General features: G+C 40.2%; 2 protein-coding genes across 2 annotated transcripts; both read right to left on the minus strand.

The window, feature by feature from the left end:
- Window positions 1-2,369: 2,369 nt before the first annotated feature.
- Window positions 2,370-81,997, minus strand: LOC122671809 (probable methyltransferase PMT6). The gene is made up of 7 exons (XM_043869256.1): window positions 81,764-81,997; window positions 56,153-56,567; window positions 34,611-34,900; window positions 12,532-12,915; window positions 6,443-6,689; window positions 6,219-6,357; window positions 2,370-2,641 (listed from the first exon to the last, which is right to left on the minus strand). Exons 1-7 carry the CDS (start codon window positions 81,927-81,929, stop codon window positions 2,483-2,485), a joined length of 1,800 nt encoding a protein of 599 aa, XP_043725191.1. The 5' UTR covers window positions 81,930-81,997; the 3' UTR covers window positions 2,370-2,482.
- A 1,706-nt stretch (window positions 81,998-83,703) lies between these two features.
- Window positions 83,704-85,509, minus strand: LOC122672369 (pentatricopeptide repeat-containing protein At2g13600-like). Its single transcript, XM_043869856.1, has one exon. The coding sequence runs from the start codon at window positions 85,507-85,509 to the stop codon at window positions 83,704-83,706; it is 1,806 nt and encodes a 601-aa protein (XP_043725791.1).
- Between the last annotated feature and the right edge of the window lie 58,670 nt (window positions 85,510-144,179).

Raw genomic sequence — 144,179 nt, forward strand, 5'->3', positions numbered from 1 at the left:
ATAGTAGCCTTCAATTTTTTTCTTACTATTTGTTCAAACTATGAGGCGGAATTCAGAGCTCTTGTGAGTGAAATTTTAGCAGCCAAATACTTGGGGATCCAGGCTATTTGGATCGACTCTGACTCCACTGCTATGACCATAGATGTGCATAACAATTCTATTCCCGGGTTTGGTAGTCAAGAATGGATTTGCCTTCAGCCTTATCTATCTTTAATTCGGTGGATGTTCTCCCATTGTTTTTGTGTAGCTAATTCAATAGCGGACTACTTGGCCAAGGAAGCTGCAAAAAATTCCTTGTCTTCCACTTCCCCAGCTTTCCCTTCTTCAGTGCAGGACAATCTTTTGATGGATGCCCAATGTAGGCCGAGATACCAGTTTCGAAGTTTGTAATTTGTGTAGCTAACCCTCTCCTGGGGTTTGGGGGGTTTTCTAGCTTTTTTTTTTTTGTTTTCAATTTTCTTTTGGTATTATAATTCTTTTGTTTTTTTTAATATAAATGATCTTTTAATGGGAGAAAAAACAGCTAAAGCAAACTGAACGATCTGTCGATATCATGAAAGTTTGTGGATGCCTTCCGATCTGGTGGGATGGACCGCCCTAGCAAACCAATGCTCCGTGAAAAATATTTCTACCAAGAGAAGAAACCTGTGAGTACGCCAGAAAGCTTGGAGCCTTGGATTGTAAAAAATAGGGGAAGAATTTTCTATGGGGGAGCATGGCCCCTATGTGCACGAGGAAGATCAATGAGAACGCACACAGAAGCATCAACAGGGCTTCCACCTTCAATGGGAGTAGGGCGGTCAGTTCGCCCCCCTCTATGTCTAGCCATAGGGGCCACGCTCCCCCAGAGTTCTTTCTCCCCCTTTTTATTCAATCACGTGGTAGTGTTACTTGACCTCCAAATTTTTAGAGAGCACCATGGAAAAAACTAAATTAAATTTGAAAAAAGGAGGATTCTAAAGAGAAAAAATGGGCCCATTTAGAGAACAGCCCATCAATCCAAGGCTCAACATTGACCAATCATTACCTCCATCTAACAGAAATAGCTGGCACGGGCTGAACCCATTTAAGAACAAAATCAAATCAAACCTTTGTCACAAAATAACAGCAAGAACATGGACAAGGCTTCCTATATTAAAATAATAAAAAATGGACAACACATAGGTGATACAAACACACAACACCTCTCTGTATCTAAGTTCATACTTTAATTTCTATATTAATGGTTTTTCACTTTGTGACTAGATCATGTAATTGAACAATGATCAGACTACCAGACAGTTTAGATCCTATATTTAGGGAATGGGTGAGTATCTTCCTGCTTTAACTGTCAATTTCTATGAATTAAGTGAAGAGAATCTCTTCAATCATGGCGATGTGACGCCACGATTAAACTCTGGATTCTTCATTAACTCTCACCCTATTGTTCATGGTCCGAAATACCTTCTTCAGTCCGATCAGAGGGTCAGATTGTCTCTTCACCCTGGACTGACCCATTTGTCGGATCAGTGGCACTATCAACCAACTATGAAATCAGGCCTATTCAGACATCCACCCACCAAACTGACTCTATATATGTCTTGGCTATTGATGTTGGCCCATGGTTGAATCTTAGGACCTATTGCCAAGACAAGTTGGTTCACTGTGAGACATGCATGTTAATCAAAATATTTCCGGTTCAAACCATATGGTTGGCGGCATAAGCACAAGCTTGAGAGACTCTTTTAACTTTCTACACTTCTAGCATTCACTTATTGAGGAACTTTTTCACAAGAAATTGTGAAGCAAAGAATGGGAGAAGAGATCTAACAGTTGACAGTTTGAATGTTTTCTGTTTGAATAGAGCTCACCCTCTAACAGTAGTAGCCTTGTTTTCAAAAATGAAAAAAATTAGTCTACCCCATCCCCCCTCTCCCCAATCCCATGGCCCAAACTAGATATCCTAGCCGTGTTATCCTCCTCAACAGTCTTTCCAAAAAACAGGGGAGAACAGAAGGTGCAAGCTAGTTATGCTCAAAAGTCAGTGCCTTGTTCTCGCCCCAGCCTGTGATCAAGTGCCAACAGTAGCAGGATCATATCTGTACAGCTTCACCTTGCATCCCCCACCCCCCAAACACCCTAATTAAAAAAACCCCCTTACATATATATACAACGAATCAAGTCTTATATGTAACCTGAAATTTGCTCATACATTTGGTGGTTAGATTAATATTGGAATGTAAAACATAACATCGAATATTAACAACATAATTCAAGGTTCTTCCCATCATGTACACATTATACAGAAAAAGAATAACTTATACATATGATAAAAACTAAAGTAACTTAAAGGTGGAAGTACAAAAGGGTGAGCGGGGTGTTGGGGGGGAGGGCGGAGGAATCTTAAGCTGAACCTCATGTATCCGATTTTTCACATGGCCGTCATACAACCTAGGTACTGGGAGCATTTAAAACCTATTTTTCAGATAAATAAATGAATACCTTAAACGACTGCCCAAAACTTCTTTCTGCAAATTAGCACATGTTCCATTTTCTTTTGTTTATCCTCTAGCAGATGTGATTCAACATCCCAAAGAAATTTTGGTGCAAGGTCTTTGATTCTTGAGACAATAGATTCATCATCTCGAATAATAACAAATCCCTGCACAATTATGATTATTTAAGAAATCTGAATCATTTCCAGTTCATTAAACCTCAAAATTCTGCAAAATGATGTCAAATGCCAAAACTCTTGTGAAACTATCATTCCCCACAAGGTAGTGTGAATGTCACATCCAATCATCTGTGGTGAACATCCTTTTTCTTTTATTTTTTGTTCTAGCTCCCCAACCACACATTTCAATGACTATGGGAGTTATATTATGACAACAGTTTTCTCCACAGAGCATGAAGAGAAGAAGCTTGCTCCACAGTACACTTTCTGCAATTTAGTAGTTCCTTTGGTGCTCAAATTTGTTGGACACATTTTGCCCATGTCAACATCTATCAGGATGTCAAGGTTAGGCCCAATTTGATTTTCCCCGTGGATATACAAAGCTTTGAGAATTGGTAGAAATTTCAACTTTGGCAACTTTGAATTAATTGCAAACAGAATACAAAGTTAGAAATCCTAAAACGGTGAGCCATACATGGAGATGGACCCGAAACTTGATACATGAATAAACCAAGGGTGGGGTTTCCAATCCAATGGCTGGTTGGACTTTAAGAACCTTCCAAGATCAAAAAGGGTGGGGTGGTGGAGGGAAGCCTTTCTCTGCAGGTCCATGAGAAATCAAATTACATTTTTTTTTATTTTTTATAAATCAATCAAATTACTTGTTAGGTGAAAGTTGTGGTCAACAACCCATGGACAAAATTGGTGGGGGAGGGGGTGCAGTTGCTCTGCCATGTGGAAGAGGTGATTTGGCAATTTTGACTGTTAAATATCTAGGAAATGGTCTAAAAGTCCACTTGTCAAATTCAGCTTCGAATTCAATCATTTACCTTCCAATCCACTCCCATGTATGTCCATGCACCCTCTTGGTAGTCCTGAACTTTTCCATGCTTTGTTTTGCCACTTAGCTCTTTGATTAGGCTGAATCTTTACATGTCAACAAGGGAACTTGGGATCTACTGGTCCATAAAATTTCAGCCCTACATGACAGATCTAGGCACCCACCCCATTTTTGCACATACTTATTTTGTCCACCCACCAAAACTGCTCCCTACTTATTATATTAGCTATGGTACCTTTAGTTTTACATTTATGTGCATTCTTGTATACAGTCGGACACTCAACCCAAATGTAAGAGTGGAATTGTAAGGTCCAGACAGTGATCAGAACAGTAATGTGACACGGATTTACTAATGACATCAGCAAATATGATATACATAGGCATTGATGCAGAGACGAACAGCAACATTTACAACTGAAAACTGGAAGATTTATTTACACAGGGCAACCTTAAAGATGTCTATTGGTCCAAATGTTTCAGCAATCCTATATTAGCTTTCTTAGTGCTGCGGAAATCTAAATTCCCGCACAAATAAGTTGTTGAAATTCATACGAGTCTGTAGTCTTCATATCTGAAACTTCTTACTTTTAATTAACTCTAAGATATGCCAAAATTGTGTGTGTGTGTCTATGTATAATGCTAAGAGGCACCTGTGCACCTCCTAGTTTTTCACTAAGCTTTTATCAAAGACACTTTCAGTCTTCCTTCTATCTTCTCCCTTTGCTATTTACCCAGATGTATTCTACGGGATTAATTATTTATTCCTAGTTATAAGAATGCAAACTGTGACGGACTGTATCTATTTAGACAATTAAGACAGATGTATCCTACGTTTGGGCAATTGCTTTATTATAGTTGTTTGTGTTGAGCACAGCTTGCATCGCGCTGTTGTTGTCATTGTTGTGAACACAGTCAGCCAGGAAGATCTGTTGAGCAGTGAGCTTGTGTTGGTATTCTTGATGGTCAACAAGCTCACTCAGTTGAGATGAGATGCAGGCATATGAATGGTCAGTCTGAAGACGAGCTGAGTTGGCTCAGTTGGAAGGGTTGTCTATGGCCAGCTTGAGCAGCTGACAGATGCATGGGCTGGTGGCAAAGGGTTAAAGGTATAGTGCAGTAGCTTGTAGTTACACTTGGCATGAGCAGTACTTTCAAGAGAGTTTTGAGCAGACGGTGTGGCAGCAAGTAGTATCAGTGCAATGGCAGTGGCAGTGTCAGAGACATGTCTCAGTTGGCATAGCCAAGATTTGATTGTTAATAATGGTTGAGGAGGTACAGTCATCAAAGGCATCATGTACAGTTGTTAGTGTTAGTGAGTTGGACGGTTTAGTTGGCATAACTAGCATTTGGTAGAAGGACTGGTACAGTTGGCAGTAGGACTCAGTTGGAAGTAAAGAGATGTGTAGGCATGATGAGAGTGCAGGTTCAAGTCCTAGGGTGCATAAGGTAACGTTACTGAAGGTGAGAAGGTGTTGCCGAAGGTGAAGGTTGTTGTTGTGTGAGAAAGAACTCATGTACATGTAGTAGCAGTAACTTCACGGATTTTTTGAGTTGTCTTATATTGCGAATTTATGGGAGCTCAAAACATGAGAAAGGAAGATCTCTGAGTTAGCTTTTCAAGAAAAATTGAATCATATCAATCTGATATCGGAGTGGGAAGTTATGACTTGTTCTTCAGACATTGCGCGTATGCTTCAAGTAGCAGTTTCAGCATATGCATCAGTTTCAAGATCGATTTTGGAACCACTGCACTGCACCTGAGTTAAAGGTCATATCATGAAAAATGTATCCCTTCGAGTGAGCTTTACATAGAAATAAAAATTAGGTCAATTGGAGATCAGATAAGAGAGATATGGAGGTTTGCATGGACAGACGTCAGTAAATGTTGAAGTTTGTGTTGCTCTCGAGTTCTGTTCAAAGGCCGGGGGAAATCAGGGTTTGTTTTCCGACTTCACAGTGCGTTTTACGAGGTCTTCTCTCCTGGGTTGAATTTTAAATCATGAAAGTTGGAGAGCTTCAAGTCTATTTTCATATGCCTCAAGAATCGGCTCAATCAAGTCCGATTGAAGGGATCTTGATCTCGAATGTGAATGGTGTGCAGTGTGACCAAAATACTCTGTTTGTACATACAGAAACTTGCAGCGTGATTTTCTAGCTGTTCTTCACGACCTGGGTTGAAGCTGAAAACATAAAATCTGTAGATCTTCAAGTCTTCTTTCCAATGCTGCCAGAATCAAGTCAATCCAACTCTGGATGAGTGAGATATGGATATTTTGCTGAAGGATGTAGGCACACTGTCGAATCACGTAAAACTTGTCTTGCGGCTGTGTGGATGTTGCGGATGCTTGGATTGTTATATTATGTGTTGCATGATAGTTTGTGTATGTGGAGGATGGGATATGTGATGTGTGGTTGGTCAAAATTCCAGCTGGTATAGCCATATGTGTTTGTTGTAGGGTGGTATATGTGTGGATGTGGTTATAATGTATGCATGTGCTTTAGTGCCAATGACACCAATGAGTGAGTTCAGAAACGAACAAGTTGGATTCGAAGTTTTTAGTCACCACTGATTCACCCCCCCCCAACCCTCTCTCTCAGTGGTCATCTGGGTCCAACAGTTTGATCAACTGATAATTCAAAATTTTTCCAGGGCTAAGTATAGTATGTTAAGGCTGTCGTTTTCACTCTTTGCCCCCTCAAGGACAACATAAGAAAATTTTTTACCTGAGGACGAAGAATACGGTCCATCTCCAGCATTATATCTTCTAGTAAGCAACCTTCCCTGCTGCCTTCATAGTGAGAGAGCAGATGGTTGGCATGTAACAAGTCATATGTACGTGGATATGTCGAGAAGGGCTCACACCTAAGCACATAAATATCAATTCTGTCAATATAAGAGGTTGAGGTAATATATTTTAGAAATATAGTGGAGATGCTAAAAACATTACCAGTCATGAAAAGCGCCTATCAAGCCTCGGTTGTATATAGCAGACAAGGTATTGTTCATAGTTATAGGAACTATATTCGTCACCCAAACAGGAAATGTACTCAAAGCCACTGCAAATCCACCACAGTAAGCATTCATGTCCATGACATTTCTAATCTCTGTCTTACTAATATTCATCAGTCTCCAGTAATGTTGAACTTGATCTTTCCAGAAAGTCATATCTAAGAAGAATTCTTCTCGACTGATGCCTGTCAGGAAATATAATCAAATATGTCGCATCTAAAAAGTAGATCTCACATAGTGAATAATGAAAACATCTATATATACTGCACAAAAAACCCCTTAGGAAATGACCAGTCAACATGAGGCAATCCTACTGGTCCATCCCAAGTCATACGGGTAAAATATTCTAAGACACTTGGATGACTAGAAGGAGCTCAAACAAGACACATTTGATCCAAGATATCAAAAAACCAAGAAATACAATGTCATGAATAAGAAAACTATGTTTCCAATTGGGCGTAGATTCTTGCTCTTCTCTAAGATTATCTTATTTTCTCTTCGGTGGAAACTACCAGTAGCTATTCTTTAATGTAATTAGTTGGTTTTGTAAATCAGAGTAGCCTGGGGATATTTTCATAATACATAAAAATGCCGACTATGGCTTCAAGATTAAATATCGAATTCCAGTAGATGCCCAGGATTGCCCGAGTTAAGCTGACATTCATCCAAAACTGGAGAGCTACAAATACCTTGTGCACAAGTTCTAACCATCTAAAGGGGCTGTAGACCAGTGCAAGTCCCACTTTCACAGGGTCCTGGACTCCTAGGGAAGGGGATTGGAGACGGTCCTAACCTTTGCCATTTTTTGCATACAGTGGCCGCACTCAAGACTTGAAGCCACATTTCCCTGCTGGCAGCCTGAGCTTTTTACCATCGCACCAAGTGATGATCCCTCACAAGTTTCAACTATCTAAGCAATATTTTGGTCCATCCCGAACTTTTAAATTGCTTTCCAATTGTTATTAGTTGAACTTCCTTAACATGATGGTTTTCCATCCTATGAAGCATGTAATAATTTGTTGGCACAAGTTAGTCTGGTTCAAAGGCTACATCCCTCGCCATAGCTTCACAACCTGGAGAACCCTTAGCCTCTGTCTCCCAACCCTAGCCTTCCTTATTAACAAACACATCCCTGTCCCCCCTTCCTGCGTCTTCTACTGGAATGGCGCCGAGGACATAGCCCATCTCTTCTTTGATTGCTCATTTACCTCCACCATCTGGAAAAAAGCCCTTACTACCATTTGGCTCCGTCGCAAGAGACCTCTGGCTTTTGATAGAGAATGTCTCTGGCTAGACATGACATTCACTGGAAGCACCATCTGTGACACTATTGGAAAGCTTGCATTTGGCTCCGCTATTTACCACATCTGGATGGAACGGAATCTTAGGAGATGGACCTCCAACTTTATATCTTTTGATTTGATTTGGAAAGCCATCTCTTTCGATGTGTCCTCCAAGCTCAGCTTTATCCCTCATAGGTCCATTTTTTATACCCTAAGGAACAGGCATATTGTTGTATTCTGAGGTCTTGATATTTCTCTCTTGCAGCCTCCTACCTCTTCTTAGGTAGATTGAGTCTTGTGTCCATTGCTTCCCCCCCCCCCCCTTCCCCTTGCCCCTTGTATTCCCCCCTCCCCCTTTTTCTCCCCGCCCCCTCTTGGGGTTTGTTAATAGGTTTATTTATTCACCAAAAAATAATTTGTTGGCTGAAACAAGTTCCTCAAGTAACATTATAGGAAGTCAGGTGCAATGCTTCAGGTCACACACAGCAGAAACAATTACAAAATTTCCTTTAATACCTAACATATTCAGCTGGGAGTGATCTTCAGTGAATGACTTACGTGACTGGCATATTGAGGTATTCCAAGAACCTAGTCACCTACTAGTCTTGCGTAGATTGGCATACATGAAATTGGAACTTTAGGCTGTGTTTGGTTGTCTAGACATGGATAGAAAAGAAAAGAAAATAGTACAACTTTTGTATGATTTTCTTGCATCTTCCTCTTTTCTCGGTGTTTGGAACGTCTAGTAATGGAGAGAAATTTTTATTTTAAGGGAAATTTTCACGTACCACCCCTGAGGTATCACGTAAGTATAAACACACCCCCCAGTTTTGGAAAATTCTGCGTACCCCCTGAGGTTCACAAAAGTTAACACATGCCCCCATTCCGTTAGTTTATGACTAACAACGTTAAAAACATGGGGTGAACAGATAAAAATGTCCTTGCAAGAAAGAAAAAAAAAAACCTGCAACTCAACTTCCCCAAATCGATTGGGGAAGATGAGTTGCAGGTATCCTTGTAGGGAACACCATGGAAGCTAATGCCCTCTTCTTCTTCTCTTCTTCTTTTACAAATGTAGATACCCAATACTACCACCACCACTACCACCATAACCGCAGCCACCACCACCGCCGCCACCCACCATCACCGCCCTCTTCTTCTTCCTAATCTTCTTCTATTTTTTTCTGCTCCACTTTTCTTTGCACCAAAGCATACATCACTTCCCTTTCTCCTACCATTTCTGAAACATAATCTAATTAAAACCCTCAACCCAAAGAACTCACCCCAAGGTAATCGTCTTCCCAAACGGCAAATGGACAAACTCCAGCCCTAGCCCCAATCTATAAAAAACCTAACCTTAAGAGAAACCCCCAAATCAGGATTCGATTTCCGGAAATTCTTGAAAACCCTAACCAAGAAAACCTCTAAAGAGCTCTTTCGTGTGAGAATCTCCTTATTTCCCACATTTAGCTCTTTCGTATGAGAATCTCCTTACTTCCCACATCTATTATCATCCTTTTAAAATTCTGGATCTGTTTTCAACATTAAAATTCAATCTTTCTTTTAGTTTCTTGAATTCCTACCCTTACGAGCCACTGGGTTTCAAATCCGGTTCCATACATAGCCATCGTGGTTTCTGTTCTGAACATCTCTGTGGTTGCAAAAAATTGATTTTGATAATGTTTACTTAAGAGTCCTATGGCAAGTATGATTTCAAAAAACCCAGTTTCAGATTCCGTTTTCAATTTCTAATTTCAGGTTTCTCTTCTACTGCTGAATTGAGTTACTCACAGCAATCATCTTTTCCCCTGCCGCCATCTCCACTTTCTTTGGATTATTGTACAGGTGAGATATTGAAATAGATCATCATCTAGCTCCCAATCATAGTTCAAAATCTCGCGAAATCTCGAGATTTCGGAAATTTCGGATATTTCGAGCTGCTCGAAACGAAATGTTACTTCGAATCGAAAAAATACAATATCTCGAGTGAAATTCTCGAAATTTCTTGATATCTCGAGATTTCGAATTTTTCCTCAAACCCCTTTATATAAAAGACCACATTTCGTCAGTCTCGGTCGAAACGAGACTTCAAAACAACTCTGATTTTTTGGTTTTTGCTCATTTCTTCTCCATTCTTCCACTTCCCATTTGAATCCTTGCCGCATCTACGCCGGAACCACTTGGAGAACACAAGACTCAAACTTCTTAGCACATCTGTGAAGCCTTTCCACTATTCTAGGTAAAACCATATTCTCAAAATTGGTTTTTTTTAGGGAAATGCATTATCAATATGTTTGTTTGTGATGAAATAAATATATGTTAGACACCGGAAGCCGATCTACAACTTCACGGTGTCGAAAACACTATTTTGGGTGACTATTTTTCCAAAACACCATTTTGGGTGACTATTTTTGCAATTTGAACATTTAAATGTGTTTATATAGCGTAAAATAGGGTTTCCATGAAGTTTCAGGCCTTAACTTGGCCTAAAACCCACCGAAATGACCTACTGAAACATACCAGAAAAATACAATATTTCGACCGAAATATCTGAAATTTCGAATATTTCGGTCAGCCCGAAATACCGAAACGAAACGAGTTCTCGAACAATGCTCCCAATAGAAACAGAGCATGGGAAGGTGATTGCTCTTTCGAAAGTTGCAGCCCCTCATCCAGGATACCAAGGAATCTCTTGAATCCATGCCGCCATAGCCCCAAAACCATTATAATATTAAAAGTAATCTCCAGAAATCAAGGTGGGCGATAGCTACAAAACAGTTCTGGTTTCAAGGAAGTATATCACAGCAAGATTGGAGTCAGGGCATGAGAAGTTTGGGATTCGAAAATGGGTTGCCATCTAGATACAGCCATGGAAAGGGAGGCTAACCTTCCAACCCCACCTGCAACTTCCCATAGCCTCTTGCGTCTCTCTCACGCCTTTTCTTCATCCTTATCATCTTCAACCCCAGATTTTGTTCGGCACGTACACTCGGCTTCCATGGTGTTCGATTGGGGAAGATGAGTTGCAGATTTTTTTTTTTTTTTCTTGCAAGGGCATTTTTGTTAGTTTACCCTATGTTTTTAACGTTGTTAGTCATAAACTAACAGAATGGGGGCATGTCTTAACTTTTGTGGACCTCAGGGGTACACAGAATTTTCCAAAACTAGGAGGTGTGTTTATACTTACGTGATACCTCAGGGGTGGTACGTGAAAATTTCCCTTATTTTAAATTTTAAAATTGCATTGGAATTGATGCAATTTTCTATCGCCGTACTAAAAAAAAGTCTCACCAGAATGGCAAGAAAAGGCGAGAAAACTGGGTATTTTACGAGGCGTGAGTTCTGAGTGCCGTAGAGAATGAGGTTTCCGGTCACTCGATTGAGGGTTCTGCAATAACCGGTCATCTCAATGTGTAGAAAGAGGGTTGTTTGATGGAGACTTGATGAGGGTTGGAGGAGCAGATGACCGGCGACCGACGCAGAAAGGAAGAAACAAATGGCGAAGAGAGAACTGTAGAGTACGAGTGACTGTAGATAGTCGGTATGAGAACGTTGCCAGTAACCCAATTGTGAGATTGCAGATCCACCGTCGTCGGATGCTTCTTTGAAGGGATGGCTTCACCTTTGGAGCAAGACGCGACCCATTCACACGAATTTGAACTCATCCAGAGGACCAGAACCACAAGTCACAACCCATTAAGGCTATGAAACTCATTCACACGGAACCAACTTGACACGAAACCACCTCCCACACTCCTCTTTCATTCTCTCTCTCTTGTTTTTATTTTTTTAATTATTTTTTCTTTTCTTTTCCTTTCTAACCAAACAGCAAGAAAAAATATTTGTCATTTCTTTTTATTTCTTCTATTTTCTTTTCATTTTTTTTCTTTTCTAGATACTTTTTTCTTTTCTTTTCTTTTCTATCCATCTCTAGACAACCAAACACAGCCTTAGAGGATGGACACAGGAAATACTCAATGTTTCTCTGTTAGTTTGAGAATTATTGTTCTCTTATTTTTGATAGATTAACTGTAAATTTCACCGAGACGAATGAAGAACTATACAAAAGGGTGAGGACAGCCTCTGAATCTAGGTCACGGTATGGACAACAAGCACAATCATCGACTTAGTGAGATCATAGCTTCAAAGACAATACAAAGTGTTTGATATAGAAGTACTAGCATGTGTAACTGAACAAGTAATTGTATAAACAAGTATAATTTCGGATATTTTTCCAATATCAGGCCAGCACGGGAACAGTTTCCTAAATGTGATCTTATCAAACAAGTGATGTGGATTACAAACAAACAAAAGCAGAACGTTCAAGAACTTTAAATGTTTAAGCTCCTAAATCTCCACCAGCCCAATTCTATGAATCATCCTTAGTTGATGCTGCCAATTATTGGGAAACTCCAAGACTTTTTTAACCAGTAGTCTTCTGAATGAGCGAAAGCCGCCTAACTTGAATGTTAATGTAAAAAAAATGAAAAAGGAATTCTACAAAGCAAGGCAGGAATAAACTACATGTTCAACTAATTATGGTAAGAAAACAAAAAACATTTACCCACTCGAAGAAGGGAGAAGGTAAAAATATAAACCATATGAAGGCCAAAAAAAAAAACTTCTGATTACATCTATTACTCTTATGACCAAGTTGCTCATGCTTTACACAGAAGAATTGATCTAGGATAATGATAAAAAGAAACAAGATAAATCAATAAGATCAAACAGATTACGGACAAACCTATATCGTTCAGACTCTCTGTATAAACTAAAAGATGCTGTGGTCTAGGTAGGAGTTTCTGAATATCTGCTTCCCCACTGGTAAGCTTTACACAGTTTCTGAGTGGTATGTTCCATGATGGCTTAGACTCATCCACATCATCACATAAATTCACTAGCTTCTGCTCAGCATTGTGCACTAGGCATGAACGGTCTTCCAGTTTAATCCAGATTGCTGTCTGCACCTGACGACCAATGAGTTTCCAGCACATTGCAGAAGTCAGATTCACCAACTTATCCCATATCAGTGGATAATCTTTATCTTTTCTATAAGCAGGTGGAGCTGAATACACAAAAAATCCCTTAGGTCGCAAAAGACGATCCACTTCTTTGAGCAACACACCATCTGCAAAACATAACAACAATAAGAAAACCTCCACTATTGGACCACAACAACACTTTCTGTAAATGTATCAAAATGAACAATTTGTAGTCCCAACATATTCTGCACATATTGAATGCAGATTTAGAGAGTAGATTTGTATACAAGTCGCTTTCCTCTTCTCACAATTACAGACTGATGCAAAAGAAAACTGGGATTTTTTGTGAGAAGTAGATCTCACTCTCTCCTACTTATGGTCCAAATTTGAGCCCAATCAGACTTTGATGAGGGTCAAAATTAAGCAAAAATGAAAAATAAATAAATACAAATCATTGGACAAATCTGGACCATTGATAATACAAGGTGTGGCATGTGACTGTATTCGGGGCTCCAAATTCGACACCTGACCAATACATGGTGTCCTCATTCACTTCAACTATGGCTTCTGGAATTGCACCTCCGCCAAACTTGTGTCCATTCCACTAATAATAATGATGTGATTGACTCTCAAAGCCTTAAACATCTTCCTTTTTGTTACCATGGATGGAAAAAAAGGGCATTACCCAGTGCACGAGGCTCCTGCCACTGCAGGGTCTGGGGAGGGTCATAATGTACGAGCCTTACTGCCACTTCGTGGAGAGGCTGTTTCCCGACTCAAACCTGCGACCACTAGATCGCAGTGGAGCAACCTTACCGCTGCGTCAAGGTCCACCCTCTGTTACTATGGACAGAATTTCCTCCAAATCAGTCTATTAGGTTATTGGTTACCGTGGAATGTGCAATAATGCCAAAAAAAAAATGGGAAATGTGAGACACGTGGCAACAAAATGAGTCACAGCCTAGTATATTGGTGTCAATTCAACCGTGATTGAATCTTTCAGTTTCTACAGTTTGCTATGAAACCTTACTGCTAACAGATCAGATCATTCCTAAAAGCCATCTTCTTCAGGTCAATTCCAGCCCCATTCCACTGAGTGTGAATACCTTTTTTTGGTCTGATTTCCACCAACATGAGACTTTTCATATTTCTTTCAATTCAACCCCGTTTGCCCTAAAACTTCACCCATCATCCCCTTATACCATACCATGCTAAACTCTATCCATAAACCCTACTTACAGAACCCAAATACTACCAAACTTACCTCCATATTCTCTTCCGGCCAAAACCCTCAGATACCCCCCCATCGAACCCTGATGTCTTCCATCCTTTGGAGTTACAGGAACCCCACTTGACTGGATTCCGAAGTTCAATTTTCTCCCTTCCAAGCCTCCTAGTTCTTCCCAAGTTTCAATTCTATTTTAATTTCCTTGTAGCAGACTTAATTCTGACTTCACAGTTTGATCAATTTTAATCATTGATTTCAATTCCTAGACCTGTATCCCTATTCTGCCCTCTCTTAGCTTCTTGCAATTTGAACCTCTTCAATATGCAATATTGAGGATCCCCTCTGGTCAAATATGTTTACAACTCTCAAGGGTTTGGAGTATATGATTATGAATCAAAAGCATAGACAAAAGTAAAACTAGAATTATGGAGAAATGCTTTGGAAAAAAAAAAGATTCTAAGATAATCCATACAAAAATAGAATATATATAGTGTAATTTTAGTAAAAAAGGGACTGAAACAAAGTAATCACGACGTCTAGGCGACCCAAGGTGTTGGAGGGGGCCTGGACGTCAAGGCAACACCAACAAGATGCCTAGGCAGTGCGTTAGGTGACCAAGGCACCATCCAGCAAAGGGCGCCTAGATGCCCAGGCGACAGCATGACAACTACAGACTGAAAGTGGAGTGATTAGAATTGGTAATAAGGAGATATCTCAAAGTGATTCAATCAGAAATAAAGAATGAGAAATTGATGATGATGTGACACATAATTAAACCAGGGTGGATGAAGTGGTTAGGTGTTTCTAGAGTGTTGTGTGATCAATGCACTCATCTAAACAGAAAGGAAAATTTTATAGGAAAGCTATAAAACTAACATTGACATATGGAGCTGAATGTTGAGAGGTAAAAAAACACATAAATAAAGTTATTGTAGCTAAGAAGAGGATGTTGAGATGGATGGCTGATAATTAGAAAATATAAAATAAGAAATGAACACATTAGAGTTAAAAGTAGCTCCAATATACAATAATTGAGATAAGTTGTTTGAGGTGGCGTGGTCACATAACAAAGATATTTAAATGCACCGGTAAGGAGAAGTGATCTGATTCAGATTAGAGCTGTGCTAAAAGAGCAAGGGGTAGGCTTTGGGTAGGCTTTAAAATGACTTTGGGAGAAGTGAGAAAAAACAGCATGGATTAGGCTTGACAACAGATATGGCTTTGAATAGAGATTAATATCGAAACAGGCTTCACGTAGCCAACCTCATTTAGTTGGGTATGGCTTAGTTGAGTTAAGTTGAGTTGAGTTGAATTAAGTTGCGTTGTTTCTCCACAGGTAAAAGGATTTAAATGGACAGTCGGATTGGGTAGAGACCTTACAATTGAAACTCTGAACAAGCACAGTATGAGGCTAATAAATTGGTTTGTTATGTGGGAGGGGAGTGGGGAATCGACTTATCACCTTTTCCTCCGTACATCCCTACTATCACCACCTGACCAATCCATACAAATATACAATGCACTTCAGTGTGTCAGCTTATTGCCAAGCTATTGTAAGGTAGTTGCACTCATTATATTCTGCAGCAACAAAGCATATGGCATGGATAAAATGGATGGGCTTCAGTTTCAATGGCCATATGATAGAAAGGTAATAACTAATAATACAGAAGTTATTATTCAAGATATGGATTGGAGCCTCATATGAAGAACCACAATTATGGTCCAGACTAGATTGTTGAGCCTCCATACAGAAGTATATATTAAATGATTTTTATTTAGTGATACAGTTGCAGTTTTTTACCATCACTACAAAAATGGTGGTGCTTTAATAATCAATGTTATCATTTGATACAACGAATTAGTCCAACATGATATTCTAGCATGTTCACCACCACTTTGGTCTTAATCTAAAAAGTTATATGTTGTATGTTTGGGTACAAGGGTATAATGGTCCAGAAGGGTTTATCATGTGTTGCCCTAAGGGTATTATTGTAACTTGTACTTCTCCATCTTTATTATAAATAAGAGTGGGCTTGTGTCTCATTGACATAAGTTCAATTCCCCAAATATTCCATCATGTTATCAGAGCTAGGAGAAGAGAATCGACCTCGGGATTTGCGCTCTACATGAAACCCTAAATCTGCCGCCACTTTTCACTCTCTCTCTCTCTTGGCCCTAGAACTTCCACCACTCACCACCTCAACCCTCTCTCTCTTGGCTTCACACACCACCGCCACCCACCTTCCGCCTTTCTCTCTCTCTCTCTCTCTCTCAGTTTTCTCACTGCCAACCACCTCTCTTCCGCCTTCCTTTCTTCCTGCGAGACTTTTCCTCTCCCCACCTCTTCTTGTTTCTAGTTTCTCCCTTGGTGGTGATATTTTTTCCCACCAAAGGATTCTCTCTTCTTTCCATGAACTAAAACCTTTTTTGAAAGGTGAATGTGGTGAGTATTTTTCCCTGTTTTTTTGCAATTAGCAGCCATGTCGGATGAATCAACTGCATCTACGGACATGAAGGACTTGCCCCACCATCACGTGAACGTGACTTTCCTTCGTTCCCTTCAAATTCTGTCAAACTTGACGTCAGTAATTACCTGATGTGGTTGAGAACTTGAGATCCTGCTCTCTTGCTGTGGGTTTCCGTGGTCTTTCTGGTCATCTTTCTGGAGCCTCTGTGAAGCCTACTGCTGCTGGTTCTGCTCAGATTAAATGGGAGACCGATTAGTGTTTGGTTATGTCTTATCTTCTTGGATCTATTGACTCTTCCATTGCCCAGAGCTTTCTTCTTCTTGAATCGGCTGCTGACATCTGGAAGGCTGCCAAGAATCTCTATTCCCAAGTCGGTAACGATGCACATGTTAGCTTTTAGAGTGGAAGAAGAAGAAGAGAAGAAATTTCAAGAGAACAGCCACGGTTTTGGTTTGGTGTGTTATATCTCAAACCAAGAGACTAACATGCTTATATTGAAAAGAATATATAATTATACACAGGCCCTTGGCCTCATACAAATGACACAAAGAATACATAAAAGAGGGGTTATGTACATATATACCCCTTACAACTATTCTTAACACTCCCCCTCAAGCTGGGTGGCATATGTCATACATACCCAGCTTGTCTAACATAAAATTAAAGTGATGAGAGCTAAGTCCTTTGGTGAAGATGTCTGCCACTTGTTCATTTGTCGTCACAAAAGGAGTACAAATAGTCTTAGAGTCTATCTTCTCCTTAATGAAGTGTCTGTCAACCTCAACATGCTTTGTCCTGTCATGTTGAACTGGGTTGTGAACAATACTTATGGCTGCCTTGTTATCGCAATATAGACTCATAGGTTCAGTCGTATCAAATCCCAATTCTTGAACAAGTTTCTTCAACCACAAGATTTCACACACACCATGAGCCATGGCTCTAAACTCTGCTTCAGCACTTGACCTAGCTACCACAGGTTGCTTCTTACTTCTCCAGGTGACTAAATTTCCCCCAACAAAGGTACAGTATCCAAAGGTGGATCTTCTATCAGAAATAGACCCGGCCCAATCAGCATCTGTATATACTTCAATTCTCAAGTGACCATTCCTAGAGAAGAGAAGGCCTTTTCCAGGGCATGACTTCAAATACCTGAGGGTCCTGTAAACTGTATCAAGATGTCCCATCTTGGGTGCATGCATAAACTGGCTCACCACTCCAACAGCGTAGGTGATGTCAGGCCGGGTGAGGGAGAGATAGATTAGCTTACCTACTAATCTCTAATACTTTTCAGCATCCACAAGAGGTTCACCACAATCTTCCCCTAGTTTATGGTTCTGCTCAATAAGGGAGGAGATTGGTTTGCATCCTAAGTAGCCTGTCTCTGTAAGTAGATCAAGAACAAACTTCCTTTGGCAAACATTGATCCCTTGCTTGGATCTTGAAACTTCAATCCCCAGAAAATACTTCAATGGACCGAGATCTTTGATCTCAAACTGCCGAGCCAAATAGAGCTTCAAATTTGAGATTTCAGCTTCACTTTTTCTCGTGACCACAATGTCATCAACATAAACAATGAGAGCCGTAGTAGTGCTGCCCTTCCTTTGTATAAACAATGTGTGATCAGCTTGACTTTGAGTATATCCATTTTGCAGGAGGGCTTGTCTGAACCTCTCAAACCAAGCCTTAGGAGACTATTTGAGTCCATAGAGAGCCTTCCTAAGACGACACACTTTCCCATTGTCACCAGGTTGCTTGAACCCAGGAGGAGAGTACATATATACCTCTTCTTCTAGGTCACCATATAAGAATGCATTCTTTACATCAAGCTGGTACAATGGCCAATCAAGATATGCAGCCATTGAGAGAAGTACACGAATGAAGTTATGCTTGGCCACCGGAGCAAAGGTTTCCTGATAGTCAATGCCATACACCTGTGTATAACCCTTGGTGACAAGTCTTGCCTTATACCTCTCCACAGTACCATCAGACTTGAACTTGACTGTGAATACCCATCTGCATCCAACAGGGATTCTCCCTTTAGGGAGTTCAACAAGGTCCCAAGTGTGATTCTTCTCAAGAGCCAACATCTTTGAGTTCATTGCTTCTCTCCATTTTGGATCTGCCATAACCTCTGCTACATTCTTGGGAATAGATATGGATGAGATAGCTACAGTGAAGGCTATACCTGTAAGGGAGATAGAATCATAGGAAACAAACTTGGCAATGGGATTAGTACATGCCCGAGTTCCCTTGCGGTGAGCAATAGGAAGATCTAAGTCTGAGGATGTAGGAGTAGAGGAAGGTATACCTGTCTCGATGGATGGAGGCTCAGGATGAGGAGACGAAGAAGGATTTTGGCAGGTCTTCTTTATAGGAAGCCATAAAGAAGGATTTATCCTGTCCTTCGTATACACCAGTAGCTCCCCCTGTTCTCTGTTCACCTGTGCACTAGGAGGCTCCCCCTCAACAACAGTATCCACAGAAGGTTCCCCCTCAACGACAGTATCGACAGAATTTTTCTTTCCCTTGTCAATCTGAAAAGGGGAAATAGGGACAAGAGAGGAGAAAGCAAATGAAACAAACTCGGGAACCTCTTCACCCTCAACACCACCACCAAGAGATGAACACTCCCCCTGAAGAGGTGACTGAAAATACGGTATGGTTTCAAAGAAATGGACATCTTTGGAGAGAAGCCACCGACAAGTAGGAGGATGATAGCATTTATACCCTTTGGAGGTGGAGGAATACCTAAGAAAGATGCACTTTAAAGCCTTAGGATCCAATTTAGTGCGGGCAGATTTGCTAATATGTACATAGCAAATACAGCCAAACACCCTTGGAGGAAGAGAAAAGGAAGAAGACCATGAGGGTAAGACATTAAGAGGAACCTTAAAGTTCAAGACACTAGACGGCATGTGATTAATAAGAAAGACAGCAGTGAGTAGAGCATTAGACCAAAAGGTTTTTGGAACATGCATGGTAAACCAAAGGGATCTAGCCACTTCAAGGAGATGGCGATTTTTTCTTTCAGCCACCTCATTTTGTTGTGGGGTATCAACACAGGCCAACTGATGAATAATGCCATGGTCAGAAAAAAAGGTTTCCAAACCACTATACATATACTCCCCACCTTTGTCAGAACGAACAATTTGGATCTGAGTTTGAAATTGGGTATACACTAACTCATAAAAATTTTAAATGCAACATAGACATCACTCTTGTGTTTCAAAAGGTAAACCCAAGTAACCCAAGAATAGTCATCAATGAAAGAAACAAAGTAGCGGAAGCCACGCAAAGAGGTAACAGGGGAAGGCCCCCAAACATCAAAATGGATAAGATGAAAAGGTGAAGTAGATCTATTACCATTAGATGCATAAACTGTTTTACAACTTTTAGCAAACAGACAAAGTTCACAATGAAAAACATGGTTGACAGGAAAAGAAGTAAATAAATGTGGCAACAGTTTCCTCATAACAGAAAAAGAAGGGTGCCCCAAACGACGATGCCAAAGCAAAATATCCTCCTGAGTACGTCCATCTTCTTGCCCACAAACATAGGACTGGGCTTGCACAACAGGGGAAGCACTAGTCTCCAAAACATACAAGCCGTTAGTTTCACGACCACTGCCAATCACCCTCCTCGTCACCAAATCCTGAAAAGGACAATGGGTAGGAAAGAAGGTGACAAAGCAGTTCAAAGATTTAGTCAATTGGCTAACTGAAAGAAGGTTAGTGGCAAAGTTGGGAACATGAAAGACAGACTTCAAGGGTAAAAGTGGTGTAACCTGAATATCTCCCTTACCAGAAATGGAAGAGAAGGAACCATCAACAATTTTTACCTTATCTTTCCCAGAACAAACAGAATAGGAATTATACAGCTGAGACCTACTAGTCATATGATCCGTGGCACCTGAATCAATGACCCAAGGTGTGGTGCCGGAGGAGGAAGAGGCCTGTAGTGCAGTGGAAGAAGGAGTAGCAGAGGAACCATCCAGGTGGGCCACAATCCGGCGAAATGCAGCAATGTCTTCTTTGGAAAGAGAGGACGGATCAGATTCAATGACTCCAACATGAGCCTTAGGCCCCTTCTTCCGCTGTCCCTTCAGTCCCCCAGAGGAACTAGGAGGGGGCTTCCCATGGAGATCCAAGCAAAAATCCTTCGTATGCCCAGATTTGCCACAATGGTCACATAAGAATCGGCCCTTCACAGCTCCCTTAGCAGCCCCCTTATCAGCTCCTTTAGTGGAGTCCTGAGGGGTGGAAGAAACAAGAGCAGAGCGCTCAACAGTGGGAGTAGTCCCCATGGCACCCCTACGAGTCTCCTCACTCTGTAGATATCCACATACCTCCTCCAGTGAGTGAAGACTTGGTCGGCCAAGGATTTGTACCCGAAGAGGCTCAAAGACCTTCTCTTTCTCAAACAACTGGTGCACCTTGACCTCATCATCAAGACACAACTGAAGATCTCTATAGTGATCATACTCCTCCCACAGGCCCACAACAAGACTATAGTACTCAAAGATGCTTCTATCGCCCTGGCGCAGGCTAACAATCTATTGGAGAAGTTGGTACACCTTTGTAGAGTCCCTAACCCGATCAAAGATACGGGCCACACTGTCCCAAATGTCTTTGGCAGTCTCCTTGCCCATAAACCTTCTTCCAATCTCAGGCTTCATTGAGAAAAGAAGCCAAGCCATCACAAGAGAATTCTCAGTGTCCCATTTGGAGTACCCTTGCTCGATAGGAAGAGGGGCCTTGATGCTACCATTTATGTACCCCATCTTCCCCCTACATCGAAGAATCTATTTTATGGATCGGGACCAATCCAAATAGTTGTGGTTCTCAAGCTTGGCAATAGGAAGTTGGATATTGGGGCTCTCAAAGGAAGAATGCAGAGAAGGAGCTGTTTCCACAAGGGGTAAGGGTGTTTCAACATTTCTCTCACCCATATTTGATCTCAAATCAGCCACTTAAAAGGAGGAAGCAGCAGCACTTCAAGCAAACAGGTTTGTCTCAAAACAGTAGGCACAAAAACAGGGCAAATAATAGCCAAAAAAGGCTTGAAACACTTGTAGAATTTCAGAAAATACTCAAATAGCAGCGGAGTAAAGATGAGTAATGCTCCTTACCCAAAAACGATGCAAATGGACCATAAAAAATGGCCAAACAAAGCTCTATTGAAGAGCAGGTGCCAAACAAGGGCTCTAGCTGGCGGAAATTCTGGGCAGAACAGCCCAACCAAGATGCAATGGGAATGAATGGGTGTTTGCAGAAGGTTAAAGAGACGCAAAGGAGATCAAAGAGGACCCCCAAACGAAACTAGAGCACCAAGAAGCACTCCATTTGGATTCCAAACGAGAGAGAAACAAGTGGAGAAGATGACCTAACCAAAGTCCTTGACAAAAGAAAAAACAGTGAATGAAACCCTTCTTCACACTCCAAACTTCCTTCAAACACTTGCAAACAGCAGGATCAATGCTCTGATACCATGTTAGCTTTTAGAGTGGAAGAAGAAGAAGAGAAGAAATTTCAAGAGAGCAGCCACGGTTTTGGTTTGGTGTGTTATATCTCAAAACAAGAGACTAACATGCTTATATTGAAAAGAATATATAATTACACACAGGCCCTTGGCCTCATACAAATGACACAAAGAATACATAAAAGAGGGGTTATGTACATATATACCCCTTACAACTATTCTTAACAGCACAATGTTATGAAATCCGGAAAAAAATTCACAATCTCCAACAGAAGGATCTCTCTCTCTCTCCAAATATTTCAATACCCTTCGTGGTTACTGGCAAACATTGGACTATTATGGGAGATTCACTGCTACCTGTGAGATTGATACAATCGCTTTCACAAATGGGAGGATAAACTCCAAGTCTATGATTTTCTAGCAGGGCTGAATATGGAGTTTGATCAAATCAGGACACATGTTCTCAATCGTGATTCCTTTCCTACTCTTGAGGAAGCCTATGCCCTGGTCGGCTCAAAGGATAGTCGTCGTACTGCCATGGTGCACTCTGTACCGATGGAGCGATTTGCGTTATACACTATTCCCAGTATTCCTTCCCGTGGAGTACCTACCCAGGGCTCTTCTGCCCATGGGACTGATGGTTTACCCTCTGAGAAGCCAATTGTAAAGTGCGACTATTGTGGGAAAGAGCGTCATACAAAGGATAGTTGTTGGAAACTTCATGGCCGGCCCCCTCTTTCTCGTGGGTGTGGTTAGGGTCGATCGCCTAGTGCTGCTACCCATCACACATTCACACTACTACTGATGATACATCCAGTAATGCACCTCTCTCTTCTGATGAGCTTCACTACCTTCGTCGTTTGATGACCAGGCTTGAAACATCTTCTTCAAGGCCCTCTCCTAATTCCAGTGCTGCCTCTACTACTGTTCTCCCTCAGACCCATGACTCATCTTCATCTTCAGGTATATCTTTTGGTGGCCATTGTTCTATTCCCTGGATAATTGACTCAGGGGCCATCGATCATATGACTGGATCACCTTCTCTTTTTTCCTACTATTCTCCATTGTCAGGTAATGGTCGGGTTCGTATAGCTGATGGTTCCCTATCCTCTATTTTAGGAAAAAGGATCCATTCACTGTTTTCCTACCCTTTCTTTTTCCTCTATTTTACATGTCCCTAATTTTTCAACTAACTTGTTACCATTAGCAGCCTTATTAGGGACTTAAATTGTAAAGTAACTTTTTTTCCATCCCATTGTGTTTTCCAGGACTTGGCAACGGACAGTACGATTGGTTGTGGTAGGATGGATGGTGGTCTATATTTGCTTGAGGGCTCTCCTTCAACATCAAATGTCACATCTATTCCTGAGGATTCTACACAAGCTTTATCCGATCTTCATCAGTGGCATCGTTGGTTGGTCATCCCCCTTTAGGGACTTTATGTAAGTTTTTCCAGCTTTATTTATGTGGAATTCCGTGAATACTAGCTTGATCAATGTGATCATAACCCAGCCTTTATTTATAATATAATAGGGAACATTCTAGAATAGGTACAAGGACAAAAATACCCCTAGGACAGATTTACCCTTGGACCCATATTACAACACTCCCCCTTAAGTTGTTGCATACATATCAAACATGCCCAACTTGCTAACAATAGGAAAAAACAATTTTGTACCGATTCCTTTGGTAAGGATATCAACCAACTGTTCACTAGACTGAATAAATGGAATACAAATAATTCCTTGTTTCAGCTTCTCTTTGATGAAGTGCCGGTCAATCTCAACATGTTTGGTCCGATCATGTTGGACCGGGTTGTGAGCAATGCTGATTGCTGACTTGCTGTCACAGTAGAGTCGCATAGGAAGATCAGTACTCATCCCCAAATCTTGAAGATGCCCTTTGAGCCAAAGAAGCTCATAAATACCATGTGCCATAGCTCGGAATTCAGCTTCAGCACTAGATCGAGCCACAACAGCTTGCTTTTTGTTTCTCCAAGTAGTTAAGTTACCTCCAACAAATGTGCAATATCCAGATGTGGACTTCCTATCATCAGGACTACCAGCCCAATCTGCATTAGTGTACGCTTCTATCCGGAGATGGCTGTGTGGAGAGAACAATACTCCTTTCCCCGGAGCTGACTTGAGGTAACGGAGAATTTTGTAAGTTGCTTCCAAGTGAGAAGAGTGAGGATCATGCATGTATTGGCTGACAAGGCTTACAGCAAATGTGATGTCTGGCTGGGTATGTGAGAGGTAAATCAATCAACCCACTAACCTCTGATAGCTGCCTTTGTCCACTGGCTCACCTTCCTTACTCTTCAAATGTGTGTTGGGCTCCAGAGGGGTATCTGCTGGTTTACACCCAAGCATCCCTATTTCTTTCAATAAATCCAAGGTATATTTCCTTTGAGAGAGAGATATGCCCTTAGCTGAATAGGCAACCTCAATCCCTAGGAAGTACCTCAATTTGCCCAAATCTTTGACTTCAAACTCCGTGCCCAAATAAGCTTTCAGCTTCTGAATCTCATGTGCATCACTGCCTGTGATTACTATGTCATCAACATAGACAATCAAAAGGGTAACTTGCTGTCCCATTCTCTTAACAAACAATGTGTGGTCTACATTACTCTGCTTATACCCATACGCGATCATAACCTCGTGGAATCGGCCAAACCAAGCCCTTGGGGACTACTTCAGACCATACAGGGCCTTCTTCAAGTTGCACACTTTCCCCCGAGTCTCTGAAGAGGTAAAACCCGGGGGTATCTCCATGTAGACATCTTCCAAGTCTCCATGCAGGAAGGCATTCTTCACATCGAATTGTTGGAGTTCCCATCCTTGATTTACAGCACAAGAAATGATGACCCGTACAATATTCATCTTCGCTACAGGAGCAAAAGTCTCTTGATAATCGATTCCTTGGGTTTGAGTGAACCCTTTAGCGACCAATATAGCCTTGTATCTCTCCACAGAACCATCAGCCTTGTGCTTCACAACAAAGACCCATTTACAACCAATAGGCCTCTTCCCATGTGGAGGACTTACCAAATCCCAGGTCTGATTTTTCGCAAGGGCAAGCATTTCTTCATCCATTGCCTTCTTCCATTTTGGTTCGGCTATTGCTTCCTGCCAAGTGTTAGGGATAGAGAAAGAGGACAAAGAGGATATGAAAGCATGAAAGGCAAGAGTTAGAGAGTTGTAGGACACAAAGTTTGAGATAGGATGCTGAGTGCAACTTCTTTTTTGTTTGCAAACAGCAATGGGTAAATCAAGACTAGGATCAAGAAGGGGATTACCAGAAGTATGACTAGGAGCAAGATTTGGAGTAGGAACAAATGCCGATTGCATAGGTGGTGCAGCGGTGGTGGTTTCTTTCTCTTTGTACTGAGGGCCATCTGTAGGAAAATCAGTCCCCCGAGTGTATTTCTGCTTCACAAGTCTCTCCCCCTGCACCTGTTGCTCAATTTGTCCCATTTCTTGTTCTTGACTTGTAACTTCATCCTCTAGTTCAATAGAAACATCTTCAATGGTTGGTATCTCAACATCTAAAGGAGCAATCAGCGGGACCTCTTTATTACTTTGAGTCTCCCCCTGCAGAGGTACCGGCGGTGGAAAGTAAGCCTCCGACTCCCGAAAGACAACATCCATGGTGACCAACACCTTTCTAGTAGGAGGATGGTAGCATTTATAGCCCTTCTGAGTCAATGAGTAACCAAGAAAAATGCACCGTAATCCTCTGGTATCAAGCTTACCATGGACGTGGTGATTTCGTGCAAACACAACACAACCAAACACTCTTGGGGGCACCACAAAAGTGGATTTTCCAACCAACATATCCAAGGGACAGCGGCCACCCAAGACACGAGATGGAAGTCGATTTATGAGGTAAGTATCTGTAAGCACGGCATCACCCCAGAAACGAGGAGGGACAGACATGGTGAACATAAGGGAATGAGCTACCTCCAGTAGATGTCTGTTCTTGCGTTCAGCTACTCCATTTTGAGCGGAGTGTCAACACAAGAAGTCTGGTGTATGATCCCATGGCTGTCCAAATAGGAACGGAAAGCACCATACATATATTCCTTGCCATTATCTAAGCGAAGAATCTTCACCTTGGCATCAAACTGCGTCTGGACCATTTTGTGGAAGAACATAAAACAGTTGAACACATCACTCTTGCTATGCATCAAATATACCCAAGTCGTCCGGCTAAAATAATCGATCCCATGGTTGTCGGTGGCTGGCGGAAGTGGTGGAGGGGCTGGCAGTGGGTGGTTTTAGGGCAGAATGCCGAAAAAGAAAAGGAAGAAGAGAGAAAAAAATCGAAAAAATTTTACTTCCCATATCCCCAGAATATTTTTGGCTCTGATACCATGTGGAATTCCGTAAAAACTGGCTTGATCAATGTGATCATAGCCCAGCCTTTATTTATAATATAACAGGGAACATTCTAGAATAGGTACAAGGACAAAAATACCCCTAGGACAGATTTACCCTTGGACCCATATTATAACAATTTAAGCAATGTAATCCCAATAGTTTTGTTTGTGATGCTTGTACTTAGGCAAAGCAGACTAGACATACTTATCCCAATTCTAATAATAGAAGTTTATTTCCGTTTGGTGTGGCTCATTCTGATTCCCCACCCTTGGACCCATATTTTATCGATTGTTTTAGTAGCACTACTTGGATCTACCTAATTCATCAGAAAAGTGATGTGTCTCACTGCTTTAAGTCCTTCCATAAGATGGTGCATACTCAGTTTGATGCAAAGATAAAGATTCTCCGAACTGATAATGGGCGTGAATACATGGTGGGCGATCTCCAATCTTATCTAAGTGAGCATGGTATTATCCACCACACCAGCTATGTTGACACACCAGCTCAGAATGGGGTTGCTAAAAGTAAGAATCGTCATCTATTGGAAGTGGCTCGTTCCTTGCTGTTTGCCATGTCTGTTCCTCCCTGGTTTTGGGGTGATTCGGTTCTTTTGGCTGCTTACTTGATTAACCGGATGCCCTCTCGCATGCTTGATGGACGTTGTCCATTGGATCTTCTCATGGGTTCCTCTACTTATATTGTTCCCCCAAAGGTGTTTAACTGTGTCACTTTTGCACGCAATCATCATGTGCAAGGCAAGCTAGATCCCAGAGGGCTTCGCTACATTTTCTTAGGCTACTCTGCCACTCAGAATGGTTATAAATGTTACCACCCTCCTTTGCGCAAGCTATTTGTTATCATGGGTGTCGTCTTTCAAGAAACAGTTCCATATTATTCATCTCCTGCACCTCTTCAGGGGGAGTTTGGACCAAGTGAAGAAGTGCCTTTCATGATTACACCTATGGATCTGCCCATGACGGAAGATGATATAGAAATTGAAGATGGTGTAACAGGGCAGGAACAACTGCAGCCCACGGTTCAGGAGGAACCACCTTGTTCTCCACCTCAGCCCACTATTGTCCAGGGGGAGCAAGCAACAACACCTCTTATGTCTCCTTTAAAGGTGTCTGTTCGATCTCGAAAGAGGAAAAACAAGGAGCAAGACGTTAAGATCACAACCATCCCTTCTCACCAATCGTCGCTCCCAGAGTCAAGTCCTACATGTGCTCCACATTTGTCTGGTAAGTCTCTTCCTTTTAGTGACCCAACTCTAGATTTATCAATTGCAACTAGAAAAGGGAAAAGAATGTGTACTTAGCATCCCATCTCTACTGTGGTATCCTATGACTCCCATTCTCCTTTCTTCCATGCTTTTGTGTCTTCCCTATCGTTTGTTTTTGTTCCTAACAACTGGTAGGAAGCACTGGCTAATGCACTATGGAAAGAGAAAATGATTGAAGAAATGAGAGCCCTTAGCAAGAATAACACGTGGGAATTGGTGCAACTTCCTTTAGGAAAGAGAGTTGTAGGGTGTAAATGGGTGTTTGTGGTGAAGCACAAGGTTGATGGGACTATGGATAGGTATAAAGCAAGGTTGGTTGCTAGAGGATTCACTCAGACTTCGGTATTGACTACCAGGAAACTTTTGCACCGGTAGGCAAAATGAATACCGTTGGGGTGATATTATCTTGTGTTGTGAATCAAGGATGGGACCTTCAACAGCCAGATGTCAAGAATGCTTTTCTGCATGGAGAGCTTGAAGAAGAAATGTATATGGAAATTCCACCAGGTTTTGCTTCTCAAAAGACTCAAGGGAGAGTTTGTAAACTCAAGCGAGCATTGTATGGCTTAAAACAATTACCCAGGGCCTGGTTTGGTCGGTTTCATAAGGCCATGGTGTCTATCGGTTACAAGCAAAGCAATGCCGATCACACCCTCTTCATTAAGAGAACCTCTTCCCATATCACTACCTTGATTGTCTATGTTGATGACATTGTCATCACTGGAAGCAGTATGGAGGAATTGTTGTCCTTGAAAAAATTCCTACGTCAGAAGTATGAGACTAAAGACCTAGGAAACTTAAGGTACTTCTTGGGCATAGAAGTTGCATATTTTGATAAAGGCATTTCCCTATCACAAAGGAAATATACTGTTGATCTCCTGACAGAAACAGGAATGCTGAGTTATAAGCCTGCTGACACCCCTGTGGAGACTAATTCTCACCTTCGCAGTAAGGAGAGTGAACCAGTTAAAAAGTGCAACTATCAAAGTCTGGATGGGAGACTTATCTATTTGTGGAATTCCGTGAATACTGGCTTGATCAAAGTGATCACAACCCAGCTTTATTTATAATACTGAAATCATATGAAGAGAATACATCTAAGCAATGTGGGACTAAAACCCATATTACAACACTCCCCCTCAAGTTGGTGCATACATATCAAACATGTCCAACTTGCTAATTATAGGAAACAATAACTTAGGACTGATTCCTTTGGTGAAGATATCAGCCAACTGATCACTAGACTGAATAAATGGGATACATATTATCCCTTGTTCCAACTTTTCTTTGATAAAATGCCGGTCAATCTCAACATGTTTGGTACGATCATGTTGAACCGGATTGTGTGCAATGTTGATTGCGGACTTGCTATCACAGTAGAGTCACATAGGAAGATCAGTAACCATCCCCAAATCTTAAAGCAGCCCCTTGAGCCAAAGAAGTTCACAAATACCCTAGGCCATAGCTCAGAACTCAGCTTCAACACTAGATCGAGCCACAACAACTTGTTTTTTGCTTCTCCAAGTAGTTAGGTTTCCTCCAACAAATGTGCAATACCCAGATGTGGATTTCCTATCATCAGGACTGCTAGCCCAATTTGCATCAGTGTATGCTTCTATCCGGAGGTGGCTATGAGGAGAGAACAAGATTCCTTTTCCAGGAGATGATTTAAGGTAACGGAGAATTCTATAGGCTGCTTCCAAGTGAGAAGAGTGAGGATCATGCATGTAATGACTAACAAGGCTTACAGCAAATGTGATATCCGGCCGAGTATGTGAGAGGTAGATCAATCGGCAAACTAACCTCTGATAACTGCCCTTGTCCACCGGGTCGCTGTTCTTACTCTTCAAATGTGTGTTGGCCTCAAGGGGGGTATTTGCTGGTTTACACCCAAGCATCCCTGTCTCTTGTAACAAATCTAAGGTATATTTCCTTTGAGAGAGAGATATGCCCTTAGCTGAATAGGCAACCTCAATCCCTAAGAAATACCTTAATCTACCCAATTCATTGACTTCAAACTCGGTGCCCAAATAAGCCTTCAACTTCTGTATTTCTTGTGCATCACTGCCTGTGATCACTATATCATCAACATAGACAATCAGCATTGTCACTTGCTGTCCTACCTTCTTCACAAACAATGTATGATTAGCATTGCTCTGCTTGTATCCATAAGCAATCATAGCCTTATGGAACCGGCCAAACCAAGCCCTAGGTGATTGTTTCAGACCATATAGGGCCTTCTTCAGCTTACATACCTTTCCCTGAGTTTTTGAAGAAGTAAAACCAGGAGGTATCTCCATGTAGACATCTTCTTCTAGATCTCTATGCAAGAAGGCATTCTTCACATCAAGTTGCTGGAGTTCCCATCCGCGATTCACAGCACAAGAGATAATAACCCGTACAGTATTCATCTTTGCTACAGGAGCAAAGGTCTCTTGGTAGTCAATACCTTGGGTTTGAGTAAACCCTTTGACAACAAGCCTCGCCTTGTATCTCTCCACTGAGCCATCAGCCTTGTGCTTCACTACAAAGACCCATTTGCAACCAACAGGTCTTTTTCCAGGTGGAGGACTCACCAAATCCTAGGTCTGATTTTTTTCAAGGGCATGCATCTCTTCATTCATCTCATCCATCCATTTCTGTTTGGCTATAGCCTCCTGCCAGTTGTTAGGGACGGAAACAGAGGATAAAGAAGCTATGAATGCATGTAAAGTAGGAGTTAGTGAGTTATATGGCACAAAGTTGGAAATAGGGTGCAATGTACAACTTCGCTTTGATTTCCGAACAACAATGGGTAAATCAAGACTGGGATCAATAGGGGGCTTACCAGAAATCTAACTAGGAGCAAGACTTGGAGCAGGAGGAGATGCCGATTGAGTAGGATCAGTGGTGGTGGTCTCTTTGTATAGAGGGCCGTCCAGAGGAAAATCAGTTCCCCGAGTGTACACAATCTTTTCTTGTTGTAGCTGTCCCACTTCCTGTTCTTGACTAGTAACCCCTTCTTCGAATTCAATAGAGGTATCCTCTATGGTAGGTATTTCAATGTCTAGAGGAGCAATCAGCGAGACCTCTTCACCACTTATAATCTCCCCCTGCAGAGGTTCCGGCTGCTTAAAGTAAGCTTCAGACTCCCGGAACACTACATCCATAGTGACAAACAGTTTCCTAGTAGGAGGATGATAGCATTTATATCCTTTCCGGGTAGCAGAATAACCAAGAAATATGCATCGCAGTCCCTTGGGATCAAATTTGCCGTGTACATGATGATTCCTGGCAAACACTACACAGCCAAAGACTTTGGGAGACACAACAAAGGTTGATTTCCCACAGAGCACATCCAAGGGGCAGCGACCATCCAAAACACGGGAGGGAAGCCGATTGATAAGATATGTAGCTGTAAGAACAGCACCACCCCAAAAGTGAGGAGGAACAGCCATAGTGAACATAAGAGAACGAGCAACCTCCAGAAGATGGCGGTTCTTGCGTTCAGCCACCCCATTTTGAGCGGGAGTGTCAACGCAAGAGGTTTGGTGAATGATCCCATGGCTGTCCAAATAAGACCGAAAGGCACCGTCCATGTATTCCTTTCCATTATCGGACCTAAGAATCTTGACCTTGGCATCGAACTGTGTCTCGACCATCTTATGAAATAAAGTCAAACAGGTAAAGACGTCACTCTTACTATGCATCAAATATACCTAAGTCGTCCGACCAAAACAGTTAATGAAAGTGACAAACCACCGAAATCCAGAGCTAGACACACAACGGGTAGGGCCCCATACATCAAAATGTATCAAACCAAAAGGATGCAAGCTTGTATTGTCAGAAATGGGAAAAATGCTTCGAGTTTGCTTTGCCAAAGTGCAAGCATCACAAGAAAAATTATGTTTATTACATCTCTTCACCAAACTAGGAAATAAAGTGGACAAAACACTAAACGGTGGCTGGCCCAAACGACGATGCCAGTTATTCAATTCAAAGAGTGTAGAATCAAAATCAGAAGATGTAGGCTGAGATGTCAAAGCTGCCCGGGAACCGTCAAGCACGTACAGACCTCCAACCACCTTACCACATGCAATCGTACTGTCCGTTTCCAAGTCCTGAAATAAACAATGGGTTGGAAAAAATGTTACTTTGCAGTTTAAATCCTTAGTTATGCTACTAATGGAAAGCAAATTAGTAGTAAACTTCAGAACATGTAACATAGAGGAAAGGGTAAGAGATGAAGAACACTGTACGGATCCCTTTCCCGAGATAGGAGAAAGAGACCCATCAGCAACTCGAACCTTACTATGACCAGATAAAGGAAAATAAGTGGAATAAAAAGAGGAAGAACCAGTCATATGGTCGGTTGCCCCTGAGTCAATTACCCAAGAATCGGGCATGACCGAGGTGCAATTCCCACCAAATGAAATACCTGTGGAAGAAGGTGTATTGGGATTAGCAGGTAGAGATAGAGCCAAGGCAGCCATGGAAGGAGATACAGATGTCGAAGAAGATGAGTCCAAACGAGTCACCATATCACGCAAATTTTGCAAATCCTCCATAACCTGTGACAGAGAATGATCAGGCTGATCCTCAGTAGTTGCCTGATGAGCACGGGAATTATTGGACCGATTGGAACCACCCCTACCACGGCTGCGAGTGTCTGCAGGGCGACCATGAAGTTTCCAACAGCGGTCCTTTGTATGCCATTCCTTCCCACAGTAATCGCATTTAATGGGAGGTCGATCACCCGAGGACTGATCAGTGCTAGCAGAACGGGAAGAGCCCCCACGGGCAGAATGTGACCCAGAAATAAGAGCCGATCTCTCCTGAGTAACTGGGTGAACCATGGCTGTTCGTTGACTGTCTTCAGCCGAAAGGATCGCATAGGCCTGTTCAAGAGTGGGGAGAGGTTCCTGATTCAAAATATTTGACCGGATATGATCAAACTCAATATTCAGCCCTGCCAAGAAATCAAAGACGCGTAAACCATCTTCCCACTTGTGATATGCCGTGGCATTAACATCAGTGGTGGCAGTGAAGGCGCCCAGAAAATCCAACAGTTGCCACATCATACACATGGTATTGTAATACTGAGAAAGTGTCAACTCCATCTGTTTGGTAGAATGAATTTTTTGACGGAGTTCATAGAATTGGGCAGCGTTCCCAACCTGAGAATAAGTATCTTTGGTTGTCTTCCATATTTTCGCAGCCGAGTCAAGAAGAAGGTACCACCCAACAATGTCTTGGTCCATGGAATTAACCAAATATGACATGACCAAGAAATTAAAATTCATCCAACGATCCTCTGCAAAACCAGCCTCTGTAGGCCTGATCGTGGCGCCCGTGATGTAGCCAGACAAGCCACGGGAACCAATTGTAAATAAACAGGAGCGAGACCACATAAGATAATTGCTTCCATTCAACTTGATAGTGTTCACAGGAAATGGAATAAAATCACGTTGCGACGAACCATCAGATCAAGAAGAAGCATAGGTGATCTCCGAAGAGTCGAGCATGATGGCTGGAAAAAATCGCAAAAAACAAGGCCTCCAAAAATAATTAAATCATACGGAGGGAAAAAAAGGACCCTTGACGGGAGTCAACTCACCACCAAGGGTGGAAAAAAAAATAACGGCAAGGTGAGGGAGACCCTCTCGAGGAAAAAAAGAAAGGAAGGCGAGAGGTGGGGGGGCTGGCGGTGGAGGCGGAAGAAGGGGGGTGGCCCTGGGAGGGCTGGCGGTGGTGGCGGCAGGGGTGGGAGGGCCGAGGAGGAAAAAAAGAAGGGCCGGCGGAGGGAGGCTGGTGGTGGTGGAGGGCTGGCGGATGGCTGGCGGTGGTGGCGGAGGGCTGGCGGTGGCGGAGGAGGCTGGCCTTAGGGCAGAAACACGAAGGAGAAGAGAGAAAAAAAAGAAAAAAAGGAAAAAAAATTTAATTCTCATATTCCCGGAATATTGTTGGCTCTGATGCCATGTGGAATTTCGTGAATACTAACTTGATCAAAGTGATCACAGCCCAGCTTTATTTATAATACTGAAATCATATGAAGAGAATACATCTAAGCAATGTGGGACTAAAACCCATATTACAACACTTTGTCTTATACCCGACCAGATACTGCCTTTGATGTTAGCATGGTTAGTCAATATATGCATGATCCATATTCATCCTATTTGGATGTTGTCTACAGGATCTTGCTATATGTAAAGGCTGCCCCAGGGAAAGGTGTTCTCATAACCTCTAATAATCATCTTCGCATTGAGTCATACATAGACGCCGATTGGGCTGGTTGCCCTGATGATAGAAGGTCTACTTCTGGTTATTGTACATATGTTGGTGGTAACTTGTTCACCTGGAGAAGCAAGAAGCAGTCAGTAGTGGCTCAATCCAGTGCAGAAGCAGAGTTTTGGGCTATGGCCCATGGCATTTGTGAGTTGATTTGGCTAAGAGGATTACTTCAGGATCTTGAAGTGTCAGTTGAGGTTCCCATGCATCTGTACTCAGATAGCAAATCAGAAATTAGCATCTCCCACAAGCCAGTTCAGCATGATTGAACCAAGCATGTGGAGATTGATCGTCACTTCATCAAGGAATAGCTCAAACAGGGTCTTATATGTATCTCCTTTTTTTCCATCAGGTGATCAGTTAGCTGATGTGTTTACCAAAGGGTTTACCTGTTAAGAACTTTATTTCAGTAGTTAGCAAGTTGGACATGATTGATATCTATGCACCAACTTGAGGGGGGGGGAGTGTTGTATTTTTTGGTACACGGGTATAATGGTCCAGTAGGGTTTATCATGTGTTGTCCTAAGGGTATTATTGTAACTTGTACTTCTCCATCTTATTATAAATAAGAGTGGGCTTGTGTCTCATTGACATAAGTTCAATTCCCCAAATATTCCATCATTATAAAATTAGAATGACAAGTGCAACATGCGACTCAATCATAAACTGAGAATTACAGGACTAACACAAACAGATGTTTTCCACAATCACATATAGGAATAGAAAATTTTACCATTTTCATGCCAATCAACACGACACCGTGAACAGTGGACCATTTCAAATGAATTAGCGGGAAGTGGTAGTTGCTTTGTGGCTATTGCAGAAATCATTGCACCAATTCCTCGCTCTAAGGCAAACTGAATCTGATTCTCATGCCCATCTTTCGGAGCAAAGGACATTGTTTGAATGTCCAGTGGAAGTAGATAAGCTGAGAAACTGGCAACCCCACAACCAACATCAAGAACCTGAACTACCCCAGCTGAACGGAGATCACCTGTCTCATTAGTTGTCATATTTCCTAACCTGCACTAGGATCAGGATGCAGAAAATTTTGAACTTAACTAAAACAACTTGGAGATATTTCTACAACCACAACAATCACATGTAGCCAACAATAGACAAAATGAGGGCATGATCTAAGCAACAGGGCTTAAAATCCCATGAGTAGCAATTTTTGTCAACTGCGTCACATAAGGAAAACTAATAGTTGCACCATAGCATGTCATCATATATGTGGAAGTCAGTGATGCATTTTGCATGCTAAAAATAGCATGACACAGGATCCAGTTGTTTGAACTTTCAGAGAAGTAGCCGTGCCACAATTTCAAACTCCTGTAAATGCAATGCATGCTAACAAGCTTCATTAAATGACTAATGTAGCACAACATCCAATCCTGAGACGAGTCACAAACAAAATTGTGGAGCATGCTGCATATTAGTAAGGTAGAAATTCCACTAAATTTGAATAATTTTCAGCACCTTCAAATATACATTTTAATACATGGTCCCCCCCCCCCCCTCTTCTCTTCACTGGTAGTAAGAGTAAAATATTAGGAGTAAAATGGAGCATGCTACATATACATACAGTAGAAACCTGTCCCACCTAGGGTTCATTCATGTATAATACTTGAAAAATACCCATCAATAATTTCTTTGCTTTTTTTTTTAAGAAAATTTGTCTCCCATCTTGAATCCAAAGATGCAGAAAGAATACTTGTATGTTATAGCATAATAGTTTAATAAATGTACAAAACATGTTATCCATATTATAAACATAATAATGGTTTCCCTACGTTTACATATAAAGTTTTATTACTCTATGTATCAGTATATAAAAATATATGAAGTATAAAAGGGCATACCCAGTGCACGAGGCTCCCGCCACTGTGGGGTCTGGGGAGGGTCATAATGCATGCAGCTGTACATTATAAGTATATATTCCAAAATTTCTACAATAATGTACGCAACCGTACATAACGTACTCCTGCTTTTGCAGAGAGGCTGTTTCCAGAATAAAAATATATTAAGTATATATTCCAAAATTTCTACAATAATATTTTCTCTAGGAAGCAAGTTATACTTGAACATCACCAACGTGAAACTTTATCCCATCCCTAAAATTACTATGGTCCTATCCATGACCAACTGTTATACATAGTTGTCAAGGTGGCAAGGCGACCCAAGGTGGTGGAGGGGTGTCTAAGCGCTTAGGCGTTGCCTAGGCGACTAAAGCCCACAAGTGTTATTTTTTATTTCCCCTCTTCTAACATTATTTAGTATGCTACAATATGTACCTTATATCATCAAAAATCAACATTAAGCCACATCAAGTCATCAAAAATCAACATTAAATCACATCAAGTCATCAAAAATCAATATTAAGCCACATCAAGTCATCAAAAATCAACATAGAAATAGAAGACAGCAGAACTGAAGAAGCAAGCTAGTGGAAGTTTGAAACAATCAAAACATACATTTGGTTTATATGTTCTTGGAATTGGTCATTTTCAGGCATACCTAACGAAGCAAGCTAGTGGAAGTTTGAAACAATCAAAACATACATTTGGTTTATACGTTCTTGGAATTGGTCATTTTCAGGCATACCTAGTATCACATTTGGTTTATACTCTTCTTAATAAATATGATCTTACCAATAAGTAATTAACCTGCTCTCGATTTAGAGAAATGTTTTTGTTCTCTAAGAAATTTGATTGATCAAATGATTTTATTTTTACATGAGACTTTTTGTATTAGGTAGAGCACAAAACCAGCTTTCCAGCAAATCCAAGATTGCTTAAATCTGATTTATATTGAAGGAGTTATGTTCCGGTCAAACCTTATTTGGTGTGTGTGAATGTTGTTAAAATCGATCTAAATGAAAATACTTTTTTAAATATCAAAACAAATGAATCCGTATCCGTATCAGAGCCGAATCCGATCCGTTTACAGCCCTAAGTGTAAGGCGCCCTACAATAAAGCGGCAGCTGGCTAGGCACCTAAAAATCCGCCTGGACGCCTAGGTGGTGCCTAGGAGACGCCTTTGCAACGCCTTGACAACTATGCTGTTACAATGAGAACTATACTCAAGACCTGAGTCCAAAAGTAAAGCCACCCCAAGTTCATAGAATAAATACATGCTTGATTCCTCTTAATTCTTATAAAACAAGCTCCCCCAAAGAAAGAGAGAAAGAGAGGAGAAGAAGAAGAGGACAGAGCAAGCCCTTTATTCCACCTACAAATTGCTCTAAGGTGTAACGCTCACCATCAAGGATGCACAGGGCAAACAGTAGTGGTCTTGACCCATGAAAAGCCTTTGTCAACCATGAAAGGAGGGCAACAAACATTTATTTAAATAGAGTTAAATGGTGAAACAAGATAGATGTAGCTGACCCCATTTAGTTGGTAATAGGCTTAGTTGAGCTGAGTATTATCCTTAGAATCAAACGGTTTTAAGATAAGTACAACAAAAACAGAGTATATGATGTGTAACTTTAGTAATAAATAATAAAGAACTAAGAGAAGAGTGGTGAAAATTGATGATAGGCAGTTAGCACAAAGTGATAACTTTAGATACCTAGGTACAATCATGAATAAAGGAGAAATAGAGGATTATATTGTACAAAGAATTAGAATAGGGTGTATGAAATGGAGGGATGCATCTGGAGTGTTATTTGACCAACGTATCCCTTTAAAACTCAAAGGGAAATTTTATAGAACAGTCATACAAACCAGCAATTAAGTTGTGCCATTGCAGCCTGTTAATTGCAGGTTCGAAACTTGGAAACAGTCTCTCCATTGAAGCAGGAGGTAAGGCTGCGTACATTTGCACCTCTCAAACCCTGCGGTAGCGGGAGCCTAGTGCACTGGACGCTCTTTTTTTTAGTTATAAAACCAGCAATGACTTATGGGGCTGAATATTGGGCAGTTAAGAAAAAACATTTAAACAAACTTAATGTAGCTGAAATCAAGGTTCGAAAACTCGGGTCTCGGAGCCATCTCGGCCCAACCAAAAACCGAGTTGGGCCGAGATCTCGGCGAGTTTGTGCACTTTTTTTTTTCCCGACTCGGAAGCCCATCTCGGTGGGTTTTAGACCTCTTTTGGTCTGAAAATCAGTATACAGCCTATTTTAGGCCATTTAAACACAATGGCATTATCAGATTTTGCAAAAACTTTGTCCAAATAGGACTTTTACATCGGACCCTTAGTTGGTAGGCGAAGACGTATTAAAATAGCATACTATATACATTAATGACATAATTTATGTATATAGAACTCAAACAAAACATTCAATTAATAAGAAAACAACTTAATAAGCATTACAAATGTTAAAGTGAATAAATGATACATCAAATTGCTCAAGCTTAACAATGTTACAAGTCACAACTATCATCACATAAAATTAGATTGAATCACATATTCATTCCCCATTTGTCCCACATAATCTTCCCATGACATATTGTTGCTCCACTGTTGCATATAGTTCTCCACAGCATTCATACAAGAGTTCTCATCCACATATGCCAAAATCCCTATCCTAGGGTATAGCTGTTCCACAGTGGCGTTAGACCATTGCTGTGAAGGTTCATATCCACTGCTTATGCTACTGTCATATTGAGGAATGTATGAGACTGGGAATGTGGACCCAAAGGTAGACCCAATGCTGGACCCAATGCCAGACTCACTGCTTTGATATTCATACGCATGTGTTGACTGGCCAAACTGACCATAGGCACTATATTCAGAACCGGTGCTCTGCTGGCCATAATCATAGTGATGATGAGGTTGATATGATTGCCACGACTGATGCTCACTACCAGTATCCATAGTCATGCTTCCAAAACTTACTAGCATGGTGTTCATACTCGTGTCATCATACTGAGGTTGGTTGTGTTTGCGACCCGTCCTTCTCTTGTACGTTTTGCTGTGGCCACCATAGTCTTGATCTTGTGTGGCATGTGTAAACTGAGACTCACCTGTGAAACGCACAGGGTCCTCCTGGGTTCCCACTCCATGTTGGTATTGCTCGTGCATTCCCTCATAACGATCATCATAATAACCACCACTCTGCATGCCACCAGTACCACCACCACCACCACCACCACTACCGCCAGCATCACCACCAGTAGGGTCATCACCACCAGCAGGGTCATTACCATCACCATTACCATCACCATCACCACCACCATCATCATCATCATCAGGAGCAGTTTCTGTTGCATCCTCAAAAGTTCTCTGTGACTGAGAATGTGCACCCCCCTCTTGCGACATATAGTCATCAACATCTGTACCAGTTACGGACGCAATGGTGGAGTTGGGCCTACCTCTAGGCTCATCCATCTCTGGTGCACCACGATCCCTCATCCACTGGAATAGGGGATCCTCATCATCATCAGAGTCCTCCTGGAATATGTTGGCTAGCTCGATGGGATCTTTGTCATTGTTCTCAAATTCTTCACATATGTGCCTCATCCTTAGTCTCATATTAAAATGCACATACACCAGCTGCTCCAGTCGTTGACTACCCAATCTGTTCCGCCTCTTTGAGTGTATCAATGCGAATGTACTCCAGTTGCGCTCGCACCCAGAGGATGAACAAGTTTGTGAGAGCAGTTTGATTGCTACCTTCCCCAGGTTGGGTGAACTTGTACCATAAAGCACCCACCAGTCAGCTGCATTATAAACATAGAATATTAAGAATATGTGCATTGTAAAGGGATAAAACTATAATTCATAAATGTAAAGTCATGCCACATTGCCACCTACCAGGGTCTGACTTTTGTCTACCCTCCACTGCAGCTTTTCGGCTGAAACTTGCTGAGGCCTCTCTAAAGAATTTGATCTATTTTCATTTTAAATTTCAAACAGTGTTAGAGGCATTAGTATTTGCTATTTAGTAATTACATTCCTTTACTGACTACCAATGTACCAAAGTCCCATAGTTTCACCTCATCATTGCAGTCAGATTGTGTCTTAGGATTGACCTCCAACTTCTCAATAACAGCTGCAACTACCAGTAACAAATCCGTGTCCAACCCAAGATTATGCGAGTACTGGTACTTTGGATTCAAATAGTGTGCTAATAAAGGGGAAACCACAAATATAAGTTGTTAGTGACTTAATACTTTCGAGTTTTGAATATGTAAATGTAAAAACTCATATAAAGTGTAAAGTATGTTGAAGTGTTGAACTCACCAGCTTTATGCAAGGGATGACTCAAGTGCTTCTCCCATCGCTCATTAATGATGTTAACGTATGAGCGAGCACTTCGGAGTATTGCTGCTCGGACCATTTCCTTCATCTTCTGCAGGGCAGCATATATGTGGGGCAAGGTAGGCTTCTTCTCAATGTCAATCATCCTTGGTACTGCCACCACTGGCTCTAATATGACAACAACTTTATACAAGTCCTTCCAAAATTGATCACTTGCAATGGTCTCTTGTGCTGCCTACCCTTCTTCTGTCCTAGAACCTGGCCAACTAAACCATTGCTCACTTGCAAACATTGACCTCAGACCTACCACCTTCGACTGAATGCTCTTCAATGCAATGTAATTGGTGGCAAATCGAGTGACACCAGGCCTCACTAAATCCCCCTTGCATTTTTCCCTCATCATGGCTAAAGCATAACCATGGTTATACACAAAAGTGGTCACTTGCCTTGCCCTATTGACCACACCAGCCACCAAAGCTTTTTTCCCCATGTCCTTTACCATTAAATCAATAAAATGGGCTGCACATGGAGTCCAAAAGAGGCGGATCCTCTTACTCTTCTTGTTCATCAATTTCTCTCCAGCCTTCTTAAAATTAGAACCATTATCCGTCACAATTTGGATAACGTTCTTTGCTCCTATATCTTCCTCCACCACTTGCTTCAGTAGCTTATACAAGTATGATGCATCTTTGATATGCTTTGATGCATCAATAGACTTCCAAAAAACAGTCTTCCCATTACAACTCACCATGAAATTTATAATGGACTGTCTAGTAGGTCCAGTCCAACCATCAGCCATAAGAGTAACCCCATATGTGTCCCACCTTGGCTTCAGACCCTCTATGTACTCTTTCAGCTCCTCTACCTCTTTAGGCAAATATACATTATACAACTCATATGGTGTAGGCCCCTTCCATCCTGGGCCAGCCCTCCCTACAGCGCCAAGGAATGCATTATAATATGTTCCTTGTGCTACATTAGCTGGAATGCCATTGTATAGCATGAACTTGCTGAAGGCTTTCCGCGCTTCCTCTTATTTACCACCAAACACTTGTGGGATGGTTGACTGGAAGGCATCTTGTTGCCTAAAGGTAGATGGATCTTGCTCAAAAATGGTATTTGGGGAACGTGCTCGAGGTCGGGCTTGGGGCCGTGGGATATCTCTTGTGCTAGTGCTTCTCCTCCTCTCATCTTGTTGCAGACCAGTGCATGAGCAGATCCACGCTCCTCTTACTTGCTTCATATGCTCTTATATTCTCAAAATGAAAACTTTGCCTACTCTCCGCCAAAGTCTGCGATAAATCCTATATTCAGCCTCGATTCGAACTCACGGTGTAGGCCTATATTCAGTATCATCTCTTACTCCTCCAAGGATATCTACACCAGGCCTCTCTAGAACTGCCTCATCGAAAGCTATTTGTTGTCTTTCCCTCTCAGCTTTCTTTGTTCGTACTCCTCTCAAGTTTTGTGCCATTGTCAGTTTCACTTGGCTCGGAATATTTCGGCATTTGGCAACATCCTTGCCCAGACCAGACAAATGTTCCTTTAACCTAGTTGCTCTTCCAGAATTTAGAATCTTTCTACAGTAGTTACACTTTGACTTCTTTTTGTCCTCAGACATCGGGACTCCATGTAGTCATGCTATATCCCCCATTGTGTAAGAAATATCTTATTTTTTACACTGTTACATAAAAAAACATGTATTAGTAACTATTACAGAATTAAAGTAAGGTATTAAATACTTAAAGTATTATATTCATAATTATTAAACATAATATGAAGCTACTAGAACAATCAAATACCTATCTCTTATTTATTCCCTAACCCTAGTATTTATTTATGAATTAAAAATAATTTTTATAATTTTTATTATAAATAATTATACCTTCAAATATAAAATATTACAACATAATGATGTATTTGACATCATTTGAAGTTGGACATTATGTACAAGTGTTGTGCATAATTTTACAACAAAAACAGGTATTTTTCCTTAATTTTATATATTTTTTAACTATTTTAATAATATTATTATTAAATCTGAAAAATAAAATATTTTTTTTCATTGGTGAAAAAAAAATTTAACTCCATGAGGTTGTAGAGCATGCAAACTTGTCTAACATACATCAAGATCACATCCAAACAATAAGTAGTTATCCTATTTTTTTTAATTTCTTTTTTGAAAAATTCATTTTTTTTTTCCAGAAATTATAATAAAAAATTTAATAACCCAAAAAAAATTCGGCCTCCATCAAGTGATAGATCGGCCAAAGTTGTATAACATAACTCAAAATCACACCCATCTACCAAGATTTCATCAATTTATTTTCAAAAAAATAGATTTAGGGAAAATGGGTTGCCTTTCAAAAATCCTTCAAAAACTTGATCAATCTTGCAAAAGTGAGCTTCAATCTTCAGTTTGGCACCAAAATCAGCTTCCAAAGCTTTGAATCCAAGCAAAAAATGAAGAAGGGAAGAGAAGAATTGAGACTTAGAGAGAAGAAGAGAGTTAGAGAGAAGAGAGAGCAAAATAGAGAGGAGTAAACACCATTCTGTCGAGATGGGGGTGTTTAGAATCTTTAGATAGCTTAAATTAAGTTAAATGGGTCAATTGACCCAAGCCCATACCCGAAACCAGCAACTCGACCCGAGATCTCGCCGAGATTTTGAATTTTTACTTCCTGGTTTTAGCATAAAATTGAGACTGAATCGAGACAAGATATAGCAGAGATCTTGGCGAGAAAGTGCACTTTTTGGTTTCGTAGGCCATCTCGACTCGGTAAATGAAAAAACCGAGAATCTCGGCGAGATCTCGCGAGATTTCGGACTATGGGTGAAATAAGGATGTTGCGGTGGATGAGTGGTAAAACTAGAAAAGAGAAAATAAAGAATGAAGAAATTAGAGCATACCTGGGTGTTGCCCCTATTCATGATAAGTTGCAAGAAACTCATCTGACTCCAATACGGAGAAGTGATTTATTTAAATTGAAGATGCTAAAAGAGATAGAGGTAGGCCTAAAATAACCATAGGAAAAGTGGTGAGGAAAGACATGTATAGCTTAGGATTGGAATTTCATATGGCTTTGAATAGAGCTGATTGAAAAAAAAAGATCAATGTAGCATACCCCATTTGGTTGGGATAAGGCTGAGTTGAGTTGAGTTTAGTCTACTTACCTCTACCATTAAGAGTCTCAGTTCATCCCTTTCACTTTGACTATAATCAGTCAAATATAACAACTCCCCAGTCTCATTTCTTCAGTCAAGAAAATCTCTGTACATCAGAAGCAAAGAAGGAAGGCCATGAATATTTAATCTCCTTCTTCATACCCTTACCCCATTTTATTTAGAAAAAAAAGGGAGAAGGTTTTCAATGCTGAAATTAATAACTTAAGCATGGAATTTACAAACATCCAATGGAGAATTGCCTGAGGATCTTCCACAGACCGAAACTGCAAAAGCCTAACTCCAAGACATCTTACCATAGGTTGGATCCTTGGCTTCTGCCACTAATCTATCATTTGCTTTCTGCTAGACTGGGTTCCACACAAGGTTTAAAGTATCGGTATTGCGTATTGTATCGGTGGGGTGATTTTAAGAGACGTATCGCACACTTCAGATATGCATGGAAATGGTCAAGATACACATAGAAATACACTTTTGGAACAAAAAACAATATAAGTAAGCAATATTGCAGTTTATTTCCTCGGTTTGATTCTTTTTTCAGCAAGGACTCAAAGCCTTAAGCATGAAATTTGAAAGAAGATGTCACAAAATTGAAGTTTTGGGTGAAAACTTGTCAGTCCAGGTGTTGTTGATGCTTTCTGGTTTCTGGAATCACGTTTCTGAAGTCACATGTGGGTTTTAATATGCATATCGCATTGTATCGCACCATATTGGCTGATACAATGCGATATGTACCAATACATTAATTTTTTTTTCAACCCCTAAATCAATCGTATCAAAAGTATCGCTGTATCGGTATGTATCGATCATATCATATCATATCGTATCGCGCCGTATCGGCCGATACAATTCGATACTAATCGTTACCATTTGAAAAGAAAAAAAAAGAGACATATCTCATTGTATCGTATCGATACCCTGCGATACCGATACGTATCGGGCAAGACGAGACGAGACGGTGCAATACTTTAAACCATGGTTCCACACCTTAAAGATCATCCAGAATATCCCTGAGAATATTGAAACCACTGATTTGTTCCAAAAGTGAATAGCTGATCTTCAACTCTTGCTATTCTTCAAAACCCATCAACTTTCATTGATTTTTACTTCCCAGCCTCCCATACTACTGATGATATCTTCAGATACCTGTTCCTATTCTATGAATGTCAATTCTGTTCCAAAATTTCAACATTCCACTCTCCTATTTCTTCTTAACTACTGTTGAGATAACTATGCCTAGTCATTGTCTAGTCGTTATAAATAGTGCCGATGAGTCATTGCCACCTTACTTTCCTTATCAGTTCTCTTGTAATCCCATATATAAATAAAGGGACCTCTGCCAGTATTGACAAGTCAAATCATTCACCCATTCTCTGATTCAACTTGGTATCAGAGACCAAAAACCTAAAACTTATCTTTACCTTTTCCGCCGCCAGTAGGGCTTTATTCCACCACCAATGGGACTCCACTTCCCAGGTCTAACATGGTAGATTGACCAGTATCATGCTTCACTAACCCTAATCGGCAACACTCACCATTAACCACCAACCACCGCGCCTCTCGCCGTCATCATATCGTCTTTGGTCACCACCATCATCGCTACCTTCCTGTCGCCACCACCTCCTTGGTCACTGCACCGCTCCACCGCGACCTCCCTATCACTGCACCTCTCCGCTGCGACCCCCTGCTCGACGCACCTCACCGCCGCGATTCTCTCTTGTCGCTGCATCGCCGCCGCCATGCCATAGCCGCCCTTCTCCGCCGTGACTTCCTGGCTATCATAGCTGTCAAGGTGGCAAAGCGACCTAAGGCGGTGGAGGGGTGCCTAAGCGCTTAGGCTACAAGGCGCCCGCCTAGGCGTTGCCTAGGCGCCCAAGTGTTATTTTTTCCCCCCTCTTTTGTAACATTATTTAGTATGCTACAAGCCTACAATATGTACCCTATATCATAAAAAATCAAAATATTAAGCAACATCAAGTCATCAAAAATCAACATTAAGTCACATTAAGTAATCAAAAATCAATATTAAGCCACATAAAGTCATCAAAAATCACCATAGAACTAGAAGACAGCAAAACTGAAGAAGCAAGCTATTGGAAGTTTGAAACAATCAAAACATACATTTGATTTATACTGTTCTTAGAAAATATGATCTTATCAATAAGTAATTAAACTGCTCTCGATTTAGAAAAACGTTCTTGTTCTCTAAGAAGTTTGACTGATTAAATTATTTTATTTTTACATGAGACTTTTTGTATTAGGTAGAGCACAAAACCAGCTTTCCAACAAATCCAAGATTCCTTAAATTTGATTTATATTGAAGGAGTTAAGTTCCGGTCAAACCTTATTTGGTGCGTGAATGTTATGTTCAAACCAAATCTTCATATATACTCTTTAAATATGATGTAATCCCCCATCATTGAGATCAGTGAAGAATGAATTGAGTTTATGAGTTGTGTGTGTGCACCCTCTTATTCCCCCCGAATACTTTAAACCATGGTTGTGACCTCCCTGGTTGTCGCCCTCCCTGCTGTGACCTCCCAGATTGTTGCCTTTTTTATTCATCGCGACCCTGGTCGCCGCACCGCTGCCACCATAATACCGCGACCCTTGTCACCATGCCTCCTCGTCGTGACCTCCTACGTTACTGCACTGCCACCACTGCCATTGTCTCCTTGTTTCCGCATGTCTTGGTTCAGTTGATCTTCTTGCATCCATTGTGATTTCATTCTTCGTTCAACGATCCAATGGCGGAGGAAGTTAACAGTGGTATGAAGTGGTGATGGTCATTTGGTGAGTCGTTCTAGTACCCCTAGCCATACTTTTCCCCTCTTGCCGGGTCCTATCAAGTTGAACGAACTGAATTACCTCACCTGGTCTCGTGCATGTCTTCTCACTCTTCGTGGCAATAATTACTCAAAAGGAATTGTCCCTTACCACATATTATTCTGCCCTTCACACCCTATGGCAGCAACTAGACTTCTATCACCCAGTTCCTATGCTCTGCAGTACAGATGCTGGTACTTTTTAGAAAGCACGTGAGATGGAGCGTGTTTATGATTTCTAGATTGGGTTTAATCCTAAGTATGACCAAATTCAAATCCAAATTCTTGGTCATTAAACCTTTCCGACTCTCCTTTAGGCCTATAACATGGTTCAATCTAAGGATCGTCGACGCTCGGTTATGATGCCCTCTCATGTTCCCACTTCCCACTCGCTCTGCCCTATTGGCAGCTCCCTTTGCACCTTTTGTTAGAGTTGTTAGAATATCTTGTATAGGGGTAGTTCTGTCATTGTCTAGTTATAAGACATGACTAAGTTGTATTTTTACTTTCTTGTCTTATTTCCCTTTACCTCCCTAGGGAGGCTTATGTAATTTGGAAGAGTTAATTAATGAAGCTAATATGTGTGTTGAGAATCACTCAACACACAAAATCGATTCTCCCATTCTCTTCTCTTCTTCTTCTTCTTTCCTCTTCTCTCCCTCTTCTTCTTGCTATAAACCTCTTCTCTTACCAGATTCGACCTACCTTTAAGTTCCAACTTGGTATCAGAACCAACATCTCTGGTTTGAGAGTCGGCTGAGCTCAGTGGTTATCTTCTCCTCTCTTTGGAACCCTATAAATGTAAAGGGGGTTCCATTAGAGGCTGTATATGTGAGATACTATACTTCTTACAGTCTTGGGAGTGGTATTCTCCAAGTTAACTCCATATGGAGAGCGTTTAGGAGCTGCTGAGGGTGATTTGAAGCTATGGAAGATGACTGCCAAGTTACCGCCAGCCTGTGAAGATTTTTCTTGGTTCTTCTTCTCTTCTCCATCTCTTGGCATGAGACCTATTGGATTTGCATCGCCTAGGGGTGTTGTTTCAGACCCCTAATCTCTTGTTTTTTGAAAGGAATGCTACTTAGCTTCCAGATGTTTTGAAATCTTGGAAGCAAACCCTGTTTTTCCATCAGCCTTGGACTGTCTCAGATTTGATTCTGCCTTTGGCAGCTTGGCTGGCCTTGGAACTTGTCCCATTTACGTCGTATGGGAGTGCCTTCTTGAAGCCCTAAGAGCCTGCTCTTGAAGGTGGAGGATAAGAGGACTGCTACTGATTTTTCCTTGCTGCTATACAGTTATCGGCTGCTCTGTTTTTTTTGCCTTCTTTGAAGTTTGCTGTATTGGATGACTGAATGTGATTGAGAATGGAATGCATTGCATCTTGATACACTTATTGGGTGTTATGGATTAAAGGTTCTTGGCTGCTAGAAGAATTTGGTTCGAGTTATGCAATTTTTTGCTCTCTACATGCTTGCTGTTTTTTAGGCTTGGTCACAGCCTAGTGGTTTGGTTGATTGAGTACCATTTGTGTATTGGTTTGCCTCCTTGTTTGGGTTTAGTATACTCCCCACTTGCGCAAACAACTTATATTGATTGTTGAAGTGTTTGCCCATTATGTCCACTGTGTCTGGACAAGATTCTAAGGTCAGTGGACCAATTACAGCCGGCAGCCCAAGTAGTGGTTTCCCAACCATGGCTTCCTTTGATAACCCCAACACCCAGATCTCGGTTGTGAAGTTGGACAATACCAATTATTTGGATTGGTCCCGTTCTGTGAAGTTGTCCCTACGCAGTAGGGGAAAGTTGGGGTACATTACTGGGTCTATCACAGCTCCTGCTACAACCGATACAGGTATCTCAAGTGGGAGACTGAGAACTCCACTGTTATGACTTGGCTGATATTCTCCATGAAACCTGAGATAGGTCGGAGGTTTATGAGTAAGGAGACTGCGAAAGATATTTGGGACAGTGTATCCAGAGTTTTTGATAGAGTTGGAGATTCAACGAAAGTGTATCAAATCCTCCAAAAGATCATTCATATGAAACAGGGTGATAGGAGTATATCTGAGTACTACAACTCTATTATTAGCTTGTGAGAGGAATATGATCACTATAACAATCTCCAGTTGTCCAATTCTGATGATCAGGCAAAGGTCTACAGGAGCCAAGAAAAGGAAAGGATCCTTATTTTGCTTGGTGGTCTTAACCCTGAATATGAGCCTCTTCGCCTGCAAATCTTAGGGAGATCTCCCTTTCCATCTCTGGATGACGTGTGCAGCTATTTGCAAAGTGAGGAAACCAGGAGGACCACTATGGATATTGCACCATCAACAGAGAGGTCTGCTCTTGTTTCTAGTTCCCACAGAGACTGGAAAAGTGGGGGCAAAGCCCAAGGGCCACCTCGTGGCGATCACCGTGAGAGATACAAATGTGATCATTGTAGCAAGCTTGGACACACCAAGGACCGGTGTTGGGATCTTCATGGACAGCCCCCTGGTATGCGTGGTGGTTCATCTAGTGCCCGTGGAGGCAAGCGAGGGGTAGCTAGGGCTCACTCTGTGACATCTGAGTCTGAGCCACCTGGACCCCAGCTGGCTCCTGATTCCCTCTCACAAGATGATATTGCAGACCTCCGTCGGTTGATGTCTCACCTTGGAGGGTCAGCTATTGGTTCTACCTCTGGAGGGTCTACTACTTCTGCCTCAGCTCTGCAAGTCTTGTCTGCTCCTCCTACTGCACCCACCTAGATTATTGACTTAGGAGCCTCTGATCACATGATTGGTATGTCACAGTACTATGATTCCTACTCCATTTGCTCTGGCCGGGACAAGGTAAGGATTGCTGATGGTTCCCTTTCTTCTGTCTCTGGTAAGGGTAATGTGCGAGTTACTCCTTCTATTTCCCTTGAGTCTGTCCTTCATGTTCCCGACTTTGCTACTAACCTATTATCAATGAGTCACCTAACCAAATCCTTACATTGTTGTGTCACTTTCTTTCCTTCTTATTATGTCTTTCAAGATTTGGAGAAAGAGGGTTATTGGCAGTGGGACTGAGAAAGGAGGACTCTATTTTCTTGAGCCACGGTTACCTGTTCAATCTACTACTGTAGCTTATGTTTGTGGTCGGAATGACCGTAGTACTTTGGAGTCTGTTATGCTTTGGCATCAACGTTTGGGTCATCCCTCTTTTGTTGTTATGAGGAGACAGTTACCCCACTTGTTTACTTCTTTTCCTGCATCTTATGTTTTTCAGTGTGAATCTTGTATTTTCGCTAAACATTGTCGCACATCTTATCTTTATCGTGGTAATAGATCTACTGCACCTTTTTCCCTTGTTCATACTGATGCTTGGGGGCCTTCTCCTACTACTTCTTTATCTGGATTTCGTTATTTTGTTTCATTTGTGGATGACTATTCTCGGTCTACTTGGACTGTTTTGTTGAAACAAAAGAGTGATGTTTGTGATGCTTTTAAGGATTTTTATCAACTTATCAGTACTCAGTTTGGTACTCACATCAAAATTGTTAGATCTGATAAGGGGGGTGAGTACATGTATGGGGGGCTCCAATAGTTCTTTTCTGATAATGGCATCATCCATCCACTGGCTTGTGTTGACACCCCACAGCAAAATGGGGTGGCTGAGCGCAAAAACCGACATTTGCTAGAAATCACCAGGGGTCTTCTCTTTAGTATGCACATGCCTAAGACCTTCTGGTCTGATGCACTTCTTACCGCTGCCTTTCTTATTAATCGGATGCTAACTCCACTCCTTGGCTCCAAATCCCCCCTGGCTCTTCTTTCTCCTCAATCCTCAGTCTCATCCTCCTCACTCAGGTAATTTCTCTCTTTCTGAATTAGATCTTCCCATTGCTATAAGAAAGGGGAAGAGAGCCTGTACTAACCCCATAGCCCAGTTTGTTTCCTATCACTCCATTTCTCCTACAGGTATTGCTTTTTCCACTGCTCTTGAGTCTTCTTCCATTCCCAAAAATGTCACAGAGGCCTTATCCAATCCAAAATGGATGCAAGCAATGGCTGAGGAAATGGTGGCTCTAGAGAAGAACAATACTTAGACACTTGTTGATCTTCCCAGGGGGAGAACTCCAGTTGGATGCAGATGGGTTTATACAATCAAGTATAGATCCGATGGTACAGTGGAAAGGTACAAAGCTCGGCTAGTTACAAAAGGGTATAGTCAGCAGTATGGCATTGACTACCAGGAGACTTTTGCCCCTATAGCCAAGCATAACTCCATCAGGGTTCTTCTTTCAGTAGCAGCCAATAAAGATTGGCCAATGTACCAATTAGATGTGAAGAATGCATTTCTTCATGGAGATTTAGCAGAAGTAGTGTCATGCAGCCTCCACCTGGTTTTAAGTGTCCCTCAGCTGAAGGGAAAGTGTGTTTGTTGAAGAAAACTCTCTATGGCCTAAAGCAGTCTCCTAAGGCCTGGTTTGAGAGATTTCGACAAGCCATTCTGAAGAATGGGTATTATCAGAGTCAAACTGATCACACCTTGTTTATCAGGAGAGGTAATGGTACAGTTACAGCTCTCATTGTCTATGTTGATGACATTGTGGTGACTGGGAATGATGTTCCTGAGATAAATAGATTGAAGTCTTATCTAGCTAAACAGTTTGAGGTAAAAGACCTTGGACTCTTGAAATACTTCTTGGGTATTGAGGTATCTAGATCAAGGAAAGGGATCAACATTTGCCAAAGGAAATTTGTCTTGGATCTTCTGAAAGAGACAGGGATGATGGGGTGCAAACCAGCCACTTCCCCCATTGATCCGAATCATAAACTTGGTGATGAATGTGGTTCTTCTCTTATAGATGCAAGCAAGTACTAAAGGTTAGTAGGGAAACTAATCTATCTCTCCTTGACTCAACCAGACATCTCTTATGCAGTTGGAGTGGTGAGTCAGTTCATGCATGCTCCCAGGAGTGGACATCTGGATGCAGTGTATCACATCATTAGATACTTGAAATCCTGTCCAGGAAAAGGTCTTCTATTTGCCAGGCATGACCATTTGTAGATTGAAGGATACACAGATGCTGATTGGGCTGGTTTAGTCTTTGACAGGAGATCTACTTCTGGGTATTGTACCTTTGTGGGTGGTAATCTAGTTACCTCGAGAAGCAAGAAACAACCAGTTGTTGCTCGATCCAGTGCTGAGGCCGAGTTTAGGGCTATGGCCCATGGAGTATGTGAGCTTATATGGCTGAAAAGGCTTCTTCAAGACTTAAGCTTTGAAACTGAAGGGCCAATGAGACTTTATTGTGACAACAAATCTACCATAAGCATTGCCCATAATCCGGTTCAACATGATCGAACCAAGCATATTGAGATTGATCGTCACTTCATCAAAGAGAAGCCGGATTTTGGGTGCATTTGTACTCCCTTTGTGAAGACAGATGATCAAGTAGCAGATATCTTCACCAAGGGTCTCCGTCCTAGTCTATTTAGTACTCTATTGTGCAAGCTGGGAATGTATGACATTTATTCTCTAGCTTGAGGGGGAGTGTTAGAGTTGTTAGAATATCTTGTATAGGGGTAGTTCTATCATTGTCTAGTTATAACACATGACTAAGTTGTATTTTTACTTTCTTGTCTTATTTCCCTTTACCTCCCTAGGGAGGCTTGTGTAATTTGGAAGAGTTAATTAATGAAGCTAATATGTGTTGAGAATCACTCAACACACATAATTGATTCTCCCATTCTCTTCTCTTCTTCTTCTTCTTTCCTCTTCTCTCCCTCTTCTTCTTGCTGTAAACCTCTTCTCTTACCAAATTCGACCTACCTTTAAGTTCCAACTCCTTCTACTACCGATTCACCTAAGTTTGTTCCTCTGTTCGTGAACCAGTCAAGTGTGACTGTTGTGGTCGTCCTCATCACACCAAAGAGACCTGTTGGAAGCTCCATGGATCCCCTAAAGGAGGGCGTGGTGGGAAACAGGGCATTGTCCGTTCCTAGGCCCATCTTTCAGAGACTCCTAATAGTGCAGCCTCCTCTCCGGATCAAATAGCTGCTCTCCAGCATATGTTGACACAGATGGGAACCTCCTCTTCCTCGGCCCCTTCTTCTCACTTAGCCCAGTGAAATACTTTTTCTGTTTCCTCCCTTCCTGGTCCTCCTTTATAACTCCTCGATTCTGGGGCTACCGACCATGTGACGAGTACCTCGGACATTTTAGTACCTCTATTCCTGGCTATGGTAGGGACAAGGTCTTGCTAGCGTCCATTAGTCATTGATACAGTTCATCTTCAAGGGGAGCAACCTAATATGTCTGATGGTGCAGGGGTGAAACCGATAATTACCTTCTCTCACCACAAGAAGCAACAGCCAGTATCCGACCCGCCATATTCATTAGAGCAACCTGATCCCAGTCCAGCTGAACCTGATCTTGGTTCATCAGGTAAATCTTCTCCCACTCTTGATGATAATCTTCCTATTGCACTTCGTAAGGGAGTGTGATATTGTACTCAGCATCCTATATCTCACTTTGTTTCTTATAAGACGTTATCTCCTCACTATCGTGCTTTGTTTCCTCGTTGCCTACTGTGTCTATTCCACAAGATTAGAAAGCAGCTATTACTGAACCCAAGTGGGAGGCTTCCATTTTAGAGGAAATTGCCTTGAAAATATTGGAACTTGGGAACTTGTCCCCAAACCAACAGGGAAGAAGTTGGTTGGATGCAAATGGGTTTTTACAGTTAAACAAAAGGCTGATGGAACTATCAAGAGATACAAGGCTCACCTGGTTGCCAAAGGGTTCACCCAAACCTATGGCATAGACTATCAAGAAACATTTGCCCCAATTGCAAAGATGAATTCCGTCAGAGCCCTGCTTTCTTGTGTAGAAAATCTTGGATGGAACCTTCAACAATTGGATGTCAAAAATGTTTTCCTCTAATGACCTTAAGGAAGAAGTCTAAATAGACATCCCCTCAGGATTTGTTTTTGTCTATTAAAGAAATCCCTTTATAGTCTTAAACAATCTCCTCACGCTTGGTTTGGAAGATTCTTAAAGGTTATTCAAAAGTTTGGTTACAAACAGAGGCAGATCATACATTGTTTGTCAAGACCAAGGCCGATCTAGTCACTACCCTCATTGTGTATGCGGATGATATAGTAATCACAGGTAACAATGATGTTGAAATCTCCAAGCTGAAAGCTTAGTTAGCAAAAGAATTTGAGACTAAGGATCTAGGACCTCTCCGGTACTTTCTAGGGATTGAAGTTGGTCGATCTAGCAAAGGTATCTTTTTTCTCAACGGAAGTATGTTCTTGATCTTCTCAATGAGACTGGCATGTTGGGTTGCAAGCCCGCAGATGCTCCCATAGTGTTCAACCATCAACTCAAGAGTGCAGGTGGTGACCCAGTGGACAAGGAGCAATATCAAAGGCTTGTGGGCCGGTTAATATATCTATCTCATACCTGGCCTAACATCGCCTATGCTGTGGGAATTGTTAGACGATTTCTTCACAACACTCGTCAGACACATCTTGAGGTAGTATATCGTATCTTGAGATACTTGAAGTCTGCTCCTGGTAAAGAAATTCTCTACTCCAACAAGTATCACTTAAAGTTGGAAGCCTTCATTGATGCTGACCAAGCCGGTTCTATTGATGATCGGTGATCCACTTTAGGGTATTATTCCTTCCTTGGAGGTAACCCTAGTCACTTGGCAAAGTAAGAAGCAATTAGTGGTATCCTCATCTAGTGTAGAAGCTGAATATCGTGCAATGGCTCAGGGCATTTGTGAACTCATGTGGCTCAAAGGGCTTTTTCATGATCTGGGAATCATAGTTGAGGAACCTATGAGACTGTTTTGCGACAACAAAGCTGCCATCAGTATTGTTCATAATCCTGTCCGGCATGATAGGACTAAGCATATTGAGATAGATAGACACTTCATCAAGGAAAAGCTCGACCAAGGCCCAGTCTGTACTCCGTTTGATGACCAAGGGTGTACTCAAGGAAGAAAAAAAAGAAGGTTGTTGCCTATGTGATGAAGATCAACCCAACCTTAATGGGCTAGGCCTATTGATCCTTAATGGGCTAGGACTATTAATGTGGATCAGAACCAACATCATAGGCCCAAGTCCTAATGGGCTTGACCTAGACCTAAGACTAAGGCCCAACCCATTCAAGTCGGTTTTAGTCATTCTATGTTTTAAGATCATATGTTATGTGTGGGTAGTAGGTGGATAATTGGTGGAAGTGTTGTTAAAGGAAGGCTCAAATGTCAAAAGGAGGCTCTTATGTCAAAATTGGGTGGACAGTTGGTGGTAATAAGTCAATAGTTGATGGTAATAAGTTAATAGTTGTTAGTAATAAGTTAATGTTTGGTAGGAGGTTTCCTAAAGTCAAGTATTAGGAAAGTTGGGTTTGGTGTCCTTTTCTTGGAAGTTTTTTGCTTCTATATATTTATAAGGCTGTTTTCAACCAAAAAGACAAGTTTTGCCATCCAATATTGCTATTAAGTTGTGCTTCTTCTGAAGCAATTCCATGGTGTTTAATCCTTGGTGATGGGGCTGGTGTGTGATCCAAGCTGACTCCTTGCGGTGGGAAGCCCAGGAGGTTACTCTTCAATCATTGTTCTCATTCTTCTTAAGCATTCTAGCCATTAGAGACATCCCCTTTCCAGTCGAAACTCATTGTTACTACCTGCTGCAGATCTGTTGCATCACCCCTTGACTTCCTTATTTTCCTTATACCTATTTCCCTCTAATTATATTACCCTCACCCTTGAACTATACCATATCCTATTAAACCATCCCAGCCTTAACCCCATCGAATTGAACCTCTTTTCCCCTGATTCAGATCCTGTTTTGGGACTGGTTGAACTTTCATTCCAGTTCTACATACCGTTTGTCACCTCTGACAACCAATTGGCTGATGTGTTTACTAAGGGGTTGAATTGTAAGGTGTTTCATCTTATTATCTGCAAGTTGGGCATTTATGATGTATTTACACCAACTTGAGGGGGAGTGTTGAGATAATTATGCCTAGTCATTCTCTAGTTGTCATAGATAGTGACGATGAGTCATAGCCACCTTACTTTCCTTATCAGTTCTCGTATAATCCCATATATAAATAAAGGGACCTCTGTAATTATTGACAAGTCAACTCATTCACCCATTCTCAGATTCAACTATTACCCTTACTCTGTTTGATGCTTATAATCTGACAATGAGTCTAGGACAAGCTGCAAGCGCTCAATTCTCTGTGTTCTTCACTCCCTCCATAGATTATAGATAAACTCAACCTTTACTTGCTACATCAATCAATCGAACCTTATCATCACCCATGCCACCAATTGTTCCAGTAAACGTCGCCCAGAGACTGCAAAACCTTCTAGAATTATTTGCTTAATTTTTCTACGTGCATGGTGAATAGTGAATACCTAATTTGCAAGATGTAATGAATTATGTGGCAGATAAGTAGCTTGCACACAAAACACTGAAGGAATATAATACGAAATTTTCAATTCCCATTTATTACAAGGCCACATGTGCTTATAAAGTATTAATTACCCAAACATTAGCCAATTCACAGTGCTGGAAACTGGAGTCAAAGCAATGTAAATATAAGAGTTGTCCAACTACTGCCTGGCAGCATTATTTTTATACTATTACGCACGGACATATCTGCCACAGCCCGCAGGTAACTACGTTATGTATCATTATTATTCACTTGGATCATTTTACTCTTCATGTCTTTCTATATAAAATTTATTGACTCCTGGAAAACTATTCTACTTTCTCTAACGGAGAACCTGAATACCTTGTGACAAACTCCAAGTTCTAATTAAAACAGAAATACAAAGTTCAAACCCCAAAACTGATAAGTTCAAAATGGTGAAAAACATTAAGAAAGTCAAAGTCAACAGTAATTTCAGGTTAGTTAAGAACATATTCCACAGTGCCTGCCTGCTACATAGAAGTATATTCAATCAAGTAGTAATAACTAATAATGCCAAGACCAGAAATATGTGTGGGCCAACAAGGAAGAATTCAAGAAATTGCTTGGAAAATTAGTCATAGGTACCTTTGGATATACTCTGATGCCCCATGCTTGAAATGTGTACCACCACCAGGGAACCACCACAATTTATCCTTCTCATGCACCCAGTTTTGTCCTCCTTTGACTTCAGCCAGATGTGTATGGTTCACATTACTGCGCCACACATAGTCCCTGCTAGTCGGCCATCTTATTGGCATTTTATAATCTTCGGGTGGGGGAACCAAGCAAAACAATCGTCTTTCAAGCGGAGGGCAGTGCCTGTCAAGTTCTTCTCTTCTATGAATATCCAGATTTGGGAGCAATTCTCTTACATAAGAAGGATCATGGCAGGGGATGTACTCATTGTAAGTTAAGGGGCATATGTTCATCCCATTTTTAGGTATTAAAAGTGGTGTTCTCCTAAAAGTAAGAACAACTTTGTTTGTAAACTTTGAATGACCTGCAAGTATGAAAGATAGATTTGTAAGATTTAGCAGCACCCAAAGTTCTAGACATTCAGCAGTATAACAGCACCCACCATAGACCAGAGACCAACTTAATGTATTAAAATGTAAAAACTGACAAAGCATATACTAAATAGTTGAGGTGACCCACTGACAATCTATGGACAAGCTTACAGAGTACTAGATTGAATATTCTAGTTCGAGATCAGGAAATTAATGCTTGAAACCAATTTGGATTTTGGATCTAGTATTCAATTTTAGCATTTAACTAAGGAGCTACACAGAGCAAATTGAGATGGTTCAGACGTGTAAATTGAAAAACAAATGCGTAAGTAAAAAATAAGTGATAGGCACAAATTCAAGGTGGACAATTGAATCGTAAAGATGACTTGCGTTGAAGTGGCAATGAAGGAACTCTGCATGTATGGGTTAAAAGCTGTCGTGATTATCAATAGAGTGACATTGTGAAACATGATTCACGTATCCACTCTCAATTAGTTTGGTTATCTAAGATGAAGATAAGGCTAGGCTTAAAGATTTAGATTCAAAATATTAACAACCTAAAGATAAAACAAACAAGAATTTTAAAAAAAAAGAACAATAAGAAAGAAGATGATTAGAATAGATCCACAAAGATACAGACACAAAGAGAATCAGACAATCTAGATCAAAGAAGTAACACCATCAAAGAGTTACATGTATGGTCATAACCAAAGGAGCTTTTTTCTTTTTCTTTGGGCCACAGTGTCTCCATCTTATATCTTTTCATATATACATAGATGTTCATATATATATGTTGAATGTTCACGGATTACCCGTGACCCAGACCCAGATACATTAAAGTGTCCAGGTTCATTATGCACATGTTGCACATGTGATTTGGTTGTGATTTTATTTCCTTTATTGTATTGATCTCTGATTATAAATAAAGAGGCTGTGGGCACATTGTTCACAAGCCACATTCAAGCAATTCCACATGGCATCAGAGTGGGAATCCATCCGAGGATCCTGGAGATAAATTTTTTTCGGTTTTTTCTCTCCTCTCTTTCTCGCGATTGGGCCCTAGCCCCACCACCACTACCGCTACCAACCACCACCGCCAGCCCCTCCCCCACCTCCCCTCCACCACCTCCCACCTCTTCCGCCTTCCCCTTTTTTTCCGCCCCCCGACACCCTTCGGCCACCACCAGTTTTTCCGCCTCCCCTTCCCTCCTATTTTTCCGCCTCCCTAAACCCTTCCGCCCCTTCCTTTTTTTCTCGTGGAAGGGTTTCTCCCTTCTCCTTGTTTCCGCCATCCTTTCTTCACCCTTGGTAGTGAGTTGACTCCCACCAAGGAGTGTTTGGGCACTTTATGACTTATATTCATTCTGCAGAATTTTTTTTCTCCCTTCCCGGTAATTTTTTTTCAAACCAGCCACCATGCCAGGAGATTCCGACATTACCACTACCTCCTCTGGACACAAAGGAGCAACTCAGCGTGATTTCCTTCCGTTCCAGACTAGCTCCATTAAATTGAATGGTAGCAATTATTTGTTGTGGTCTCGCTCCTGTCTGTTTGCTATCGGTTCCCGTGGTCTCTCTGGGTATATAACTGGAATGGTAGCCAAACCATCTGAGGCTGGTTCTGCACTTGACAAGTGGGTGACCTTCAATTTTCTTATCATGTCATACCTTGTCAACTCAATAGAACAAGAAATCGCCGAGCGTTATCTTCTTCTTGACACGGCTGTGCAGATTTGGAAGACAGCCAAGGATACATACTCTAAGGTTGGCAATACTGCTGCTCAGTATGAGCTTCGCCAAAAAATTCTTCCGACCAAGCAACTCGAGTTGTCTCTTTCTCAGTATTACTCCAAGTTGTGTACCATATGGCAACAATTGGATTTTTATGGGACTTCTACTGCTACCTGTGATGCAAATACTACTGCGTTTCAGAAATGGAAGAGGACTTGCGTGTTTTTTATTTTCTTGCTGGATTCAGTATTGAGTTTGTCAGATCCAAGCTTCTGTCCTCAATCGAGACCCTCTTCCCTTTTTGGAACAAGCATATTCTCTTGTTGCTGCTGAAGATGATCGCCGGGCAGAAATGATTCAGCCTGCTACCCAAGAACGATCTGCTCTTCTCTCTGGCCCTCAGTCTAGTACCAGTGGGAATTCTGCCCATAGTACTGGAATGGATCGTCCGAGCAATGATCGGCCTCCAGTCAAGTGTGATTACTGTGGCAGGGAGCGTCATACAAAGGACCGTTGTTGGAAGCTTCACGGCCGTCCAGCAGAGACCCGGGGATGTGGTTCCAATCGTTCTTCCCGGGCAAATCAAAGAGTTTCTGATGACCATTTTTCTGATCCGACTGGCCCTCTTTCTCATGATGAGATGCAGCAGCTCTGCACTTTGATGACCAGGCTGGACACTAACGCTTCCTCTGCTTCTTCTACGGCTGCCTCTGCCATTTCCTTGCCCAAGAATTCTGGTTCAGGTATTTCTTTTAATGGTAGTTGCTCCTCTGTTGATTCCATCCACCTCCTCAGTGATTGACTCTGGTGCAACTGATCACATGATAGGTTCTCCTTCTAAGTTTTTAACTTTTCTCCTTTACCTGGTAATTCCAAAGTTCGTGTTACTGACGGTTCCCTTTCCCGTATCTCTGGAAAGGGGGTTGTGCAGTGTTTGCCTTCAATGCATCTTTCCTCTGTCTTGCATGTTCCTCAATTCTCTACCAATCTTTTATCTATTAGTAGTCTTACTAAGGATTTGAAATGCAAAGTTACTTTTTTTCCTTCTCACTACTTGTTTCAGGACTTGGACACTAGTCGTACGATTGGTAGTGGTATGGTGGTCGGTGGTCTCTATGTGCTTGACGGGTCTTCTTCTACAAATTCTGCTGCTTAGATTTCACATGGCTCTACTTCTGCTTCTGCTCTTGATGAACTTCATAATTGGCATCATCGTCTTGGCCATCCCTCTCTTGGGGTTTTAACTACTTTATTTCCATCTTTGATTAAGAGATGTAATCCGAACAATATTAGTTGTGATGCTTGCATATTTGCTAAACAAACTAGAGCAATTTTTCCAATTTCTGAAAAAGAAGCCTAGTTCCTTTTGGCTTGTTTCATTCGGATGTGTGGGGCCTACCCAGTGTGTGTCTACTTCTGGATTTCGTTGGTTCGTTACTTTCATTGACTGCTTTAGTCGGACCACATGAATTTATTTGATGAATCAGAAGAGTGACGTATTTACTTGTTTTCAATTGTGTCATAAAATGGTCGAAACTCAATTTGCTGCCCGAGTGAAGATTGTGTACACTGACAATGGAAAGGAGTATATGGACGGCCACCTTCGGACCCACTTTGACACTCATGGGATTATACATCAGACCTCGTGTGTTGACACCAGCTCAAAATGGTGTTGCTGAGCGAAAAAACCGCCATCTCTTGAAGGTTGCTCGCTCTCTCATGTTTACCATGAATGTCCCTGCACGGTTTTGGGGAGATGTTGTACTTGCTGCCTCCTATCTCATTAATCGCCTGCCTACTCGGGTCTTGGATCCTCGCTGCCCACTTGAAGTCCTTCTGGGTCTACCTCCAAAGGTGTTTGGGTGTGTGGTTTTTGCCCGCAATCATCACCACATTGGCAAGCTAGATCCTCGCGGTCTTCGATGTGTTTTCTTGGGATATTCTACCACTCAGAAGGGCTATAAGTGCTACCATCCTCCTACACGGCGAATGTTTGTTACGATGGACATTGCTTTTCGTGAATCTAAGGCATATTTTTCACCCACTACACCTCTTCAGGGGGAGTCTAGGAGTGAAGATGTGTCTCCTCTCATAGAACCATTGGAGGCTGAGATTGCAACTATTGAAGAACCATCTACAGAATTAGAGCTTCAAGATGGGATCACTGCGCAGGAGCAGGAACAGGATCAGGGGGAGCTTCAGGAGCAGCCTATTATTCAGGGGGAGACTAGAAAATATCTTTATAAAAAAGAAACACTTGCTAGAGGAACATGGCACATAAAGACTACCACCACTGACCCACCTCCAACTGTACTACCGGCTCCAAGTTCTATTCAACCTGCTCCAAACTCTACTTCTGGTAAACCTGTCTATGATCCTAGTCTTGATTTACCTATTGCTATTAGGAAATCCAAAAGGAGTTGTACTCAACATCCCATCTCTAATTTTGTGTCTTATGATTCTCTATCTCCATCCTTTCAAGCATTTGTTTCCTCCCTATCCTCAATCTCTATTCCTAACTCTTGGCAGGAGGCTATTGCCGAACAGAAGTGGAAAGAAGCAATGAATGAGGAAATGAATGCTCTGGGAAAGAACAAAACCTGGGAATTGACATCTCTTCCACCGGGGAAGAAACCAGCCGGCTACAAATGGGTCTTTGCCATCAGACAGAAGGCAGATGGGTCTGTTGAGAGGTACAAGGCCTGATTAGTCGTAAAAGGGTTTACACAAACCCACAGCATTGATTACCAAGAAACATTCGCCCCAGTTGCAAAGATGAATACAGTTAGAGTGATAATTTCCCGTGCTATTAACCAAGGCTGGGAACTTCAGCAACTAGACGTAAAGAATGCCTTGGTGATCTGGAAGAGGAAGTCTACATGGAGATTCCACCTGAGTTTGCTACTTCAAAGACTGAGGGAAAAGTTTGTCATCTGAAGAAAGCATTGTATGGCTTGAAGCAATCACCAAGAGCTTGGTTTGGGAGATTTCACAAAGCTATGGTGTCAAACGGCTACAGACAAAGTAATGCTGATCACACATTATTTATAAAGAAATTGGGGCAGCATATCACAATGTTGATTGTCTATGTTGATGAGATTGTGATCACTGGAAGTGATACTGAAGAAGTGAAGAGGTTGAAGAAGTACCTGGGGACTGAATTTGAAGTAAAGGATCTAGGGAAACTTAGATATTTCTTAGGAATTGAGATTGCCTACTCAGCACATGGCATCTCTCTGTCAACGAAAGTATACCCTTGATTTGCTCAGTGAAATGGGAATGCTAGGATGTAAGCCTGCAGACCTACCACTAGAGTCTAATACTCATCTGAAGAGCAAGGAAGGAAATCCAGTTGATAAAGGCAGCTATCAAAGATTAGTTGGTCGGTTGATATATTTATCTCATACTCGACCTGACATAGCATTTGCCGTGTGAGCTTGGTTAGTCAATATATGCATGACCCTCACTCTTCTCATTTGAAGGCTGCCTACAGAATCTTGAGGTACTTAAAGTCTTCACCAGGAAAAGGAATTTTATATTCTCCTCACAGCCATACTCAAGTAGAATCATATACGGATGCTGACTGGGCTGGTTGCCCTGATGACAGGAGGTCTACATGACCTATACCTTCCCACAACTCTTCCCATGCGTCTCTACTGTGATAGCAAATCTGTCATTAGAATAGCACACAACCCAGTCCAGCATAACCGTACCAAACATGTGGAGGTTGATAGGCACTTCATCAAGGAAAAGCTGGGGCAAGGAGTTATATGTGTTTCGTTTGTGCAGTCCAGTGATCAACTAGCAGATTTCCTTACTAAAAGTCTTTGTCATAAGTCCTTTTCTTCTATAATTAGCATGTCGGGCATGCATGATATATGTGCACCAACTTGAGGGGGAGTATTGAATGTTCACGGATTACCCGTAACCCAGACCCGGATACATTAAAGTGTCCAGGTTCATTATGCCCATGTTGCACATGTGATTTGGCTGTGATTTTATTTCCTTTATTGTATTGATCTCTGATTATAAATAAAGAGGCTGTGGGCACATTGTTCACAAGCTATATATAAGCAATATATATATACATACATACATACATAGATGTTACAATATATATGGCAGGTCCAATAACAGGCAATTAGGGTATGTATGGAAACGTTCAAATAAAATAGTTCTGGTGTTTTTAGTGTTTTTTTTTTTTTTTTTTTGGGGGGGGGGGGGGGAGAGGAGGATAAATTCGAAACAGACATTGTATGTGATGTCCGGTCTGCTTTTGTGCTTTTTTGGAATGAACCGGATAAAAAGAACACAATTCTTGGTCTCACACAAACACAAATTTGTAACAAAACCAGCCCAATAAACCCGACTCTCTCCCTCTCCCCACTGGCACCATCACCACCACCTCTTCCACCACTACCACCATCACCACCACCTCTTCCACCGCCGCCTCCACCACCACATCTATAATTTGCATTCCATAAATGATTTTGTTATTTTTTAGTGGCAGAAATATTTTTTTTCCAATTTTACCATACAACATTTTTTTGTACAGAAGTATTCCAAATGAACAGAAACATAAAAAAGTTTTTCTAACTCAGAAATACTAATTTGGAATAGAAGCATTGCCATACACAGAATTACTCTCCCACTCCCAAAACCTGAGCCTTATATGTAAATCATGATTCAATTGATGAGTATATGTGCTTTGTTAGGTAGCTAGTTAGTGTATTCTCAAATTGACCTCTTTGATTTGAGGCTCACCCCTTTACTGACTATAAAACTGAAAACAGAAACTAGTCAAGAATAGAAATAAAACAAAAAGGAAACTAACTAAAAGGAAACTGAGCTAAACAAGACTGGATTTCTAGGAACCTAATCTAGCTCAATTATAATGTAACTAAACTGAAGTAAAATTGAGCAGTAGAGAAGAAGAGAGATCGAGAATGAAGAAGAGAAAAGAGAAGAAATCTGGAACAGAATGAATGTCCAGCCTCTCACACACCACTTTATTTATAATAACATAATTACATGAAAGAGCTAGGAATGCAGACTCCTAAAACAAATAGGAATCCACATCTCAAACTCAAAAGTAAAATAGGAAACAAACGGAAAATAGGAAACTAAAAACAAGGGAAGTAAATAACTCAAAATAGAACTAGGAGTTTAAATCACTGTTCATATGAACAGTGTCACGTGAACAATGTTACGTGAACAGTACTTCAACACTCCCCCTCAAGCTGGAGCATATATATCGCCCATGCCCAGCTTGGTACAACCACAAACAAAAGCCGGCCGAAATAGAGCTTTGGTGAAAAGATCGCCGAGTTGATTGGCCGACGAAACATATGGACTAGAGATCAGTTTCTGTAACACAGCAGTCCGAACAAAGCGACAATCGACCTCAACATGCTTTGTCCATTCATGAAATACTGGATTACTAGCAATGTAAATAGCGGCTTGATTATCACAATACATCTCCATCGGTGATGACACAATAATTCCCAATTCTTGCGGAAGGGACTTCAACCACATGAGTTCAGAAGTTGTATGAGCCATAGCCCGATATTCTGTCTCAGCACTAGATCTGGCAACTGTAGTTTGTTTTTTACTTCACCAACAAACAAGGTTACCACCAATAACCGTACAATAACTAGTCGTCGAACGACGATCACTAGCAAAGCCTGCCCAATCAACGTCTAAATAACCAGTTATGTAAGTGTGCCCATTTTTGTGATAAATATGTCCCTTACCAGGAGACCCCTTAAGATAACGAACAATACGGCAAGCTGCATCCCAGTGAGCCTGTCGTGGCTCAGACATAAATTGTTTGATGACCCCAACACGAAGGAGATATCAGGGCGAGTCACAGTAAGATATATAAGCTGTCCCACCAGTCGACGATACTGATGTGGATCAGAACGCGGATCACCATCATCAACACCATATCACAAGTTAGGATCCATAGGGGTATTAGCTGGTTTACACCCTAAGAGTCCTGTATCAGACAGTAGATCAAGAACATACTTTCGCTGAGATAGATTAATACTCTAGGAAGAACAAACAACTTCAATACCCAAAAAATATCGGAGTTCCCCCAAGTCTTTCATTTGAAAATGGCGGTGAAGATAAGCTTTAACATCACTACTGCCTTGGGAATCATTTCCAGTAACAATAATGTCATCAATATAACAACCAAGACCACAATCTTCTCCTGACGATGACGAACAAAGACAGAATGATCTGAAAAACATTGGACAAATCCAAAATCACCAACCACTTTGCTAAATTTGTCGAACCAGGCTGGAGGGGATTGTTTCAACCCATAATTAGCCTTGTGAAGACGACAAACCTTAGTGGAAGCCTCCCCCTGAGCAACATAACCTGGAGGTTGCTCCATGTAGACCTCCTCATCCAGGGTCCCATAGAGAAAAGCATTTTTTATGTCAAGTTGGAATAAGGGCCAGTCCAGATTGGTGGTCAAGGAAATAAGCACACGAACAGAAGTGAGGCGAGCCACGGGAGAAAAGGTCTCAAAGTAATCGACCCCATAGGTCTGAGTAAAGCCTTTAGCAACCAATCGGGCCTTAAGCCACTAAACCAAACCATCCGGCAAATATTTAATAGTGTAGACCCATCGGCACCGAACAACCTCCTTGCCAAAGGGTAAATCAGTGAGAGACCAAGTTTTGCAATCCATCAAAGCATCCATCTCAGTATCCATGGCCTGTTTCCACCCAGGGTGAAGTAAAGCATCTTGATACCTAGTGGGAATGTCAGGAGAACTAATAGACAATGCATACTGGCGGATGATAGGAGGAAGATGAGAAACAGTAACAAACTGAGAAATAGGACAAAGTATAGACCGAGTGCAAGAGCGGATACCTTTGCGAAGGGCAATGGGCTGGTCAGTAGGCGGTAGAGGAGGATCCTCAGGCGCTGCAGTCGAGGTGCAGAGCGGAAGCAAAGAAGTGTCTGGTACTACGGGAGACGGCTTCACCTGGCGCCGCTGATATACCTGCAAGGGTGGAGATGTATGAATAGGAACAGGTAAGGGGACACGAAAAATATCGGCGTTATCAAGACCAGGAGAAGTGCCAAAGTAAGGAGTAGTTTCAAAGAAGGTAACATCGGCACTAACAAAATACTGACGAGCAACTGGATCAAAACACCGGAACCCCTTTTGTGTGCAAGAGTACCCCAAAAACACACACTTAGTAGCACGAGGAGATAACTTGTCTAGTCCGGGTCGAAGGTTGTGGACAAAACAAACACAGCCAAAAGTACGAGGAGAAATATGAAAAAAGAGGTCATCAAGAAATAAAATAGAGAAGGGGGAAATACCATCCAAAATATTAGAGGGCATACGGTTAATTAAATAACAAGTTGTACGAATTACATCACCCCACAGGTATTTAGGGACATTCATATGGATCATAAGAGAACGGGCTATATCAAGGAGATCACGGTTTTTGCGTTCGGCAACTCCATTTTGTTGTGAAGTATAGGAACAACTAGTTTGATGAATCATACCATGATCCGTACAGAAAGAAGAAATTTCACTTTGAACATATTCTAAAGCATTATCAGATCTAAACTTTAATAGAAGTACCAAATTGAGTTTGTATTTTAGAATAAAATTGTTTGAACACAAATAAAAATTCTGATCGGTCCTTTAACAAATATAACCAAGTAAGACGAGAAAAATCGTCCACAAATGTAACAAAGTAAGAAAAACCACACTGACTATCAATACGACAAGGACCCCAAATATCATAATGAAGTAACGAAAACAATGATGAACTACGATTGACAGGCCGAAGAGGAAACGAAGTCCGATGAAGTTTGCCCAGCTCACACGCCTCACACTTAATGTGAGATAGAGATTTGCAGCTAGGAACCATTTTGCGAAGCTTAGAAAGGGAGACATGTCCTAATCGGTAATCCCATAGCAAGGGAGAAACAGTAGATGATGTAGCAGCAACAACTGGAGATAAAGATTCTTCAAAGTAGTAGAGACCATCCTTCTCACGCCCTCCACCAATTGTCTACTTTGTCTGGAGATCCTGAAAAACACAGTAAGAAGGAAAGAAGGTAACAAAACAATTTAAAGACTTGGTGAGGGTACTAACAGACATAAGACTTAGAGGAAAATTAGGAACATATAAGACAGACTGTAAAGTGGAAAAGGAAGAAAAATGAACGGTCCTAGAAGAGGTCACATCCGTAGAGGAGCCATACGCAAGAATGACTTTAGATGGATGGGAGCTCTTATGGGAGTTGTCAAGTAGGTAGGATTTACCTGTCATATGAGTAGAGGCTCCTGAATCGATAACCCAAGGAGCAGAAGTAGTAGAAATAAAAGCAAATGTACCTATATGAGCTACAGTAGCAGAAGACGAAGCACCAGTGTGAGAAGGTGGCTCAAGTTGTTGCAGACGCTTTAATAGTTGAAGATACTCATCACGAGAAACAGGAGCAGATACTGAAGAGGATGCAGTGACCGGCTCGTTCGATATGGCCTTTTCAGAAGGGCCCTCAGAAAGTGCAGTATTGGCAAAGTCAGGTTTACCATGTTTGTTCCAACATTGATCGACAGTATGATAGAGGCGTCCACAAAAAGTACACTATGGTGGTGGTCTGTCACCTTGCTGTCCACGGCCTCCACCACCACGTCCACGACCACCTGTCCTGCCGCGACTTCGATTTGAACCTCGTCCACGGCTAGTCGTGAAGAGGGCAGATGTGTCCTTAGTTGGAGGCTCAGATCGTCATGGAGTAATGAGCCGCTGAAGTCTGGAATAGTTGGAGGCTCAGATCAGATAGAAACAGACCAATCGAAGTAGTAAACACACACACCGAACAGATTGAGTTGAAATCAACCTCTGAAACACAGAAAACCTTTCTGATCTTCAAAATCAGAATAGAAGATGCATAAAAAACTTCAAAAATCTGAATCGCAGATGCATAGAATCCTCAATAAACTGTATCGCAGGTGCAGGAACAAAACCAGAATGCCAGAGAGAACTCCATGCGTGGAGAAGAACAGATCAATACCCTAGTTGTCCTTACGTATTCATCTAACTAGGGCTTAATCACACACAGGCAGCATAGGGCGCTGCTCCCAACACGTGAAACTTGTAATCACCTTCAAACTGAATCGCAGGGCAGCAAATCTCCTCAAGAGAGAAGCTCTGATACCATGTAACTAAACTGAAGTAAAATTGAGCAGCAGAGAAGAAGAGAGATCGAGAATGAAGAAGAGAAAAGAGAGGAAATCTGGAACAGAATGAATATCCAGCCTCTCACACACCACTTTATTTATAATAACATAATTATAGAAGGTTTAGCCCCCAGGAAATTATCCTTTTATTAACAATCACTATTATGGCTTTTGCTCCCCCTTGTTATGGTGATCCATCCCTCCCTTACCTACATGGCACACATGCACTACCAGGCGATGTCAGTGGCGCTCTTAATTTTCTTATTGATATGTCATTAGATAATCAAGAAAAAATATCAAAAAAATTAGATAATACTCTCACTCTCCTATCCGATCTGGTTGACAACCGACCGATCACACCCCCTGCACCCCCTCCCCAGGAAACTTTCCTTGTTATTAGCACTCTTACTGAAGATAACTCCGACGAACACCCTGTTTCGGATGATTTTCTTTACCTCAAAGAAATCATGGACCATTGGAAGGATCGTTATAAAACGACTACAAACCCAACGGACCAAGACCGCCTCTTCAGGATGATGCAACAATTCTATGTTGACAACCAACAGAGTTTTGTCGCACACAACTTTGTTCTCTTTTCTGATGACGAAGATCTGGTTCTCAACGCCTCAGAATCATCATCATCATCATCATCTTCTTCTTCTTCTTCTGACTCAGAATCCGAAGCTCTTCCCCACAGTACCCCCACTGTTGGTGAAAGTTCCAAGCGTAAGATGGACAACAATGACCATCTGGACACTGATGAGGATTTCCAACCTCAGACAGGCCAACGCGAATCTTTTGGTCACGACACTGTTTTCGCCACGGAAACAGAGGGTTTCTATACCCGTAAAGATGACCTTCATAAGTATGGTTTAGCTTCAGGTGGAACATACCTTGACCTGACCAACATAGCCATTAAAGACTATGATAAAGCAATTAATGAATGGGCACAAACTTTTGCCATTCTTATTGCAACATATAAATCTACTTGGCATGCAGACAAATTCCTGGAATACCTTAGTGGTTCACTACAAGGCGATGTCCTACAATTTATTAAAAAATTTGACCAAACTGAGGACGACAAAGTAGCCAAGACTACACTGCTGACCTACCAGATGAATTTTGAAAAAATTTTGGTTGAATTTACGAAAATCATTAAATCTGAATTTTGTGGTTTTCACTCTCCTGACAAGCTTGCAGAAGATGTCAGTTTTAACTTAACCAAGATTAAGCTTAACAATCTTCTTGAATTTGAAGCTTTTTCTAAAAAGTATATGAGCCTTTACCAAATGCTAGATAGCTCAAAATCTGCTTATTGGAAAGACCAATTTTTCCCAAAGTTACCCCCACCTTGGGATGAATTATGCCATTCTACTTATCCAGCTTTTATCAACGACTCCAAAAGCGCTGATACACTTGGAAATAGAATTAATTTTGTTTTCAAGCATATTCTAGATCATTGCCTTAAAGCCCGAGCAGCCAAGGCTATTAAACACAAGATCTCTCCCTGTCTGTGTAAAGATCTGCTCAATAACGAATTTGAATTCGGTACAAAACCAATTCATCATCGTTCTCACAAACAAAAATCTAAGTCCAAAAATACCAAACGGTATCGATGGAAATCTTTTAATTCCAAGGACTTTCCCTCCCGACCTAAGAAGTCATTTACCCATAAACGCTTTGTTAGGAAAAAACCCCCTTAACAAAATCAACGCGTGATAAGTCCAATTGCACCTGTTATTTGTGTAATGAAAAGGGCCATTTTGCCAATGAATGTCCCAACAAAACCAAGAATGCCCGTAAAATGATTCGTTACTTAGATGAATTCAATTATGAGGTATTATTCTATTCTGAAGTTTCAGACCCCACTGAACTTCTTTATGAGTTAGTCTCTGAATCTGACGACCAAACGTCTGATGACGAGTCTGATTTTATTTTTATGGAAAATGAGACACAGGAACCCCCTCCTGCAAACTCATCTACCCCTATTGAGATCTCGCCTATTTCGGCCTCTGAACTCGAATCTGTCGCTCTCAAAGACCTTGTGAGAGAAGACGTTTCTTTTGACCCTAATCTCTTTAATAAAATAAAAGAGGTTACTCAAGATGAGGTTTACAAGCTATCCAAGCTTAGTAATCTCTGGTCTCGGCGTTATTTTGACCAAGCTTGTGGTAATACCACTGCCCAGTCTACTGATGACGCTAGTCTTGAAATTTCTTTATTCAACCCTGACCAAATCAAACGATTGGTTAAAAAACATCCTAAACTGAGATACATACACATTGGTCTCATACAGGTTGAACTCACTGCTCTTTTTCGACAAGGTATCGACACCCCTGTTGTTGTTGCCATTTTCGATAAAAGATTCCTTCAAGAGCCACTCAACGCTCTTATTGGTGGAATCGAATCCAACCTGGTTAATGGTTCGGTTTGGTTCAAACTTAAACCCAATTTCTTTATCTCCATTCATGACCCTAATCTTTGTGATTCTGTGGTTTTGAAGATAAAAACCCAATGGACCAGCATGAAAGCTGACTGTCATAATCTTGCAGTTAGTTGGAAATGTTTACATGAGTTAACTAACGTTACCTCTACTAAACTATTGCCCCCGCCTGATAAAAAGTTCGTGGAACTCTTTGAACCGCGACCTTTTGAGCATGAGATACAACCTCGAGTGCTAAATTGGCATGATATTAAATTACCTAGTGAATGGTTAATTACTGATATTTTAGACACTCCTCAAAATATCCGTGCAGAACAAGCACCAACGTTTGAACTTCAATCTTCAGGTAATAATCTTTACTTTAAGAGACGAACACCTGCCCCTAGCATGCTACCGGCTAATAGACCCTCTGTGTCTAGCCAAGGTTCAACTTCTTCTCGAACCACAGTAGCACAACCCTCCTCAATCTCTAAGAACCCAACCTATCTGCCTTCCTATATCAACCCCCGTTTCTATAAAGGACCCCTACCTCAAGATTATCCTCCTTCAGAAAGATCTGATAGAGACAACGATTCAGTCGCTGTCATTTCTATATTTAACCATTACATCTCTAAAGATTCCGATATTATTTTTCAGACACACCAAAGTCCGAAAAAATACACTTATGTCCAAGGACATTTCTCTTTTCCCGGATTCAAGCCTTATACCCTTGATATCCTTATGGACACCGGAGCCACCAGTTGTATTTGCAAACACAATGCAATACCTGGCCATTACTGGCAAAAAATGGACGTACCAGCCTACTTCAGTGGCATTTCCGGACCATTGACCACCTTAGAGTACAAAGCTCTAAACGTCCCAATTAGCTTAGGAAACAAAGATTTTCTTATTCCCAAAATTACTTGTTTTCCTAACATGCATGGTGATTTTATCTTAGGAACAAATTTTCTTTTTAAATATATGCCAATCACCATTCTCCCTCGTATTTTTCAGATCCAACACCCTACTGGCCCTGTTGAGTTAAAATTACTCACATCTCACTCTTCTCAATGTGATAATGGTTTTACCCAAGAACCAATTAACGTCACTACTGAAGAACAAGAACATTGGCTTCTTACCCTTCTAAAGCCCAACTTTAGTAATTTTCCCCTCTTATGGTGGGATTAAAGCCCACGTTTTTGTTCTATCCAATTAGATAATCCACACAAGATTATCCGTGTCAAACCTATTCTCTATCTGAAAGCCGATATTGAAGAATTTGACAAACAGATCCCTGAGTTACTTAACCTCGGACTCATAGAACCCTCTACTAGTCCACACTCTTGTCCCGCTTTTATGGTACGCAATCATGCGAAAATTAAGCGCGGTAAAGCTCGTATGGTTATAAACTACAAACGTTTAAACCAGAACATTATTTTCGATGGATACTTCATTCCACAAAAAGATGTCCTTATTCACCGAGCTAAAGATGCCAAAATTTACAGTAAATTTGACTGTAAATCCGGTTTCTGGCAAATTAAGCTAACTGAGGAATCCAAACCTCTAACAACTTTTTCCACACCCTTTAACCGCCATTTTCAATGGAAGGTTATGCCTTTCGGCCTCTGTACTGCACCACAAATCTTCCAACGATGGATTGATTCTATCTTTGGCAACCTCCCCTTTTGTGTTGCTTACATTAACGACATTCTTGTCTTTTCCAAAACCAGCGAAGAGCACACTAAGCATCTCCGCATCATTGGAAGCCTATTCCTACAACATGGAATAATTCTTTCTCCTACCAAAATCGAATTAGAGAAACCTCAAATCGAATTTTTTGGATTAGTCTTAACTGATCATGGACTCCAACTCCAAGATCACATTCTTACAAAAATTAAGGATTTTCCTACCACCCTTACAGATAAGAAACACCTTCAGCAGTTTCTTAGAATCCTTAATTACAGTCGTAATTACATCAAAGATCTTTCTACCAAAGAAAAACTTCTTTTAACTAAATTACAAAAAGATGTAGTTTTTACCTGGACTCAAGCTGACACACAGGCAGTCCAACTAATTAAAGATGAGATACAAAAATCTTGTCCCATGCTGGTGATCTCTTAATTCTTGAAACTGATGCTAGCAATGAACATTGGGGATGTGTATTAAAAGCACGCCCTCTTAAAAATCCCTCAGATGAGCAAATTTGCGGATACAACTCCGGCAAATTCACCCCTGCTCAAATTAACTATATGATTTATGAAAAGGAAATCCTAGCAATCGTTAATGCTATCCAACGATTTCGGATTTACCTCCTCCCCGAGAAATTTCTTATTCGCACTGATAACCAGGCAGTGAGAGATTTTCTCAAAACTAAACAAAAGGAAACTAATTCCCGAAGAATTAATTGGTACAACACCATTAATCAATATTCTTATGAAATTGTACATATTAAGGGAACTGACAATTTTCTTGCTGATTATCTTAGCAGAGATGAATCCGCGCCGTCCTCCGGATAAAGGAAAAGGTAAAGCACCTGCGACACCACATCACACTCTCAAAAAAGCTACCCCAGGCTTACTCCCTACCCCTCGTCCTGGTGGTATCCTCATACGAGAACCCCAGACAGCAGCAGCAGCATCTCCTACCCAAAGGCATGCTCCTAGCTACACACGAATTCCGGTCACCACAACCGAATTCACCCCTTCCCCCTATCAACCTTTTAGTCCCTATTTCTTTCCCGGAAATAGTCAAAATCAGGATAGTCAGGATCCTTACTATTTATGGAGCATGACCCCAGCCAGCTATTCACAAGTAGTACAACAACTACCAACGGCTATTGCTCCATCCTCTTTTGGTCAGTCAGTGACAAACACTACTGATTTCTTTAAAACATGATGGTGTACCTACCAAATGGTATCATCACATTAACATTTTGTGGAAGACACAGTTAGCCGGACAAAAGAAACCCTTCTGGACTACGCTTACCACCTTTTCTAAAACCCTTGGTTTCTTTTATCAGAAACAACTGAACTTGCAAACCATTGTACTCGACTCAATTAAACAAATTGATTGGGACGATGTTACTTCCCCTGAAAAAGTACAAAGCTTTCTTCAGATTTCTGAATGCATTGAAGATCATCTTAAAGATCCCCTCTTCTATAAAATCAGAAAAATTTGCTTATATCTAAAAGCTGTTGGTACTTCCCCCTGAAATCTTCCCAATGATACAAAGCCATTGTAACGAAGAACAGTACCAGCACTACAAAAGCTTTATGCTGGAATTCCCAAAAAATATAATGAGAACACATCATCAACAGCATCGTCTGATCTTTTACCCTGGACACGAACCCTGGAGTATTCCTGTTGTTGAATGGGGACTCGTTGGTCAACTAGTCTTCTCTAGTGACTGCACCTCTGTCCTCGACCAATTGCCCATGATGATCAGAACAATGGTCGTTCATGCTACTGCCAATTGGAGATTCTCAGGTGGACTCGAATTCAACATTACCAGTACTTTGGGATGGCGACATAGAGAACGCTTCTACCAGCCATATCAGATTTGGCACCTCCAACCAACGTCCTGTTACACAGTTCAGGAACCGGCTCTCATCACCGATGAAGACGAAGCAGCCACCATTGCCAACCACTTCATCCATGCTGATCAGCTGTACAAACAGTCCCTCATTGTTCTACACAAAGAAGCATTGACACTCATCTTCCCCAACGGCTGCTCCAAGTACCGTTATCTTGTCTCCGACGGCCGGCGAATCTTTGTCACCCAATTTCTTATGGATTACGAGATCCCTGACGAAATTGCTACCACCTCCTTTGAGTTAGTCCAGAATCTGCAGACACTCACTCTGTTAGATGTCCCAGCTACTCTCCTTGCCGAAGTCGAAGAAGCCCTGGAAGAAATGGCTGCCCATGAACTTGTTGAACAAGTGACCACCGAGAACCTCCTCCAGCCCGCTGTGTCGATTCCGACATCAACCTTGAGTCTGATTAACTGCGGACCCCAGCCGACGTCTACTTACGTCACCATGGACCCATGAACAGTGCTCGCCGCCCTACGTCACTGCTTACGTCACCATGGACCTATGAACATTGATCGCCGCCCTACGTCACTGCTCACGTCACTATTCATTGACGTCACCCCCACGCCAACAAAGATTCGGATTTTATAAAATTGTTTGAAATCCGACCTTTATATAAGAGAAGCTCCTCTCTTCTCTTAGGCATTCTTCCGCTCCCCCTCTTCCCTTCTAGCTTCCTCTCTGACCTTCTACTCTTTCTATCTCTATTCCCCTCCCCTCATCCTATTTTATTTTGCCTCTTTTAATTTCACATCTCAAACTCAAAAGTAAAATAGGAAACAAAAGGAAAATAGGAAACTAAAAACAAGGGAAGTAAATAACTCAAAATAGAACTAGGAGTTTAAATCACTGTTCACGTCACTGTTCACGTGAACAGCCACATGAACAGTACTTCAACATATAATAAAGAAATAAAATCCAAACAGAATCTGGCATGAACAATAACCCATAAACAGTACACATGCTAGGCCTTAACCAGAAAACTGGTTTAGAATTGCACCAGGCCAACCCAACCTGCAGGAACTGGCTTTCTTTCTCCTTTCTAGCAAGATACCACATCATTACTACATCAATTATCCTATGGTTCAAAAAAACTTGTCCTCAAGTTTTGTAGAAGGGTAAGAATAAGAACACTACAATCGGTGCTTGCATCTCCTTGTCTGCAACTTAAACAAAATTCAAAATATGAAGCTTCGACTGAATGTCCATGTCTGGACATGTGAGGAATAATGAACTCATGATATGGAACAACTTTCATCACAATAGGATCTTTCACAATCATAAACTAGGAGAAGACTGTGTACCTTCCCTTGTTGATGCAGGGAAATATCAAAGGCTTGTAGGGAAGTTGATTTGTCTCTCTTTGACTCGCCCAATTATCACCTATGTTGTTGGGGTGGTGAGTCAGTTTTTGCATGCCCCCAAGAGTGGGCACTTGAATGCTGTATACCGGATCCTCAGATACTTGAAGTCCTCCCCAAGAAAAGGTCTTCTATATGCCAAGCACAACCATTTGAGAATTGAAGGTTACGTTGATGCTGATTGGGCTAGTTCAGTTTCTGATAGGCAATCTACATCTGGCTATTATACATTTGTGGGTGATAATATGATCACATGGAGGAGTAAAAAGCAACCAGTTGTGGCTCGATCCAGTGCAAAGGCAGAATTTAGAGCTATGGCTCACGGAGTATGTGAGATCTTATGGTTGAGAAGGCTAGTCTAAGAGCTAGGATTTGATATTGGGCACCTATGTGCCTCTTGTGATAACAAGACTGCTATAAGTATTGCTCACAATCATGTGCAACATGATAGAACAAAGCACATAGAGGTGGATAGACACTTCATCAAGGAGAAGATTGACTCTGGCTATATGTTCACCCCTTTTGTAAGGACTGGTGACCAATTGGCAAATATCTTCACAAAGGGGCTCATTCATCATCAGTTTAGTGCTCTGTTGTGCAAGATAGGAATGTATGACATTTATTCTCCAACGTGAGAGGGACTGTTAGAGTTATGTATTAAGGGTACTTTGGGAACTAGTCTAATTACTTATTGTCTTACTTGTCCTTTTTTACTTTTCACCTCCCTAGGGAGTTGTATGTAATTCCATAAATTATGTTAGTGAAGTAATATAGGTTTGGTAGAGAACGTTCTCTAACACACAACATTCTACCACAATCTCTCTCTCTCTCCTTCAACCTTCTACCCACATCTTTCTCTCTTTCTCTCTTGTTTGTTCTCTTGTAGTCTTTAGATTTCAACTATAATGCACAAGTATTATCAGCATCAAGAGCAGAGCTAGACACAGGAGGTGAAAAATATGGGGCATGCAGTTGCTCAAAGAAAGTAACATCGGCAGTGACAATTTGTTGATGCATAATCGGATCATAACATTTCTAACCTTTCTGTGTTCTAGAATGACTACAGAAAACACATTTTACAACCCTGAGAGGCAATTTATCTATTTCAGGTTGTAAAATATAAGCAAAGCAAACACAGCCAAAAACCCTGGGCTGTATGAAAAACAAAGGAGATTTTGGAAACCCAATAGATAAGGATGAACAGTTATCGAGAACAGGAGGCATTCGGTTTATCAAACAACATGTGGTGAGAATAGCATCACATAAAAGATGTTTATGAACATGCATATGGATCATGAGAGACCAAGCAATCTCCAATAAATATATGTTTTTCTATTCAATGACCCCATTTTGTTGGGGGGTATAAGAATAGCTCGTTTGATCAATCATACCATGAGCGGAACAAAATGCAGAAATTTTATGCTAAGTATATTCAAGTGCATTATCGGAACAAAAAACTTTAATGAAAACATCAAATTGGCTATGTGGGCAGAGCGGTTGTGGATGAAGAAGCATCAATGGATGGCTGAAGATTCTAGAGAACTTCTAATAAATGGCTATCATCATCTCAAGACACAGAACCTGATGAAAAAACTCCAGATGAGGATGCAATATTGATGTCACCAAAGGACACCTTCATAGTATTACCATCAGCCACAACAGTATTAGCCAACAGTGGAACCAACTCTGGTCGACATGTTAAGCCCAACAAGTATCAATTGTATGATTGGGCTTACCAAAACCTCTGTTGTCCACCTGTACCTCTGCCACCATGGCCATGCCCTCTCCCAGAGAGGCCAAAACCTCAACCATGGCTAGTAACAAAAGCATAATTCCTTTTAAGAGAGGGTGACCTGGACCATGGCCAGCAACAAAAGCAGAATTCTCATTAGGAGGGGGTGAGGTTTCAGCTCTGGAAGGAGTAACAATATATATTGAAGACATGTAAAAGACCCATTAAGTACAGACACATTTTCCCCTGCAAGCAACTGACTCTTAACAAACTGATAATCCGGATTTAATCCGGCCATAAATTTTGCAACATAGAACTCTTCCCGCTGAAGTTGTAACTGTTCCAGACTAGTAGTAAAAGGCTAATGAATATTCAGCTCCTCTTGGATACCCGTAAAGGCATTGAAGCACTCATTCAAGGACCTGTCCTCCTGCTAGAAAGTAAACAATTAATCATATAAATCATAAACCCAGGATATATTCTTCTCTTAGGAGAAGGTTCGCTTCAAGTCATCCCACACTCCTTTGGCAATTGGCAGTGAGGTGGAACATCACATTGGCTGCAATAGCCTAATCAATGCTGTTGCATAACCATATAAGTAGGGTGTCATTCTCCCGCATCCATTCCTCATGGGCTTTTATCTCAGAAGGAACTTCAGAATCAGCACAAGGAGGAGCACACTGAAGATACTTCCAACTTTCCTTTGGCATTAATATAGACTTTAACAGCCTGAGCCCATTGCAAATAATTATCAACTCCATTGAGTTTGATAGCGGTGATCTGGACATTGTCTTGGTAGAACAATGCCTCAAAAAATCAACAAGATCTGCTGGACAGATAGGTAATTTTCAGATTCTTCAGATCTGAAAAATACCCCAAAACAGAGTGTGGCATGGAGTGAAGGAGAACTGTAATTCCTGAAGATCAAGCAAATCGGATCAACTTCAAACTGGAATCGAGTGGGCTCCTGTGCAGGGTGAATCAACCTTCAAAACTTGAGAGGAATTCAATGGCCTGATACGAAGTAATTTGAATTACAAAAAAGAATCTCTAGAATCTGCCACAGGTTTGTAGAAACAAAAAGAACTGTCTTCAATGGACAAAGCACTCCATGATAATCAAAGAATAGATAACAGAGACCCTAGTTTGTTATTATAACAGCATTAACTAGGGCGTAAGATACATATAAGGCAGCATAGGGTGCCACAACTCACGAACAAGAAACTGTTTAGACGACCAAAACTAGAATCAAGCATACACACTGATTATTGAAATAGCTCTGATACCATGAGACAGAACATAAATCAATAACCAGTCTCTTTTTTCTTCTTTTTTTTTTTTCTGGTCTATCCTAAACTAAGCTACAAAGGGAAGGCTAAGACAAGCCAACAGAAACCTACAACTACCAAGGGGGAGAGGGGGAGGGGGTGCCTTTTTTTGGCACAATATGCAAACCAGGAGAGTCGATCCCTTGACCAACTTGGGGGCAAGCACTCCAACCGGCAAGCCACCAACCAACCGACCAAGCGGTTATTTGCAATAAACAGTCTATATGAGAGCTTGAAGATTAGAGAGCAAGAAGCAGATGATGGAGGAAGAAGGAAAATAATGTAGTTCTAGATTGGAAATGATCCAACTAGAAGCCAATAACCAGAATCTGCTATGAATAGGGTAGTTTGGCTAGGTCAAGATAGGTGATTTAGTCAAATTAGGGTTAGGGTTTAGTTGGGTCTAGGGTTTGATGATAGGGTTAGGTCAAGTTGAAGTAGGGGAGTCTATCATGAAGGTCGCGTTAAGTTTTAATGGAGTTAGGTATGCAAACTTGAATGGGCAGCAGGTTAGGTTTAGGTTTTCTGGATTTTGAAAAGTGGAAGAAGTGGGAATCTAGGGTTTAGGATGGTCACCTAGGGCTGATACCTGGATCGAGTTTTCCTTATGGTGAGAGGAGAGTTCAATCCAAAAAAGGAAGAATTTTGATGGCTGGTTTGGTCTGGGCAGAATTTAGGTTATGTGAATGATGTCCAGAGATGGAGGGGATACTAGGGTTTGGTTTAGAGGATTAGAAGAAGGGTTTGGGTTGAGGATGATGCACTTACTTGTTGTCTGAAATTATTCTTGACCCTTGCAGAGAATTTCTAGCAGCTGAGAATGTTCCTTCAAGAATCGACTAGAGTACAACTGGAGCTTGAATGGAGATCGATGAATGGAGTGGGGATGGCTATCTCAGCTCACAGCCTATCTCAGGACAACATTTTGCAAACTCCAAAGCTTCTTTATTCATCAAATCATGGGGGCTCAACTGGAGCTCTTGCCTTATGGCTAAATAGAAAAGCAAACTCAAATTAGGACTCAAAATAGGACTAGGACTCCCAACTAGGATTCAAACTTAAACTAGGAATCCTAACTAGGATTACAACTCAATTTAAAAATAAAAAAATAATTAAAAGACCAAATAAAAATCTAATTAAACCCTAACCTAAGCCCATGATTTAGTGCTGGTGTAGGGGAATCCCTACACGTACCTTAATGCTGGGGTCGGGAAGAATTCCTACACCTGTGGCTGGTTTTAGTCAGCCGATGCACATCAGAAAAGGACAACGCTGCCAAAGACAGCAGAGTTGATTGTCCTGGCAGTCCCTTTAATCGTATAATAATAGAAAACCAATTACACAAAGGCTAAGAGTCTTAGCTGTAGTAGAAGTCTATCTAGGAAACAAAAGATAAGATAAAAGTACTAACTAACTAAAATTACTGCCCAAGACATAATATGATGGGGAAGTTCCCCCCCCCCCCCTATTGTGTAATGTACACACATTCCAAAATATGTACCCCCACGGAACATAGGATGGGAACCTACTAATTAGATAGACAAAAGAGAAAGAAAAGACAATGAAAGACTATAATAATAGTACTCTTTTGGGGCCCGGTCCCATCCCCCTTTTTGAGAAGGAAGAGACACCTCAGATAAACAGAAATCTGAAGGTTGACACCATGGTAACTTTAAACTAGTGCGTACCTATCATGAAATAGTTGGGCACTATCTAATAGGTTGAAATATTTAAAAAAATTCCGTTGTATATACATTCGAACCACTGTCGGTCATATTTCTTTTTATTAAGATAAAAGTACCTAACTAACTAAACTTACTGCCCAAGACATACCATGATGGGGACATTCCCCCCTATCGTGTTATGTACACACTTACCAAAATATGTACCCCCACGGTACACAAGTTACACATCTTAACAAAACTAACCTAAACAAGAGAGGATTTATAGGAGCCTACTAATTGAGCCGAACTATTACAATATAATAATAAAATTATGAAATAAAATCCAAACAGAATCTGGCATGAATAGTAACACGTGAACAGTACACATGCCAGGCCTAAACCAGAGAACTGGTTCAGAACTGAACCAGACCAACCCAACCCGCAGGAACGGGCTTTCTTTCTCTTGTCTAGCAGAAGGTTCCCAACCTTATTACCTTGTAAAACCATCTTTATTTTTGGTTGTACCCCTAGAGGAGAGTCTTGGCTGCACCCAGACCCTTGCTCCCACAGATCTATAATATATATGCAATAGCAAAGCTAAAAACTTTATTACCCAACTATCGAGCAAGTAATATAAGGTCACAATCTCAGCCACCTCTACAACTTGTGACAAAAATATATACTCTCCTAACCATGAAACCCCTTCAAGATACAAACTATAAAAGACTAAACTAGTGAAAGCGAACAATACGAAATACAAGGAACTATTACGTCAAGATGGCCTTACCTTATAAGAAATCTACTGACAATCTGCCAGATGCCATTTTGTAATAAACAAATCTGGCAAAAGTCAAAGAGCTGGATTGCTTTGGAACTTACATAGTAGGCAGGTTACTCTGTCGGCTCCATTCTCTGAACATCAAGATTAGCCTAGAGCAGTTGAGAATTCCGAAAGACTGCAGTTGCCCAGCTATTTTGGAAAGAAAAAAGTGCTAGACACTTCCAAGGCCATGATTGCCATGTCAAGATACCGTTGACAAGATTATTGTCAGCATCTCTCACTGGACCCTGCAGGTGGTGCTTTCAGAAGCACTTCCATGGAAAGTTTTCTGAGAGATTGGTTCATTGTAGGGCAAACCTATCCCTTATCTTTGTAAATAGTCTATAGTTGGTCTAAGCAGAGCCAAATTTTATCAAACTTCTCTTTGATGGAAATTGAATGAGAAACTCAGGACCTCGAGGCACTGAATCCTTTGGTATAGATCGGGGTGGGTCTCTTTGCTTATTGGGGTCTACCAGGCATCAGATATTTCAGTGACGCAGAGAATCCCTCTTGTTTGGATCCTAAGGTATCCTACTCTTTGATATGGATAATTGCGAAAGGTGATTTTGTATTATGAACCATTTGGTCCAGAATAAGAGTAATAGACTGCAGATATTTTACATGACATCAGATGTATGCATGCGTTGAATACCACATTGCCTATCTACTCTATTGGATGCCAAGTTGAACAAATGGTTTAGTGAATTTTCTAGCCAAAAGTAGTGCCTATCTACTCTCTGTCTGAGAAACGTTGTAAGACACCTTTTTAACATATTTTTAATTCATGATATTTGTGTGGATTTATTTGTTCCTTTGCATGGACCTTGTACTGAATTCAAAGTCTTTGTGCTACATCTTTACCCTTTTAATTACTTGATTGTAACTGAGATGGTATATTGCATCCAAATTTGCTTTCTACAAAACAGGTCATCAGCCGATTTCCAATAAAAACTTCTGCCCACGCAAAAGGCTTAATAAGCATTAATTCTATAACTGAAACTAACTCAAGAAGTCCATAGTTCACTACCCTCCAGCAGACCCAGATCAACTAGTAAGCTGGCAAGACTGTACCAGAATATCACATTGCAAGAAGAGAGCACTTTCTAATGCAATTTAGCTCCACCTCCGTCGCATCAGCGAAAATTCCTTCATTAAGACAAATTTGTTTGATTCTACCTAAAAAATAGTAAAGAAATTTGTCCCCCATTCTCTATACTGTTAAAGATCGAAGACCCTTTCCAGTTTCCACCAATTTTACAGTTTCCAAATTGAGCAAATAAAAAACCAGCATTGAATGTAAACGAAAGAGTACCAGAGGAGTTATGGGAGGAAGGAGAGGATGCTTGACGGACGTATGCAGCGTTGTTGATACCGAAGAGGGTGCCCGTGTAGAAAGAACCCACCATGACAAGAAGTGTTAGGAAGATCAGCTGCACTGTCTTCGAATCAAATGCCGCCGAGATCCCATAACCCGCCATTGATACCTTCTCTTCTCTTTCTCTTTCGCTTCTTGTTTCGCTTATATCAATCTAAGAAATTCTCCAACTCCTATTTCTTCTCTGTAGCTCGGCCTTCTCTCTCTCTCAGGTGATCAAGTCTGAAACTGGAACCGTTGCAGCTTTAATATTAGTGTAAGAGTCGCAGAGAAGAGAGGTATCGTCGTTTTCCGACATATCCTTTTTTTTTTTTTTTTGGGGGGTACGATCCAAAATTAATAATGTGTGTGACGGTGGAAGTTATTGGGCTGGGCCGGGCTGGGCCAGGCCAGCGCGATATAAGTTTAAGGCCCAAATTTGAGTTTGGGTTGCGGCAGGTGTACGGGTACCTTGGCCTAGCCTGTATTTAGGAAGTTGTAGCTTTGAAGCAGGATTTTAAAATTTATGGGTAAAAAAATGGTACCTGGCCGTGTGTCCTGCATGGCTCCTGCGCCTAGACATAGAAGAGTATGAAAGTACCGTACTGCCCCATGGAAAGATGGAAATCCCGCCTAGGGCAATGCTTGCGTGCATACTTCCATTGGCCAGTACACGTGTGCAAACTCTAGAAGCCCAATCAGCGATCTCTTTCCCAAATTTTAAATAGGATTTTTATCCCTATCATTAGTCACTATGCTTGTCTGGTCCTTTATCACTATGCGAGTGATAGAGGACAGACAAGCATCTCATTGGTACAATTTCAGTTTAAAATGAGTAGAGGAACTTAGAAGAAGTAGCTAAAATTTCTAAGTATACCATTTCTGTTTTATATTCATCTCCATTTGAATATAAAATCGTAAGGTTACTCCATTGTGACCAAGAGGCCACAGTGGAGAATCTTCGAAACAGCCTCTCTGTGACAGCAGGGGTAAGGTTGTGTACATTATGACCCTCCCCAAACCCCGCAGTGATGGGAGCCTTTTGCACTAGTTATGCCATTTTTTATTCATCTCCATTTGATGGTATTTTGATAATTTTACTAAATTTTAAATAAGAGTTTAAACAACTTTCCTGGATTACTTTGGACTAAATTTTGGCCATTGAGATTCATGTGGGGCCGTCTATCACATGGAGTAATCCATGTACTACCAAATGGCAAATAGTAAAGCATTATACTTCCGTAGGCATATTGATGCCTAGAAGGACCCATTTGAAAAATAAAATAAAATCTACAGTCAAATCAAATGAAGTACTTATGTTTTCCCATGCTTATTAAAAATAATAAAAAAGACTTGGGAGAAAATTAGCATTACTGAAAGTTTTTTTTGTCAAGCGCACATGCCAGCTCAAAAGGGTTAACCAACCTTTCAAGGTGCAGAGTGCAAAAAAACACAAACACATTTACAGAAGAGACTTTGATCAATTTGGTTTGGATTTAATTGCTGTGGCTATATATGGGCCTTTTGATCCAGATTCCAAACCAATTTAGTTGCTAAATCTTGGACTGTACCCAGTTCGGGAGCTCTGTCCATGTACTCACTCTACAAAAGTAGACTTGCTCATCGTCAATTTGGTTTCAACCAAACATTGGTCTCCCCACCTTTATTGAACATTACACTGGATAGAACCATCAAAAGAAGAGAGATCTGCAAGCAAGCAATCAACCGAACAATCCCACTCCAAAGTAACTATTCTGTATATAATCTGGCACCATTATCTGACAGTTCAAGCTCAATTGTTTACAGAAACTATTCTATTTCTTTACAATCAATTCAATGAATTGTTCTATTCTCATTCTATGCTTTACAATCAATCCAATGAATCATTCCATTTTTAGTCATAATCTCACATCCCCTTCCTCCATTTGCTGACATAATCGCCATAGAACCTCATAAACCAATCCAATTTGTGGATGATTCTTATCACCCGCAACAAAGGAATGCACACTATTGCGAATCTCAATCCAACTACAACCAATCATCTTTTGAGCTCCTGTTGCATCCATAACTTTCCTAACTTCCAATGCATCATTCCACTCCCCAATGGCTGTATATGCATGGGCAAGAAGCACATAATTTGAAGAATTCTCGGGTTCATCCACATATAGGCGCTCTGCAACTCGTCTTGCCATCTCTGTGTTCCCATGTAATCTACAAGCTCCAAGCAATGCACCCCATATTACAGAATCAGCCTTGAAGGGCAAGGTCAGAATAAGAGATTCAGCCTCTTCTAACAGTCCAGCCCTTGCCAATATATCAACCATACATGTATAATGCTCTACTGTAGGCTTGATCGAATATCTGTGAACCATGTCATTGAAGTAGTAGCGACCCTCATTCACCAAACCATTGTGGCTACATGCACTTAAAACACCAATGAAGGTGACATGGTTTGGCACAATGGCTATTGATCTGGATTGCACCATCTCATGAAATAGGTCTAAAGCTTTCTTACCTTCACCATTCTGTGCATATCCACATATCATTCCATTCCACGAAACGATATCCATTACAGCCAAGCTTCGAAAGACCCTCAATGCATCATCCAACTCCCCACATTTCAAATACATATCTACAATTGCACTTCCCACAACCATATCTGTATCCAAACCAAACATCATAACTAGGCAGTGAAATTTTCTTCCCCTTTCAAATGCATTAGCGCTTGCACAAGCACTAAGTATGCCACCAAAGGTGAAAGAATTTGGCTTCACATCAGCCAATCGCATCTGATCAAACAATGATATCGCGTTCTCTTCATGTCCACTTTGTGAAAGCCCAACAATCATCGCAGTCCAAGAAACCACATCTTGCACAGGCATCTCCCCAAATAACCGGGCAGCAGAAGCAATAAATCCACACTTAGAGTACAGGTTCACCAATGCATTGTTAGTGAAGCGATCAGAACAAAACCCAGATTGAATAATCAATGAATGCACCTGTCTTGCTTCAAAAACTCGCAAGCTAGATGCAAATTCATTCAAAACTATCGCATAAGTAAACTCATCGGCTTGAACCCCATCTCTAATAAGTTGTTGAAACAGTTTTAAACTAATCTCACTTATTCCAAGTTTATAATAACTGAAAAGCAAAGCATTCCATGAGACCAAATCTCTATTAGGCATTTCATCAAACACTTTCTTTGCATTCTCCATTTCTCCCGCATCTGCATACATTCTAAAAAGATTAGTGCCAACAAAAACATCCGAATACCAACCAAACTCAACAATCTCAGCATGAATTTGCCGCCCAATATCCACATCACAACATGGGATTACAATCGTAAAAGTGAAATTATCAGGCCTAGCGGAGCTACAATGCATTTGGACGAAATGGGTAATGGCTTCCTTTATTCTCTGGTTTTGGATATAACCCGATATGATGATATTCCATGATCTAGAGTCAGGTTGAGGTGTGGCGGAGAAGAGTTTAAGGGCTTCATCGATTCGCTGAGATTTGATGTAACCTGATAAGAGGGTGTTGTAAGAAACGGGGTTGGGTTGAGGCATATGGTGAAGGAGCTTGTTTGCGTCAGAGAGAGCGCCGCATTCGGAGTAGGCTTGGAGAAGAAGGTTGCAGCTATAGACATGGTTTTGGAGGCCTGCTTTAAGGAGGGATGCATGGAGTGCTCGAGCTTTGAGCATGTAGAGTAATAACAAAGCCCTGCCTGAGTCCGAAGGTTTACAGTTTATATATGGTTGGGGCCGTTGAGTTTTACAGTTAAATTTTGGAAGAAATGCATTGGTAAGTGTGTAACCGAGACCGGATCCTTTACTTCCGCCTGCCCTATTTCCATGTCCATCGTACACACAACGAGGCGTGCAAAGACCACCTTACCAGCTCTATGGATAGCACTGTATTCTCAAGGTATGGACCATGCAAACAAGAGTTTTGAGTCTTTTGACACAGCCTAGATTTTTGTTGTATTGGTGTGTTTTTTTAATGAATTTTGGGCTGGTATTGGTTTCTTATGAGGTTATATTGGTTACGGTCCAGTTTTTTTAAGTTCGGCTCGGTATATTATTGGTTTCAGTGCGGCCCAATTTACTTTCAAGGTCATAAAACCCCAAACATGATCCAATAAATTCATATCGGTTTCGGTCGGTTCGACTCGGTTAGGTTTTGACACCCCTAATAGTCATAGTTGGAAAATCAAGTTTTTTAATTCGATTCATTTTTTATTAAAACCTAGTTGGAAAACCAGGTTTTTTTATTCGATTCATCTTTTAGAAAAACCTAGTGACTCGACCTTGTCAAATCCGATCAAGGCAAGTCACATTTTTTAAAATTTTCATACAATAAATATGTATAAATTAGTAAAAAAGCAAAAAAACACAGAAAAAATATATGGAAAAAAAACAGATAAAATAATGAATCACAAATGCATTGTGAGTTTATACCATTGAACAAGAGAAGGGAGTCCATGAGTTGAGGGTTTCTTACTGTTTTAGAATACGAAATTACTATTTTACTCAACTCAAATTCTAAGTGAATCGGCTTTACAGTTTTTTAAAAAATTGACTAAACTCCCCGAGTTTGTCATGACTCGGGTAAAAATACCAAGTCTTATTTGACTTGGATAATTTATGACCCAGTCTCATTATTTTTTACCCTGACCTAGTCTACTCGACTTTTGATCATGTTTTTCAAAATTTTGACTCAACTTTATCAAAACCCGGTTTTCCAACTGTGCTATTAATAGATAAAGTCAATTTCCATGGACACCCAAACAAAAAGCCCCACAACTTGGTGTTTAATGGGCTTTTGGGCCCAACAGGCCCATATCGTAGCTGAGTGGTCCACTCTACCCAACAGGGAAGAAACAATGGTTTTCTAATCACATCATCATGTGTCTTTACAATGGGCCTAGTGATGTGGATGTTTGATTTGTGACACTAACAAGACAGCTGATAGCACTAAGGCCCAGTAGTAGTTATGGGTTTCCAATCAGGGTTATTGGATTTTAAGCGTGTCACAAGGTAATATCGGAAGGGTATTAATTGGTTTAGTTCTAAATCGGTTCAAAGTGTGAAGATTAGAAATAAAAATTGAACCGTTTACTAAATGGTTCCAAGATCCTAAATTAAAACCAAGTAATAAATAATTCCAGTTAAATGATTTCGGTTAAGTGATTTTTATCAGTTTCGGTTTTTATTTTTTTTGTCATTTTGAGTTAATAGTTATGAGCCCAATTAGGAATGAACCTATTTGGAAGCCCGATAAAAAAAAAAATAAATCTGATGCTACTGGGCTTGAACCACGGGGTCTAAGCCCAAATTGTGATTTAAGAATTTAAAATAATTTACATGGTGTAAATCCACTGTTAAACACAAGATGGCAGATATAGAGTGCCAGGACTAACTGATTTAGTTATCAGTTTAGTATGTATAATTGTTTCAACAGCATACCGTTCTTAGTTTTAATTGATTCAAAACTGATAATTTAAATGGTTTCACTTCTTAAAACCAAAATTGAATTGATTAATATATGATTTATTAGTTCTGGTTTAAATGATTTGATTTCTATAAATAATTACGATTTGCAATTCACACACATAGGTCTAGGTGACAGAAGACAACAAAAATACTCTGTCGTACTGCAGGGTGTGCGGCGCAGCAGAGGCCATGTGTGCCACTCAAAGAAAATAGTCAAAAATGACGATCAAAGTTCATTCATTGCGGGTTCCAGGATGAGTTTTGATAATCAATAATAATCGGAATTGGGTTTGAATTGGCAGATTCGGATTCGATTTTTAAATCCATGGCGTACAGAAATGCTTACAAAACAATTTCGTTCGGACAAAAAAAAAAAAAAGAACCAACTTTATATGAAAATTCCTATTAAGGCCATGACCATTTATGGTTTATATATGTAAGAGTTTGAATATGGTTGAATGACTCGCAGAATTTGTGTGAAGTTTTCTGTTTTGTATTTATAACAATTGTAAGTAGATGTGATAAGATGAAAAAGAGTTTTACGGTAGAGAAACTAGAGAGGAGATAGAGACGGTTATATAGGTAAGACATGGTCATTCTCTATCTCCGGAAGTCGTGTGGACTCAGGTAAGTGAGTTGGTTTATCACACCCCCGCAAGCAAAGCCGTGGAGGAAGTTCGGTGAGCTTGGACGGTAGAGATTGCAATCGCAAAATGGACAGAGGCTTGGTCATTACATTAGCAGTTTGATTCTATGTTGGTATGTACCGAACATCCAACTGCTTCTTGGTTACTTGATCATATACAAAATGATAGTCGATCTCAACGTGTTTTGTGCGAGCATGAAAGATCGGATTTGCTACGAGGTAGGTTGCGCCAATGTTGTCACACCAAATGACAAGTGAACGAGATAGGGAGAAACCTAGATCACACAGTAAGTATTGCAACCAAAGTAACTTAGAAGTCGAATTTGCAACACCCTTGTACTCAACTTCGGTGCTTGAGCATGCCATTGTTGGTTGCTTCTTGGAGCTCCAAGACACCAAGTTGGGTCAAGATAGATACCGTATGAACTAGTGGATTTGCGACCATCAGGGCATCCTGCCCAATCAGTATTAGTAAATGCACTTAGAGTAACACTATGCATCGACTTGAGTGAATGGTAGCCTTTAGATACCGCAATATCCTCTTAACTGTCACCCAATGTTTTGTTGTTGGATTGTGCATGAACTGGCACACTTTGTTGACAGAGTAAGAGAGATCTGGTCGAGTTAATGTGAGATAATGTAGAGCCCCCACCGTGCTACAATAAGTAGTGATATCTGTGAATGGTTCTCCAGCCACTTTTGAAAGTATTAGATTTAAAATATTTAAAATATATTTTATTTTTAAGTTTCAAAGGTTTTGATTGCTTTGTTATGGTGTGGGACCCAGGGGATCAAGGTAGTATTTGATCAAAATTATGACTAAATTCTAAAGGGTTCATAACATCTTATGGATACCCTAAAGTCCATTCATGATCACTATTATGAGTGAGAAGGTAGGTCAAGAATATTGATTGAGATTAATTCCATTTATGAAATTAATTCTCAATTCATGGTCATGGATTATGTTATTTTCTTTATGGGTTTTAAGGCCTTTCATGGTCATTAGTGGAGAATAAATGGGTTTTAAGGCCTTTCATGGTCTTTAGTGGGGAATGACCATGAATTAGGAATTAATTTTCAATTCATGTTCATAAGTCTTATTCTCCAATTAAATTGGTCATTAGTGGATGGCTATTCTTGGGGATTCCAAGAGTGTGCAAGGGTTAATTTTGGGTTTATATAAACCCAACCAAATACATTACAAAACACATATCTTGATATACATCCATGCCCACACCTTACAATCACATAAATTTTATTTTTATTTTTCTCTTTTCTTCTAAGTCTGTGTAAGGTTAGAGGGTTCTGTGCTGAAGCTCTTGGCTCCTTCAAGGGACTAAAAGAACTATTTTATCTTCTAGTTGGAGGTTGTTTTATCTTAGGGTAGTGGTGCAGAACAATCATTGGCAGTAGGAGGTATCAATTACCTTAAAGACAGCACCACAAGTGTGACTCAACCTCAAGCTTGTTTAAGTTGTTGCGGGTGTGACTCAACATCAAATTCAAGTTTTGGTCTTCTTATTTCAGCTAAAGGTCAAAATAAGTATAGCCTAGTTTCTACTGCTTAAGCTATTATATTACAATTTGAGTTATTTTAATTATTTGTAAGGAATTGTAATACAATTATCCAACAAATTTAAGGTAATTGATGTAATAAAATCTCATGGCTGATCTTGGAGTTGTAAACAACAAGGATGATGCATCGAACAATAATGCTATTGATGGAGCTGTCAACGAAGAAAATCCTTCAAACAACAGTATTGAAGGAGTAATCAACAACCAAGAAGGCGGAGTTCCTGTTAGCCGTAATGGTAAGGAGGTTCCTTTTTTTCCTACCGTTGACTCAATTCCCATCAACATTATTCCGTCGGTGACGGAGCTTATCCCAGATTTGGGTAAGATGAGAATTGTCTCTGAATTTGACAAGATCGAACAGTTTGGAGGTCAAAACATCATACGATTGAGACAAATGATGTTGTTTGCATTAGCCCAAGTTAGGGTGGTGTTTGCCTTGACTGAATCCATGCCAGAAAAAAGCAATGATCCTGCAAAGGAAGGCAAAATGGTGGCTTGGATTCAAGCGGATTACTAGTGCAAGAATCGAATCTTGAACGTATTATCAATGATTTATACCATGTGTATAGTTCATTAGAATATGCATGTTTGATTTGGAATGCCTTGGTAAAAAAGTACTCTCTTGAGGATGCTGGTTCAAGGAAGTACTTGGTGGCTAACTTTCTAAACTTTGCTATAAAAAATAGTGACATCGTCTCAAACCAAATTGATCAATTTCAAATTTTGGTTGGAAAGCTAGCAAAGGAAAAGATGGTTCTACCAAAAGAATTTGTGACTGGAGCCTTGATTGAAAAGCTTTCATCTTCTTGGGATGCCTTCAAGGCGTCTATGAAATACAAGAAGACGGAATTGACTTTAGACCAGTTGATTGTAAGGATCAAAATTGAAGAAAATAACCGGCATAAGGACAAGAATGAAAAAGACCTTGGGGAAAGACGCCTAAAAGCGAACTTGGTAGAAACCAACAAAGCAAGAAAAAGAAGAACCGTCAAGACAATGATAAGCCTTCTTTCAAGAAAAAGAAACTCGCTTGTTTTGTGTGTGGTAAGCTAAGGCACTTTGATGAGCACATTTATGTGTGAAATTATCCCATTTAATTCTGCATTTATCTGCTTAGAATGGAGGTACCTTGGGTATTTTCTATCTTTTTCAGGATACAGGGGTATTTTTGGCATATTGAAAGAATTGGAGAAAAAGTGCATTTTTGAAGACTAAATTGAGAAAATCAGATTGGAGGAGTTCAATGCTACACAGGCACCAGTCTACCCATGGATCAACTCACATGCGATCAAGGGCGAGATGGGAAGAAGCTTCACTGAAGACCCAAGGGCATAATCATAATTTCATAAAATTTGAATATTTTTAGAAGATATTCGATATTGGGCTCATACCGTCCGGAGTATTAATTGGAGCAACTTTAATTCTCAAATTGGGGCCACCCGGGACCAAGAAAGAGAGATATTCTCAAAAAGAGAATTTTAATTAACTTGATAATTTACATTAAACTCTCTCTCTCTCCTCCCTAATATCTCCTTCTCATCTACTACGGATTATTTCTGTATCACTCCAACTTCAATTTTCTCTCCTTCTCCTTCTCAAATCCTTAATGGGTCCTACCATTCCTAATTATATTTCACTTCTCTCTCCCTCCTCTTATATCTATTCTATCCAAATCCCTCACGGATTCTGGATATCCATCATTATTTCTATCTCTCGTGCTTTCCTTTTTTTTTTCTTTTTTTTTATTATTAAATCTCTTACAGATATATAAATCGATGGACAGATTGCCATTCAAGGGGATCCCATTCGATTCTATGGCCATTAGCCGTGCCCTCTTCTCTTCTTCTTTTGTTTCTTTTTTTTTGTTTTATTTTTGGATCTTGGGTTTGGCAAGAAGGAAAGGAGGAAGATCACCGTTCCAGCTTCATGGATCATCATCACCATTGCTGTCCTTTGTCGCCTTCCACCATGATTGGCTAAGTTCTTTCTATCTTTAGGTGTAGATGAACTAATGGTGTTTGTTATTTAAAAATTCTGGTTTGTATGCTTGATTGCTTGATGTTGAGACCCCATCCCTATTTGGATGATTTTAATTGATATATTTAGTAGAAAAATTTTGTTTCTGTGATTCATTATTTTTCATTCAAGCAATGGTATTTTATTCTTATATGGTTGTACCGATGATGGATTATAGCTGAACGAACTAAGCATGCCAAGCCCTATAAGCGAAGGATGATAATACTCGTCAAGATAGTCCATACCTAGGAGGAACCATACACTCTGTGGTATTATTAGGCATGTGGTTATAATAAACCGAAGCATGCAACTGAATTGAATAGCAACCCATTGGGGATTCGAACCCTAAAGATAGTCTTCTCCCGTATTTGCACAACGTTGTTAATTTAGAGTTGTTTCTTTTGTTCTTAGTTTAAAATCAGATTTATTGCATTTTAATTTTCATCACTTTCATCTTAGTAATTTAGCTTTCCAGTTCCTCGTAAATCGACCCCTTATTTGCTACTTGCTAGATTAATTTAGGGTTTTATTTTTGACCGGTTAACGACACAATCAAATTTTGGCGCCGTTGCCGGGGAACCGAAGTACGGTTGCTAAGATTGATTGAGTTGTTTTGTGTTACTTTGTTTTAGCTTTAATTTCGTAATTGCAGAATTTTTATTATTTGTAAGTACTTTAGTAGGTTAATTTTAGTATACTTAACATTCTCTTTGTTTGTGCAGGAAGCCAATTAGATCTAGTAGGACAAGTTGTCCATTTGGTTTATTTTTAATTCCTAGACTTTATGTAATTAGGATTATTTTATGTAATTTTTTTATTTTATTCCAGCATTAGATTGGGTGTTTAGGTTTAATTTTAATTCTGCCTACCCCTTAAGATCATATGTGTAACCGTTCATCGGGGGCAACACGTGGAATTGCGCAACCGCCAACACCAAGTAAGTATTTTCGTTAGTTTTAAATTAGTTATTTTTTTTTTTTACTTTTTAGTTCAGATTTTTATTTTTAAGTGTTGTTTTTTAATAATAATAAAATGGGTGACGAAAACCAGCCAAGAAGGCCGTTGAGTGAGCACTTCAGTCCAACTGCCTATACCCTTGCATCTTGTATTCAGATGCCTACCATTCAGGCTGCTCAATATGAGATCAAGTCCAGCATCATACAGATGTTACCGTCCTATTATGGACTTGCTAATGAGGAGCCTTACAAGCATCTTGATGAGTTCTTAGAGGTATGCTGTACAGTGAAAATCCAAAACCTCTCTCCAGATGCCTTAAAGTTGCTCCTATTCCCATTCTCCTTAAAGGACAACGCCAAACACTGGCTTCATTCCCTAGATTCGATTAGGATTACTACATGGGCGGAGATGCAGTAGGAATTTCTAAAAAAATTCTTCCCCATTGGCCGACTAATAGCCTTAGAAGAGCCATTACTAGTTTCTCCCAATTAGAGGGCCAACAATTTCATGAAGTGTGGGAGAGACTCAAGGAATTACTTAGGAAGTGCCCCCACCACGCTGTCCCGAAATGGCAGTTAGTCCAGTGCTTTTATGATGGCCTCCGTGATCGATATAGGCAGATGGTAAACTCCTCTTGTGGTGGAACATTTATGCACAAGAATAAGACGAAAGCATGGGATCTTTTTGAAACCCTAAGTGAGAATTCTCAACATCATGCTTCAGCCTCTCGGACTGAGATTCCACACATTGGGCAACCAAAGAAGGGTGGTCCCTATGAGATCAATCCAACTGTAGAGATGACTACTAAGGTTGATATGTTGTCCAAGAAATTGGACTATTTGATGTCTATAGGGCAGCATCCTATGTCCCATTTTCCAATGAGTTTCTTTCCACCCAATCAAACTGAAGCATGTGCCCTATGTGCTAGCCCTAGTCACTATGTGACAAACTATCCTTCGGCTGCACAATACCTTGAGTTTATTCAGGAACAGGTGCAAACGGCTCAAAGTTTTCCTACACCGGGTAATGATCCCTTTTCTAGTACTTATAACCCAGGATGGCGAAACCACCCAAACTTTTCATGGAGAAACTCAGTACCTAATAATCCTCCAAACCCACCATATAGGCCACCATTTAATGTTCAAACCAATGCCTATATGGGTGGACAGCCACCATATCCTCAACCCCAACAGAATGAATCCTTTGAGGAAAAGGTGCTAAAAGCATTAAGTGGACTCGAGCATAACACACAACTGCTTCACTCACATACTCAGTCCATTAATAAGCTAGAGAACCAACTGGGTCAGCTAGCCGATGCTATAAGTAGGAGGGAGGCTGGCCAATTGCCAAGTCAGCCAATAGGTAACCCAAATAGTCAAACGGGTCAAGGGAAAGAGCAAGTCCAGTCGATCACAGTCCTGAGGAGTAGCAAAAGAGTGGACAAACCTGATGCACCCTTAGCCACTAATGGGATGTTGCCCACTAGTTCTCAAGGTCAAGGAGAGGCTGAGTCAACCCGAGAGAAATTCGGTGGGGATGTAGACACACATGATTCCATTACTGAAACACCACCTGTGAAACTCACTCATCATTTCCCAAGGAAGGGGCTGCACATTCCTATTGTGGAGGGACCATCACCTGATTCTTACAATCCAAAGGTCCCTTTTCCCTAAGCCCTTCAAACACCATCTTCTCCCCTTAAGGGTAAACAAGGTGAAAAGATGCAAGAGATGATCGACTTGTTCCAACAAGTTTGAATCAATCTCCCCCTCTTGGATGCCATCAAGCAAGTTTCTGCTTATGTTAAGTTTTTAAAAGACCTCTGCACCCAAAAGCGTAAGTTGAGAACTCAAATCTCTAAGACTGTCCATTTGACTGAACAGGTTAGCTCTGTAATTTCCAGCTACCTACCCCTTAAGCTTAAGGATCCAGGTGTGCCTCTTATTTCCTGCATCATTGGAGATCTCTCCATAAGTAGGGCACTACTTGATTTAGGGGCTAGTGTGAATATTTTGCCTAGTTCAGTCTATGACAGATTTGGTTTAGGAGATTTGAAACCCACTGAGGTCATCCTTTAGTTGGCTGACCGTTCAATCAAAACACCTCGTGGGTTGTTAGAAGATGTTTTAGTGGAGGTGGAAGAATTATACTTTCCTGTGGACTTCCTTGTCCTGGATATGGATGCAGCCACCACAACCAAGCTTCCCCCTATCATTTTAGGGCTTCCCCTTATCATTTTAGGGCGTCTGTTCTTAGCTACTGTAAATGCTTACATAAATTGTAGATCGGGTGCCATGAACATCTCTTTTGGGAATAAGAAGCTTAGGCTCAACATCTTCAATGCATCCTTAGGTTCCATTCGAGAGGAAGAGTGTTTTGCATTGGATTTATTAGATGAAGTTGTGGCTGATCACACTTCACACATGCTTATTGATGACCCTTTGCAGCACTATGGAGATGAGTCTGAGGCATACACTAAAGAGGTGCATACTTTGCTAGATTCCTCACTCTCTTTAGAAGAGCCACCCTAGACAGTTAGGTTTGAGCTGCTTCCTCCTTTGGTTACATTTTCCCAACCTTCTTCTAAACCGACTCCTTGGTATGATTTGATCATTGACCCTCCGTGAGTCACTCTATCATCTGGCTGAAGACGTTAAACTTAGCGCTCTTGGGAGGCAACCCACTATTTTTTTTTCTTTCTTTAGTACTTTTGTTTTTGTGTTTGTTTGTTTTTGTTTTTTTTTAGGTAGCTACTACTACTTGCTGGATGCACTATTCTGTCGTATATTGCTGATTTCTGGTACACTCCTTCACTTAACCATGTTTTTATTTTTCTGCATGCATTGAGGACACTGCATACTTTAAGTGTGGGGGGGTGTGAGACCGATTGGCAGATTTTTATTTTTTGGCTTTTGGTAAGTTTTACATGTCTCTCTGTTACTTTGATGCGAAATGCAGGAGAAAGAGACTTAGGAACCCTAATCTGAAGTAATGAAAACCCTGTTGAGAGGATAGTACCTAGTATGTATCCTAAGGTGGATTTTAACTTAGATAATAAGAGCCCCATCTTATCGAAGGGACAGACCACTTGGCTGTTTTGTGTTTCTTTGAGCTTTTGGTTAGGACCAAGTTTGGTTTTGGCATGGCATAAAATTAAAAAAAAAAATATTTCATGAGAGTTTAGTCCTGTTGCTTCAACTTAGTAACTGGGGCATCTAGGCCACAAGCCCGGAGTCTCGCGTAAAATGGTTGGAGTGGTCTGTTAGGTTATTATTACTTGTATTCTTGAATCCAATTCGGACTTGTAGCCTTTTTGGTTCAAGTGAGTATGCCCGAGGAGTGTTTCACACTCAATCCCCTAAAGCCATCTGGCTTGGGAGTGGTTGGCTTAAAGCTTGTTACATGAGCCTTCTCGAAAGCTTAAAAAGCCAGAACATTGCACGGATTTGAGAATCATGTAATTAAAAAATAAAAAACTAAAAAAATAACAAGTAAGAGTTGAATTCCTTGGAGCTAGACAGGGCACTTCGCCTCAGGAAGCGAGGTGACTTGATCGAAACTCCTTGGGGTGAAATCTCTGAAAAAGAACTCTAGCATCACTATCCTTGTGGATATATGTAAGAAACAAAGCTACCAAGTAGCTCGGGTGTCTTGTGTAGTGACCCTGCATGGCATTTGAGGAACAGTAGTGGAGTAACAAATGGAGTTCATTGTGAAAAAAAAAAAAAAGAGAGAGAGGAGAAGAAATGTCATTGCCTTGGTACAATTGTATGGTAAAAAATGCTCCGAAGCCTAAAGTCCTTGGTGCCCTCGACGTCATGAGTGGTCTTACCTTAGGTAAGTTGGTGTTTGGAAGATATGGAGAGATTCCCTAATTAGGATGTGTGCTTGTTGCTAGAATCAATACTGGGTAATAAAGAGCTCAAGCGTGGGGGTACCTTTGTCTTCTTGATCTTAAGTAGGGCATCTTAGTTTCGGGTTTGGTGTGTGCTTCTTACCCATTGTCAAAATTTAAACTTGCATCATAAATTTTATATGTATATTCCCTGCAAACACTCACGAGATAAAACTCGTCCACTAGGGGTAACCTAGGGGTTTAAAGGCTTGTTGCACATGCTAAGTGCAACCGTGACTCTTACGAAAGTGAGTTAGGTTTTATTTTGTTGTTTTCTTTATTTTCTTTTTGCTCAAGGGCTAGCAAAATCTAAGTGTGGGGGTATTTGATGAGCACATTTATGTGTGAAATTATCCCATTTAATTCTGCATTTTATCTACTTAGAATGGAGGTACCTTGGGTATTTTCTGTCTTTTTCAAGATACAGGGGTATTTTTGGCATATTAAAAGAATTGGAGAAAAAGTACATTTTTGAAGACTAAATTGAGAAAACCAAATTGGAGGAGTTCAATGCTACACAGGCACCAATCTACCCATGGATCGACTCATATGCGATCAAGGGCGAGATGGGAAGAAGCTTCACTAAAGACCCAAGGGCATAATCGTAATTTCATAAAATTTGGATATTTTCAAAAGATATTCGATATTGGGCTCATATCGTCCGGAGTATTAATTGGAGCAACTTTAATTCTCAGATTGGGGCCACCCGGGACCAAGAAAGAGAGATATTCTCAAAAAGAGAATTTTAATTAACTTGATAATTTACATTAAACTCTCTCTCTCCTCCCTAATATCTCCCTCTCATCTACTACGGATTATTTCTCTATCACTCCAACTTCAATTTTCTCTCGTTCTCCCTCTCAAATCCTTAATGGGTCCTACCATTCCTAATTATATTTCACTTCTCTCTCCCTTCTCTTATATCTATTCTATCCAAATCCCTCACAGACTATGGATATCCATCATTATTTCTATCTCTCGTGCTTTCCTTTTTTTTTTATTTTTTTTTATTAAATCTCTTATAGATATATAAACCGACGGACAGATTGCCATTCAAGGGGATCCCATTCGATTCTATAGCCATTAGCTGTGCCCTCTTCTCTTCTTCTTTTGTTTCTTTTTTTTTGTTTTATTTTTGGATTTTGGGTTTGGCAAGAAGGAAAGGAGGAAGATCACCGTTCCAGCTTCATGGATCATCATCACCATTGCTGTCCTTTGTCGCCTTCCACCATGATTGGCTAAGTTCTTTCTATCTTTAGGTGTAGATGAACTAATGGTGTTTGTTATTTAAAATTTCTGGTTTGTATGCTTGATGTTGAGACCCCATCCCTATTTGGATGATTTTAATTGATGTATTTAGTAGAAAAATTTTGTTTCTGTGATTCATTATTTTTCATTCAAGCAATACTATTTTGTTCTTATGTGGTTGTACCGATGATGGATTATAGCTGAACGAACTAAGCGTGCTAAGCCTTATAAGCGAAGGACGATAGTACTCGTCAAGATAGTCCATACCTAGGAGGAACCCTACACTCTATGGTATTATTAGGCCTATGGTTATAATAAACCGAAGCATGCAACTGAATTGAATAGCAATCCATTGGGGATTCGAACCCTAAAGATAGTCTTCTCCCGTAATTGCATAGCGTTGTTAGTTGAGAGTTGTTTCTTTTGTTCTTAGTTTAAAATCAGATTTATTGTATTTTAATTTTTATCACTTTCATCTTAGTAATTTAGCATTCCAGTTCCCCGTAGATTGACCCCTTACTTGCTGCTTGCTAGATTAGTTTAGGATTTTATTTTTGACAGGTTAATGACACGATCACACTTCAAGAAAGATTGCCGGTTCAGGAAGAAAATTTTTGAAAAGGTGAACTTAGTTGAAGACAATGTCTTTATAGCTATGGTCACGGAAGCAAATTTGGTTGAAAAACCAAAGGATTGGTTATTGGATACCGGTGCTACAAGATATATTTATGGTGATCTGAAGATGTTCTCCTCCTATTCCATGAATATAGAGGATGAAAAGATATTTATGGAAAATTTCCAAAGTATCCCTGTTATGGGAAAAGAAAAAGTGACTTTGAAGCTCAGTTCAGGGAAGACTATGTTTCTCACCAATGTTCTCCATGTACCGGACATTAGGAGTAAATTTAATTTCAGTTCCTTTACTTAATAAAGTAGGAATGAAATTAGCTTTCGAAAGTAATAAGGCGGTTATCACTAGAAACAATATTTTTGTGAGGAAGGGATACCTTAGTGAGGGGTTGTTTGTACTAAGCATTGAAAATGTTGTAATTGAGAAAACTAGTGCTTCTTCCGCTTACATAGTTGTCTCTTCTAACTTTTTTGATTTGTGGCATGGTAGGTTGGGTCATAGCAGTGTGAAGTATATCACCAAACTATGCAAGTTAGACATGATTACTAATAAGGTGGAATCCCCCGTAACCAAGTGTATAACTTGTGTAGAGGCAAAGTTAACCAAAAAACCTCATAAGACTATGGATAGGAAGAGTAGTCTCTTGGAATTAATCCATAGTGACTTATGTGACTATAAATCTTGTGAGTCTAGGGGAGGAAACAATTATGTCATAACTTTCATGGATGACCACTCTAGATATACCATGGTATATTTACTCAAATCAAAAGATGAGGCCAGAAAGGCTTTTATATCTTATAAAATGGAAGTTAAAAATCAACTTGGCAAGAAGGTTAAAAGACTTAGAACCGATAGTAGGACTGAGTGTTTTAACTTTAATAAGTTTTGTAAGAAAAATAAAATTATCCATGAAACAACTGTTCCATACCAACCAGAATCAAATAGGGTTGCCGAAAGAAAAAATAGGTCTCTTAAAAAGATGATGAACTCTATGCTATTGAGTTCAGGTGTACCATTTGATATGTGGGGGAAAACTATGCTATCGGCATATTATCTATCAAATCGAATCCTACATAATAAGACTGGTATGGTACCATTTGATAAATGGTTTGGTACGAAACCAAGTCTAAAACATTTAGGGGTTTGGGGTTGTTTGGCTAAGGTGTTGATACCAGATTCTAATAAAATAAAATTGGAACAAAAAACATGTGATTGTGTGTTTTTGGGATATGTTATAAATAGTACAGCATACTGGTTCATGGTGATTAAAGCTATGGATGATGTTATTGAATCAAATAGTATTATAGAATAAAGAGATGTTGAGTTTTTTGAAAATTTATTTTCCTTTAAGTCCAACTTACCTACAAGTAAGGATAGTCAATTGACTAATGGAGAAATGGAGTCAAATGAAATGATTATCAATCAAGAATTGAGTAATGATGACGAAAGTCAGCCTAAGATGAGTAAGTGATTCAAAAGACCTAAATATACAGACGATGAGTGGCTTGTCTATCTAATAGACAAGGACTCTCTTACATACAAAGAGGCTATTACATCACTAGATGCCGTCTTTTGGAAAGAGGCAATCAAGAGTGAACTACATTCAATCTTGGCGAATAACACTTGGGAATTGGTGGATTTACCATTCAGGTCCAAAATTTTGGAAACCAAGTGGATATTTTGAAAAAAATTAAAAGATGATGGGTCACTTGATCGTTTCAAGGCCAAACTTGTTGTTAAGGGTTTTAGGCAAAAGTCTAATATTGATTACTTTGACACATTTGTCCCAGTATCTAGAATTGCCATGATAAGGGTTATGTTGGCAATGTCGTCAATACATAATTTAGTCATCCATCAAATGGATGTGAAAATTGCATTTCTTAATGGGGATTTAGAGGAAGAAATTTACATAAAACAATCAGAAGGTTGTATTGTAACTGGCCAAGAGCGAAAGGTTTACAAACTTCAAAAATCCTTATATGGATTGAAGCAGGCACCGAAGTAATGGCATGAAAAATTGGACAAGATACTAATTTCAAATAGTTTCATTGTAAACGACGCTGAAAGATGCTTATATAATAGGCTCTATGGTGGTAGGGGCATATTCATACTACTATATGTAGATGATATGCTTATAATGAGAACAAACTTGAAAATGGTTAATCAAGCTAAGAAACTTTTGATGTCTAATTTTGACACAAAAGACTTAGGAGAGGCTGATGTGATCCTTGGGATCAAGATCATCAAGCAAGGAAATCATATTTTATTATTCCAAGCCTGTTATGCACAAAACATACTTAAAAGGTATGGGTACCATGAAGTTTCAGCGGTTAAAACACCTTTTGATATGGGGTGTCATTTAAAAAGAAACCTAGGTGAACCAGTGAATCAAGAAAGATATGCTCAAATTATTGGTTCGATCACATATCTAATGAATTGTACACATCCAAATATTACCCTTGCGGTCGGAAAGTTGAGTCAACATACTCACAATCCAAGTAAGGAACATTGGAGCACGGTTGATAGGTTGCTAATGTACCTAAAAGATACTATAAACTATAGTTTACACCATAGTGGTAAATCAATGGTTTTAGAAGGGTATTGTGATGCAAATTGGATCTCAGATACAAGCAAGTTCTTAGCCACTAGTGGGTATGTATTTAGACTAGCAGGCGGTGCAATCTCATGAAAGTCCACAAAGCAATCTTGTGGGACAGGCTCTACCATGGAAGCTGAGTTCATAACCTTGGAAAAGGCAGGAACGAAAATCGAATAGCTTAGAAACTTAATAGCGGATATTTCGTTGTGGCAAAAACTGACGCCATCGGTATCACTACATTGTGATAACCAAACGGCTATTCATGTAGTCAAGAACCAGATATACAATGGTAAAAGGAGGCACATATGCCTAAGACACAATCTTGTGAGATAATACATAGATGAAGGAATGATAGTTATCGATTACGTGAAGTCAGAAAATAACCAAGCTGACATGTTCACAAACCCTATATCTGTCAAGAACTTGTGTAGTACATCTACAGGAATGGGGTTAATGCCTAATCCTTAGGTCATGTGATGGATACCCTATCTATACAAAGAGCCTAAATGCCTGAATTAGGTTCAAGGGGTACAAATGAAGTCACCAGTTGATCGATTCTGTACTACTACTTATATAAATATTCATTCCAAGCTATAGATGGTGAAAGTAGTACTACCACAAAGAAAGAGGTTGAGGGGTAAAGCTCTTAATTAGTCTAATCCTAGGAAATGTGGGGGTGTGTCAGTTGTGGTGCACACCAGGGACTAACCTAAGTGAATGTAGGGGGTGTAGCCGCCGCCGATGAGAACTTATAGATAAATTCTCTAAATCATTCATGAGTTCAAGATAAGGGACATGGCCGATTCAAAAGTCCAAAGTGGTTATATAATAGGTAGCCCAAAAGTCGACCTATGAGATATGGTTGATGGGACGGTCAGCTACACTAATGAGAAAAGGTTCAAGGGGTCTGACTCCACCTCTACTCTGTAGCGCAGTCCATTAGACCTAGTGTAGGTTTAAGTCCGGAAGACACCTACAATGATGTGTCCTATAATATCTAATTCAATCACAGCATGTGTCTTTCGTGTCGTTTTAAAACTTGTGGGGGATTGTTAGATTTAAAATATTTAAAATATATTTTATTTTTAAGTTTCAAAAAAGTTTTGATTGCTTTGTTATGGTGTGGGACCCATGGGATCAAGGTAGTATTTGATCAAAGTTATGGCTGAATTTCAAAGGATTTATAACATCCTATGGGTACCTTAAAGTTCATTCATGGTCACTATTATGAGTGGGAAGGTGGGTCAAGAATATTGATTGAGATTAATTCTATTTATGAAATTAATTCCCAATTCATGGTCATGGGTTATGTTATTTCCTTTATGGGTTTTATGGCCTTTCATGGTCTTTAGTAGAGAATGAATGGGTTTTAAGGCCTTTTATGATTTTTAGTGGGGAACGGCCATGAATTAAGAATTAATTTCCAATTTATGTTCATAACTCTCATTCTCCAATTAAATTGGTCATTAGTGGGTGGTTATTCTTGGGGATTCCAAGGGTGTGCAAGGGTTGATTTTAGGTCTATATAAACCCAACCAAATACATTGGACCCGTAACAACTTGAACAAGCTTGAGGTTGAGTCACACTTGTAGTGCTGCTTTTAAGGTAATTGATGCATCCTACTGCCAAGAATTGTTCTGCACTACTACCCCAAGATAAAACAACCTCAACTAGAAGATAAGGAGTTCTTCTAGTCCCTTGAAGGAGCCAAGAGCTTCAACATAGCAACATTCTAACCTTACACAGACTTAGAAGAAAATAGGGAAAGAAAAATAAACTTTATGTGATTGCAAGGTGTGGGCATGGATGTATTTCAAGATGTGTGACTCAACATCAAATTCGAGTTTTAGTCTTCTCATTTCAGCCAAAGGTCAAAATAACTATAGCCTAGTTTCTATTACTTAAGCCATTGTATTACAATTTGAGTTATTTCAATTATTTGTAAGAAATTGTAATACAATTACCCAACAAAAAGTTTTGAGGAAGCGGAGGTCATTGGTGTTGAGCATGGTTTAGCATCCATCATGGCAGTCTTGCAAAGTAGTGTGGAGGCATACTTTGTTTGTGTCAAGTAGGTGGAAGATCTATTCGCCTCAATACCAAGGAATTAGTTTACAGAGCCAAGATCCTTGATTGCAAATTCCCTACCAAGGTTTGTGAGAAGTTTGGAAATAGCATTAGCACTCGTCCTTGGGACGATTATATTGTCGACATATATGAGGAGTGTGCTAGTGGTTGTACGATGGACAAACAAGGACAAGTCTATCTATGAAGTTTTAAACCCAAGTGTAATAAGTTATGAACTGGGGCGATGTTACCATGTCCGCAGAGCCTGCTTCAAACCATACAAGGCTTTACGAAGGTAAGATACATGATCTGGGTATCGTGGATCAGTGTAACCTTGGGGCTTTTTCATATAAACTTGTTCATTAAGATGGCCAAGTAAAAACGCATTTTGCACATCGAGCTGACAAATTGTCCAGTTGTAGTTGACTGCAAATGAAAGAACAACCCTAATGGTAGCAAGTTTAAGGACAAGACTGAATGTTTCATCATAGTCTAGTCCAACCTGTTGGGTGAACCCCTTTGCCACAAGTCGTGCTTTGCAGCAATCAACAGAACCATCGACTTTGGTTTTGATACAATAAATCCATTTGCAATTACATTCATGGATGGTTGATAAAGTACCAGGTCCCAAGTTCCATTCCGGACTAGAGCATTGAACTCGTCCGCCATGGCAAGACACCATTTAGAGTCTTTCTTTGCAGTGGTGAAACAGGTAGCTTCAATTTCTGCAATGAGAGTAGAAAACCAAGCACAAATCGGATGTTTGGTCACACTAAGAGCCTTAGGTTTATGGATATTATTTTTAGATCTAGTGACCATTGGAAGAGAGGGAGCTGGTGGAGGCTTTGTAATTACTTGGGGAGATGATTTTGTAGGTGTAACGATAGGAGAGGTTAATGGGGATGGTGCTGGTAAGGCTGGGGATGGAGGTAGCGTTAGGGAAGGGGGGGTAGATGGTGCTCTCGATAATGGTAACGGGTGTGTGGGTTATGTAGTTGGTGTCACCCCCGTAGTGGAAGGGAGGGCCGTGAGGCTATGCCTAATTATAACTGGAGAATAATGGTTTAGGCTAGTGAGGGAGGGGGTGGATGGAGTTGTAAAATGGAAAATGAGCTTTAATGAAAATCACATGGCATGATATATGGACCTTGCCAGTGGTTCTATTAAGACATTTGTATCCACGGTGTTGTGTGGCATAGGCAATAAAAATGCATGGGCAGGAATGATCATCTAGTTTGTGAGCACTGATGGACGTAGCCATGGGTAGCATGCATAGCCGAATATTCGTAGTTGAAAATAATTAAGTCGATGTCCAAACAGAGCCTCATAAGGACATCGATTATTGAGAACAAGGGTTGACATCCAGTTTATGAGGAATATGACTGTGAGGAAAGCATCATCCCAATATTGTCGTGGTATGGAAGCCTGAGAAGGTAAAATGATACATGTTTCAACTATATGTCGATGCTTGCGTTCGACACGCCCATTCTGTGCTTGAATACGGGGGCATGATGAACGATGTAAAATGCCTTCTTGTGCCAATTTTTTTTGGAATATTTCAAATTCCTTTCCTCCATCAATTTGAATACTCTTCATCTTAAGGCCAAAATATCTTTCCACTTGAGTCTTTAATTTAATAAATTGAGGAAGTGCCTTTGATTTAAGAGTTATATGAAAAGCCAGATATAGCGTGTGAAAGCATCCACAAAGTTAATATAGTACTGAAGTCCATTGACAGATTGTAAAGGAGGTGGTCCCAAAGATCTGAATAAATAAGCTCCAATGGAGTAGTACATAAACTCAAAGTTGGAGAAAATGATAGGTGATGGGATTTACCTAGCTGACATGATTCACAAAAATCATTAGATGATGATGATGATGATCTTGGTAAATACCTTGACAGCAAAGTTTTCTAATCCAATTGGGACATTATTTGTAATGATGTTATTGTTGTCATTCTTCGTTTCTTTAATTATGGATATATGCTTCATGATTTTAACAAAACAACGATTATCCTAAAATTGTTTCTATCCAGAAGTTATAAGTCATTTTTATCCTATTAGCCTATGCTCTGTCTTCTACAAAATAATTGCTAAGTGCTTGGTTAATAGGATGAAACATTTTATGAATTCTATCCTTGCTCCATACCAAAGTGCTTTTATCCTATCTCGTTCGATCTCTGATAACATTTACATAGCCCATAAAATTTTACATTCAATGAGATCCAACACTGGACGCTTAGGATGTATGGCTATAAAGCTTGATCTTAGCAAAGCCTATGATAGAATCAAGTGGAAGTTTCTGGAGGCATTTCTCCTCAAGTTTGGTTTTTCTAGGATATGGGTTCATTGGATTATGCAATGCGTTACAACTGTGGAATTTCATCTAAGGGTTAGGCTGCATTTGGTAAATGTCTGAACGCTGTTCAGAATAGTTCTTTTGTTCTTTTAGAACAAAAAAGCACGAAAAAATGTTTGGCATGCCGGTTTATTTTTTTCGTTCTTTTAGAACGAACCGAAGGAATCTTTCCATCAAAGAACGTTCAGAAAAAGAACAAATTTATCGGGCAAAAAATCAAGGAAACCTGTGATTAGGTTTCTTGGCTTTTCAACATTGTGAGATTTGAGCTTTCAGAGGCCGCTACGGTTAGAAGGGGGAAGAGAAGGAAACCAGCAACTACGGGAGCTTCCTCTCAAGGTACTCTCGTCTCGTCTCGTCTCTCTCTCTCTCTCTCTCTCTCTCTCTCTCTATCGTTATCTCTTTCTCTCTGTCTCTCTCTACCTCTCGCTCGCTCTCTCCCTCTCTATCTCTCGCAGTCTTAGCATCTCTCTCTCGTTCTTTCCCTCTCTCCCTCCCTCTGCCTTTCGGAACCTATGTGTTCTGCATAGGGAATGGAAGAACGTTCTGTAAGTCAAACTACGGTCTTGGGATCAAGTCATGGTTCCCCTGGGAAGCCAATTATAAACCAATTAGGGTATTACAAGCCCTAGATTGGCCTATGGTCGCCCATGGGTGCCCTATTGAAATTTTAGGGTTTCCCATGGTCGCCTATGGGAACCCTAGTGCATCCCAATTAGGGTTTGGTCTGATAAACCAATGCCCTACCCTTCTCTTTTGTGCCCCATGCAATTATGGAACCCAAAATAGATGGAGAAAATTCATCTCTAATCCATCACTTGGAAAGAGGGATCCATCCCATACCTGAATGCGTAGAGAAAATAAATCGATTCGGGTTTCTTTCGCATCCCATGAATAGTCAATAATTAAAATCAAGACGAATCCAGAAAGAACTACTAACCTGATGAGCCTCAAGTGTTGCTCCTCCAATAGACAGTGGTTCTTCCTCCAATGAGCACTCCAAGTAAACAGATTTGAACCTCCAATGGTGCAGCTAAGGTTCTTCAAGCCAATCCCAGATGCTCTTCAATTCTTCAAGCACAGATCTGGGTTTCTAAAACCCTAACTCTCAATCATAGGAGAGAGAAACAACAAGAAGAAGAAGAGATCACAAGAGGGAGAGATGGACCAAAACACTCCAAGAGGGGGGGAGCCAGAAAATGTGGAAGCCTGCTCCCCCTCTGCGTTTTGGTCCTATTTATAATAATGAGATTTAATTAAATCCCTAGATGGATTTAGATAAATCCCTGTGAGAGTTTGACTCTCTCTCTCTTTGTTTGGCAATTTTGTTTAAACTCAAAGTGCTTCTAAAAGGTGAATAAGCAGAATCTAATAGGGAATGATTTAATTAGTTACTTTATTTAAATTTATGGATAATTATAATTAGCACCATATCTATTAATTAAATAAAGAACCAATTAATATAGCAAATTCTAAATAACTCCCTACATGATAATAAATTATCATGTACAACCCCCCACTAATCAACACCATCATTATGGAATCTAGGGCATGTACACTTGTACTGCCAAACCCCATTCCGTGGTACATGTCCATATAAGAGTGCCTGTGCATCTGATCGGGTCCCACAAAACTCGATAAAACACTTTGTTCAAATAATCATATATAATCTATTATTTTATGTAAAATAGATTTTGTAAAAACCATTTTCAAAACGACATTGGATCCAGATTCTAATCCGACCATACACAAACAATCTTAATCTTGGTGTTCCCCAATCGGGCAGTGGTGACCATGTTGAGTAACTCCTTCACTCACAAAGTATTCACGCATTCCCAGAACACCGGCTTTGACTCACTTGAGTCTCAATCATTGATGAATCAAAGAATGCGATCACACTTTGCAGTGACAGGGTTCCCTCAGGCAAAGGGTGTCGGTGACACATGTCTATCCCATCCTACATTTGGCAGTAATACATGAGGAAATCGACAAATTAGATTCTTTGTCAATACACATGTCAAACATGTGAGTACTCGCATTCGTACCCTAACATCACATGTCTAGGCATACCCAATGCGACGACCATATGATAAGGGTGCCCAGCCCAAACCCTAGTCGTGACTACCATTTTAAGTAAAACTTACGGACACATAATGCTCAAAAAGTTTATATTGCATGTGATAATAGTAAACTAAAATGTATAAAAATTCAATACAAAGTAAAACTGGATTGAACCGGACCGAACCGAGTTTGATGGACACACAAGTCCAACATGTTCACCGTAAAAAAACCTAGATGCCATTCTCCACCGAAACCCATATGCCCGTCTCCAACCTTCACTTTGGTCCACCACCACCACCATTGTCGCCGAGACAAACAGTTTGGCCCTAATGAAGTTCCTTTCAGGTATCCATTTTCAACCTTTTCCAACAAATCAATTAGAAATCCCTAGGGTTTTGACTGTTTGGATGTCAATTTCTTCATCCTAAAGATCGACTATTGTGCTCTGATCCACCTTATTCAACAACAAACCAGTTTGAAGTCTATTGCTTTCCCATCGTTTGCATTTAAATGATGAAAGATGGAGAAGAAAATCAGAGAGAAATTAATTTCCTTGTATGGATGGCATAATTGTAATTAACATCAAATATGGACGAACAGTCAAGAACGTCGTTCATCCAAATACTATATTCGTTCTGAATGATGTTCTTGAGACCGTTGCCAAATAGCCATTTTCGGTCTCAGAACGCTGTTCCAGACCAGAAACGCCAAAGAACGTTTCTGGTCATGAACGGTCATTCTTTGTTCAGACATTTACCAAACGCAGCCTTAATTGTTCTTGTTATACCCGCACCTAGGATTATAATTAATTATTATTTCCTCCCCGTGACGTGTAGTTACCACTGCCATGTATGCTGGTGAGCTGTTCTCGATGGTGGTCAAACCCGGCTACAAAAATCATTGACCATAGTACGGGTTTGCCTATGGAGGAAAGATTCCTCAACTGGCAGTGGGGAAAATTTGTTGATGGCGACTTTGTCAACTATCCTCCTAGTACCAGCCAGGGAAGTGAAGAATATCGGAGAGAGCACCCTTGAATGTCGCCCCACTTGGACTCTTCGTTCAATGATGAACTTAGTATTGTTGTGGGAAACTATTCGGGGTCATAGGGGACACACCATGGCAGTTGTGAAATAAGTTCTAGCCCCTTGTCTTATTTATTTACCCTTCCCTTTGATGTCCTCGAAGTGCGGGTCAAGTTTAGGACCGTCTATGCTATTTTAACTATTAGTGGAATATTTTATTATGGGTCCCACTTACCTTAGGAAACGTGTGAGGGACTTATGTTCCCATATCATGTAGACCCCACTCTTTAATAGACTTCTTTTCCTATTAGGACCAATGGGTTGACCCATTTAGTTTAATTAACCCATTTAACCTATTTTGACCCAAAAATGGGTTTTGACCTATTTAATACCCAACCAAACAGACCTTAGTAAGGGCTTAAGTTATAAATAGGAGTTTGGACTCCCTTAGCCATTTTATTCTCTTCTCCAACTAAAAACGTGGAAAGAAAGAAGAAAGGAGAGGAGAAGAAGGAAAGAAGGAAGAAGAAGGAGAAGAAGGGAAGGAAGGGAGGCCTTTGTTGTCCTTCCCTTAAAGCTCATCTCATCCTCCCCTCTTGAAGGCCAAACCAAGAGAGGAAGCTGTGGAAAGGAAGAAGTGAAGGAAGGAGAAGGGAGAAGGGGATTGGCTGAAGCTTGAACCCACATTCCTTGGTGGTCAAATCATGGAACTCCTCTCTTTGTAAAGGTAAACCATTAACATCTCCTCCCCCTCTTTGATCGATTTTGGGTTTTGGGAACTTGGGAGATGGGAAAAACCTTGATCTAGGGTTCTACTTGGAACCCAAGGATCAATTGAAACCTTTAACCTATGCTATGGTGGAGTTATTACACTCCATTGTTAACCCTAAAACTCACCATCTCATCCTATTTGGAGGACCTAGGGTTTCTACCCTATTATTCCTTGGAAGAGGTTCTTCTTGGATTCCCCTCTTGAATCCTTTGGGAGGTATGGACCTAATGAGGTCTTAGAACCCTAATGGACCTAGGGGAAGTTCCTTTGAAGCTCCCTTACCTTCAAACTCCTTGGAAATAAAATCCTTGGTGAAAAACCCCTTGAATCTCGGACCTGGAGGTGTAAGGTTTTACGTGTGGTTTTAAGACCTACGAGAAATCACCCTTGAAACCACCTCCCTGAGTAAGCCCCTGGTTAGAGAGGTTTTATGTACAATTTTATGTTCTGAGAAAAATCACCCATAAAACCGCACTTGGCCAAGACTCTTCAAAGCCCCTGGTTAGAGAGGTTTTACATGCAGTTTCAGGAATTGGGTTAAGACCACCCATAAAACCATCCATCCCCAGAACTGCTGACCACTCGACCTCTACCCACTATTTTGATCATAACTTGGTCTATGTATATCGCATCGATACAATTCAAATTGCTTTATAAGCTAGACTCAAAGGGCTACAATTATTATGAAGAAACCTAGGACCCAATATGGGTGTGTGATCCTCGAAAGTGGATCCAAACCTGGCTAATGTGTTTAGATAGTAACTTTAAAATTTAAGTTATATGTCGGTGACCTTGCCTACTTCGTGGCTATTGGAGTAGAACTTATTAGGGTTTAATAGGGGTTTAATTATAACCTAAGGTGCCCATAATTATACTAATTAATTGATCTATTATGGTGCCAAGATCTACCTTTGATACCCTTAAAATCCTTTTCCCTCATTGGTTTTGGGTTGGAAAACTTTGGAAATTAAAGTTGGACCTTGGGGTTCCACTTGAAACCCAAGGGGTGACCTTGGTTCAATGTCGAACCTCATTAGTGAGGCCTTGCCTCTAAGTACAACCCTAAAACCCCCTCCTTGTAACCTTATTGCTGAGTTTGGGTTTCATTACTTAAAACCCTAGAATGTGACCTTTGGGAGTTTAATCCCTTAAGTTCTCTAGACCCAGTGAATTTAATGATGTAACCAGGCTCTAGTGGACCCTAGAACACCCTTCCCTTGTCCTGGAGACTTAAAGATCCAAGTGGGACAAATTGGGTTAAAGAACACCTTCAAAACTGTATCATGCCTTGATCGAATGCAAGGGTGGATGCAAGGCCCTGCCTACAATCGTGCTTGCATCCAATGCTGCCTTAAAGGCTGGCAGTCTATGTAATTTATGGGGTTTCCCTATGGAACATTCCCCCACCCTTTCTAACACACTTCTACACTATCCTAGGCTTCATTAATTATGTGAGGAGAAGCACTTAGAGGACATCGAACGACGAATTAAATCAACAGAACACGAACTATATAGTGAGTGGGGATTGGATCTTGTTTTATTTTGAGTGTTTCTATGTTTAAATGTTGTGCTTGATACATTCATGTTATGTGATGTACTTCATGCATAAATACATGTTTGCACTGTTTATCTATGAATGTGTTTATGTGTGTGATAATTGATGACTATGTGTTACAAATGTGGTTGGAATTGTATGAGATGATAATGTGGTTGTTTAATGTCTTTCTTCATATATTATATTTGGCATGTCATGTGCCGTGTCGTGCTGGTACCCAGGTACTAGATGGTATGGGACATCGATGCACCAGGAATACCTCTCGATACGATAGTTTTATATAGTATGTTGCATATTTGATTTGATATTTATGTTAAAAGGGACACGGGTGGTAGATGTGTAAGTGCCTATACCGTGATCACCTTATTGATAATCCAGCCCAGGGATCAAGGGTATGTTTTGGTACCGTGGCTTGGGATTATCGGAGGCTTACTGAGAGATCGATGATGTGTTTCAGGATCGGCAGGCTTTCACTGACGTAGTTAGGTGTATATCATTGGGGATCGAGGGTGTGTTTCGGTACCAGGAATATGGCCCTACTATATCGTAGATTAATGGTGTTGTGTCGTTGGGGATCGAGGGTGTATTCCGGTACCAGGAATACAATTCCATTACTCTACACAGCATAGCATTTATGCATACATTACATCTCATCATTATCATCATCATCATCATTATTCATATTACATATCATATTGTTGTGTTTGTTGCATGACTGTAAATCAGATCTGATGTGTGAATCATTATTGGTGGTATGGGACGTCAAGGATGTTTGCTCATGAGGTTTGGCTTGTAGTCCTATATTTGTTATGTGTGTGTGGATTCAATTTTTTGCTCATTGGGCTAGTGGAAGCTCACCCCTCGGGAAACCCTTCTTTTTAGAATGTGATGCAGGTTGTATGGTACCGGTGGATGATAAAGGACCTGGTAAAGGATGTGGATGCGAAAGTTGGTCTACGACTGTTGATGTTTATCTTCTTCTTGTTGCTTTTAATATTATATTTCTTGATGTATGTTTCCTTCCTTTCTCTGTACTTATCAAAGAACTTCTATTATATTAACTTTTGAATTCAAGGATAATCCCCCTTATATATTTATTATCACCGTAGTTATTCCCTAAATAAGGATCAACAGTATTTATTACAAGTCTTCCGCTATTCTGATAATTAATCCGATTCTCATTTATATGATTGTGAGGTAAGCCACTGCGTCCGTGATCTTGGAGGCGGTTTAGGATGTTGGTAAGCATCCTAGTCATACCCTTTTTATAGTATTTTATCCCTTGACGGGATGAGGGTGTGACAGTTCCATTCTTAGGCGTTTCATGCCTAAAAGGGGATTCCGACAAGGTTGTCCTCTTAGCTTATACCTTTTTATTTTGTGCTAAGAGGCTCTCACCCACCATTTCACTTTGGCAGCACGTAATAACACCCTCTGGGACCTCCAAGCGAATAGAACTGGACCTAAGGTCTCTCACCTATTTTATGTCGATGATTGCCTCATCTTTGCTAAAGCAAATGCTGCTAACTATCATGTAATTTTGGATATTCTTCGACAATATTGTTCGATATCGGGGCAAGAAATAAATTTTAACATATCTTGCATTCTCTTTAGCTCCAACACTGCTCTTCTTCTAAAGGAAGAAATATCATCTCTTTCAGGCTTTTCTTTGGTCAATGATCTTGGTAAATACCTTGGCCACCCAACTTCCTTTGGCCAATGTAAACCATTGGTATTCCAGAGTATTCTTCAGCGTGTTTGAGTCAAACTCTCTTATTGGAAAGAGAACCTGTTATACCCACACCCCGGATCATAATTAATTATTATTTCTCTCCCGTGACGTGTAGTTATTACTGTCACGTATGCTGGTGAGCTGTTCTCACTAGTGGTCAAACTCAGCTACAAAATTATTGACCACGGTACGAGTTTGCCTGTGGAGAAAACTATTCGGGGTCATGGGTAACAAACCATGACGGCTAAGAAGTAAGTTCTAGCCTTTAATTTCATTTATTTATCCTTTCCCTCGATGCCCTCGAAGTACGGGTCAAGATTTGGACCACCTGGGCTATTTTAGTTGAGTTGGGAATATTTTATTTATGGGTCCCAGTTACCTCGAAAAATGTGTGAGGGACTTGTGTTCTATTATTACGTGGACCCCACCCTCTAATAGACCCTTTGATAGACTTCTTTCCTATTTAAAACTATTGGGTGACCCATTTAACTTAAAGTATCCATTTAACTTGGGTCACCCATTTAACTTAAAGTACCCATATGGTTTAATTACCCATTTAACTTGGACCGACCCATTTAACCTACTTGACCCATTTGACTAGTTGAACTTAAAAATGGGTTTTTATTCTATTAGTACCCAACCAAATGGACCCTAAAGCATCACTTGCCTAAAATAGAACTAAGGGCTTTTATTTTTCATTACTTCTCTACCAAGCCTAAAACGTAGAGGAGAGAAAGAGGAAGGATAGAAAGGAGAAGAGGTGTGGAGGAGCTTGAAAGGGGCGGCTTGAGGATCTTGCTTCTTGGAGCCTCAACGTGGGTGCTACTTCCTTGAGGTAGGTAAGCCTTTAAGGTCCTCCCTTCCTTCTTTATTTGGTTTTTTGGGGTTGGGAGATGGTGGAGAATTGATCTAGGGTTTACTTTGGAACCCAAAAATCGATGGGAACTCATGGTCTTGATTTTTATGAAGCTATTTGACTCCATTGGCTAACCTCAAAGCTCCTAATCCCAACCTAATCGATAGACATAGGGTTTCTATCCTATTATGCTCTAAATGAAGTTCTCTTGCTTTCCCCCTCTTGAATCCTTGGAATACATAGACCTAATGAGGTCTTAGGATCTTAATGGGCCAAGGAGGAAGCTCCCTTGGTGTTCCCTTTCCTTCAATCCACTTGGGAATGGAAGCCTTGGTGAATAACCCTTTAATTTTGGGGTTTGGAGACACGCGGTTTTACCTGCAGTTTCAAGACCTACGAGAAACCACCCCTGCAACCACCCTGAGACCATCTCTTAAGAAGCTCTCTGTTGAAGTCGGTTTTACCTGCGATTTCACATCGGAGGTAAAATCACACGTAAAATCGCCCCTAGTAGAACCCTTCCTAAGCCCTTGTTAAGGTTGGTTTTATATGTGGTTTTAGGTTTGGGCATGAAACCGCCCATAAAACCACCCTACCTTTAAAATCTACACCTTAGGTAATTTGTGGGGGGACCTTTTGGGAATCCTCCCCTTTGACTTAATTAACCCTATTCTCACTCTTTCATTAGGGTAAATCTTCTATTCTTGCAACGTGCTACTTAACCACGGCGGTAACTCATAACTACGGGACATAACACATAATGTAAGTGGGTTTGGTTGTTTGGGCTTGATATTATTATTGCATTGTATATTATGTCATCATTATAAATTATTAAGTATGCTTGCACATATTGCATACTTATATATATGATTGTTATGATGTTGATTGGAGATGCTTTACTTTGATGGGTCTCGGTACCGATGGGTGCCGGTGCCAGAACCCCAGATACTATATACATTTATGAAGTAATTATGTTGAATGTCATGTTGAACTGTATGCGTCGTTCCGTACTGGTAATCGGACACTAAACCAGATGAAAAGTTGATGCGCCCGGATTACCTCTCGGGACGATAGGACTTGTATGTAGTATATCTGTGACTAGGATTTTACACCCTTATGCTACGACCCTTACCAACAGGGGTTTAGGTGTTGGGTAATTAGTACACCGGATTCGTGGAGGTGGGAGAGGCCGATCATGGTAGTATTGGTTATCGTGGGCTCTGCATCGAGTGGTCTTGGAGGCTTCGATCGGCGTAGGTCCTAGGTGACAATTGAGGTTTCATTGTGGCGATAAGTTAAGTGACCCACAGTGTCTCCCGAGTTGTCACAGTAGCATATACCTTTGACTTAGTTGTGATGTTAGGTGAAAAATTTATTTAACATATGCATGCATCATTAGACTATGTGAATTGTGTATTTGTGCATCCCCATCCCCTCACTGGCTCAGTGGAGCTAACCCCCTCGTGTACATATTTTTTTAGATTATGATGATGGTACGGAGGAGCCGGAAGCTGTGTTAGAGGAACATAGCAATGGGTATCCTTGTGACGATTGTGCCTACGGGCCGTGAGAATTCAAGGGACTTGTTCCCCTTTTGTTTATTTTAGGGCGTAGGCCCATGTATAAACATTTATTGTTATACCCTTGTTGATAGTTATTAGATGGTAATGGAAAATGGATTACTTACAGTAATTATCATCTAGGCTTTGATCATCTTGTAACTATTTGATTTTATACGCTTCCGCAAAACTATTGATCTTTTAGAATATAATATTTCCCTTTCCGCACTCTGATATTATATTATTTTAATATTAGTTATGACTGTGCATTGGGACACTGTGTCAGTGATCCTGGCAGATTAGTAGGATGACACGCGTTGTCCTAGTCACCCCTTGTATTGTATTTTATTCCTTGTTAGGATGGGGGCGTGACAGAGTGGTATCAGAGAATGATGCTCTGGACCGACCACAGTCTCACGGACTCTTGATTTATTCTCCACAATTAGGTTCTAAAATAAAAATCTTCAAGAACATAAATGATTGTGTGCAAACATAGGAGAAGACTGATTGTGGTGAAACAAGAACTTAGAAGATAATAGGCAACATGGCACTTAGGACTTGAACCATAGGCTGTTAAACTACAACTTTGAAATTGCTTGGTTGAGCCTTAAGTAGGTCATAAGTTGGTAACTATATGTTATAATTCATAAATAATAATGAACCAACCACAATTATCAACAATGATTTAAATAAGAGAGAATTAAGCAAATACATAGAGATACATATAAGATTAATTACAAATATCCAATTGTTCCAAATCTTCTTGGGAGGCAATCATATCCTTCCCATTTCAACATTCATGATTTCATCTATTCCAACAAAGACATATGATTCCATCCTGCTCAATCAAAAGATACTAATCTAAACACCATAATTGTTCTAGATTCTCTGTTTGGACATAACTGTGCCTTTCCCAACTCAGAATGCAAGACCCCATTTGTTCCAATTCAAAATATTTGATTCTGTGTATCTCAGATTAAATATACAAGTCTACCATTTCTAAAAGTTCCCAGTTGATCATCCTAAGACAAGAACTAGAAGAACTGATCCAGAATAACTTCAATTTGTTGAGAGAAAGCTGGGCTAGACGTTGCACCACCGCCACCACCGCGACCAAGAAAGGTGTTGTTGTCATCTACCCTTCTCTTAATACCCTCTAGGCGCCGAGTCTGGTCGGAGAGTTGCTTCGTGACCTCATCGAAGCCATCCACCACTCGCAGGTCAACCGCCTGATGATCGTCAGAATGTCAATATCTCCCACTTGATGAAGGTATATGGGTTCCTTCCCAGTGAACAATAGGTCTTTGCTCTGCAATAGACACATTAAGAATCCCCGCTAACTGTGAAGGCTATAGGAACCCCCTTTACATATGAAACAACTCGATAATTCTGCATGCCCGGGTTCTCGGTGTCCAGATTTGTATAGAAATGGCAAATGAGTTTCAGGTAGTATGGTTCAGGAAGGTTGAGAATGTTGGTCCACCACAATGCCTTGAATCTCTGCCCCACCATATAAGCTTTGAGATCATCCAACACTACATCCCATCCTTCCACTATATTTTTAAAGCGGAAGTAGTCTTGGTAAAGCTCTTGGTCCTCTATCTTTTGAAACCATAGTGGATCTAGCACAGTTGGTGCAACTTGTCCCACGCATGCACGTCGTGTTCTTCGAGCCATTGATTATTTTAACCTACAGCCAAAAGCCAAGTAGATAGCAAATTAATACCTTCAATGCTAAGGCCTAAGTAGATGATCAATGTAAGGTTATGAGGTTTAAAACCTAACCTTTGATTCTTTTCCCAAAGCAATTAAATTACAGCAGGATTCTTAGGCTAGAAAATTCTGATTTTATCCAATTGTGATCTAAGAAGTTGGGGAAAAAGGAAAGGCATAACCATTATGTGAATGACATGATAAATAATGAAGATTCATGGTCATAATATGCCTAGAAAGTAATGCTTTATGCAAAACAGTGAGTTCAAGCAAAATATGGACTTATTTGATCTTGAAACATGCTATAAACTTTAAAGAAAATTTTTAGATTTTGTGGTTGGGAGATTGAATCATAAGAAACAAGTAAATATGGTTTGTGACAACTCTGAGAATGTAAGCTAAGCCCTATCTAGTAAGACCAAATCAAATATGGCAAAAGAGAAGAGGAAAATTTGATTAGATTTTGATTTTTCAAAATCCAACCCAAATCCTTGAGTTAGATGCCAAGTTCGTATGCAAGCCCTTGTATAGGTTGCTTATGGTGAGAAAGTGGTTAAGATTAGGTTGTGAATAGCCTACCGAGCAAAAGGAAACAAAAACCCCCAAGTTTTATAAACCTGGAATCGATTTTGGGGTTTCTCCTTGAGAGAAATTGATGGGAGAGAGGGAGATCTTACCTGAATGCGATTGGGTGTTGTTGAGGAGTAATTTGGAGCACAAAATCCACCAAAGAGTGAAGAGAGAGCAAGTACGATCGCAGTTGGGGTTTTCCCAGAGCTTTAGAGTTGTGTTTTGAAAGGAGAAAGATGAGCCTTTAAATCGCAGGCTTTAAATTTACAAAAAAAGGCCTGACGATTTTACATACGGTTTCAGCCCGGGTACAAACCACCTGTAAATCCATGATTAACCGAGGCTGTTTATTCTGGTTTCAGTCTCAGGCAGATTTACCTGTGGTTTCGTATTTGAGTAAAACCAGGCATAAAACCGCCCAAGCCAGAAAGGGTTTTCTTGCCCTGTCTTGATGAACCAATCTATGTTAGGCTTTTATTTCCTTCATATGTTGTTTCCCTCGCCCCTTGTGATCTATCTTACCCTGGTAATTTAAGCTTTATGCTTGGCAAATAAAAGTATAGAAGAAAAATGTTTACAAGATGTGGAAATTATATTGTGACAAGAGCATATAAGGAAAATGAGACATGATAACCATAGGAAGATATTTGGAGTGGAGAGAAATGAATAAGATCAATGCACATGTAAAATTCATGTGAGATTCCTAATGCGTGGATGTGAATAATGAGATCAATGTGAACAACATATATTTTTGGCTACTTTACATTCCAAGCAATGTCAAACAAGCAAGTTATTGGATGAAAATAGCCCAACAAGAGACAAGAATAATTTATCTGAGGAAAAGGGGAAAGATTCAAGGATTTTATCAATAATTATGTATACAAGAGAATATGCTTGAAGATAAGAAAATGGGATAATGTTCTATGAGATTTTATGGCATGTAAAAGAATTAGATTTGAACTTGAAGAGTTTTTCCAAAATATTGTGAATTAAGGATTTTACCACAATCAAAACCTAGACATGATCCAAGTAAAATTCAACTAGGCATGACAAACATAGCAACAATCTCTAAAATACTTGTAAAGGCTTGAAATTTATAAAAGATGCAATAATCAAACAAGGATCCAATAACTTAGTGCCATCGATCAAATAGGGCTTGATTACACCCAAAAACCCTAGTTCCAATCGATTTGGTGTACATAGCTATGGGATTACAAGCAAAATCAAGACATGATCACAACTTGAGATGATTCATCCCAAATCCAAGAAAAGAGGAAGTAGAAATGGGAAGAAAGCCATATCTTGAACAAGTGAGAGTTGAACCTTGAGGCTTTAGATTATAAGAAAAACCACCAAAGGGAAGCTTGAACGGAAGTCCCTGTAGAGATTTTTCTCCCTGCGGTTATGTCCCTTTCTTTGGAGCCAAAAGTGAGTTTTAAAACTCGTGGTTCTGTTTAGTTAAAATTCTACGAACAGACGAACGAACAGATCCACTTGTCGAGAATCCGCTCCGCACAAAAAACTTGAAATTATCATTTTCAAACTGTACGGATCAACGAACGGATCCACACTCATGCGTCCGTCCATAGATCCGTTTGACTTAAACTCTCTCGGCCTTTAAGACTTCTGAGATGGGACGAACGAATTGATTCGCATTCCACATCCGCCCATTAGTCCGCTCTCCCTATTTTTCTCGGAGGAGCCACGAACACACCCAGAGTACTGACACCACTGGTGAGTCCGCCCAATTTCTTTTAAGATCTTAAGCTTGTTTTGGAGACCTTTGACCACACTTATATGTAATGATTATGTGCCTATACCCTAGATCGGACACCCCTGTTGTGTGACCCATTTATGGGGACCACTTAAGTCTAGTTAATACCTTGAAATTGAAAGAGGTTAGGACTTATACCCGACTGGGCCAGCTAATAAGAAGTAGTAGGCATTGGTAACTGCTGTGACTCCTCTCTTACATAAAAGGAGAAGAGTTACCTTTGAGGATGAAGACCTTAGACTCTATGAATTTAAAGACCTGAACCTTATGGATAGGGAAACCTAAACCTATACGGGTAGAGACCCTTAATGGGGTGCGTGGAATCTAAACCTGTGGGTAGGTACTAGGAAAGGAAAGTAATAGGCTGGCTTGGGCGGTTTATTTGAGTAAGCCATAAAGGTCACGTGTATTTGGAAGTCATTCATAACACCTCAAGCTAATGACGACTCTATTTGAACTTTACTTGGTTTATCCAAACCTTGTTTAGACTCATAGAGAAAGTCCTACACCGTGATTTGACTTTCCAAAAAAAAAAAGACTTAGCGAACCGTGTCTGAGAACTTCTTATCCTTGTGGATTGACCTAGATGACAGATATGGCCATAGGGATTTGAATTTATGCCTACATATTGGTGTGATAAATATATATAGATATCCCTTAGAACCTTGGACTTGTGTGACTAGAGTGATTCTCTGGTACTACAAGTATGACCTTACCTCGACCTTGCTGTGTAATTAGTTGGTGCCCTGACTTTGGTTGACCAAACCTTAGGGTAATGAATAATGAATTTAATGACCGGATAGGTTAAATTATGGAGACTGCTTGAAGAGTTGACTTGGACAAAAGCTAGTAAAGGTTGTTGGTTCTCGAAAGAGGACTGATGTGGACTCTTCCCTGTGGGATAACTGTGTTGTAGGTTTAAAGGTTGTGAAAGCTGAAGCTGAAGGATGTTACAAGACCTTCTCCAATGACAGATATGAACGGGGTAATGGATAACCAAATGCGTTCCCTCCGTACTGGGAGTGAACAATAGGAGATTCCATCAATATTCCAAATCATTCTAAAGTTGGATTGGGTAATGAGACAACTAGATGTGAAAGCCTTCAGAATGTGAACCCTATGTTTGGAAATGGACAGGTTAAATCCTGTAACCCAAGAATGACCAGAGTAGTGAAGGCTAGAGTAGTATCACCTGATCTGGAAGATTTAGGGAACCTTTGTTCCTTGAGACTCAACTTAGTAGTTGAAACCCTGTTTTTCTTGGGTTATTGTAAACCACATTTCTTGTGGTAATGTGACCCTATAAAGGAAAAGAATTGTGAAACCTCACTTGCTGTGCCATGTAGGCACTGCCTCATCTTGACCTGACCTTTGACTTAGTTTAAGATGTGGGTGACTTGGGATGTTGTTATCCAACAATCCTTATTACTTGAGACCCTAGTTGCCTCAAATTTTGGGGACAAAATTTCTTCTAAGGTGGGGAGGATGTTATACCCATACCCTGGATCATAATTAATTATTATTTCTTTCCCGTGACGTGTAGTTATCACTGTCACGTATGCTAGTGAGCTGTTCTCACTGGTGGTCAAACCCAGCTACAAAATTATTGACCATGGTACGAGTTTGCCTGTGGAGGAAACTATTCGGGGTCATGGGTGACAAACCATGACGGCTAAGAAGTAAGTTCTAGCCTTTAATTTCATTTATTTATCCTTTCCCTCGATGCCCTCGAAGTGCGGGTCAAGATTTGGACCACCTGGGCTATTTTAGTTGAGTTGGGAATATTTTATTTATGGGTCCCACTTACCTCAAAAAACATGTGAGGGACTTGTGTTCTATTATTACGTGGATCCCACCCTTTAATAGACCCTTTGATAGACTTCTTTCCTATTTAGAACTATTGGGTGACCCATTTAACTTAAAGTACCCATATGGTTTAATGACCCATTTAACTTGGACCGACTCATTTAACCTACTTGACCCATTTGACTAGTTGAACTTAAAAATGGGTTTTTTTTCTTTTAGTACCCAACCAAATGGACCCTAAAGCATTACTTGCCTAAAATAGAACTAAGGGCTTTTATTTTTCATTACTTCTCCACCAAGCCTAAAACGTAGAGGAGAGAAAGAGGAAGGATAAAAAGGAGAAGAGGTGTGGAGGAGCTTGAAAGGGGAGGCTTGAGGATCTTGCTTCTTGGAGCCTTAACGTGGGTGCTACTTCCTTGAGGTAGGTAAGCCTTTAAGGCCCTCCCTTCCTTCTTTATTTGGTTTTTTGGGGTTGGGAGATGGTGGAGAATCGATTTAGGGTTTACTTTAGAACCCAAAAATCGATGGAAACTTATGGCCTTGATTTTTATGAAGCTATTTGACTCCATTGGCTAACCTCAAAGCTCCCAATCCCAACCTAATCGATAAACATAGGGTTTCTATCCTATTATGCTCTAAATGAAGTTCTCTTACTTTCCCCCTCTTGAATCCTTGGAATACATAGACCTAATGAGGTCTTAGGATCTTAATGGGACAAGGAGGAAGCTCCCTTGGTGTTCCCTTTCCTTCAATCCACTTGGGAATGGGAATGGAAGCCTTGGTGAATAACCCTTTAATTTTGGGGTTTGGAGACACGCGGTTTTACCTGCGGTTTCAAGACCTATGAGAAACCGCCCCTGCAACCACCCTGAAACCATCTCTTAAGAAGCTCTCTTTTGAAGTCGGTTTTACCTGCAGTTTCACATATGAAGTAAAACCACACGTAAAATTGCACCTAGTAGAACCCTTCCTAAGCCCCTGTTAAGGTTGGTTTTACATGTGGTTTTAGGTTTGGGCATGAAACTGCCCATAAAATCACTCTACCTTTAAAATCTACACCTTAGGTAATTTGTCGGGGGACCTTTTGGGAACCCTCCCCTTTGACATAATTAACCCTATTCTCACTCTTTCAATAGGGTAAATCTTCTATTCTTACAACATGCTACTTAACCGCGGTGGCAACTCATAACTATGGGACATAACACATAATGTGAGTGGGTTTGGTTGTTTGGGCTTGATATTATTATTGCATTGTATATTATGTCGTCATTATAAATTATTAAGCATGCTTACGCATATTGCATACTTATATATATGATTGTTATGATATTGATTGGAGATGCTTTACTTTGATGGGTCTCGCTGCCGGTGGGTGCCGATGCTGGAACCCCGGATACTATATACATTTATGAAGTAATTATGTTGAATGTCATGTTGAACTGTATGCGCCGTGTCGTACTGGTAATCGGACACTAAACTAGATGAAAAGTTGATGCGTTCGGATTACCTCTCGAGACGATAGGACTTGTATGTAGTATATCTACGGCTAGGATTTTACACCCTTATGCTACGACCCTTACCAACAGGGGTTTAGGCGTTGGATAATCAGTACACCGGATTCTGTGGAGGTGGGAGAGGCCAGTCGTGGTAGTATTGGTTATCAGGGGTCTGCCACTGAGTGGTCTTGGAGGCTTCGATCGGCGTAGGTCCCAGGTGACAATTGAGGTTTCATTGTGGCGATAAGTTAAGTGACCCACAATGTCTCCCGAGTTGTCACAATAGCATATACCTTTGACTTAGTTGTGATGTTAGGTGAAAAATTTATTTAACATATGCATGCATCATTGGACTATGTGAATTGTGTGTTTGTGCATCCCCATCCCCTCACTGGCTCAGTGGAGCTAACCCCCTCGTGTACACATTTTTTTAGATTATGATGCAGGTACGGAGGAGCCAAAAGCTGTGTTAGAGGAACATGGCAACGGGTGTCCTTGTGACAATTGTGCCTACGGGCCGTGAGAATTCAAGGGACTTGTTCCCCTTTTGTTTATTTTAGGGTGTAGGCCTATATATAAATATTTACTGTTATACCCTTGTTGATAGTTATTAGATGGTAATGGAAAATGGATTACTTACAGTAATTATCATCTAGGCTTTGATCATCTTGTAACTATTTGATTTCATACGCTTCCGCAAAACTATTAATCTTTTGGAATGTAATATTTTCCTTTCCGCACTCTGATATTATATTATTTTAATATTAGTTATGACTGTGCGTTGGGACACTGTGTCAGTGATCCTGGCAGATTAGTAGGATGACACGCGTCGTCCTAGTCACCCCTTGTATTGTATTTTATTCGTTGTTGGGATGGGGGCGTGACAGAACCTCCTCTCTGCAGCTGGAAAGAAAGTCCTTATTAAGTCGGTGTTATCTTCTATCCTAGTCTTTGCAATGTCAATGTTTCATCTGCCACTAAACATTTGTCATAATCTTGACAAAATGTTAAAATGCTTTTGGTGGAAAGATAACAACGAAAAAGGTATTTATTTGATCAAATGGAACAAACTTTGCCTTAGTAAGAGTTCTGGGGGCATGAGTTTTAGGAATTTTACTTGTTTCAATCAAGCTTTTTTAGCTAGGTAATGCTGGCGAAAGATCCACCAGAGTGAAGCTCTTTAGGTTCAAGTTTTTAAGAGTCTCTAGTTTCCCAACTCCTCATTCTTGGAGGCACTTAATCATTCTAATTGCTCCTGGGCATGTAATATCTTTTTGAAAGGGTGTTCTCTTCTCCTTGGTGGCGTACCGAGTAAGGTTACAGATGGGCAAAATATTAAAATTTACAGTGATGCTTGGGTTCCAGGCTTCCTAGGTGGGCGTATAGTATCCGCTCCCATTAATAATGGACCCAAGCTTGTGGCTGATCTCATCTATCCTTCTACTCACAAATGGGACATATCCTTAGTCCGCTCCTATTTTTCCCCTTTAGAGGCTATCAATATTCTTTCCATTCCTCTTAGTCCTTGATTTCATAATAAGGGATGGTGGTGGGCTATTACAAAATCTAGGAAATTTAGCATCAAACCTGCCTATTTTGTTGTTTTTAATAATAAAATTACAGGATCTTTTGAGAGCTCTTCTTCCATTAATCCGCTGTGGTAAATCTGGAGTTTGGATATTTTACCCAAGCTTAAGATTTTTTTATAGCATTGTTGCTCTGATAATCTTGCAGTTTACAATGCCTTATCTGTTAAACACCTCTCGACACTTGATATATACCCTATTTGTTATTCTGAATCTAAAACTGTATTGCATTTACTTGTGCAGTGCCTATTTGCGGCTTCTTGTTGGAGGGCCTCCCCTTTACATATTGATGTAGAAAATTCCATGGTTCATCCTTTCATGATTGGATTTCTTTCTTACTTAATCATTTTTGCAACTCGGTAGATAGTAGAGATATTGTTATCATTTGGGTTTCAGTGCTATGGGCTATTCGGAAAGCTCGCAATCATGCAGTTTTTCGTAGGTGTGACTCTGATCTCCGACATACTATGTGTACTATGGACATTCTAGTTGTTGAAGATAGGCAAGTTGCCTATCGTTCTGATCAGATCTGTGTAGATTTACCCCTACCTACTCTTACTACTCTTCCCTTGCGGCCGGATTTCTACCATTTTATATTTATAGATGGTGCACAGTCTTCTTCCCGTCATGGTGGTGGTCGTGGAGTGGTAATAAGGAATAGTACTAGACATTTCTTGGTTACGCAAAGTATTGCTGGTTTTGGCCTTTCTCTTTTAGCTATGGAAGCTGAAGCTTTACCTGATAGTTTCCTACTTGCTCACCATTTGGGCTTTCGGCACTTGGTGGTTTTATCTGATTGCCAAGCTTTAGTGGCAGCTTTACACTCATCTTCTTGTACGGTTGATTGGGCTACATGGGATCTAGTAGTGGATATATTCTCTTGTTTGCCAGTTTTCCTCTATTTTGTTTCATTATATTCCTCTCAAGCTTAATTCTGAAGCTCATTATTTTGTTGTAAGAGCTTCGAATTTGTTTCTTTTCAAATGTTTGGTGGTTTCCCCCCTCTCTCTTCCTCTTGTACTTCTAGTTCTTCTATTGAATTTTTACCAGGGGTGTTTTAACTAATAAATAATGGTAGTGTTCTGTTAAAAAAAAATCTGGTACCTTTGAAATGTTTTTTACACAACTCAACAGATAACCCAAAATATGTACAAAATTGTTTAGATTCAGTTCATACACCGATTCAATTCATATAGATTACATTTCATTCGATTTGATTTAGTTCAAACTGATTTTTTTTTTATTATTCTAAAATTAAATTGAACATAATGAAATTTAACTTACCTTGATCAAAATCAACCGAAACATTTTTCTATTTGAATCTAAATGTACGGTTTCGATTCAGGTTCCAAATTGACACCCATGCTGCCAACATAACATGAACAAAAACCCACAGTTTGTTTTACCCAAAAAAAAAAAAAAAAACACATATTTGTCCCTTTTTCTTTTTTTTTGTTGATAGAAAATTTGTCCCTTGAGTAAACGTATAAATTTGCCAAACCCATAATTAATTGAATCCTAACTCATTTACCACCAACTTACTTGTAACTTCTATGCATGATTATCCCTCTTTTCTTCTATCCTTTGTCTGTTGTTTTAGGTCTATTCATAGAATTATCTGCCACTTCTAGTAATCTTATGCAAATCCAAACCCAACCCAACCACTTGATCAATGTGTTAGTATGGTTTACTTATGTTTGTATCTAGCTATTTGATCATTCATTTAATCAATAGTTCATGTTTGGGTCAATTCATTTTGTATTAGAGTAAAAACTTTCTCATTCTACAGTCTAATTTTTGCTGTAATAGTTACGGGTTACATGATACCCTTAAAATTAAGGGTGTCTCGATACCATTCAAAAAATTGGAATCAAATCAGTCAAATTGGTCAATTTAGATCAAAATGAACCATCACTAATCTCGATTCTAGCCGATTCTTGGTCCAAAACCCTAGAATCATTTAGTTATTAGATTTGAGGGAAATTCTAAGGGGTTTTGTTGGGATCGATTCCAATCCAAAAAAAAACCTTGGCCCCAACCACCCCAGTTTAATTAATAAGCTCCATTGCCATCTCTAGATATCCTTCTTAATTCACAGGTAGCTGGGCAAGAGATCACTATCTGGTCATGTAGCACCTGCACCTAGGGCTGTAAACGGATCATATTCGGCTCGGATAGTGCTATATCCGCATCCGCATCCGCATCCGATTAGCTATCAGACGGATTCGGATAGTGCTAAACGGATATGGACATGGATACGGATCGGATATTTTATCCGTTTACATGTAAATATAGCTTTTTGGATAGCTAAAGCCTATCCGTATCCGCATCCGTTTAGCTTACGGACGGATTCGGATAGTGCTAAACAGATACGGACACGGATACGGAAACGGATTTCGGCTATTCATTTACACCCCTACCTGCACCAATGTGGGGGGTCAATAAGGGCACATGTAGGAGCAATTGACTGAATGAGATTTTTTAGTTCAATGAGGGTTGAGTGGTAATTTCATGCGACCCTTTTTCTAGACATAGGAACCATGCGACCAGTTAGCGTTCTTTTCCCTTTAATTAATTAAAATGTATTTGTCACGGCTAGGAAAACGCTAGCTAGTAAGGCATGTATAAAAAACATGGAAGGTGTTATACCCGCACCCCAGGAGTATAATTAATTATTATTTTCTTCCCGTGACGTGTAGTTACCGTTGCCATGTATGCTGGTGAGCTGTTCTCACTGGTGGTCAAACCCAGCTACAAAATTATTGACCATAGTACGGGTTTGTCTGTAGAGAAAATTATCAGGGTCATGGGGGACAAACCATGACGGCTAAAAAGTAAGTTCTAGCCTTTAATTTTATTTATTTATCCTTTTCCTTGATGCCCTCGAAGTACGGGTCAAGGTTTGAACAGCCCAGGCTATTTTAGTTGGGTAGGAAATATTTTATTGGTGGGTCCCACTTACCTTGAAAAACATGTGAAGAGCTTAAGCCATATCATGTGAACCCATCTTTTAATTAGGCTCTTTCCTAATAATAACCAGTGGGCAGACCCATTTAGTTTAAGAGGCCCATTGGACTCAAGTGGCCATTAAACTTAAGGGTCCATTTAACTCTATTTGACCCAAGGATGGGTTATTCCATTCCTAATTCCCAAATAAAATCATGGGTCGACCCATTTAGCTCTTGACCCATTTAATTTAAAGGACCCAAGGCCTATTTTCTATAAATAAGACTAAAGGGGGAGAGAGCATTCATTTCTCTTTACTTCTCCCATCTAACCTAAATCGTGGACGAAAGAAAGAAGAGTGAAAGAGGAAGGAGAAAAGGAGGAGGAAGGTGGAGAAGCTTGGTTGGAGGTTGAGACCCCACTTCTTGGAGCCATAAACGTGGAGCTCTCCTATTCATGGGGTAGGCAAGCCAATAAATCTTACACCTCTTCCTCTATTTTGGGTTTTAAGGTTTGGGAAAATGGGAGAGACTTGACCTAGGGTTTTCTTGGAACCCAAGGAATCGATGGAACCTCTAAGCCTAGGCTATGGTGGAGTTATTTCACTCCATTACAAGCTCTAAGCCTAAGCAATCTCTTTCCGTTTGAGAAATCTAGGATTTCTACCCTATTGTGCCTTGGATTAGGTTCTTCTTGGGCTTCCTCTTGAATCCCTCGGATTGAATGGACCTAATGAGGCCTTAGAACCCTAATGGGCATAGGAAGGAGCTTCTTTGGTGTTCCTATGCTTTTAAACTACTTGGAAATAGAACCCTTGGAAGGGGGTCCCTTGGATTTTGGACCTGCAGGTGTGAGGTTTTACATGTGGCTTAAGACCTGTAAGAAACCACCCTGAAATTACCTCCCTGAGAAGGCCCCTGGAAAGCTAGGATTTATGTGTAGTTTCACTTCCTGAGACAAATCACTCGTGCAACCGCACTTGACTGAGACTGTTCTGAGCGCCTGATTTTCTAGGATTTACCTATGGTTTTAGGAATTGGGCATGAGACCACCCATAAAATCACCCTGTCTCTGAAATCTTATACTTAAAAGAATTAAGAGAGACCTTTTGGGGATCCGTCCCCTTTACTTATTTAACCCTATTCTTACTCTTTGTCTAGGTTTAAAACTCCCATCTTGTAGCATATTACTTAATTGCGACGACAACTTGTAATTTCGGGACATAACTTATATTGTGAGTGGGTTTGGTTTGTTTGGGCTTGCTATTATTATTAATTTCATATGTACCATGCTATTAGTATATTTTATTAAGCATGATTGGGCATTTTGCATACTTTATTAAATGATTGATATAATAATGTTGTGGCTGCTTTCCATTCTTTATTGGGTTACGGTGTCGATGAATGCCGGTGTCGGAACCCCGAAATACATATATAATACATTTGATTGAATGTCATATTGAACTGTATGCACCGTACCGTGCTGGTACCCAGGCGCTAAACTAGATGAAAAGTTGATGCGCCTGGATTACCTCTCGGGACGATAAGACTTGCATGTAGTGTATCTGCGGTTAGGACTTGGTACCCTTATGCTACGACCCTTACCAACAGGGGTTTAGGTGTTGGATAACCAAAGCCTAGATTCTGTGGTGTGAGAGAGAGCCAGCCATGGTAGTGATGGTTATCAAGGGGTTTGCCACTGGGATGTTTTGGTGGCATTGTCCAACGTAGGCCCCCATGTGACAATTGAGGCTTCATTGTGGTGATGATAGAAGTGACCCACAGTGTTACCCGAGTTGTCACAGTAGCATATACCTCTGACTTAGTTGTGATGATAGGTGGAAAATTTATTTAACATATGCATGCATCATTGGACTATGTGATCTGTGTATTTGTTCATCCCCATCCCCTCACTGGCTCAGTGGAGCTAACCCCCTCGTGTACACACTTTTTAGATTATGATGCAGGTGACGGAGGAGCATCGTGATCGATGTCCTCGAAATGATGTTGTCTACAGGGCATAATGATGGTTGGGATTTAGTTTCTTTTTTTGTATTATTTTAGGGTTTAAAGCCCATGTATAAACATTTACTGTTATACCCTTATTGATAGTTATTAGATGGTCATGGGAAATGTATTAATTACAGTATTTATCATTTAGCCTTTGAACATCTTGTAACTATTTGATTTTATACGCTTCTGCAAAACAATTGATCTTTTGTAATGTAATATTTCCTTTTCGCACTCTGATATTATATTACTTTAATATTGGTTATGACTGTGCGTTGGGACACTGTGTCAGTGATCCGAGCAACTTAGTAGGATGACACGCGTCGTCCTCGTCACCCCTTATAATGTATTATATTCCTTGTCTAGGATGGGAGTGTGATAGAGTGGTATCAGAGCAATGATGCTCTGCACCAACCACAGTCTCGCGGACTCTTGACTTACTCTCCATAATTAGGTTCTAAACTAAAAATCTTCAAGAATATAAATGATGGTGTGCAGACATAGGAGAAGACTGATTGTGGTGAAACAAGGACTTAGAACATAATAGGTAACATGGAACTTAGGACTTGAACTATAGGCTGTTAAGCTACAACTATGTAATTGCTTAGTTGAGTCTTAAGTAGGTCATAGATGGGCAATTATATGCTATAATTCATAAACAATAATGAATCAATCATAACCAACCACAATTATCAACAATGATTTAAACAAGAGAGAATTAAGCAAATACATAGAAATATATATAAGATTAATTACAAATATCTAATTGTTCCAAATCTTCCTGGAAGACAACCATATCCTTCTCATTTCAACATTCATGATGTCATCCACTCCAACAAAAAAAAAACATATGACTTCATCCTGCTCAATCAAAAGATACCAATCTAAACACCATAATTATTCCAGATTCTCTGTTTAGGCATAACTGTGCCTTTCCCAACTCAGAATGCAAGTTCCCAGTTGTTCCAAACAAACTGATCAAAAGAAGAAGAAGAAAAAAAAAAGAGAAAAGAGAAAAGAGAAAACTAAAGGAAAAGTAAAAGAGCTCCACAAATATCTATCCTAAGACAAGAACTAGAAGAACTGATCCGAGATAACTTCAATTTGTTGAGAGAAAGCTGGGCTAGTCGTTTGCACCACCACCACCACCGCAACCAAGAAAGGTGTTGATGTCATCTACCCCTCTCTCGATACCCTCTAGGCACCGAGTCTGGTTGGAGAGTTGCTTCATGACCTCATTGAAGCCATCCACCACTCGCAGATTCAGCTGCTTGATGGCCATCAGAATGTCACTACCTCTCGCTTGATGAAGGTATAGGGGTTCTTTCCCGGTGAGCAATAGGTCTTCGCTTCTCCAATAGACACATTAAGAATCCCCGCTAACTGTGCTACTGTGAAGGCTATTGGGACCCCCTTGACATATGAAACAACCCGATAATTCTGTATGCCTGGGGTCCCGGTGTCCAGATTTACATAGAAATGGCAAATGAGTTTCGGGTAATATGGTTCAGGGAGGTTGAGAATGTTGGTCCACCCCAATGCCTCGAATCTCTGCCCCTCCTTGTAAGCTTTGAGACCATCCAACACTACATCCCGCCCTTCCACTATATTTTGAAGTGGAAGTAGTCTTGGTAAAACTCTTGGTCCTCTATCTTTTGAAACCACAATGGATCTAGGACAATTGGTGCAACTTGTTCAACGCGTGCACGTCGTGTTCTTGGAGCCATTAGATACTCTTAACCTGCAGTCAAAAGCCAAGATTTATAACAAATTAATGCCTTTAATGCTAAGGCCTAAGTAGATGATCAATGTAAGGTTATGAGGTTTAAAACCTGGCCTTTGATTCTTTTCCCAAGGCAATTAAGTTACAGCAGGATTCTTAGGCTAGAAAGTTCTGATTTTTATCAGATTGTGATCTAAGAAGTTGGGGAAAAAGGAAAGGCATGGCTATTATGTGAATGACATGATAAATAATAAAGATTCATGGTCATATTATGCCTAGGATATGATATTTCAAACAAAACCGTGGGTTCATGCAAGAAATGAGTTTATTCAATCATGGAGCATGCCTTGAACTTTAAAAAAAAAAAAAAAAATTCAGATTTTGTGGTTGGAAGCTGGAATCATGAGAAACAAGTAAAGTTGGTTTGTGACAACTCAAAATAGTGTAGACTAAGCCTACATAGCAAAACCAATTCAAATGTGGCAAGAAGGAAGAGGAAATTCGATTAGGGTTTGGGTTTTTCCAAAATCCAACCCAAATCCTTGAGTTAGATGCCAAGATTGTGTTCAAGCCCTTGTATAGGTTGCTTATGGTGAGAAAATGGTTAAGATTAGGTTACAAATAGCCTACTAAGCAAAAACCCCAAGTTTCCAAACCTGAAATCGTGTTTTGGGGTTTCTCCAGAGCTTTAGAGTTGTGTTTTGAAAGGAGGAAAATAAGTCTTTAAATCGCGGACTTTAAATTTAAAGAAAAAGGCCCAACGGTTTTACATACGGTTTCAGCCCAGGTAAAAATCACCTGAAAATTCACGCTTAGCCGAGGTTGTTTATTCTGGTTTCAGTCTCAAGCGGATTTACCTGCGGTTTCATATTTAAGTAAAACCAAGCATAAACCCGCCCAAGCCAGAAATGATTTTTGGCCCTGTTTGGTTTAACCAACCTATTTTTGGTGTTTGTTACCTTCATTTGATGTTTCCCTCGCCCCTCTTGTGGCCTATGTTACCCTAGTAATTCAAGCTTTATGTTTGGCAAATAAAATTATAGAAGTGAAATATCTACAAGATATGGGAACTGTATTGCGACAAAAGCTTATAAGGAAAAATGAGACATGATAACCATAGGAAGATGTTTGGAGTGAAGAGAAATGAGTACGATAAATGCACATGTAAAATCCATGTGAGATCCCTAGTGCATGGATGTGAATAATGAGATCAATGTCAACAACCTATGCTTTTGGCTACTTTACATCCCAACCAATACAAAACGAGCAAGTTATTAGATGAAAATACCCCAACAAGAGATAAGAATTATTTATCTAAGGAAAAGATGAAAGATTCCAAGGATTTTATCAACAATCATGTATACAAGAAAATATGCTTGAGGATAAGACAATGTGATAATTTTCTATGAGATTTTATGGCATGCAAAGAATTAAACTTGAACTTGAAGATTTTTCCCAAAATATTGTGAATTGAGGACTTTACCACAACCAAAACCTGGGCATAATCCAAGTAAAATTCAACTAGACATGACAAACATAGCAACAATCTCTAAAATGCTTGCAAAGGCTTGAAAATATAAAAGATGCAATAATCAAACAAGGATCCAACAACTTAGTGCCATCGATCAAATAGGGCTTGATTTATACCCAAAACCCCCAGTCCCAATCGGTTTGGCATGGATTTGGTGTACATGGCTATGGGATTACAAGCAAAATCAAGACTTGATCAAGACTTGAAATGATTCATCCCAAATCCAAGAAAAGAGAAAGTAGAAATGGGAAGAAAGCAATATCTTGAACAAGTGAGAGTTGAACCTTGAGACTTGAGATTACAAGAAAATCACCCAAGGGGAGCTTGAATGAAAGTCCCTGTAGAGCTTTTCCTTCCTGTGATTATGTCCCTTTCTTTGGAGCCAAAGTGAGTTTTAAAACTCGCGGCTCTGTTTTGTTAAATTTCTACAAATGGACGAACTAGCGAATCCACTTATCGTGACTCCGCTCGTGAATCTGCTCCACACAAAACTTTAAATTATCATTTTAAAACTGTGTGGATCAATGAACGGATCCACCCTCATGTGTCCATCCGGAGATCCGTTTGACTTAAACCCTCTCGACCATTGAGACTTTTGAGATCGGACGAACGAATGGATTCGCATTCCACATCCGCCCGTTAGTCCGCTCTTCCTATTTTCGTGAAGGAGCCACGAACGGACCCAGAGTACTGATACCGCTCGTGAGTCCGCCCGATTTCTTTCAAGATTTTGAGCCTATTTTTGGAGACCTTTTGACCATAGCTATATGTAATGATTATGTGCCTATACCCTAGATCGGACACCCCTATTGTGTGACCCATTTGTGGGGACCACTTGAGTCTAGTTAATACCTTAAAATTGAAAGAGGTTAGGACTGGTACCCGACTGGGCCAGCCAATAAGAACTAGCAGGCATTGGTGACCGTTGTGACTCCCCTCTTACATAAAAGGAGAAGAGTTACCCTTGAGGATGAAGACCTTAGACCCTGTGAATTTAAAGACCCGAACCTTTTGGATAGGGAAACCTCAACCTATATGGGTAGAGACCCTTAATGGGGTGCGTAGAATCTAAACCTATGGGTAGGTACTAGGAAAGGAAAGTAATAGGCTGGTTTGGGTTGGTTTATTTGAGTAAGCCATGAAGGTCACGTGTATTTGGAAGTCATTCATAACACCTCAAGCTAGTGATTACTCTATTTGAACTTTACTTGGTTTATCCAAACCTTGTTTAGACTCATAGAGAGAGTCTTACACTGTGATTTGACTTTCCAAAAAAAAAAAAAGGACTAAGCGAACCGTACCTGAGAACTTCTTGTTCTTGTGGATTGACCTAGATGACAGATATGTCCATAGGGATATGAATGGAATTATTGAATTTATGCCTATGTATTGGTGTGAAAATAAAATATATAAATATATATAGATATCCCATAGAACCTTGGACTTGTGTGACTAAGAGTTTGGGTTTCATTACTCAAAACCCTAGAACGTGACCTTTGAGAGTTCAATCCCTTGAGTTCTCTAAGCCCAAAGAATTTAATGATATAACCAGGCCCTATCGGACCCTAGAATACCCTTCCCTTGTCCTTGGGAATTAAAAATCTAAGTGGGAGAAATTGGGTTAAGGAACACCTTCAAAATTTGTGTCATGCCTTGATCGAATGCAAGGGAAGATGCAAGGCCCTGCCTACAACCGTACTTGCATCCGATGCTGCCCTAAAGGCCGGCAACCTATGTAATTTATGGTATTACAAGTATGACCTTACCTCGACCTTGCTGTGTAACTAGTTGGAGCCCTGACCTTGGTTGATCAAATCTTAGGGTAATGAATAATAAATTTAATGTCCGAGTAGGTTAAATTATTGAGACCTACTTGAAGAGTTGACTTGGACCAAAACTATTAGAATGTTATTGATTCTTGAAAGAGGACTAATGTGGACTCTTCCCTGTGGGATAACTGTGTAGTAGGTTTAAAGGTTGTGAAAGCTAGTAACTGAAGGATGTAACAAGACCTTCTCCAATGATAGATATGAATGGGGTAATGGATCACCAAATACGTCCCCTCCGTACTAGGAGTGAACAATAGGAGATTTCATCAATATTCCAAATCATTCTAAAGTTGGGTTAGGTAATGAGACAACCAGATGTGAAAGCGTTCAGAATGTAAATCCTATGTTGGGAAATGGACAGGTTAAATCCTGTAACCCAAGAATGACCAGAGTAGTGAAGGCTAGAGTGGTATCATCTGATATGGAAGATTTAGGGAACTTTTGTTCCTTGAGACTTAACTTAGTAGTTGAAACCCTATTTTCCTAGGGTTATTGTGAACCACACCCCTGTGGTAATGTGACCCTGTAAGGAAAAGAAAATTGTGGAACCTGACTTGCTGTGCCATGTAGGCATTGCCTCATCTTGACTCGACCTTTGACTTAGTTTAAGATGTGGGTGACTTGGGATGTTGTTATCCAACAGCCCTTATCACTTGAGACCCTAGATCCCTCAAATTTCGGGGATGAAATTTCTTGTAAGGTGGGGAGGATGTTATACCCGCACCCCAAAAATATAATTAATTATTATTTTCTTTCTGTGACGTGTAGTTACCGCTACCATGTATGCTGGTGAGCTGTTCTCACAGGTACTCAAACCCAGCTATAAAATTATTGGCCACAGTACGGGTTTGCCTGTAGAGGAAACTATCGGGGTCATGGGGGACAAACCATGACGGCTAAGAAGTAAGTTCTAGCTTTTAATTTTATTTATTTACCCTTTTCCTCGATCCCCTTGAAGTACGGGCCAAGGTTTGAACCGCCCGGGCTATTTTAGTTGGGTAGAAAATATTTTATTGGTAGGTCTCACTTACCTCGGAAAATATGTGAAGAGCTTAAGCCATATCATGTGAACCCATCTTTTAATTAGGCTCTTTCCTAATTATAACCAGTGGGCAGACCCATTTAGTTTAAGAGGCCCATTGGACTCAAGTGGCCATTTAACTTAAGGGTCCATTTAACTCTATTTGACCCAAGGATGGGTTATTCCATTCCTAATTCTCAAATAAAACCATGGGTCGACCCATTTAGCTCTTGACCCATTTAACTTAAAGGACCCAGGGCCCATTTTCTATAATAAGACTAAAGGGGGAGAGAGCATTCATTTCTCTTTACTTCTCCCATCTAACCTAAATCGTGGAGGAGAGAAAGATGAGTGAAAGAGGAAGGAGAAAAGGGGGAGGAAGGTGGAGAAGCTTGGTTGGAGGTTGAGAGCCCACTTCTTAGAGCCATAAACATGAAGCTCTCCTATTCTTGGGGTAGGTAAGCCATTAAATCCTACACATCTTCCTCTATTTTGGGTTTTAAGGTTTGGGAAAATGGGAGAGACTTGACCTAGGGTTCTCTTGAAACCCAGAGAATCGATGGAACCTCTAAGCCTAGGCTATGGTGAAGTTATTTCACTCCATTATAAGCTCTAAGCCTAAACAATCTCTTTCCATTTGAGAAATCTAGGGTTTCTATCCTATTATGCCTTGGATTAGGTTCTTTTTGGGTTTCCTCTTGAATCCCTTGGATTGAATGGACCTAATGAGGCCTTAGAACCCTAATGGGCATAGGAAGGAGCTTCCTTAGTGTTCCTATGCTTTTAAACTACTTGGAAATGGAACCCTTGGAGGGGGTCCCTTGGATTTTGGACCTGCATGTGTGAGGTTTTACATGTGACTTAAGACCTGCAAGAAATCACCCTGAAATTACCTCCTTGAGAAGGCCCCTGGAAAGCTAGGATTTATGTGCGGTTTCACTTCCTCAGACAAACCACTTGTGCAACCGCACTTGACTGAGACTGTTCTGAGCCCCTGGTTTTCCAGAATTTACCTGTGGTTTCAGGAATTGGGCATGAGACCACCCATAAAACCACCCTGTCTTTGAAATCTTATACTTAAAAGAATTAAGAAAGATCTTTTGGGGATCCGTCCCTTTACTTATTTAACCCTATTCTTACTCTTTGTCTAGGTTTAAAACTCCCATCTTGTGGCATATTACTTAATCGCGGTGACAACTTGTAACTTTGGGACATAACTTATATTGCGAGTGGGTTTGGTTTGTTTGGGCTTGCTATTATTATTAATTTCATATGTACCATGCTATTAGTATATTTTATTAAGCATGATTGTGCATTTTGCATATTTTATTAAATGATTGATATGATGATATTGTGGTTGCTTTTCATTCTTTATTGGGTTACGGTGTCGATGAATGCCGATGCCGGAATCCCGAAATACATATATAATAACTTTGATTGAATGTCATATTGAACTGTATGCACCGTGCCGTGCTAGTACCCGGGCACTAAACCAGATGAAAAGTTGATGAGCCCGGATTACCTCTCGGGACGATAGAACTTGCATGTAGTATATCTGCGGTTAAGACTTGGTACCCTTATGCTACGACCTTTACCAATAGGGATTTAGGTGTTGGATAACCAGAGCCCGGATTCTATAGTGTGAGAGAGAGCCAGTCATGGTAGTGATGGTTATCAAGGGGTTTGCCACTGGGATGTTTTGGTGGCATTGTCCAATGTAGGCCCCCATGTGACAATTGAGGCTTCATTGTGGTGATGATAGAAGTGACCCACAGTGTTACCCGAGTTGTTACAGTATCATATACCTCTGACTTAGTTGTGATGATAGGTGAAAAATTTATTTAACATATGCATACATCATTGGACTATGTGATATGTGTGTTTGTGCATCCCCACCCCCTCACTAGCTCAGTGGAACTAACCCCCTCGTGTACACACTTTTTAGATTATGATGCAGGTGGCGGAGGAGTACCATGATCGATGTCCTCGAAATGATGTTGCTTACAGGGCATAATGATGGTTGGGACTTGGTCCTTTTTTTTTTATTATTTTAGGGCTTAAAGCCCATGTATAAACATTTATTGTTATACCTTTGTTGATAGTTATTAGATGGTCATGAGAAATGTATTAATTACAGTATTTATCATTTAGCCTTTGAACATCTTGTAACTATTTGATTTTATACGCTTCGGCAAAACTATTGATATTTTACAATATAGTATTCCTTTTCCATATTCTGATATTATATTACTTAATATTGGTTATGACTGTGCGTTGGGATACTGTGTCAGTGATCCGGGCAGCTTAGTAGGATGACACGCGTCGTCCTAGTCACCCCTTATAATGTATTATATTCCTTGTCTGGGATGGGGGTGTGACAGAAGGAAACCTCAAAGATATTTCGAGGAAAGCTGAAAGGGAAGGAGAACTGGATATGTCCCTCACGATAATCTGGGGAAGCAAAAATGAAAAAATAAACATCAAATTTCCCAACCATGACATATGCATGATGCACATAATCCCAATTTTAAATATATAAGGGAGAGGGATTCCCACGCTGTCAATATGGCGAGGAATTTACATGCTTCACCAATGGGTGTCTTGGAAAAGATATCATCAATATGGGGTCCATATTTTCGAAGTAAGAAAAAATAATAAAAATATTAGAAATTAACCACCAACCTGATTACCCGAATACGCAGTGGAATTTAGATTTGATATTTTACCTTTGCATTCAAGTTTGAGATCTCTTTTCATAACAAAAATTAATACGGGAAACGTAGGTTATCTAAGAACCGCAAGTGTAGTTCCTCCTACAGATAATAGTTCTTCCTCATTTGAGCAACGAAGGAATTTGAAGATGCTCAACTCTTGAATCTCCAAATCAAAGCATTAACTTGCACTATCACCAACAACTTGATATTCAAAACCTCAAAGCACCACACCACAATCACACTTGATGAGAGAGAGTGGTTTGGATAGCAATGCTTGAAGTACCTGTTACCTAAGGTTGTCAATCAGTTTGGTTTCTTTTTAAATTTTTTTTTTTTATTTTAGTTCGAATCAAAATAAAATATTTATAAATAAAAAAGAATAATTTTCAAAACCTCAAACCGAAATCAAACCAGATCGATTTTCGTTTTTGTATTTGATTTCATTCAGTTTGTGCATGATCTCAGTTTTTTCGGTTCAATGTAATAACCTATTGAAGCAAATAAAATTAGGAAGAAATTACAACTTTACAAAGATACATTCCCCCAATGTCAAATCTGGTACCTTAGAAACGTTTTTTACACAATTTCACCAAAAAAAAATTTTTTTGCACAACTCAACAGAAAACCCATAATATGTATTTTCACACAATTATCACAAAAGACACATGATCATAGGGTTTAGATTGTTTAGATTAGGTTCGACTTCAGTTTATACACGGATTTAGTTCATACAGATTACATTTCATTTGATTTGATTTAACTCAAACTGCTTTTTCTTATAATTCTAAAATTAAATTAAATTTAATAAAATTTCACTTACCTTGATCAAAATCGACCCAAAATTTTTCGATTTGATTCTAAATGTACAGTTTCGATTCATGTTCCAATTGACAGCCATAATGTAAACATTACATGAACAAAAACTCACAAATTTGTCTTACGAAAAAAAATAAAAAAAAAAACTCCACAAATGTCTCCTTAAAGTTGGATATTTCTTTAATCCACTTTAATTAGTTTCAAATAAACACAAATTGGGTAAACGCATGAATTTGCCAGCTTAGTTTAATCATTTATCACCAGCTTACTTGTAACTTCTATGCATGATTACCTCTCTCTTCTTCTATCCATTGCGTGTTGCTGTAGATCTATTCCACTTCAAGTCATCTTATGCAAATCCAAACCAAACCCAACCAAATCAATTGATCAATGTGTTAGTGTGGTTTAGCCATGTTTTTATCTAGCCATTTGATCATACATTTAATCAAACAGGTCATGTTTGGGTCAATTCATTTTGTATCAAAGACAATACTTTTTCATTCTACCGTTTATTCTCCTCGTAACTAAGGGTATCTCAATATCATTCAAAAAATTGGAATCAGATCAATCAAATCGATTGATTTAGATCAAAATGAGCCATCAATATTTTCTATTCTAAGTCAATTCTTGGTCCATAACCCAAAAATCATTGAGTTTTGAGATTTGAAGGCAACTCTAGGTTTTTTTTTTTGGATAGATTCCAATCCATAAACCTTGGCCCCAGCCACCTCACTTTAATTAATCAGCTCCATTGTCATCTCTAAATATTCTTTTTAATTCACAGATAATTGGGCAAGAGATCACTCTATCCGATAGTGTAGCACTTGCATCAATGTGAGAGTCAACAAAGGCACGTGTAGAGCAATTGACTGATTGAGGTTTTTTAATTTATTAAGGATTGAATGATAATTCCAGGTGACCCGATTAACGTTCTTTTTTTCCTCTAATTAATTAGAATGTCCTTATCACGGCCAGGAAAAATCTAACTTGTCAGACATGCATATAAAAAACATGGAAGGAAACATCAAAGAAGTTTCGAGAAAAGCTGAGAGGGAAAGGAAAACTGGAAATGTCCTTCTTGATAATGAGGATTTGTTTTTGTTTTTGAAGTCTATTACTTAATAAAAAACAACCCCTTTGTTTTCTTCTTCTCCTCTTCCATTCAAATGAGTTATAAAATCTTCAATAAAAAAACATCACTCACCAAAATCTGAACGCCTTTTTCAACTAAAATTAATTTTTTTTTTCTATTTTTGGAATAATTGCTCACATGTGTGCATCATGCGTGGCACCAAATCACACCTTAATTTTTCATTCCACGCCAACCCCGCCCCCCATTTTCATTATTATTTTTGGGTCGATGTTCTTTATGGGACATCTGTGCATGCATTGGGGCCAATAAGAGCACACATGTTAGCATCACGAATATAGGATTTTCTCTTTTGATGAGGGGTGAGATGGTCATTTTGTCCGTTCTATGTCTAGGCATGGGTGGGGAGGGGCGGCACATGTTGGCATCACGAATATAGGATTTTCTCTTTTGATGAGGGGTGAGATGGTCATTTTGTCCGTTCTATGTCTAGGCAGGGGTGGGGAGGGGCGGCACATGTTGGCATCACGAATATAGGATTTTCTCTTTTGATGAGGGGTGAGATGGTCATTTTGCCCGTTCTATGTCTAGGCATGGGTGGTACACTGCCCCTCCCCATCCCCCCCCCCCCCCACCCCCCACCCCCAACTTTTCTTTCTTTGCTTTTCTTTTCTTTTCACCAACCGAACTCATAACTTTTGGGGCTTAATTTAATAGATCTAAGATATTGAAATACAAGCACTCCATGTGGTCCTTCTAATCTCTAGCTTAATTCCAAGTGATCATTCATGAGACTGTAACTTCCTAATCTAATAGTAATTACTTAAATCTGATCGATCTGGTTTTTTCAAGTTTGGCTCTTAGGGCGTTAACATAATGGTGTTGTACGATCAGCTAGCAGTTGCTTCGTTGATGCTAGGACGTTAGCCCATTTATATAGTGGTAGGTCTTTTCTTGTTAGGACACAACAAAAACCTAAGGGGTTGGAAATTTTCATTGAAAGTGTCTTTGAAGGCACGCCACATTTGTGCACGGCCGTACATCATACATGATCGTCACACAAAACGTCGATTAGGGACAATATGGGGTCGGACCAATTCCTTCTATTTAATTATTGGTTCTTTCCCCATGTGCAACCGTATTAAGGAAATATTCTAGGTCGAGTCTATTTCTAAGAATTGACCTTTCAATGAGGATGCCCCCTTTAAAGGGCAGTAAAGTCTATGGTTGTTATTGCCTACACGTATAGGATATTATCTCCATTTATTAGCACCAAAGACTTCTTGCATTGGTGCTTATGTGATTGCATGCCCTATAAGTTAAGGAAATTGTCAAATCGGTTCGTGATTGTCTTCTTTGTCGCTATTATGTATGTCCTCTTTTACTATCCTGTTGCGTCAAGAATTGGGTGGGTGCGTGTCTTACCTGCAAGGGAGAAAACAACAGAGAGGATTGGGCTGCCGCCGGCTTGGTCACTCCGATGCTTAAGTCAGACTCTCTAGCAACAGATGATAGTGAATGAAAGATTAATCTATTTTAGAAGGAGGCTATCCGGTTATTTATAGGCGATTGAGAGAGCTCTGCAGGCAGTGGCATGACTTAATAGGAATGGGAATCTCACCGGAGTGCTTTTAGGTGATTTGAGAGTCCTCTTTACGTAGGGGATCAGTCCCCCCAGCCCATCGCGCCATATCAGGCTAAATAGGTGCGTCAATCCAGGGATTTCACGTCATTCTCGAGACGCGACATTGTCCCCCTACCCGGGCTCGGTCTGGACTGAGATCGGCCTTTCACGAGGTCGTCGCTCTTATTGGGGAGATCGTCCCCGTCTTTAGGGACGGGTCGCTATCTTCCCCGATTGGTCAACTCTTGCCTCGTCACCAATGGTTGTTCTCCTCAGGGTTGGACCGTCGCTCGAGTCCCCCTCGTCCTTGTTCCCCATGGTCGCTCCCTTTGGGATCGGGCCGTCGTCCACGAACTCCTCGTCCTCGTTCCTATGATATTCCACGTGTCAACATCCTATTGGATGTCGGTCTCAGGACGTATCATACCCAAAAAACAAAAATCCTCCTTAGAACGAAATAAATCATTGTATGATATAGCAAAAGAAAAATATAGACAAAATTTACGGGGAGGGGTTGCTACTTGGTCACGTGGTTCCTGTGCCAAGATGTAGAACAATAACAGTGCATGCATAGAAATTGACCATAGTGGGCAGGGTGGTAATTTCATTATCCATTGAGTCTGAGCGTAGGGGGTGCACAAGCGGACACTATTCTTTTTCCCTTATTAGTTTGGATAAGCTGAGTGAAGTTGAATATAGATTGTAATAACCCTATGTCACACATTTTGTGTTTTTAATTGGTTGATATAAGCATAATATGAGGAGTTAACCCAACCCCCCCCCCCCCCACCCAAAAAAAAGCATAACCCCAGTATGGGATCTAGGAGTCAATATTCTATATATAGACCTATGGAATCCCCGGCATGCCTACACTCCAACATATCTATTCAAACAACATTAGTCAAACCTTGTTGAGGCTTCTCCAAGTCCATGATGCTGTTTCATGAGATATAGAATCAAGCAAGGTGGTGTTTGGTAAATATTTTGCTTTGAGACTAGCTGCTTGATGCTTCCCTTAATACATAGTTTAGATTTTTATTTTTTTTAATATTGAAAGAAAAATTATTGAATAAACCTCTAGGGAGGTAAGTATAACGGGCATAAAAAGTAAATTAAACAATAAAAGGACGGTAGAGTCTCCCAAATAGTTAAGCCAATTGAATGAAAACCAACCGCAACCAAAGCATCTACGACAAAGTTACCCTCCCTTATCTTATGAGTGAAGGAGACTTGTTGAATATGAGCCACTAGCATGTTGCAACCAGTCATCAAATGATGGATGTGTCAGGGAAGAGAGTGATTTAACTTTGTGAGACTCTTTTTTTTTTTTTTTTTGGTTGAACCCTATTGAGACTATTGATAACCATTAAGTTATTACTTTCAATAATAATATTTTGGTAACCTCTCAAGACAGCTATAATCCAAGCTTCTCTCACGGCAAGTGCTTCGGAAGCAGCCAAGTGAGCTTCACCAATTCCAGCCGAAAAGTCAAAGATGAAATTTTCGAGCTGATCTCTCCCCACACCACCAATCCCTATATACAGGGTCAGGATTACCGTGACTTGCTCCATCTACATTGATTTTGACGACTCCCATAGGGGGGGGGGGGGGGGGACCAATGTTTGGAAGCGGGAATTGGAATCTTTGGGTTTCCATTTTCAAGCTTTAGGAAATCTTTCGCAAAAGATAGGGTTTTGATCGAAAACAATTGAGTTTATACTTTGAAGATCTTTCCCATGAACATGACCCATATAAGAGCCTAAGCATCTTTTACTATACCTTACATGGATTCTTTTCTTTCTTGTAGAAGGTTGGATATTGGTACTATCTTCAGATTGAAAAAAAAAACCAGTTAACATGAAATGAAGGGGGAAGGGAAATGACCAAACTCATAGAGTCTTGGTCGACTTTAGTAAAAATACGTAGGACTTGGACCGAGTCTGGTCATTTATTTAACACTAGACGAATATTCAAGGCTCTCGACCAAATCTTGTTTTCCTTTATTTACTCGACAAGGATGACTCGTCCAAGTCAACACCTGATTTTCTAAAAAAATACATAAGATGTCGGTTTCATGAGGGAAGGCCCATTTTTTTTCCGTCGAAAAAAAAAGTTATTTGACCTAAACCTACTTGCTAATGAGTTATGACCAAACCGTGGTTGGATCAACCGGCTTGTAGAAACCAGAATAGCCCGGTTTAATATCTTGAATCGACAGCCACTTGTAGGGGTGGAATCCATTTATAATACAGGCTTAACATCTCCTCAAAAATCTGAGGAGATTACTTTAAAAGATAAACTAGTATTTGGAATAAATTAATTATCCTCATGCTTCCTGCATAAGGCCCAAATTTCCCTTAAGACATTCTTGTATTACATTCTCTAGACTAATTAAAACCATAAAACATAATATAATATTAAAAAAAATAGATTAACATTCTAGGTCTAGCGTAATGCGGCCGGAACAATATCTTAATTAAAAAAAAAAAAAAAAAGTAAGAATATCAGAAGTGTTAATCTCACATGGCTGAAAACTGTACCCTGCAACACTTTCACCGTATATTCACCTCACTATTGGTGTGAAGTATATCGGGGGTAAACCCGACCCGTATATCCAGTTTCTTAATTAATAATTAATAAGCTGATATATGTATTATAAGGATCACTGTGAAAGGGGGGGGGGGGGATGCAATCTACACAGCAATAATCTACGTGTACCATCATTTGTCCACTTTCTTGATCCATGGAGGATTGAACAATTTTTGGATTCCATAGGCATCTTGGTTTAATGAATAGCCTAAGAGGGGTGTGTGTGTGTAATATCATCATTTTTGTTCAATAAGATACTAAAGTGGATGATTGACTCATTTCATACTACAAATAATCATAGGAAATCCTTTGATAACACTGATTTCTATTTCTCAATGATATCCCACGATCGAGATAATCGGCTAAATCCTCTGAAACCATTTCATATAAGATCATTGATGTCTTCTTTTTATAAAGCAAATCGATTTCAATTCTTGAATAATCCCCATCACTTCTAGTTTTATTGTAACATAAGATTCCATTTGTGTG

The sequence above is a fragment of the Telopea speciosissima genome, chromosome 8 (assembly GCF_018873765.1).
Source record: "Telopea speciosissima isolate NSW1024214 ecotype Mountain lineage chromosome 8, Tspe_v1, whole genome shotgun sequence".
Lineage (NCBI taxonomy): Eukaryota > Viridiplantae > Streptophyta > Magnoliopsida > Proteales > Proteaceae > Telopea > Telopea speciosissima.

Bases quoted from the DNA above. Each gene is read 5' to 3' on its own strand.
- LOC122671809 (XM_043869256.1), bottom strand. From the start codon at position 81,929: ATGGCGGGTTATGGGATCTCGGCGGCATTTGATTCGAAGACAGTGCAG. The intron at 56,568-81,763 runs GTACTCTTTCGT...TCATACTTGCAG, and splicing joins TTCCTCCCATAACTCCTCTG to GTCATTCAAAGTTTACAAAC. The intron at 6,358-6,442 runs GTAATGTTTTTA...TTATGTGCTTAG, and splicing joins ATAGGCGCTTTTCATGACTG to GTGTGAGCCCTTCTCGACAT.
- LOC122672369 (XM_043869856.1), bottom strand. From the start codon at position 85,509: ATGCTCAAAGCTCGAGCACTCCATGCATCCCTCCTTAAAGCAGGCCTC.